The sequence below is a fragment of the Balearica regulorum genome, chromosome 5 (assembly GCF_011004875.1).
Source record: "Balearica regulorum gibbericeps isolate bBalReg1 chromosome 5, bBalReg1.pri, whole genome shotgun sequence".
NCBI classification, from domain to species: Eukaryota; Metazoa; Chordata; class Aves; order Gruiformes; family Gruidae; genus Balearica; species Balearica regulorum.
The window spans coordinates 12,346,577-12,466,773 of NC_046188.1; the positions used below are offsets into that span (position 1 = coordinate 12,346,577).

Consider the following 120,197-nt stretch of genomic DNA (forward strand, 5'->3'; position numbering starts at 1 on the left):
CTGCTCCAACCAACATAACAAAGCTGGCAAAACAGAAGCACAGCCCATTGCATCTCTAATAGCATCTGTCTCCTCTGTTCCCCCTTCTCCAGCCCCACTTTCTCCCACCACCACTTACACACAGTCTCAGGTCTGCCCTGGCAGGGATGTACTGCTACCTTCTCATGTGGATAAAGCCAAAAATGTCTCACGTAAACAAGTCCAAAGGACCTGTGGGAGACGCAGACCGTATGCTGCAAGTCAATTCATTCACTCAGTCACTCATCACCTCATTGAGCCCGTAACCTGGCAGCATCTCCTCAGAACTCCTTCCTAACTACAAAGCTTTTGTTTCAAAGGAAAATGGTTTGAATGATCTCTGTGCAAAAAAGATACCGTGCCGGCGATGAGAGCTGCAGCGCTGCCGCTTGGTCTGTGGGGCACTGCTGAAAGAAGCAAACAGCCAAAAGCGTAGCTGCAGCCCCTTCGCTTTAATGAGCAGTGAACTTCATGGGTGCGTTGGGACTGTTTCATCAATAGCGTTCTTAAGCAAAGCTCATTTGCCCTCCCACCTTCCGCCTATGAAAAATGAAGAGAAGTTCAATACCCAGCTCTGAGCTAACACAACTGCAAAATTACAGTTTGAAAAAGAGCTCAAAAAGGGGAAGCTCGAGGGCTTTTTTAGCAGCCTTGCTGCAGTGACCCAGGTGCGTTTCCCTGGGCGAGGGCACGCTGACAGCGTTACAGCTTTAATCACGATGCTTCAGCACAGCAGAGAGCGCGGGGAGACCTGGCACAGCCCGAATGCAACTTCCAGTGCCTCTGCAGGCTCACACCTTGGCTTTCATTTCAGCAAACAGCGCGTGGTGCAGTCTGCCAGTGCCTGGAAGGAGGCTGTGCCGTAGCTACACATGCATGCAAGCGAACCGAGCAACAGATAGGAAAAACAAAGTATATGCAGCCACATCTGTTGACGTGCAGGTAAATCCTGACGACAGACTCTAATCCTTCTTGTTAATGCACCTAAATTTCTTCCTACGGTTTAGCAAGTTGATGCTATTTGGGCAAAATACGACAATCAACATATAAGTTGGCAGGCGCGGCAAATTGAAAAGGCTTTGAATAATGTTGATCCAATTCCTAGCTTGAAAGCTTACAGCTTACAAACAACATAACATGTAACAACACTGTGTATTGATTTCATTAAATAATAGCATTGGGTGGGGGGAAATTGCTCTGAACAGCGGCTTTTAGGAAAATCACTTTATAGTCCATAGTATCTGATAAAAACGTAGTGCTGGCAATCGAGACCAAGGGGAGAAAGAGCTGAATCAGAGGCCCCCGGGATGCAGTGCCAGTCTCTGCTGCAAGGGTGTGGGAATCCTGCAGCAAATTTTAGTAATTCTCCTCCAGCCCTGCAGTAGCAGCATGTGACTGCAATCCCCCGGCCCCCGGGCTGCCGCCGACAGCCCCGCTCTGCCCTGCGTCCCCAGGAACCGCTGCTCAAATCCGTCACGGCAAGACACGGCATCAATCCCTCCAAGCAGCGCTTGTGCTCGGACCGCTCAGGCTGTGCCGCAGAATAAAACGTTGCTGGGGCAGCCAGAAACATTTTGGATAGGGGCTGGAGCTGCGCTGGCGGGGTTTTACCGGGATAGCTAGACCAGACTATCCCCAGGCGAAGCGGTCTGGGTGCAGGCACTGGTCATCTGCAAAACTGAATTTCTTCCAGATAAATGTTCCTAACCTCTCCTCTGCTCACCTTACCCCCAACAAGCCCTGGTAGGGAAAAAGCTGCTGGGGGCACATCTGAGGGGCTTTTTCCAACACGATTCTCTCGAGCACCTCCTGCATCTCATCACACCTCTGTGGGGTGAGACCAGAGCTCGGCCTTCAGCAAGATGTGAGGGAAAAACCTCAAATTCATCAAATTAGCTCTCGCTCAGAGCGGGGTGTACTGCGCCAGGAGCCGGTGGGGCAGCCGTTTAACCTCACCGTGAAGTTTCCATCAGGCGACGCCGCTGCCCCTGCCAGGGTAGAGCCCGGTTAATTGGGCTTGCGACCTCCCCGTTCCCGGGCTCCTCTCATTCAGAGCCGGCTCGTAAAAGCACAGACGTTGCCAGCCAGAAGCAGGCTATTAGTAGTAATAGTAGTGGCGCTGTTATTATTAGCTAGTCTTTTATTTATTTTTTAGGAAGTTATACCGCTGGACTGCAGACCTGCCTGTAATGCTTCTCTAAGAGGGGGTTGGGGAGGGCAGACTCCCCGGCACCAAACCCATCATTAATCTATTTTGAAAACAAGATCGTATTTTCCAAATATCACTGCATGACTCGCTCCTGTTCTGCCAACACATTTTTATGGTGGTTTGGGATTTTTAGGGAGTTTCTTAGTGGTGGGGGAGGAGGTTAACAGCTGATAAGCGTACTAGCCTGCTTCGCAGTGAGCCAGGAGAAGAGTCCGTGCCCTCGCCCCAGGTGCGCTGAGCGAGTAAAGCCCTTCTGCACCGGGTGGGGATCGGGTCCCCGGGAAGCCCTCTCCACGGGCACTGGCTGTAATCCATTCCAGCCTGAGGACGTGCCCGTGTCAATACGCAGCGATAGCCGGAGGCATCACCGGCTACGCATGCAGGAGGTTTGCTCGGGTGCATGTGGTTAACCCCTCAAAAAAGCTAGCGTGACTGCAGCCCAGCGAAACGCGGGGCTGGATTCTCCGCCGATGCTCTGCAAAGCTGAGCTTTAACTGCCACGTCCCCGCTGGAGCAGCTGCCTCTGCAGCACACAGCCCTGACGGCCCTGCAAGCCTGTCCCCGCAGCCCGCCGCGGAGGGGAGCTGAACCCCACAGGAGCGGCTCTGCCCGGTGCCTGGGGTTGGTTCCTGCGGGTCCCAGCTGGGTTTGCCAAGTGCAAAGGTCCCATCTTTGTCACTCCTGTGATTAAAGGTGAGGCTCAGCTACAGGCTCCATGCCAGAGCTGGTCTGAATGGTGTACAGTGCTTGAGTGCAGACTGGTGCTCCAAATCCGAACGGATTTGCCCTGCACCTCAGTAAAGACTAGCTCAGGATGGAAAGCTGGTTCAGTCTCTGTTATTTAAGGGAGATGCATATTTAAGAAATACGCTGGCTGCTGGCAGCCTTTGTGGGCAGGAGCAGCAGGGACAGGCGAGGACCAGCAGCCTTGCTGTGAAGACAGTGAGAAAAGCAAAGCACGAGCATTTTAGCTCATAGCTTGGGACCCTGTTTGGGGAATTCCCAGTATGCAAGACGCTGTCTGCTTTCTCCTGCTGTCCCTCAGGAGCTTTTAGGCAATTACAAATGCGTGTGGTGGAGCACAAAACCTGCCTTCTCCCTGGGATAGATGAGGCAGCCTCGTCCTGCACCAAGGGCTTTCTGCAGCTGGAGGAGCCGTGCTTACCATGAGTCCTCCGCACCTCCCCTGCCTCCAGCTGGCACAAACGTGGGTAAAAGATGTCAGCAAAAAGTAACACAGAGGTGAGACCACAGGCCTACAGCCCAGGAAACACAGCCTCTGCTTCCAGCACCACCTTCGCCTCCCAAAGAGCCTGTGCAAGTGCCTGGCTCTGTGCCTCAGTTTCCCTCTCTGTAAAATGGGCTAGCAGCCACACTTCTGGTCAGCTGTCTGACAGGTAGGGAGGGGAAGCACTGCAAGTGCTATCACATGGGTGCTGCCCTGAGGAGAGGGCAGGGGTAGGGGGCAAGGTAGATGGGCCAGCCGTGTAGCAGGAACAGCAGAAAGGGCCTGAGCACCTGGGGTTTCTCAGTTTGAAAAACAGGAATCCTGGGCAAGGGAAAAGAAATTAATAGTGTCAGGTGAGAGGCCAGGTAGCTGGCAAAGTCACACAGCTGGGGAAACTGAGGCAGAGACAAGCTTCAGTTGGGAATCAATTCACTGACACTGAAAAGCCTCTTCAGCAGAGGGTCTCATCCACTCCTGAGACTGGGGCAATCCTGGCAGTGAGAAGTCCATGTGCTACTTCTAAATATTGCAGAAAGTCCCAGCTGCTGCAGGGAAAGGAGTCCTCCCCCTAGGACAGAGCCAGGCTGGCTCAGGAGAATGTGAGCGTGCTGCAAAACAAATCTCATGGAGAGGCCACTGGGTGCTTTCCTCATTTAAAACAGCGTTGTGCTTATTCATCTTTGTGCAATGTGCCCTGCGATTGCACGTGGCTGCATGCAATACTGGAGAAGTTAGGAGAAATTCAATTATATTGATTTACAGAAGAAAGAGACAATAACGAATGTAATGGGTAGTTGCTATTCCATATTTTATCGTGAGCCATTAAGACTTCGGTTTCTAATATCCTCTACCTTGAGCGTGAGAATGAAATTAAAACAATCATTTTCAGGATAAGGCACTTCTCCACGCAAAGCCCGGAGCTGCCGGCTAACCAAGTGTCGACACACATAAATCAAGACCTCCTCAAATCTGGGTGCAGTCGGATCCTTGCCAGAAATCAATTGAAGAAGGTTCCTCTCAGAAAAGGTGCTTCTCGGCATAAAATATGCTAAACAGGCACCCCACTCATTGTGCAAATCTAGTTGTACACTGGATAAATATACAGTAGGAATTGAATCTGAGGAGGCTTCTGTTTAATGTCCATGCTTGGAAGATCCACCTTCTAATTACTAGGTAGGTGACCACAGCCTACAGCAGGGAAATAGAGAACTCAAGGTATTAAACTAAAGCAAGTGGAGAATTGTACTGAGCTGTAGCATGTTCCAGGTACCAATGACCAAAACCTGACTGATTTGAGGGAAGACTTGAAAAAAGACAGATTTTTGAGAGGTGTAACAAAAACCAGTCATCCAGACTTGAGGTTACGAGCTAAGAAATCGCTGTCATCCCCTGCTCCTGGATACGCATACCACTAATGACAGCTTAACGTGCTGCTGCTCCGTTGCGGGGTGCACGGCTCCACTTCCACACGGCACAAAGCCCTGAGCCTCTCCTAACCCGGCTTTCCTCCTCTCTCACCTTTCACTGGGGGTCACACACCGTGATGGAAAACACAGTGCAACCAATTCTCCAAATCTCTTCCTTTCAGCAAACAAGATCTGAAACTACCTTGTTTATCGGTATGCTGCTAGCAGAGGAGTTTCCCTCCCTGATATTCAGATTCTGCTGGGAACAACACAACCAGGCAGCTGCTTTTTCTAACTCAGCCTGAAAATGCCTGCTCTTTATTACGAGCAATGGTAAAAAGCTGCTGAGGCACATTCCAGCCTTGTGCTATTGCTCTGAATAGAAAAACAATAGGATGCAACTCTGGCTTTTGAGGTAGAGCATTTTTATGTTAATTGTGGTTTAGGAACCCTTCTCAGTAGTTGAACAAATGACCATTTGTTTGCAGCGTCTTAAGCTACAACTGCATACAGTTTATGGCAATTTAACAGAGTATTTATAGCCCAGGTTAATTTCCCTGCAGTTTTTCTTAGCTCCTTGCAATCATTTGACACCTTGAATGGCTCCTCCCTACCCACTGCCTGGACCAAGCAGCGGCGTGCTGCCAAAACAGCAGCGATGCCTCCTTCGGTATGCTCCCACCTCGGCTGAGCGATGGGCGCAACTTTTACCGAGCTAAAACATTGCCCTCCATTCCCAGAAATCAGTCTTGGAGTCACACATCTCTCTCCCTGGCTCCATCAATGCCGAAAGTGTCCCAAAAGCCTCCCCTCGGAGGCACCAGGGCAGCCTGCATCCCCCCTGCACAGAGCCTGGTGGGACCCTGGTGTGCCTCCTGCGGGACGTGAGGAAGACTGCCAACCTGCCCAGCCTTCCTCCAGTGAGAAGACCGGGGTGCTGCTTCAGCTCACAGCTGTCTGGCACTTCTCCAGGTGATGCTTGCTTGCTTTTTTGAAAGCAAGCCACCCACAGCTCTCTCCCCGGAGAGGTGTGATGTGCGACAGCGTCTGCCGAGCCTCCGCCAAAGGTGGTCTCCAAGCCCTTGATTTCTGCGCAAAGACTGGAGGCACCTCATGGTCCAAAAGCACCAGTGGGCAGAAAACAGCTACCTGAGCCCTGAACAGACCCTACCCAGAACATTGCCCCTGCAGGAGGCCTCCAAAAGGCTTGTGGTTTCTCCCAGGAAACTCCATTCTATGGGCTGGGAAGAGCCCAGAGAGCAGCTCCATCCATCAGGCTCCTCTCTCTGCCCCAGAGCACAGGTTTCACACTCGTTTAGGTGGATGGATGGATGGATGGATGGATGGATGGATGCTTCAGTGCCTCCACCTCCTCAAGGATGCACAGCTCCTGCGGGGCAGGTCACTGCATTTTCCTGAGCCTGGAGCTCGTCCCATGGGTTCCTCCAGCGCTCTCAGACCATCTTTGGGGACAGAAGGCCTGAGGTTTGGGTGGAGACCAGGTGGGTGGGAGGGGGCTCCGGGGCATCCCCGGGGTGTGGGACCAGGGTGCGAGGGGAAGCAGCAGCTGCACACCTTCCCTGGGGAGCAGAGAGCTGAGAGACAAGTTTCAGTGCTAGTTTCAAAGGCACATGCTTCTCAAAATTAACCCTCTGACCTCCCAGCACACCCTGGGCCAGCCTGTTGCCACTTTCCTTGGCGTTTCGAGGGCTCAGGGCATCCTCCTTGAGCTTTACAACAGCTACAATGCACTAGTTGTGTCTCCAAGCAAGAGGAGCAATGGGACGAGATGATTTGTGGTATCAGGATGGCTGAGGCTGTCAGAGACCTCTGGACACTGTGTGTCCACTCCCTGCCCAGGGCAGGGTCAGCCAGAGCAGGTTGGTCAGTCAGGCTTTGTGTATCTCCTTGGGTGGAGATGCTACATCCTCTCTGGGTGATCTGTTCCTGTGTTTGACCACTGGTAACATCCAGGAAGGCTGGGATTTAATCTCAGTCAACATCTGAAAACATCATCAAAGCTTGGGCAGAGCTGGCCACCTTCACCCTTACCCCAGGTCTCTTCCTTTTCTGTATAAAAGTGGTCCCCTCTGCAGGGCCCCCGCTCCAGCTCTGCTCCTTGATGCCTGAGGGAGCCTTCACCACCTCAGAGGTATGACCACATCAGCACAGGAGACTTGGTCTTCCAGCTAAACCTACTCCTCCCTCTGAGTTTACCATCCACGTATTTGATAATTCACATATTCAAATATTCTACCTTTTGCCATTTAACCTTTGTCAGCAAAGTTAATTTGCAGGCGCAGATTTGTGAGCTCTGTGGGACAGAAAACACATTTTTCTAGTGTGTTGTACATAGTAACAGTTTCTATGTAATATTCCATAGAAATAAGAGTCTTTATAGGACAAGCTAAATATAACAGCTCTAATGAAGTTACCTCTGGTCTTAAACATAACATGCCGCCTTCCAGCCTGCAGGGCTTCAGCACGCGTATTGTTCCCCTCCATCAAAAATAGGGGAGTGGGATGGCTGGTTTTCTGTCCTCAGGCAGCTTTACCTGCCTCCTTTTTAGCCTGGGGGCCGTTTCAATACATCCTTTGCTTTCTAACTAGCATACGGTGACTCCTAGGAAACGTGACAGCCCTGCTTTGCCACCTCCTCCCGGCCAGGCCACTTCCCAGTTCTGTCCCAGCACTCCGTGGCCTCCTTGACCTCGCCTCTGCTATTGCAAGAGCCCTCCAGCCCTGCCTGTCTCGGCGTCTCCGTCCCTCAGCAATTCCCAGCACGACCCAAATCTCAGCAGCAAACAGGTCTGCCACCTTTTGCTATGCTCATTTTTTTAATTTCCCATTACTATCTCTAAAAACAAAGTGATAAAGCTTATGTGAAAGAAAACAAAATCGTCCCCCAACCTCAGGCTGAACAAAACTGAGCATTGCCTGGTTAGGTAGAGCGGAATTGAAACTTCCCTCTAAAAGCTCACAGCGTAGCAGCTTCAAAACCGAGGAAACCTGAATGACCTCAGCTAATCATGCCTATGAATTAGGCTGCTCAGGTTGATTCCTACTTGTGAATTATACGGCATCATACACAGCGCAGCGACGCAGCCATCCAGGTTAAAAACATGAACAATCGCTTCCAGGGTTGCAGGCAGTAATGGCAGACAAGGGATTCCTGCCTGGCCCGAAGAGCGAGTGCCTTGGATCGCTGCGCCCTAACGTATAAGGTTATTAAATGCATTTATTGGGACCATCTGCTCCGAGAGCTGCAGCGTGAGGGCAGGGGAAGCTGCCTGCAATAGGTTGTTGTCTCTAGCTGCTTATCTGGAACCCGAGTCACAGTTGGCTGGTGGTCCAGAACTGAGAAGCGAAAGACACCCGAATGAAACGTAGTCAGCTCGAGCACTGCTTTAGCATTTCATTAACGAGCCGCCTCGCTTAAAATCACTTAAAACTTCTGTTCCACACGCAGAGGGAAAAAGCACTCCAGAAGTTACAGATACTCTACAGATGCACAAAAATAAACAGTGGCTTAGCTAAAATTGTGTATAGATAAGGGAGGGAAAAAATCAGCATTTCTCCTATGCATTTCAGGCTCACAGATAATAAGAATCTGATTTTCCTTTCCTACCTCCTGTCTGCTTTCTCTTCCACTGCAGGCAATATTTGGAGAACCCAAATGAGCAAAGAGTACCTGATGATGTGCCACTGCAGATGCAGTGGTGGCACTTGTTATTTCCACAGCATTGTCTTTACTGTGCAAGACTGACATTGTGCTCTTATAAGAGCACACTCCCTCCAACCCACGCTCCTTCACTGTACCTACTATAGGTGTACCCATAGAACTCTACCTGTTCTATAGGTAGAATAGGTACGCCTATTCTCCGTACCCAAAGGATGTGCTGGATGAACAATGGGAGAAGTTCCTTTAAAGCCCCCATTTTGCATTCCCTGCGAAGGCCAGACACAGCCAATAGCGCTCTGTGCCGCATGCATTGCAACGAGCTGTAGATCATCATTTGGCAGAAGACTTACCCGCAGACTGCCAAGCTGTCCAGGAGCTAGTAACAAGAGACCTCACTGCCTCCAGCTAACCCTGATGCGCTCAGGACCTGCGGACCACTGTGCACAGCTCTCCCCCATGAAGCAAGCACCGCTCCATCCAGGTCATATGAAGTCACTCTCATTGGCAACGGTGACCAATGCATCTGGCTGCATCTCAAGTCACAGCTGAAAGCCTCTTGGCTGGGGTTGTTTTGTACAGTCCCTCGTGGGCTTCCTTTGCAAAGGGTGACCAGGCAGGGTGGAGGCTAATGCTGCTGGTCAGCTGGCTGGCTCCCGGCTAGCGTTCCAGATAGCAGCAGAGGAATATCTGCCTCAGGGGATCTCAACTTGGGATGTTCAAATTCCAAGTAATAGGTCAATTCACTGAGCTAGACCCAGAACTCTGTGCTTGCTGGGGCCTGGGATGCTCTTTTGGGCACCATGATGTTCACCAGGAGCCGCCCGCCTGCCAGCCCCAAGGTCTATAGGTTGGGGCTGCAAATTGAACCTGGGAAAAAAAAGAACAAAATCCATGCAATATTCTCATTTTTTGTTTTACCAGTCTGAAACACTGTGTTTGCTCAAGTGGTCGACAGCGCTCAGCCATCACCACTGAACAAAGGCAAAGGCAGCTCGGCAGCTACTTCTACACTGACACCCATGGCACAAACCCACCACGCAACTGGTAGGAAGAGCTGCACCAGAGGGACAGCAGAAAAGGTAGGAGAGAGGATCTTCCTTCTGCTTTGCTTTCTGTTCTGTCTTTTCTCCTTTTATTACTTCATTCCTGATTTGCTTTTTTCTGCTGTTTTCTTCCTCCTCTCTCCTTGGTCATGAGCCCTCCTTTGGGTCCCACCAAAGTCAGGTGGGTCCAGCCTCTGACATTTGGAGCCCCCAGCACTGAACTAAGCCATGCTTTTTCTCATGGATGGAGCATCATCTCCCCCACCAAGATTGGTCTCGCATCTCTGCACCTCCATTTCCCTCCACAGCTTCTTCCCCACCAGTTCCAAAGGACATGAGCCATCTGGGCAAAGTTAAGATTTGGAAACTGCAAGCAGACACCTGTAGTGGTGGAGGACAGCCTTCTTCTGGGTCAGTGGAGCAGAGCACTGTGGACGTCTGAGCTTAGATGCCAAATCCACATCACCTGTGGGTGCACATGGGCATGGTGCATCCCTCTGCCCAGCTGTGTCCGGACCTGCAGCTCTCCCCTCCCAAGCTGACATCTCTACTCACATTGTCACCACGCGCTCTGCTTCCAGCACTTGCCAGTAACTCAAAACCAGGGTACTCACAGTGATTCAGTGGGAGGTACCTATCTCCTTCATTCCTAGTGTTCCACCATGCAACAGTGAGCAGGTACTCTTCAGATTCAGTTTATCATAAGAATTTCTTTAATTAAATTCTCTCCAGAAACCCCTCACATTATCCACGCTGCTAATGCAGTGCAAGACTCGGCATCAATCCAACACACAGCTACCAATAAATTCCGTTTTGTTACTAACAAATGTGAGGAAATGCTTGGCTGCTGATGCATCCATGACCTTGTGTCATGGTTTAACCCCAGCTGGCAGCTAAGCCCCACACAGCCACTCGCTCACTCCCTGCCCCCCCGGTGGGACAGGGGAGAGGATCAGAAGAGTAAAAGTGAGAAAACTCATGAGTTGAGATAAAGACAGGTTAATAGGTAAAGCAAAAACCGCACATGCAAGCAGAGCAAAACCAGGAATTCATTCCCCACTTCCCATCGGCAGGGAGGTGTGTTCAGCCATCTCCAGGAAAGCAGGGCTCCATCACGTGTAACGATGGCTTGGGAAGACAAACACCATCACTCTAAATGTCCCCCCTTTCTTCTTCCCCCAGCTTTATGTGCTGAGCATGACGCCATATGGTATGGAATATCCCTTTGGTCATTGGGGTCAGCTGTCCCGGCTGTGTCCCCTCCCAACTCCTTGTGCACCCCCAGCCTACTCACTGCTGGGGTGGGGTGGGGTGAGGAGCAGCAAAGGCCTTGGCTCTGTGTCAGCACTGCTCAGCAGTAACTAAAACATCCCTGTGTTATCAATCAACACTGTTTTCAGCACAAATCCAAACCACAGCCCCACACCAGCTACTGTGAAGACAATGAACTCTGTCCCAGCCAAAACCAGCACACCCTGTCTCCAGCATCACAAGGAATTACTTTTTTCCCCTTACCTGCTGCCTTCTCTTCCATATTCCAGGATGTGAAACAATTAATCATGGAGGGGGGGAAGTGCTCCCCCTTGCTCCTGGAGAGGGGAAGAAAGGAGCTGCAGGACATTTCTAGCTCAAGTAAAAGGCATCGGGATAACAGTCTGGCACCAAGTCATTCTACAGAAAAATTAGTAATGATCACTGCAACATGAACTGGAGCTGGCTGGATATTTGTCAGGGTTTTGGCATGTGTGGGTTGGGGTTGGTTGGGGTTTTTTTGCTTTTATATAAATTAATTTAGAAATGGAATGCAGAAGTGCCTCTTTTATAGTGGCTCAGCTCAGAAAATGTTGATTTGCAGTTTTTGTGAGAGTTTAGGTGATAAGGCTCCTCTTGCTTTCACTGTAGCAGCCCCTTTCTAGACCATAGGCACACCCGTTTGCTTCCCCCTTGCTAGTTTGTGAGGAATATATATCATATATATATACATGTTTGTTTGCCATGTTTGTATTTCAGACCTCCTTTTTTTCCTCTCCAGGCATCCTTATTGACAGACTAATAAATATTACAGCTTCTCTTCCCCATGGATTAGGAGGGCAACAACTATCTGTTCAAACACTCAGAATAATGCGTTTTTTCACTCCACATTATAGGGGAGGGGAAGAAAAAGCCTCATAACCCACAATGGGCGATCAGACATCTACACAAGGGGAACAGCATCTACACAAAATGGTCCGTAGTGGCTCTGGAATTACGCTGTGCCTGTTTTTGAAAGCTTAATTTGTCATTTCAGGATTTTGTACACCAGAGGATCCAGCTGCAGGCTTGAATCATTGTATTCCTGTCAGGGCAGCTCACAGAAATCATCTAGGAGGTAAATCATACACCAGCATCGCAAGGTGTATTGGGTTTGATAGGCCAGGTAAGAATGGGTTTGCTGAAAAAGGGCAGTTTCAAAACAGCAGTGTGCCCACAGTTCTGGAAATGCAAAATCAGGTCTGAGGTTCTTGAGTCAAGAACAATCTTCTGGTCTTCTCAAGCACCTAAATACCTCAGGATGCCACAGGCTCATCTCCCTTCCCAGAGGCAGCATTACCCTTGTAAGTCCCATGCTGCGGTTTGGGACAGGCACAAGAAAGCCACACTAGATTTGCAGGCAGGATTTGCATCACTGATGTATTTTGGCTGCAAAGCTCGATGCTCTAGGCAAGACCAAGGCAATGGGACTTACTAAAATCACCGCTTTTCCTCAAAAAAAGTCATCTCTTGCCTTTATCATGGGAAAGTTACCCACTGACACTTGGAGCTTTGAGAGCACAGGGCATTCAAGTGGATAAAACAGACAGGGGTAAAGGAGAAACAAGACATTAAATTAAATAATGGATTATAACACTTGCCTGTGAGAATTTGGAAAATAAGAGACAGGAAGGTGCCTAGCACCAGAAATACCATCTAAAAAGGCTCATGCAAGATTTTATTTTTATGAAGCCATGCTCAAAAGGAAGACAAAGCAAAGCATGGCTCTAAAACAAATATAATTTTTCACAGTCAAAAAGATTAGTCTTGCTCAATAGTCTACAGCTAAATGGGAAGAGCTGGTTATTAGGTGACACTAGAAAAAAAAATAGAACACTGCAGTCTTACAAAAAAAAATTGGAAGGATATCAGTTACATAAAAAGACAGAAGATTCTGAGGTCTGAGATGGGAGATTTACATCAAACCCGCAGCCTAGTGAAATGCCTAGTTTATGGTTAGATTGTAAGGACTGTCTGAGACATGAAGCTGGAAAAGAGCCTGCTAAAAGAGCCCAGTAAGGATTCTTCATTGCTGTAGATCACAACTGAAAATCCTGGCCAGAAAACCACAGTGGACCAAGCGACCAAATCCCAGCCCTGGGGACTGGGGGTGCAGAGCCAGAATTGCAAGACCCAAGATTTGCAAAGCCCAGCGTATTTGCACAAAGGTTTTCCATCCAGTGTGGAAGTATGCATGGGCTTCTGCAACTCCACTGTGTTTACAAGGACATGGTGAGAACCCACAGAAACATACCTTGAAAGAAACCCCAAAGGTCCATCCCTGTGGGGAGCAGATGGCCTTGGTACAAAGATGAGGAGGGGAACCGCTCGCGGGGATTTCTCAAGAAGCTGAGGCACCCAGCAAGTGAAACATCAGCGTGAGTGTGAAGGTCGCTTATAAATTGAATGCTTGTGTGAGTGGGTTAGATAGAGTTTCAATAAAAGGGTTGGAAAGAAAATGTAACGGTGCTCATTGCTGAACTCAGCTATCACAGTAGGAAAATAATTTCTATCATAGATAGAAGCGAGCTAGATGTCAGAGGAAAACAAAATATTGAAGAGTTTGTTTCAAGTAACAAGTTCCTATTCCAGGGCTGAAAACATCTTAAGCTTCAGTGTTTGGGTTTGTCTCCCCCAAAATTTCAGGCTGTCCAGTATGGAAACCTGCATCTGCACTGCCTGTCCGCGGTCCCTCATGGGTTAAGGGAGGAGAACGAGCACCTCTGGGATGCAGTTCATCTCAGCTAGTTTAGAGATCTCTCAAGCTTAGGAAAAGATGAAATAAGTCATATCCCAGAAGCGGCTGTTTTTCTCCATCGGGTAAAAAGGGAGGTTTTACAACACATAAGCTGGTTAGTCATCCCCATCTGAAACGAGGGTGGGATTCATCTTACCTTGCTGAATGAAACTTCATATCATAGGACACAAGCTTGCAGAGAAAAAAAAATGAAGCAGAACTAAAAAAGGGGGGAAAATCTCCAAAAATAAAAGCCCAATTCCCAGTAGTAGGTGAAGGCAATGCAGAAAGTGATACCTCTAAAGTAAAATGAGAAAGAGACAGAACAAAAAAACCCCCTAAGCTAATGGTTCTGAACATACTAAAAGAAGCCAGATTCACAGGCCAAGGCTGGCACAGGCCTGCTTATGCTGGAAAAATATATATTGATTTTGGATCATTGTTCTTAGAATCCAAAAATAGCATTATTAAAGATTACAAAGCAGTAACCATGTGGTCTCCTGTCTAAAAGTCTATCTGCCAGTCATAGCATAACAGCTATGGAAACAACAGATAACAAACCACAGCCCGAGTGTTACAAGTTTAAGTGTTTCAAGGGGAAAGACAAACAAATTATTGTGAAGAAACTCCTCTGAGCCCAAAGTGATTTGGCTCAGTCTGGGATCTCCAGCTTGTCCACTTCATGGGAAACGATGCTCACTGTCCCAGCCCAGCATACAAATGTCTAATGAGGTGTTATTGTGGGTGCTGGGGGGCAATTCCACCCGTCGAGCCTCCGAAGGGATTACTGGAGGGGACCAGACTTAGGAGAGAAACAGGAAACTCTTCATCGAGTTCATCCAGAAAAAGGGGAGATGGCAGCTCTGGCTCTCCAAGCCAAGGCCGGCTGGGGCAGGGCTCCTTGTGCCACGGAGCGGGCTGAGGAGGTCGGTGCAGGGACACCTGGGGTGTACAAGAGAGAGAAGGCCAGCGCTGAGCACAACCAAGTCCCGCTGATTCGCTGTTTCAATGCTACGCAAGTTCTGCCTGCCTGCCTTCCGTCCTTCCGTCTGTCCTTCCTTCAGGTGGGGCTGAAGCACAGTGTCCCAGAGCACCGTCAGAGCAGTTTTGGGAACAGTAAGAGTTTGCAGCCAGAGAAAAGGAGCCGATGCCTTTCTTCAGCTGGCAGGAATATTTTTAAATTTCTCTCTTATGCCAAGATGCATCCAGGTCATTAGCTCTGCACTTGCACATACTGCCCATGTGAAGAAGCTGTTCCCACCACCTGGACATCTCAACCCAACGCTGTGGCCATACCTCCATGACCAAGCTACCCAGGGGGAGCGGGCTGGTCCCACGGGGCCAGCGCTGCCGAGGGGCCGAGCAGTCGCTGCCGGAGCTGCAGTCCTGTCTGGGTCACCGGCGGCTCCTCTGCGTCCGGAGCACTGCAACCTCCGGGGTTTGCCACGAGCTTGAAGTTCACGTTCGGAAAAATGGGAATTTTTAGCCTTTGGCAGAGGCACAAGAGAGGATGGAGGAGGGAGAGGGGGATGGAGAAAAATTTGATGCTGTTCTGAGCACAGTGAAAACTAGAGAAAGAAAAAATAATCCTGCAGAGGTAGAAAAGCTGATTTACAGCCAAGCTCGTTTCTAGAGTGGCAGCCACCAACATCTGCTAATGGCAGTAAAAGTCCTCCCTCTTTGGCTGCATATCAGCTCCTCTATAAACTCATCCCAAGGCTGACAGGCATCCTGGGTTGGCTGTTTCAGTACGTCTTATTGCTTCAGCGCTTGCAAAGGGAATGAATTTGTGTCCCCAGCGGCTAAGAGCCACGTGTAACCTGCAGCCTCACCTCTCACCGGGGTTTAAGACCCCCTGCATCCCTGGCGATGCTGCCCCGGGCCCCCAGCCCAGCACCCACCTTCACGGCAGCTCCACCAAGCCCCCGCTTCCCCGCCGAGGACGTGCCGCAGCAGCCGAACTACCTTTTACCCGACCAGGGGCTCCGTCAGGAGGAAGGCTCCAGCCCAGCATCGCCTGGAGCTCGCAGCACGGGGCGAGCCACCCGGAGTGCTTCCAGCAGGGCAGGGGAATAGCTACAACTTCTGCTAAAACTCCTCTGCAAAGTACTCGAGATGCTAATGGGTTTTAATTTTCCATGAATTTGCAAAAGCAGTATCCTGCAAAGCTGCAGACGATTGTTCATGCTTCCTCACCTAGTCTAACATTTATTATATTTTTCAAACAGACATTAGTATTAATTTAATCTTGATTTTTTTTTCCCCCCCTGAAGCAAGCTATAATTAAATGTCCTTTTCCTGTGACATTTGCTGGGATATAGTGAGGCCAGGGCATTTTTAAAGACTCATTCAATATAACTAGCATTTCAATTAGTGTAAGTGCATGAAGTAAACATTAAAAAAACTAGCCTAGTCACTTCAACTCATACACATGGGACAGTTTGATTTTTAATTGACCACATCCTAGCAAAGTATGCATGTTAAAGCATGCTGAATTTCTTTTCATTTTCTCCTCAGAGCTGTAATATATTTTCCTTTCCACAGCTGAAGCTTCACGTTGACACTTCATCTCTGTGCTGCTGCCCTTACTTGGGGAGATTTTCATACAGGAAATTTCCTACTGAGCAACACTGTTTCACTGAAGAAAGCTTCTTCTCTTTTGGTGCATCACATCAACGTGCCCAAGCATGGACTGGCAAGGCATGTGCAATATTTTTCAACAACTTACCATTGCTCTTTAAAAGCAATCACATTCCTATTTTTCAGGGAACATCTCTTTAAAAAAAAAAAAAAGCCTCCTTTGGGGGTTCACAGATCCCAGCTACGTACTGAGAAGGAGGTCATTAAAGCAAGAGTCACATCTTGCTGTATATTAGTGCAGCATTATTAGTGCAGCATCTCACACAACAGACCCCTGACCTTGCTCGGGGTGCTGGGCACGACGCGGCAGTGCTATGCAACAGCAACCGTAATTGAGCCTTTAATAAGTTGTCTCAAATTACCATAGGAGATATTAAGGAAAGGGACATTTAATTACAGTTCTCTGTTAGAGGAAAAAAGAAAAAAAGCAAGCATCATTTTAATCCATCTCCCACAAGTGCGGAAAAGGAAGAGCATCATCCCCACGCCGTTTAAGTCTCCTTTCTGCACCGCTGGCGACCGAAGCTGAGGGGTGGTGGAAGAGGACACCAGCCCACGGGCTGACAGCGGCTCCTGGCGAAGCAAAGCGGAAGGCTTGACTTCTCCAACCCAATATAAAGGCTCTTGTAATACAGCACGTGGAGACATGTCCTGCTTCGAGAAAGCTCCCTGTGTTCCCGCAAGCACCTGCTGGTTGCCGAGCCCCAGGGGTGACGTGTCTGTAAGAGGGTTCCAACACTTCTGGGCCTGTTTCAGGAGCCACAGGGAGAAACGATGCGCTGAAAGGGAAGAGACGGCTTGGGAAAGAGACGAGTCCAAGCTTTCCCTGCAGAAAGCAGAGGCCTCGGGGCTCACACGGTAAGAGGGGCACGTCCCCAAAGGGATGGCTGAAAAGCACATGCAGGAGGCTCCCAACGCAGCTGCAGCAGCAGCGAGGAACGCTGGGTGCAGATACCTCACCCTTGAGTAACTCAACCAGGCCGCAGTAAATTGGGCAGGTCTTTGGGCACGAATTACCAGGAAGACCTGGAGAAACATGGGGACAGTGCTCAAGAAGAAACCCGGCATCCATACCACTATTTCTCTTCCCAATAATACTGTTGCAACTCCAAAATGAAGCATGATTACAAAAGCCAAGAGTATTTCTAAAAATAAATACCAGTAAATGCCTACATATGAAATACAGCGTTTTATCTAACACTACCAACTGAACTAAACGCTGCACTGTTTGCTCTGCTGTTCCCAGAATAAGCACGGTGCATCTCCAATTGATTTACCCTTATTACTCATTTTGTACCGGGGTTTGCAAATTCCTCTCCCAGCGCAGAACATAATTTTTCTCCGGTGCTGACGGATGGCAGCAAGCTGACTCCGATAAATCCCACTTGGTCAGAATCGAGTATCTACATAATAATTCCTCCTAACCAAACGGCTGAAACACTGCCGGCACTGTGTTAGCGAGAGGCAATTTCAGTAGTTGCATTTATCCTTCCTTTAGCCTCTTCCACAGATCCCAGAGCTTTCCCGTTATTTCAGACGCTGGAGATGCTTCCCTCAACTTAGGTGCAAAGCAATGCTCTCCAGGAGGAGAGGGGATTTGAATGCTGTCATCTCTGAGTAGAGTCATCTTTAGGAAGGCTCAACCCAGGACCGTTGGCCGCTCCCAGGGGGAAGCGAGCATCCCGCCACCCTTTTCCTACTTCAACCGATGGCACTTGGTGTGAGCTGGAACCCAACAGACCCTGTGGTCAGAGTAAGATTTATGAGCAATTTAGCAACATGTTTATTTTTGTGCAGTCGGTTACTACAGTTACTACAGAGTGGCAAGTGTCCTTAACGGGACACCAGGCTCTCCTCCTGCCCAACGAGTCTACACAGGGGCTCTTATTAATTAATCCCTGGCCACGCTCAATGTTTGCTGATGGGAGGCCTGACCGGGAATCCACGCTCCCTTTTCCTGGGCACGGAGAACCTCATCTCCCCCCGCTCCCCCTCCCCCCCCCCCCTTTTTTTTTTGATCAAACTCGCAACACGTGGGTACCAGAGATAAACAGGGGAGGAGGAGGAAGACGACAAGTTAAACGCTGAAGCCGACCTGCCCAGCATACTGATGAGGCTCCTCGGTGTGCTGCCACGCTAGCCGGCGGCAAACCATTTCCCCGTCTCTCCCTACGGCAGCGGAGGAGAGGCGGCACGGAGGAGCACTGCAGGGAATGCAAACCCGTTAGCGGTGCGTCTTAGTTAAAGGCAACATCTGGAAAGGTCCTGCCTGCGGGAGGGAGGCAGCACACCTGGCCCGCTGCGCCCCTCAGCATCCTCGGGAAGGGATGCGGGGACTGGAGCCTCCCCCATGCCCTTACCAGAGCAGCCTAAACCCAGCTCCCCACCTCCCCTGTCGGTTCTGCCTCGAGATCTTGGTGCCCCCAGACCTTGATAGGAAACCACTTTTTTTTTTTTTTTTTCTCTCAGGAACTTCTTTTAACACCTGAGGCCTCTTGCCTAGACTTTGCCAATTAGAGACAGAGTTGCAGAGACTGCAGAATTGTTCTCATTTTGTATTTCTTATTTTCAGTTAGATTAGTTCAGGGATCAGAAAATGAATGAGCTTAGCTCGAGTCCCACAAGCCTGCTTTTCCTCCAGGCAGCTAAACACTGCTCCGCTCGCTAGACAAACATTTAATCGCTTTCTGCACTCAGTGTCCTCTGCCATGCTGGGAGATGGGCTCTTGCCAGGTTCCTCAAACAGGCAAAACCACCACACACGTACATTTATTTCCCATGCAAGTTGTGGCCAACGCACAAGGACAGACACAAAGAGAGGAAATTGCCTTTTGTAAAGGAGAAACCTTGTAAATAGGATCAGGCTAAACAGGCTCTCTGACTTCCAGAGCATCTTCAATGCAACTGTAAAACAGGAACCTATCTGATAACGTACCTATCAGACAATTTATGCCAGGAAACATAGGGGAAAGGAGATTCCCTTCCACATGTTACCAGTGCCAAACATCATGGATTTGAGAGGAGGGCGACAAGAATGATTTCAGTTCTGTAAAGTTTGCCTTTTCATGAGGACAGCAGAAAACTCATACTACTCAGTTTATCCAAAATGAGACTATGATGTAGGTTACTCCTCATCTACAAGTACCAGGTTGGGAAGAGGTGTCTGATAATAGTCTTTAACCTAGCAGAAGGAGATGCAATGAGATATACTAAGTAGAAAAAAAAAAAAAAAAAAAGAAAGAAAGAAAAAAAAAAAGATGCTGGGCAAATTAAGGCAGCAAAGGTAACTTACTATTGAAGCAACTTGCTTAGGGACCTTGTGAATTCATTGTTGCTTGAAGTCAAACCTGGGCATCTTTCCAAGAGCTACGTTACAGCTCAAGAATAAATTACAGGTGTGACAGAGCCGATGTTCTGGAAGCACAGAGATATGATAAAGACTGTGGAAACAGTCATATCAAGCAGAAGTCATTATGAATAAATTGGCATTCCTTACCTGATGGGAACTGCTGCAGTGTGTGGGTGAGGAAAGGGGAAAAAGGGATTATTAGGGCAAGCTCCCACAACTGCCTGCAGAGATGGCTTGTCCTCTTGAGACATCGCTCCCCGAAGAAAACACCACTGCTTGGCTCAGGAGGCTGGATGGGGCCCTTGAACTCAATACCAACGCTGCCGGACTTGGAGGAACCATCTCACTCTGGTACAAAACGCCAAACACGTGCCCCACACGCACCACCCACTCCCACCGCTGTCCTGCTCACCTGAGCACATGCCCGCTTGCTCTGTGGGGGGGCAGAGCCGACGTGTGGAAATCGCCACGGTAAATCAGAAGGCAGCTGCAGGTTTAAAACCCGTCCCTGGAGAGACATGAGTGTGGGACAGAGACACCAGAAGACCTAGAGGAGACCCTGAGGAGCTACAGAAGAACTGTGACTACGGCCAGCCTGGGGGTCTGAACGGGGTCTCAGTGCAGAGGTCACCGGGCAGGTTCTGAGATGTTTTAGCCCTATTAAAGCCTGAGTGGTGGGATAAGCCACACAAAACATGGCTGTGGGCCTTTCTGGCCTTCAAAACCTACAAGGATTCATCCCACTTGATCATTTATCACTAGATGCGTGGGTTCTTCATGCCTTCCAGCACAGCTTGTGCCTCCCCCTCAAATTATACTCATCTAGACTTTTCTTCAGAGAAAACCCCCAAATAAATCATTTGTGATTCATAATTTATTCAAGCAGTTCCCAATCCTTTGGACCAGTGATTGCTTGGGTTGTCATCTGACAAGATTAATCGCTTTTCAGAGCCACTGGGAACACTTTCTCCATCCTCTCCTCCTCAGAGCTTCACCGGCTCTGGCAAAGTACAGGCTGGAGGTGCCACCTGGCACTTCTGCGTTGAACACAGGCTGTCGAGAAACAGTTTGTGTGGAAAGACAACCGAACCCAAAGTTTCACGGCAATAAGGAACGTGGCACATCTGTCACTCAGCTCTGCTAATGATTAATTCCCTTTGCTGCTTCATTTCCAGGACTTCATCAAGAGATAATTTCTAGCCCTACCACACAGCCTGGGCTGAAGCATCCAGCTGTCCACCATCTCCTGCAGAAATACATCATCAGCTCAGCGCTCCGAGCTGCTCCCTGTGCCCACGGCATAGCCTACACCCAGTGCCACCTTTCCGTCCGCCGAGGACTTGCACCGCTTCCCTCCGGCCCGTCGTCATTCCTTCCATGGCTCTTCTGCAGCCTCAGCTTCACCACTGGACAAGAGGTGGATTTTTTAACAGTAGATTTCAGTATCTTCGAATGGCTGGAGCAATGCGGACTTACACCAAGTTTCCCACACAAAAGATCTTTTTTCTTACAAGGAGGGTAGGAGGGAGCAAAGAAGAAATGTGAGGACACATCCATACCCCCTCCTCCTATAGGGTCTACACATTCTTCCCAAGCTCCTGCTGTAGGCAATATTTAAGACAGCAGCAGGCACTGCCCAGCTTCCAGCCACAAACACATGGCTTCCAAATTCTTCTGCAAGCATTAATCAAACACTTCAGGACACACAGTTTTCACATACTAATTTACTTAAATGACATGTTACTTTGTCTTCGCAACTGAGACACCTAAACAGCTGAACAGAAATCACAAACTGAATCTCATAGGAATAATTAGTACATGAAAAATAAACCAAGCCAAGCTAGAGACACCCAGGCAAGTGGCCCTTGGGGTCTGCCTACAAAACAACTCATTTAGGATCAAAAATAGTCACACGCTGAAGAAATTTGGACAGCGTTCTCCAAAGCTCCAGCTATTCTAGGAAAGCAACTTTCTATAAAAGGCTGTTGTGAAAAATGGGTCTTGTGATGTACAGCCAGACCCAGCATGGAAAACAGACCAACCTGCTCACCTGTTATTCAGGAATGGTCATAGAGGTGGGACCATGGCAGAGGTCCCAAGCCCCACCTTCCCCACAGGCTGTGATGGTGCTCCCACTACTCACAGTGTAGGTTCAGGGAACCTTTTGTTGATTTCTAGACGCCCACACTAGTCTGTAGCTGGAACAGAGCCCAATCTTGTTGATGTGTATAATATCAGGACATTCTTCTTGTGCTCTCCACAAGAGCTTTGATTATCCCTCGTTAGGAGTTTCCAGAAAAACCTGCTATAAATACTGTAACTGCCAAGAAGCAAGCCAACACCAAGGGCAAAACCCTTCCAGCATCAGAGAACTTTGGCCTTCAGAAAGCCAGCCCACCCAGACATCTCCCTCCAGAAGCTTCTTGCACCCAAGCAAGGACGCACCCCTCCAGTCTGCTACTCAAACACGCAACCTCAGCCTCCGCAACATTCCTCCAACAGGGCCACACTCACAACTACACGCAGCTCCTCAAGTCAGCCCCCTTCCTGCCAGCATCGACTTTTCATAGGGCTTGTTTTATACAAGTCAAAAATAACCCTTTGCTAGTAGACAACATCTACCACGAATCTCTTGTGCAACACCTTACCTGAGTGCCCTGCCTAAAATGACATTCTGGGGCCTTTGGTGGTCATGTATCACAAGGATTAGGAAATGCCTTCTTCCTTAGGTACATAATTGCTCCTCTACAACCATGCAACATTAACTAAGAGTTTTACCTCCCAAACACCCACGGGCTGGCAATCCAAGCCCTAACTGGGTATTATTCTAGGACTTAGCCATCGGAAGGACACATCCTAACTCTTCCCATCTGCAGACATCAACGTTTTCACACTGACAACACTACTGTCTACCCTGAGCTCACAGGTGAGTTAACATTGACTTAGTTTTGGCAGAAATTAGCAGAAATTATAGTTTTGCTCCCCCTCCATGAGCACATTAATGACTCTCAGCAGTGCTGTGAGTCCCCCCAAGTGACCAGAAGTTGTTTGAAGCCTTTAGTAGGTTCTGAATTTTTAAACAAAGATGTGTTCTCCTGAGTGTTTACAGGGCATTAAGTAAGCATTAAACTTTTTAGTAAAATGTAAAAACATTGAAAGCCATCTCAATTGCTCACCTTTCATTTATACAGCACTGTGACCTCTCTGTCCCAGGAGGCTATAGAAACAAGACTGAGTTACTAAATGAAAAAATGCACCTTTACAAGAAAAGTAGAGATGACTCTACTGCCTTTGGCAACCTTCGAGTGCAAGAACAGCAACAAAAATTATATAAACCCTCTTCGCTTCATTTTACAGATTAGTTTTTCTTTTCATATCAGAGCAAAAGCAAAACGTTGCAGGACAGAAAACTGGACCACATCCAGGTTTGAAGGCACTGCCCTCTTGTTAACACATATTACTAGTGAAATCCTTGAGATTAACGAGTTTGATCCAGGAAATAAGCATCTCCAGTGGACAAAGTAAAAAGCAAAGAGTTTCCTGAATGCAACATAATTCCCTCCTCCAAGTCCTTAAAATGGGTTCACAGACCAACAAGGAAGCAATTCAGAGGTGCTAGATGCTCTCTCGAGTCGATAAAGCGTTGCTGAAATCTTGGCTGCTTCTCACAGCGTGCTGATGCTTTCCTTCATTAGCAAGGCACATCTTTCCTTGTCAAGTTTCTGCTTGGCCCCAGACACTAATGAGAGGCTGACAGGTAATCATTTAAAACTGCATTTGCTCTAACTTTATAAAGTTATTTACTATCCACCTGGTCCAACTCTTACTGCAGACTATGTAAAAGTACCTAACAAGGCTTGGATTAGGCTCCCTACTATTTATTTAATGCCAATAGCAGGGGCATCCTCATATGGGGAAGCATTAATACAAACATATCTTGGGAAATCCAGCAGATGTTAGGGACTCATGAGTAATTTTTATTTATATATATATGTATGTAAAAATTAAGTTTTCTCCTCTTACTGCAAGAGAGTTTCTCTGCACCTTGAGAGACAGGCTGGCAGAAGAGGACTGAGTGTATTTCACATTATGGAGGCACTAGGCAGCGCACAGTCAGGGCAGTGAAGATGCAAGTCTGTTCAGAGTTATTTATTATGGAATTTTTTCCTTGACACCGGATTGTGAACCGCAAATCTGGAGCCCTGGGCAGATCTCAGTGCTCACTGCTAACAATGCACAAAAACAAAACCAGGAGGAAGAGAAGTTATCCATCCATGCCTAGGGCAAAAGGCATTGTTCCTAACAAATTGCTTGACTAGTTTATCTTCCTTGTGTGCATAGCACAATTGTCTTAAATTATTTTTCTGCTGCTAAATCCCACTGTGGTTCTGGGTCACTCATTGAAAGTCAAACCGAGAGGCTGCTTGTGATGGAGCACAGACACGGGGTATTGTTTGCTTCCTGAGTACGGCATGGCGCTGAACCCACGGCCTCCCATGATTAATTGCAGAAACTGGAATCTTTCTACAAATACTTTTAAAGGAGAATTTGATTAAGCTTAAAAGTTATCTTCTCAGAATATTTGTACCAGTGAGACTTGATAGTGCAAGGAAGAGAGAACCAGCCATGCAGCAAAAGGGAATTAGCTTAAATAGAACATCCAATTAACTGCTTTTAGTTTGGGGGTTTTTTAATAGTTGTTTTGAATTTTTTTAAGGGAGAACATGAACAGCACCAGACACTGATCAGAGGTGCAAAGCTACTTTTAACATCAGAAAAGCTGCCCCTAAAATTGTATTGGAAATGCAGAAAGGCCAAAAATGACAGGAAATACATAAGAATAACATTTTTGGCTGTAGCGAATGATGACAATTCTACCCAGAGCTCTCTCTTCAAGAGAGGTGGGACACAGGGCCCAAAAGAATGGAAATTGGGTCCAGCGAGGTTCCCCCTCCCCCCCAATACGGGCACGTTTCTCAAGTACCGGAAAGGTGCCAAGCCAGAGGGGAGCTAGTGCTGTTACCAGAGGCATATTTCAACAAGTAACTAAATTTGGGACCTTCAGGAGAACATACTTGTTAGGAGGCCCCAGAAGTTTCCAACTCTGTCCCAGATTTCCCACTATATCTTGTGGCAGGAAGCAGATTTAATCCTCCTTCACGACCAGAGAGCACAGGACCAGAGTAGGGACCCTTCCTACAGAAAAGCAGGACAAGCAATTCAATTATCTATGATGGGGACAAGCCTACAGGACATGCCACGCTGCAGTTTGGGGAAACAACAGCCAGCAGATACTGAAATTAAAATAAACAGAATCCTTCAAGCCAATCTTTCCTATAGGGAACCCAATTCATCTTACATGAGGAAAAAGAAAACATAAGTCGACAGAGCAGGAATCTGTGGGAGTCTGCTGGTGCTCCTGTGAATGCCCTTGCCCAGCCTCCCCTCACCAGCAGCACGGTCCTGGCTCTGGCACTGGGAGAACGAGCAGTTACTGCATCCCAGTGGCAAGTGGCCCGGCTGCTGCAGGCTGCGGTCCAAGGCAGGCAAGGCAGCTGGACAAGTCAAGACTTCTTCAAATCAGCTTCTATACCCAGCATAGCATATGCAAAATCCAGACCAGAGTGCCACAACACTTTTACTTGGCCAAGGGCATCTCTCTTAGTCTGCCCCTGTCCCAAAGCCATTTATCCCACCCTGCAGGCAGAGCATAGCCATGGACCTGACAGGTCCAGGGAGCCCTCCGTTCCCAGCTCTCACCCACACAGCTGTCAGCCAGCAGCTTCATCCTGGTGCAAGCTCGGACTTGAAATCCACAGCCAACACACTCTTGCACGCTCACAGCGCCTGTCTTCATTTTTCATACCAGCAATCTGCTTGGCCTCTGCAGGCAGCCAGGCACCCAGAACATAGAAAGACTACAGATACAATCAGAGGTAGGTATGTCTCCTGGACCACCCTTCCACCAGAAGCTGCGGCCCTGCCAACAGTACAAATCCCTGTGATTCAACACCACTGCTCTGCTGGAGGAAGAAAACCAGCTGGCAGAAAGGGTGGACCCGAGGGGCAAACCAGAGCTTGCCCAATACCCTTCTGTACCGAGAAGCAAGGAGCTGGGTAGAATCTTCTGCCATATGGAGTTCAGCTCAGTAACCACGGCACCTCCTTTGCATACTCTGAGTTTTGGATTAATGGAGAGATTTGTCCCCAAACCTGGAAGAATCACCTCACTAAGGTTATGGACAGACTAAAATCCAGCCCAGTTTTCCTCCCATCAACGCTGCCTTTATCTTAACCTGCGACCCTGGGGTGCCGTTTACAGAGAGCACGCGCAACCCCCGGCCCTTCTTCCACCTGCCCGAGCAAGCCAAGCTCACTGGGTGCCTTCCTTTCACTTCCATCTGCTCAGGCAGACCTGTCTTCCACTGCATGAACCAAGATTGTACACAATACCCCAGGAGAGCTCGTCAAAGCATCGGCGTGATAGTGTCCATGCTTCCTCATCTAGCTGGATGTGCAACGCCCAGCGCTGCAGTGAGGGGTCTCAGTCCTCGCCCCCTCCTGGGGTTAAGCCCAGCCAGCCGTGGCACCAGCATGGTTGACGTCCAGCTTCCACATCTGAGATAGAGCCCTAAGGCTCTGCCTATAATCTATAATAAGGAGAGAAATAAGCACTTTCAGGGTGTAATACATTAGATCAGTTTTCAACATCTAATTCAGGATTAAATTAATTACACCCTAGAAAAGCTTATTTCTCTCTGAGGGATTCTGGACAGCCAGCTCAGGCAGTGATACCTGTATCCACTGATGAATCCTGCACCTTGTGATTGACTAGTCAGGCACAAGATTTTCCCTGGCAAATCCATTGCGCCCATTCTTCTATTTTATTAATTCACCTAATTCTCCTTTCCATCACGACTTATTCTAAACCTTGAATACACAGGGCAGTATCAAGAAGTCTGCAGCTGCCTAGATCTCCTATTCATCTTTTTCTTTTAGAAATCAGTTCAAATTTGTCAGTCACATAGTATCATCTTCCATTTTAAAAGCTTATTCAGGTCTTGCTAAGCCATACAGTTTCATATGCTAGGTGTCAGACAAATTATATCTGCTCCCCCAAAGCATGCAGATGGGGAAAAGTTCCCCCAGTTCACACGTGTACATTTTATTTCCATCATCCCACACATCTCCTGCTGTTCCACCCTACCCTAGTGAAAACTAAGTATCCATCCAGAATCAGAACAAACATCTCAACCGCTCCCTCACCATTGTCTCCAGCTGGAAACACACAGCAGTCAGTATGACGTGTTTCAGTTCTTCCCTTACTCCCATTCCCTGATCTCCTTGGCTGATCAGTGGGTTTCCCCATCTTCCACATCCCTGCCCTTTGCTGCCCTTGCTAGGCTAGACCTGCAGCCTTCCTCCATGCAAACTTCTCCCATTTCAGGAGGGGAAACTTCCAGGTGATTTCTCCATCTTTGGTAAAATTCAGACCTCCTCTATGCTACTGTCCTGAAGATTTCCCTTCCTGATGACTTCAGAAACTAGTTCCCTTAATAGTTTACAGTAATTCTCTCCCCTAGCCCTTCTGCAGCAAAAGCAAACAATTCCTCTACCACCATCAGCAGGCCCTTTGTTGAGTTTTGGGGGTGTTCTTTGTTTTGGGTTTGTTTTTACATACACACATGCACATTTTGTTTAGTGTTTACTAAAAGCAAGACCAGAAATTACATTTGCTCTTGTTAGTTCAAAGACGATTTGGGTGGATAAGCCAGAGCACAGTTTGGAGCAGAATGAGGCAATAGGTTTGATACCCAGTTCCCTCAAACATCACACTATCTTTCAGACTGGAAGTTGGTTTATGAAATACCACCCACACTTATACTGTTATTTCATAAAGCTGATACTTGGAGATTAGATAAAGATCTCAGCACACACACAACACCAACACTGAGCCTGAACTCCAGCTCATATTGCATCCTGCAAGGCAGCTCCTATCGTAAGGGAGAAGTGCTCGGTGCTGCTCTTCATACTCCACAGCTTCCAGAGACGGGAAAGGTCTAGAAGACACATACATGCACGTGTTCTGGAAACTAAGGTTTCCCCATAGACACATATTCCTATTCTTAGTTAAGGTCCAAAGCTTAAGCAGGGTCAGACCTTAAAGTCTAAACCTCAGTAGTTGCTGGAGTGCTGATGCCTTAACACTTCAACACTGGGAGTTCTCAGACACCAATTTGTTTACGTAGGAACAGGTGATCAGGAATACTAAGTACGGCATTTTGACTCCATTCAGCATTAATTTCACACTGCATTCCCCACTTACAGCTACATACCATGACTAGGGAGAAATGGAGCACCCGTGTTTTTAAAAACAGTAGCATTACCACTACTTTACCTTTGCTTCTGGAGTCATGAGGAGATTCCTCAGGTACATTTGGGCAGAGGAAGTCCCAGTTTCCCCACCTCCTTATGCTCCTAATTGAAAGGAGGGGAAATTCCTTCTTTTGTGTTCATTTCTCTGTGTTTGACTTTGGGCTTGGGGGGGCAGATGGGCAGGAACAGCTGGTTTGTGTTGCAGGTTAAGGGCTGAAGGACCTTCGAGTCAAACGACTCGGCTAAAAAAGCAGATCACTACCTTACAATACTGGTACCGTATTCTCCACCACCAGAACAATTACAAAGATGTTTTCCAGTAATGAAACACCTCAACTCTTAAAAATGCTGTCTGCACTTCCAAAACCCCAAGCCTGTCTCCCTCCCCACATCCCTTGCTTTACAATACAGAAAGACATGACTAATTCCTGCCCTCCGTACACTGTGACATTGGAAACCACCACAGTATCTTGCTGTATTAGTTCTGCTGCATTTAACACCGGCAAGCAAAGCAGAAAACTCCTTGTCCTTCATCCTGTGGTAACACCCAGACTCACAAAGCACTGCTGGTACCCTACCTGTTCAATGTAACGAGACAGCACAGAGCAGTTTCTCCCCAAACTGCCCTATAATACCTTGTCCGTGCTTCTGCACTTAGTGCTTAGTTGCACTCAGCACGTAAAGACAGAAAATACTACCTTCTGGAAAATCCCAGGGTTCAACCCCAGTGCAAAATTTCCTGCCATTTTGAGCATCTGTGACAGGAACATCTAGACACTGCTAAGCTTCAAAGGTGAGAGCTGCCTTTTCCTGTATATTTTAAATGCATTTCTTTCGTTGCAGGACAATGATGACAATCTTGTTAACCGGACCAGCCAAGCGCTAGCTCTTTGCATGCAGCAGACAGCAGTTTATTCCTCAGGTCCTCATTATAACAGCGATGACACTGTCAGCTAGTCTCCATCCTACGAGCTAGACTCCATCTCTACCCCCTCAGGACCAGCCAGCATCCCAGTCCCACTGCTTCCCAAACAGGAAAGCTGTTTCACAACGGTGCTGCCCGTTGGCTGAGGGCGATGCCCGTGCCGGCGGGACCGCAGAGCATGTGGCAGCACAGCCAGGGGAAGGAATATACCGCACCATCAAAAATGGAGCGGCAGTCTGTCCAGGGTCGCTGGCAGGAATTGCACCAGGCAGCTCCAGCTGCTAGCACCGTACTAAAGGCTGCTTGAGTTTTCACAAGACCAGGACTCTGCCCGCTGACTCCAGCAGCGGTTAACCTGTGTTCCAACGGCACCTATGCACAGACGATGCAATACAGAAAGGGGCAAACCCCAGCTGGTTCTCCTGACCAAAACTGGAAAGGTAAGGGGATCAATTACATATCAGAACCACATTTTACATCAATAAGATTTTACTACATTTTTTATTACATCAATGGCTTGAAAAATTTTTATTTGATGTCAGCAAACATTGGAAATCATAGAAAAATGAATTATGTAGAATTTCACAAAGGAATTTACCCCACTATAATTCCTCATACAGTAAAATAATTCAAAACCAAATGTTACTTTTCAGTGGCTAAGCGATTTTATAATGCTATGAACATTCATCACAGTAAGTGTGCTGAATAATAGAAAACAGGCAAAAAAGACATTTAAAATATTACTTACAACAGCATTATTACAACATACTTTCTTTAAAATCCCAACGAGTATTTTATCACTTCAAAAGCTATACAGCATTTCCATTATATCTGCAAACTTAACCTTATACATCTTTTAAAATCTTGAAAAAACTTCTTTTAAGCAATCTATAAGCAGTTAACAAAATTGATAAAATCTACATAATGGAATACTATACACTCCAGTATAAATTTTATTTTAGGAGAATATGAATGTAAACACTCATTATTATACAACATGCATAGACTATACTGACCTTCCATCTTCTGAACTGTAACTTTCACTGCAATTGTGCTTTACTATCAACAGGAAAAGCTGCATTAATCCAGGGAGTGGCAGAAAGTATTTGTTTTAGGGGCATTGCACAAGATCACTAGATTTTGACTTGCTGAAGACAAGCTGGAGCTAATAAAAATATTTTTTTTTTTTAAAGAGTAAATATCAGGCCACTCATCGTTGAATGGGCTATGCATAATTTTATACAGATTTGAGAAAAACACTTTCAGAAAAATCTCCTGCAATATTTTTGCGCTTCATTGACTTGGAAATTTATGTTCACAAATCCAGTGATCAAGTTAGTGTAATGCACTGTGTGGCTCATATTTGGTGTGCAAGAATACCAACAGCATATCAGCGATTTAGAGAATAAAAACTGAAATTTAAAGTGACAATGAGCATATTTTAATACATAATGTTTCAGATGCATTTGTACAGGAAAGAAAAATGTTTTTTAGGACATTGCTTTAAGAGAGTAAGAGTTTTACTCTTAGATTAACTATTAAAAAAGTGTTCTAGTGGATATTTATGGGGTCTTCCTGGTTGCAAACTTGTAAAAATATATTAAGAATTCATTATCCCCATTGGAATTAAATATATCAAGACACAACCATTGTGGTTGCACTACCAGTTATGGCTACTATGATCTTACGCATCTGATTGTACATTGTTGCTATATTGTTAAGCACAACTGAGGCATGTATTTTTTCCCTTAGTTATAAGATATTACAAAAATTGATCACTGTTTCAAACCAGTTAAACACGAATATTCAAGTAACAAGGTTGTTTTAATGGATAAGCGAAAAAAGAAGTTACCTAGCACTTTACACAACTACATAAAAATTAAATAGAACAAATGAAATTTGTTTATGCATATGCAATACACTTTTATATCTTTAAGATTTCTAAAACTAAAAACTTAAACTATCATTTTCTTTAACGATACCATATTTTGCACAATAACTTATACTTAGGAGAAATAATTTCCCGTTTTCCACAAAATATATATAATTATGACATTCACATTGATAGTTTAAGAAACAAAATTTAAGTGAATATTCTATCTTATGCAGTTATCTTTGTGGACCCTTCTAATCAGAATGCAACCAGTTGATGTATCTAATGCTTGACCCATTTAAAAAAAGAAAGAGAGGGTCTTCACCTAAACAAGACCAAACCATTTAAACTTTCAAAAGCTAAAATGATTTTATCGCATTTAAAAAGATAGTTGAAGAGAATGTAAAAAACTAAACGTTTAAAATACAGTGCTATTATATTGTATGTATCAACTACAATAAGATAGCAGTCAACTGAGAAGTAATTAAACAACTTTTTTCTTCCTAATATCGTGAATTATACATGTTTCCCCCTACCCCTTGGGGATGAAGCCAAAACACAACTTTTCTGATTGTAAGATGGACATATTTGAGGGCAAAAAATGATGAAAAGTCCTCACAGGTAACTTAACTCGCCAGCAGAAGCCTCTCCTGATGAGTTTCACCAGCTGGGATGAAAGCTTACACGACCCTCTCACACTGGTGGGGACCTGTCTCTGTGCATTGGTACCAGCAGGAGATTTAATACTAGAGTATTCCTAACGAGCAGCATTGCTTTACACCAGAACTGTCAGCTGAATTCACGGTGCTATTTGCCCACCTTTAATCCTAATTCACACTGGCTAACAACTAGTGCCCTTTCCCACAAGAGACTCCCAACTCCAACTGGCACAGGACTGAAGGAACATCTGCAGGGCCACCATCAGAGCCGCCAGTTCACATCAACAGCTGGAGAGATGCTGCCAGAAACTTGGCATTACAGGTTTCCAATACAGAGGATAGGGAGTATCTCCCTTCCATCCTCCCATCACCTCAAAGGATCTCTCTGGAGCTACCAGAATGAAACAGCTGCAAAGCAGCTGGAACAGCTTGCCCTAAGCAATGCCTATTTGCTCCTTCACCTGTCTGTGATTGCTCCATTACTGATGCTAAATTACTTTCCTCACACAAAGCCCAAGGAGACCACCACCTCAGCAGTACACGAGGCTACCTCCCCTGCTTTTTCCTGGGTTGTGTTTACACTGCAGAAGGTGCAGGCACAGCTGGCTCTGGCTCTGTCAGCCAGCTGGCATTAGCCTACCTCGTTTACGTACAGCACACAACACAGCACAGCCCAGCAGCTCAAACATCAGCACCAAGTTCATGGACTAGTTCATTTCAGGTTGCGTTAAGAGGCTGGCTGGTGCCGTACACTGCTGCGTGCCATCTTGATTTGAGCCCTCTGTAGAGGAAGAGAGGCAAAGGTCCTTTTTTCTACCTGCCAAGACACCTGGTGGTTTCTTCCAACATCATGAAATTAACCATTTTTAAATGCTTTGTGACTAGTGTTATTTTGCAGCTTTCCACTGGACAAGAAGTAATACTGCTGCTTCTAGCTTCTTTGAACACTGTCTGCTCAGCAGTCAGCAACTACTGTATTCAAGGTGCAAAGTCCCCGTACAGGACTTTCAAGAACAGCTCCAGTTCCAGCCAGCTAGAGAGGCCACAGCACAGGTCATCTGAGCAGAGGGCTGGGGATTTGAAAGCTGCATGCACCAAGTATTTGGAAAAGCACCTCTTAAGATTTTAAATTGCATATTTTGGTTCAGAACATGAAAGCGATGTGTGCTTCAGAAGGGTTAAAATGGCCAATGAAATAACCCAGTTGTTGTTCATTAAACTTCCAAGAGACCAAAAACTACCTGAAGGTTGAATTTTGTGCTCCAACCCTCGTCCAGACTTCCAGTGGGAGAAGTAGTTTGATGTCTTTGGCAAAGAGCACTCTGAAGAGGAATGAGACACTGGGACAGAAAGTGACCTATGGTAGCCAAATGTAAAAAGGCACATATTCCAAAAGGAGAGGCACCAGAGAAAGTTGTTTTGACTTAATCCCGCAGAGGATCAGGAAAAAGAAAGTTGTGTAGCACTCATTTAACAAGTTACAATGCAAATGCTGAATGCCAGGGGTTAAATAGCGTATCAAACAGTTTCAGGTTATGTATTCCCTTTTGCACTAAATAAAAGCCATTAAAATATACAGGAATAAAATGCTCAATTAGGGAGCTTTCTATGAAGCAAGAACACACAAATACAGTGGAAAGAATTGCACAAACCAGAAGTGTACCGAGTTACGTTTACAACCTTGGACTGACCACACCCTAGAAATAACATTTTCTATCACTTTGCATTATTCAAGATTGCTTGTTAACATGCCCTGTCATTTCAGAACAAACCTGACACCACTGGCATGTGCACAGGCCTCTCCTTTATAGAAAGCTCGCTAATAATAGTGTCATCGTAAGAATACACAGGAAGCGGAGACCACAAGGCCATGCAGCAATACGTACATATACCCTACGGACCAAGTATTATAAGAACTCCTAATGTGTAGAGTTACTGTGGGGCTGCTAAGGAGCTCCTTGTTTTGCAGGTTGGTCAAAATTTACAGACAGGTGTTACTGGTTCTAGAAATCCCCATGCTTAAGCAGGACGTTGATGAAATGGAGAGCTGAGCTACCTGGGCGCTTTTGAAAGAAAGTGGAGGCAGTATGGAGGAATGAGGGGAGATTAAGGCAGATGTAGCACAGGACTGGAAGCGTTTGCCTTTTTTTGGTAATAGCTGCTTGTCCACAGATATGATGCAGATGGCTGTCTGAGGTTTGCTAATACCTGATATCCTGGATAACACAGTAGTCAACACAAATTGTTCTAGGCTACAGCACCTTCTCACGAAGCAGATGCATATCTGACATCAAGAACAGAAGTAGCCTGGAGGGAAGGGGGAGGAGGGAGAAAAAGGAGATGTTTAGTTTAAAATTGAATACACATAGGCTCTCTTGCATCTCCAAACTTCACCCCAGATCCACGGTGCTGAAAGCAACAAAATGGGACAACCCTGGCACATAGGAGGAATTGCAGCGGCTTCCCCTATTCTGAGCCACACTGGGATTTGTTGGGAGTGTAAACATACAAGAATTAAGACTGGAGTTGAGGCTGCTTTATAATCAGCAGCCTCACCTCCCCCCTTCACAAAACAACCCCAACCAAACAACCCCAAAAAAAGGAACTGTGACCACTTGCTATGAAAACATACTGAAGGGGAAAGCCCAGAGCAGTCAGAGGGCTGACGAAGCTTTTGCTAGGCTGGCAGCCAGGCAGACAAGGCGTGCCAGGGGAGAAAGCACCCAAGGGACTTCAGTATTATGCCATCAAAGTCTTCTCCTGGCTACTGCTGACTGAGTCCACCTGAATGACCAGCTGCCTGTGTAAGTGCTCTCAAGAGCAGGCACCAGCCGCACAGTACCGCGCAGCTCAGGAGGGACCAGGAACCCCCTCTCCTAGCCCATATAGACCACTTTTGTGATAATCCCAATGACGTTTCACTTTGCCCCCAGAACTGCTCAGACAGGCACCCAGTCAGCACTGTGCTTATGTTACCTTTGAAGGCAGGAGAACTACATTTATAGCTAGGCTGAGAGGCAACGTCTGATGTGCTCAGAGAGCATCCACTGTGCGACACCCTTGTGTGCCTTCCTCGTGCATTTCTATAAAAAGCTGCAGACTTGGTAGTTACAATCCCCTCCACGCTGCCAGCACCTTCCTCCTCCCAGCTGTGACACATCAGTTCCTACTGTCCAGAATAGGCTGCATCAAGAACCACAAGCCACATGGTGCTAGTGTAAGGCATACATGGTATGTCACAGCTGGCACCTCGCTGCCACCCTGCCTGGTTCCTGCCTGTGTCAGCCGGGTGCAGGCAGGCTCTCCCGCAACCCTTACTGCACTGCAGGGCACAGCGAACCGCCTGACTCGCAATAGCTGCCTTTTCTCTAGGCTTTGCAGCTATTCCCACCAGCCTATTATTCGGGTCCCCTTTCAACCACTCAGCACTTGCTTGGCTCCAGCCTGGGCACTTTCCATCACTAGTGTGGGGATTGCGACCGCTACCCCACCAGTCATTTCACCAGATCTTGCTGTCATGCACCCGCTCTCCCTCCTCCTCCTCTGCTAACTTGTCTGGGATCCTCACTGCTCCAGTATCCACACCCTTGGCCACATCAGCACACTCCAGTTCCTGCTGCAACCATTTTCCTCCTATCTCAAGTGAGACTCCCCTTTTTTTGACTAACTTTCAGGAGCAAGGGTGTATTTGAAGCCAGGAAGAATCTCAGAGGGCACAGAGAAGAAAAGCTCTGCACTGCCAACAGATATAACTCTACTGGTCTTAGGAAAAAGCAGTGACAAGAGACACCTTTTCAAATGGATGGCTACTTACTAGTACCATTGCTTCTTTGCTCCACCTCTCAATTCTGGAAGAATGGGACAATTTCACTCATCCTTCTGAGAAGGCAAGCTTTTTGAGTTTGGTTTTGTTCATCTGTCATACCAGTGAACCTAGTCCCCAAATATAAGCATCTTTGAATAACATGTTATTAGGATTTGTGAATTGATGAAGTTCTGCTCTCTGAATGAAACGTACAAGTGAGCCAACCAGGCTCTTTAATCCATGTGAGACCAAAATTCGCTTTACGCTGTTGACTGTGCTTGCATTTAGAAGATACAGCTTTTGTGCCAAGCTGTCTTATAAAATTAGGCCAAAGGGAGTTCTAGATCAGACATTTTTAACATACAAACTCTAGCAGGGTTTTCTTTTGCCAGACTGTGTTAATATTACATTTTTGTAACTAACTTTCATATTTAAACACCCTACAGTCTCTTAGTTAACTTTAAACACACATTTTCTTTGGAGAAGTGTTAAGTCCGTGAAGCTCCATCAAGGAGAGGCTGTTTCTAGAATTTCTGTCTTCACAGAAACTGCTATAAAATCAAGGAAACTTTGTCTCTAGGTAATTCCAGAGGGAACAGTTTCACACACTTGCCTTGTTTATAGCTTTCTTCCCTTCCCTTGAGTGAAACCACTCCATTGTCAAGAATGAAAGAGTGAGCTTTGCCTCAGAAGACTGTACAGTCCCACAAAGCCAAACCTAGAACAGCTTGGAGAACTGAGTGCAGGGAAAACATCCAAGTGAGATTAAGATGTATGGGGTTTCGGCAGCAAGAGGCATGAAAATGTCGAGGTGCTGATGGGATACACATAGTGTCAGAGGGCTGCAAATTAACTGTTTTCTTTCCACTTTCATATATGTCTGGAATTCCCAATTCCCAAAATCAGTAAAGGAATCTGTATATCCAGAGGAAGTGAAATATGCTCAGATTAAAGATTGTCAAAAATGGCTTTTGCAAAGAGTATATATATACACACGCATCTATCTGAACTGAGCTCGGATTGGGAATTTTATGTGACTTTTAAACTGGATTTACCTCATCTTCCTCTTCAGACATTTTAGTGGAATTATCAGGGGATTTTACAGGCTTCTGGCTATTGGTTCCATTTGTCTCCTCTTTGCCGTGCTCTGCCTCCCACTCCTGTAGAACTTCATCTATGTTGAAACGACGTCGATAATTTACAAAAAAGTTTTTCACTTGCACCACAGATTTGTTTCCAATCACATCAGAGATTGCCTGAAAGTCTCGTCCATATTTCCTGATTGCTAAAAGCAACAAAAAGAAAACCAAAAGTAATGTGTTATTTCCACAAAGACCACAAACCAGGCTCAAGTCACAGCATAAGGATCTGAAGTTGAACTTGTGTCACGGTTTCAAGCCTTTCCCAGATTAATCCAGCAAAAAAGAGGAAAAAAAAAGGTCTAAATTGGACAAGAGACACAGTTAAGGCTAGCCCTGGAGAACAGAGGCACAGTAAAGATGGGCAGAGCCAATCTAGAAGACCTGTGTGAACTACTTGAGAAGTTATGCAGGCAAAGATCATAGCAGTGACTCCAGTAGAGTTTCACTTTCTGAAAGCTTGGACAAGCAGAAATTATTTGCAAACATTCATATGGTGCAATTTATATTGCTCAGGGAGGCGAAGGGGGGGTATTTTTTTCTTTGTTCAGTTCCATTGTTTGGGCATTAGTACATAGCAATGTCAAAATCCTTCATTAGCCACTGAAGGGAAACACAGCTCTGAAATGCAGCGGGGTTTTGATTATCATCAACTGAAGTACAGACTTGTTGTGCCATACCTTGCACAGCAAGAAGCTGCTCATCTGTGGTCCAACGTGCATTAAATTTCTGAACGACCTAGACATCAACAAAAAAGTTAGGTAACTTCATTTACATAAGCAACAACTTTCACTTGTACCTGAGCTCATAAAAACCTCACAAAAACTCAAGGAATTAACTGTTAGTCAAACTATATCATTCCTTTTTGTAGCAACAATGTTTTCAACAAAGACCTGCGTTTGGCATCCATTCAGTTAACTGTGACATACACCACGCCTGTAAGTCGTGGTAATACAAGAAGATAGGGAATGCCCTGAGCAGATAACCAAGAGCCACACTCTTCCAAAGCACCTACTTGTTTTTATCACAGACACTCTCCGTAATCTTGGTCAAATTATTTCCAGCATGAGGTACCACAGTTGGAAGGAAAACAGCAAAAGCACCAAGTGCCAAGAGAAAGATGGGCCATTAACATCCTCTCCTACATTTCTCAGTATTTAGAGCAAAGCAACTCTCCCACAAGGGCATACGGATACAACACTGACAAAACATGGTATATCTGGGATACCTCTACTTCTATTAGAAAACACTTCCACATGTTTAACACTGCTCTTACTTTCTTCTCATCTCCCATTTTTGTTACACAGCAACAGTGAATATGGTAATGGTCTTGATTCACACCTACAACTAACAGGACATTGGTCATAGTTTACTGGAAACACCAACAGCCCTGGTATGTAAACACAGATTAGCATCTATCTCTGCAATAAACAAGGGTCAGAAAATGATCCTACCTCTGGAAGTCTGTATTGTTCTATACCACCTTCAAGTTTTTCTTTGAGTGCGCTGTTTGTCTGTTTGATATTCTGAATCTGGAAAGAAAGTTTCATCCCTTTAACAAGGATAAAAAAAGTCTTTGGACAAGCCGCCTTCCAGCAGCCCCAGCAGGAATCCCACAAGCTCAGCATTCCAGTTTTTCTTATAACCTCCCTTTTCCAGAAAGAAAATTTGTTATATTGAAATAAAGGAATGCAGGAGCAGCTGTCACATCAGGACATCCCATTTAATTTATTCTACTCTATCTGCAAGTTATTTGGAGCAAGAACTGCCTCAAGTTCCAGATCTGTATAAAGCCTAGCATAAGAAGAAAGGCCTTGTTCACAGCAAGCAATGAATCAAAGACTGCTAGAGAGCTCTGCTTCTCCCAGAGTGCCAAGAAAAAGGCTTCAGGCCAAAATACCAATTCTATTAAGTTTAATAAAGAGCTTGAGCCAGATCTCTGCTTTAAAAGCCATGAAAATGTTCAAATCTAGGAAACAGACTCATGTAGTAAACTTGTCTTTACTAACAGATATTTGAAAAACATTTGTTTAAAAGGCAGATCCATCAGGGAAGCAAAAGGTACATAAGAAAGTTGGTATGATGCCTAAGAAAGAATAAAACAAACGTATCTGCCTGTTCCAAAAGTACCATATGAAAAGGCAAAGGAAACTGACTGCTGCAGATGGAAATCAGATACTGCTGAAGCCAATGTCATCTGCGGGAAGTTCATGGTTAAAACATAAGCAACTCTGAACTGCAAGAAACACAAAACACCAACAAATGTTCCTTCAAGTCAGTGCTATGGACTTTTCCTTGCTTCACTTTAGGTATAAAGTAGGCTTGCCCATAGAACTAAAACATAAGAGACATACAACACAGGGCTGCATTAGTTTATAGCATAAGGCTAGCAGCTTGTCAATTAAGCCACAATGATGTGTGTCATCACTGTCAAGCTACAAATTCCTGTGAGCTTTGCAGACTGTGACAGGCACTACGACCAAAAGCAGCAGTTATTGAACTATCCCATCCATACCTGTCGTTTGATTGAGACTAATTCCATGTCCAGTTGTCTGAGTACAGTGGTAGCAGCTGTTGCGTTGGCAGAAACGGCCTCCACATCTTCTTGTGAAAGGAACATTCCTTTGGGAGGTTTCCTCTTTGCTCTGTTCTTGGCTTGTGTACTGTGCTTCTCCTTCTTCACCTGAGGAACTGTCTCAGTGGGCGGCACCTGGCAAACAGCAATCATTTTACAAAACTAGATGATCTTTAAAGGTCCCCTCCAATTCAAACCATTCTGTGACTGTATGATGTTTAGCCATTGTCCAAGGTTGGAGGATGAAAAAGGCAGCTTGCAGGCAGGACATTTTTTGCTTAAAGTGCCATGTCATACAAACACCATTTTATACAAATCTCTCCTTTCTTCTAGGCAGCTTTCAATGTTTACAGAGATACTGGTTGTCTTCTCTGCCTACTCTCAATTTGTGAGACAGACACCCAATTGTCCAGCAGTTAACTATTCTGGTTATTTCCAAACACTCTGAAACCTCTCTTGCTTTCACCACCAGGCCTGCACACACCAGTTTAACTGAACACCAGAAGGAACAAAGTAGAGTTTGAAGACGGGAAGAACTCAACCAGAAGAGTTTACAGAGACTTCTTTTTCTACATGTCAGACAGGAGAAGGAATAAGTCAAATTTATTTAAAGGCTAAGAATAAAGGAGTGAGGCGACTACAAAGTAATTCTTAGATCATTATGTGGTTTCTCGGAAGGCAAGTTTTCTTGCATAGCACTGATATATCAACTGTTCAATTCACCCAATGCAGTTTTGTTCACAAAAAGAAGTCTCTTTTAAAAAAGGGAACATTTCACACACCACTAATTATTTTTATGCCTTCTGTCTAAAGCAAAGAACTAGGCACACACCTCTAACAGGTAGATTAGCTAGGACACTATACTACAGATCCTTCAAGAGCACATCTGTTTTTCTAATACCAAATCCATTTCTTCCAGTTATTTTCAACCAGCAACTCATATCCAAGATTTATTACCCAGTGACTGGAGCCTGGCCAAGAACACAGAACAGAAGAAAGGTGGCAGGGAGAGAAAAAGCAGAGAGGGGAGGCCGCACATCTGAAGTCCTCTACTTGATCACTGCCAGCTTTAAACACATTGGCTTCATTCAGTGCTATTGTTTCCCTCCTAATTTGCAGCTACATGTAGTTTCTACACAGTTTGCGGCATCTACTCATTAATGAGCATTAAAACGCTCGCATTCAAACCCACACAAGGCTGAGCACAAAGCCCCACGTAAGCATGAGGCTCTGTCTCCTGAAGACTAGAGGACCCCAGCACGGCCGCCGGCAGAGAAAAGCTTGCACCCTCTTCATGGGCTCAACGGCCAGAGTCACATAGGAGCAGTAATGCAGACAATTGCCTGCTCTCAGCTTTTTTCTTCCCTCCTTTAGTGCAAAGGACTCCTTGAGAGATGATGCCTAAGACAAGTCCAGGAGCAAGAGATAACTATTGCTGCTGCAGGATGGATACCCTCTTTCTTTTTGCAGAAGGGAGTGGTGAGCAAGAGAAACCAGACTGGTTAGCTATGAACAAGTGAGGTGAGCTCTGCACTTCACTTCAGAAGCAAGCACTTATATAATTGAGCCAGGTAAATTATTCAACACGGATAGACATTTCAGATTTATTCATATTTCAACTACGTACAGAATTTCACAGGATCATGCAGTAATGCCTCACAACAGGTTCAGGCTGTAGGTTGACCAACACGCAATGTCTGCAGTGCAAATATCACAGAAGCCTCAACATTACAAAAAAAATGAAAGCAGTTTCAAATGATTGTTTTTACACAGTTCAAAGAATGTGAAGCTCTTTTGTGTTGTGGACAAGAAGCCAGAGCTCCAGCAGAACAGTTTTTGACAGCTCCAAACGCCTCTAGGCCCTAGTGATATTGCTCAAGCTCTGAAAATTTGAGCATCTACCCTATCTTGCAAACTCTTGCTTTCCTGGCCACACACATCTCTCTGTAGAATTAATTCATGAAAACCAGAGAGAATTAAAATGCAGGGATTTAGGAGTGCTTCTCTGAACTAGATGAACTTTAAGGTCCCCTCCAACCCAAACTATTCTATGATTCCATATTGTAACTGCTATCCAGCACACTTCAGTCTTACAAACCCCTTAATACAAACAAGGTTCCCTTCCTCAGGTTTTACAGTGTAAAAAGAAAAGACCAAGCTATCTCAAGCCATGTAAAAGCAGAGGATGAAATGGGAGGCATTTCCAGGAACAGGGAAGATGTGGAGAAAGCAGCCCTTGTTCATGACCTCAGTATTATGGAGTCACTATCTGAGGAAACTTGAACAGTTGCACTAACACTGAAAGTACTTAAAAAAAAAGGGAAGATTCCCCCTCCAATGATCCCCAAAAGAGGAAACAGATGAGAAATTTCAGATACTCTGAGAAATCCCAGTATTACTCGGCAAGTCATACAGTAACTGACATGTCTCAGAGCTGGAAAAACCATCTCTGCAGGGTTGGGACAAGGAGGTTCTTTACGGTAAGAGTCCTGGGCTAGTGGCACATCACCACCCCTGCGTGTCTGACCACGTCATTAAAAGAAATGTAATGATCAAGACAGAACATATCCCCCTCCTGGATACCTGCACTCTCTCAAGGCATTTTCAATCAGCCTTGGGCTGAGGTACTGCAAAATCAAATCAAATTAACTCTTAACAGGCTATGCAGGTTGTCAGCTTCATTTTACCCACCAGTACAATCCCTGTCCAGAAGAGCACCCACAAGGCTGCCCACCATTGCATACACAGCCAGACTGCATGTGCGCCACGAGTTCTGGTGATCTCTTTCAGATCAGCTAGAGTGCTATGGCCTCTATTAGTGTGACATGGAGGGCAGACAGCCTCCTCCCATACAAGCCTTTCTACAAAAATGTCTTGATGGCAGCTATCAGCCATCTCCTCTGGTTTGGCCTTACAGAGGCAGCTAAGTTGGCGAAGAACTACCTTTCCCTCTTCTGTAGCAAGTTCGGAGCATGCCAGCATGGTAGGGAAGGAAGCAGTAATAAAGGGGATTGAAGGGAGTTCTCCTACAGATGCAAGCTTTCAAAGAGCTGATGGAGAAATTGAAACTTGAAAATTTATTAAAATAATGAGAAATGAGATGATAGTGTTAATTATTTACAAGATACACTGGAGCACTGCAGAATGCAGCTGCAACTCAGCCAAGTAAGAACTGTTCCAGTTTGGGTGTTGCTGAGGCTTTTGAGAATTCAGTGTCTTGTAAGGGTGAACATGAGCAGCTTCACACCCACTCTGCTCCTAGGAAGTCATCAGGGATGGAAGTAACAGCTTTTCTGGAAAGTCTAGAAAGTCTCCTCTTCACCCATGCTAGGGTGCTAAAATGACATGATTTTTCAGTTATTTACATTCAAAATAATTTATTAGAGGAATTAATCTCACTGACAGTGACTGACAAAGCAGCTGCTCTAGGCCCACGTTTTCACCTGTGCACAATCACATTTTAAAATAATTCTAGTGGGTTTTTTCCCCACATATACCCTTTTAAAAAAAAAATTTAAAAAATTAGAAAGAGAATGACTGTGGGAGAGAGATCAGGCTGTGAGAAATCAGGGAAGGGAGTTACTTCAAGGAGAGAAGGCCTTAGGGTAAGCATCTTCCTGTAGCACTCACACATACAACCCACACTGCTGCTGAATGGCAAGGCTTTTTTTATTTAGTAACAGATAACCAGCAGGTTATACATGTTAAGCATCACAGACTAGGTTTTCAAAATTGTTGTATTTGTGTGGCTCTACCTTTATCTACAACTGTATGCCCACTTAAAATGAAATATTGAAGTTAGGTCCAAGTACTACTTTTTAAGTAGACAAAATATTCTCTGCACAATAGGTTACAGCCCCTCTGCCAGACAAACTGGCCACACAAAAGCCTTCTCCTCTACTGTTCACCACTGTAGTTGCAATCCCGGTGCCACTGAAACCCTCAGAACTATTGCTGAGGATTTCAGTACATCAGGAATTTACCTTAGAATCTAAGGTGTAGATAAATACACTCTCACTAGTCTACCTAGAACAGATTAAAGGACACATTTCCCTTCCACCAAGCCATCTCAGTGGGGACATAAGTGCTTCTACTCCATCTTCATACAGTTAAGTTGATTTAAACCATCACTGAAGGTGGTTCAAGCTAACACAACCAACCTTGAATCAAAGAGACTAGAAACATTCATATAGTGCCTTATCATGGCATGGTAAAGCCTTAAATTTTTTCCTAGTTCCATCCATAGCAACTCATTTGTCTATACTTGTCTTGATCTAAGAATAATTCTGAAGACTATTCTTCTTTTCTTGTATGACAACTATACAAAGCACAAATAAAGAAAATTAGATACTGTCAGCTTCTACATGAAGTAGCGAAGTAGCTAGTAAGAAAACACTTTCATTTGTACAGTAGTAAGAAAAGAATTATACCTCCTTTTTGCTCTCTTTGTTTTGTTCAACTTCAATATCAATAGGGTTATTTCCATTTGCTTCCTCCATTTCATCCTCACTGGAAAACAAAAGCAAACACTACTGTATTATTGGCTCTCTTTTTCTATAAATAACATGCTAAAAGAAATGCAGGGATGCAATAGCAAACCCAACAGCTTTCCATAGTTCTATGCCCAGGATGGTTTTTTAGGGGCTTGGGGTGGTAGAGGGGTGTTTTTGGTTTTTTGTTCATTTGTTTTTGTTTTAAATCAAGGAATTCTTAATTGTAAAGGTACTAGGGACTACTTATTGTAAAGAAAGACTTCTCAGAAGTGTACTTTAGGCAAAATGAAGGCAAGATACATGAAACTGATTACACAAGTTATCTTTTAAAGAACATGGGACATTCAGCATTTTAACTTTAGGCAAACCAAGACAGAAACAAAGACTTAGAATTACAGCAAATAGCCAAAACACAGATTTCATACAACTCCTTAACATTTAGCAAAATAGACATGCACAAGATGAACTCCCTTGAGAACAAGCATAAAAAAATGTTTGGTTTTTTTTTTTTTTTTTTTTTTTTCAGTGACAGCCTCATATTTCATTCACCCCTGGAAAAGAAAAAGAGGTTATCAGTTACAGAATAATAATAGGCATGAAATTGGGGCCATATTGAAAGTGACCTTGGCACACCTGGCCAGTTTGGCTTCATTGAAATTTTAATCAGACATTAAATCAAATATATTTTCACCATTTAGAATTTTTGTACTGTACACAACTAAAGTTAATTGCACCATTTGGGATGATGCCCAGAAACAGAAGAAATAAGCTGACCTAATCAAAGCGCTTTTTTTTTTTTAATCAAAAGAATAAACCTATTTTGTCCCATCAAACTTTATAGCCTGGGACAAGGAACTTCAGCTGGTGCAGGTATGTCACAGTGCCAGCACAAAGCACGGCTGTGCAGAGAAACCTCAGCAGAAGCTGTGGTACGCTGCTGGGGTGCTGTAGCCAGCCGGGGTGCATTCGCACAGGAGCAGGGGACATCAGGCACAGCAGGTGCTAGTGAGCATGGCTGCGGTACTGGCACTCGCTCGTGGCCATCTCCCTGCTGCAGCGACATCCTGCACAGACATATCCTAAGGAGGAACGTACTGCTGGGTGGCTTGAGCTAGCATCCATCTCCACAAGAGCAGTCACTTCTACAAGCCATTTCTGCTCTCCCAAGCTGCTCGGCTCACCAGCTGATTCACAAGATATTTAGTTTGTGTAATCATGATTCCAGGGAATAAACTCACAAGCACCCCTTCCCAGAGCTGCATATCTAAAGCCCCCTCGCATACAACTAAGAACAGATACTGAAAACCTGGTCCCAAATGCACTGGGAGCTATTTTAGTGACAATCTGAGGGGTTGGGGAATTTCCCTGCCTAGGCACAGAAGAGATATAGTAGTATTCAAGTGAGATACCTGAAACTGCCTCTTCTCTTAACCCCATCTCCAAAAGAGCTTCCTTGTGTTCTCACCTAGGTTCAGATTTCAGCCTTTCTGCAAAGGCCAAACCTCCCCAGGGCTTTGCTGTGCTCGTAGTTTGCTCTTCTATTCCAGCAAGCTCCCTAGACATGAGCTAGATCAAAACCCACCGATTCATTTCTGCAGTTTTAGACACTGATCACTATTAACTGAAGAACATTTCTGAAGTTTTGCCAACACCCAATGGCACAGTACAACCTCAAAATCCGGGCACCCCAAACTCACCCAGCTTTGCTTCCACGCCCCACAGGGACGCACTACAGGGGTGTGGGGGTTTGACTGTTTTGCATAATGGCGGGGAAGAAGGGAAATCAAACATCAAGCTGATGGCCTTGTGCTTAGTTTGCTGCAGATGCAAACCAAATTACGCATTTCCAATCCAGCTGCCTTCCTCAAAGGTTACAAAATTACAGCACATGGCAGCCCATACAGTTCTTTCCCAATCACCAGATGGTCTGAGGTGCTGCTTTTCCCAGCAAACAGGCATAGGTACCAGAGGTGTATTTCCAAATTGCTGTAATTTCATTTATGAGCATAGAACAAAAAATAGAGAGGTAGTATTAAAAGATCCTAAACTACATAGTACAAGACAAACACATACTCGTTATAAGATATTTCCCTCTCCCCTCTCCCAATTAGTAGAAAAATAAAAATAAAAAAAGCAGGATGGGGAGAAGAAAAATCAAGACAGCCTTTGCAGAGAAAGGAAAAGAATAGAATGGAAAAAGAGGCTCAGGTCAGAGAAAGCCAACAAAACACTGGACAAGTTGGCTGGTAGTATTCTCCCTGGCCCTGCCTGTTCAGCAAGTATTGTTGACCTAATGGAGAGATGGGAGAGGTTGAGTGAGTCATTGATGTAGTACAGCTCAACCCTGGAAACACATTTCTTCCCTCTTCCCACACAGGGCTCGCTCATATGTGCTGGAGCCAGCAAACAGCTCCCGCAAAGTGCTAGAGCTGCAACTCCTTTGAGGAAAAAGCTTTTGCAGAATTTTGCCCAATTACGTTAAGAGTCTTCCAAAGCCAGGGACACCTCAGGTTTGGTCTGCAGAGACATTAACTGCATTTTTGAGCAGTTTGAGAAGGCACCTGCATCAAGCAGATGGAGTTGCTGCTGTTCAGAAAAGTTTTTTCTTTCCCCACAGACACCTGAGGCCACCGCATTTCTGAAGCTGTCAACTTAAGAACTAGGCAAAGTCACTGAGTGGCAGTTCTAACTATACAGATACTTCTTGCAATACACACAAGGCCACCGGCTCACCTACCTTCAAGGGCTTGCATGGGTATCCAGGAGGTTGAACTTGCAGACAAAGCTGCACAAGCAGGAGTCGAGCTCATCTGCTGATGCTCAGTGGCTAGTGACCTGCCAACCACCAGCACCCTCACCCAACTCCTAATGCACCCAGCACTCCTTGGGACACCTTTGCCAGAGAACTCATCCTATGTTCCCCTGTGCTACCTTCTTCTCAGTCAAGCAAAAACACAGCCTTAACTTCATCTTTCTCAGGGAACAGAGCTTGGCCTGACAGCCTTATACCGGTAACAGTTTTCTAAGTAAAAGGCAGGGGAAGGGTCTGTGTGTGCATACTCACAGGCTGAGGGGTGCTGCACTGCAGCCTGTTCACCATCAGGCACACGTTCTCACTCTACTGAGCATCACATGGAGGAAATGAAGGCAGATTTCTAGCTCTTTCATGACTTCCGTTTACTGTCTTGCTTATTAGCTTTTCTGGCTCTGCTAACAACAGTGCCAATCAGCTTGTAAACAGTTTTAATTTCATTTTCTCCACCCTCAAGCAGTATCAGAGCAAAAGCTTACAGAGTGATAGGACAGTGACCACTGTACTAGAGGGCAGTCAGGAATTGCACAGTGTTGGAAAAGGGAGCACACCTAATTAAAGCCGACAGAATCCTTTTGGCTTTAAGCAAAGCAAAACATGCAGAGCAGGGAAGAGGGGTGGGGAAAGAAGGTGTGGTACCAGGAAACATTTTGGGGAAAATCCTACATCTAGTTTCTTACAAGCTAACAGGAATCTCTGAGATCGTCTAAAGAAATCAGTGTGCGTCAATACACAGCCTTTCTGCTTGCAAACCTACCTTTCCTCACGTTCCCTTTTTTGTTTACGAGCATGACGGTCCATCACGCTAGTTTTAGTCCTTGTCTTCTTCCAGGAGTAGTAAAATTTCACCAGGCTGGCTATTGATTTGTCAGGAAGCTGTAAATTAAACATGTATCCTTTTATATGTTTATATGTAAAGTATCCCCAGGAGTTCACATACAATAGGTCTGGTTTTGCCAAGGAACATCTGATTTCTCTAGGTTGGATTCTCTCAAAGGCTCAAGGCAGTTCTGCAGCCTTTCCAAAAAACTATCTATGGGGGAGTGTTTCAGGTTAGTGCCTACTATTTAGGACTTCAAAATCTCTAAAAAGAATCTCAGCAAGCCTCCACTCACCAGCCAAGTAGCTGGTTCCCTTCAGAATAGAGGAACATAGCAAGAGCAAATCCAAAATGGGGCCTTGAAACAGAGATAACAGTTTTAAAAGCCAACACAGGCATGTGTAAGCAACTGCAGGAACTACTGAATTGCAGGCTACATCCCAAGCATATCTTTGATGTTTGGTTAAAAAGGCTTATTCACACCGTTCACATGATGAAGTCTATTCAAAGGTCTCAGCAGAAGATGTTTTCAAAAGGTGAAACATTACTGTATGGTGAACTGAGGATATATGAAAACATGAGTCTTGGAATTGGTTGGTTTTTTTGTCCTCTTCCACTAATGTCATTGCCCTGTAGCTATGAATGAAAAGTCTGCCTCCAAAACTACATTAAGACTAATTATCTACTTCTGAGGTACTCCGCATGGATGTTCTTATGCAGGACTTCTACAAGGTAAAAGTCCAGCCTTACTTACTGAATAAAACATGTTTTAGAAAAGTGTCTGATTCAGCTTGGAGGGCAAGATGGGTGGGGAGGAAAACAAAACTGTGAGCATGAGCCAGATATCTCTTATTCAGATACCGCAGTTTAAGTCTTCACTTTAAGCCTGGTTCTCAGACTACAGGTTGACTTTAGGTCCTGATAAAGGATCACACCAGAACTACCACCCTGGCTCACAACTGCACACAGGTATAAATCCATCTGCACTGGGAAAGCACAGGTGCTGTGTTGATGATGTGTTGCCAATAGCCATGCAGCAGGCTGGTACGCTGGAATTAAAGAGTTCCACAGAACAAACTTAGGGACAAGGCTGTTCATGACAAACATCCACTTGGCTACAAACACATGCTAAGAGTGCCAAAATATCAGAACCAACTCCAGTAAATAACGTAACTCACTTTTCATTCTCTGGCTTTGATGATTTTTTTTTCCCCTCAGTTCCAAGATGCACTGGTGCTAATGGGGCAGCATATATAAACTAACAACTAACATGTTCCCGAGCCATTGATTCCTATCCCCTGCTAAACACAAAGCTTCACCTCATTTAATTCCTTTTGTGCAGGATGGCTTTTCTGAGAGCAACAGTAAAAAAATATCATTACCTAGGGAACAGTGCATGAGCTTGGCATCCCTGTATTGGAATGCACTTCACTCGGGGACAGAGTCATGCTTCTGCACATAAACCAAATTGAGAATTTCTTGCTTTGGCGTTTAACCAAGCAACAGGACAGGCTTTATGTTCTCTTTCTTCACCCAGGACATTCCCCTTCCTTTTTTTTCCCCTATTTAAAACCAGAGGAATAAAGAAGAAAACAGCTTCACCCTTCAGGAGTCCACAACTCTCCAGACCATCTGTATCAGCTGTCCATAGCATGTGCAAGTCCCAACATTTGACCCAAGGGAGTGGGAGACCCTAGGACTCCAACAATATTTGGAAATGAACACCAGTGAAGGAACATTCAAGGAGGACATGAGGAGAACAAGCCTCTTCCTGCCACCCTTTTGAAAGGGGACCTGGCAGTTTTCCTTCACACCTGGGAGGCAAGCTGCCTTTCGCTTTTCAGTGGGATCAGCAATGCAGGCCTTCACAGGTGCTTTAAAGAGTCTGAGCAGACTGCAACAGCCTAGGCACACTTCAAAGGGTCACAACCAACTTAACCAGGTCCTGCTGGAACACTTGAGTGGCACTTTACTGAAGGAGAGCAAAGAACGAAGTCTGGTTCCCACCCAGGTGATGAAGCACTTGAAGAAACTCTCAATATATAATTAATAAAAAATTTTACATCCCATCCTCTCCCTCTTTCGAAAAAGAAAACTGCACACAGCCCAGCAGTTCCCTTTCAGGCAGAAACCTACCCTTGAAGTTTTCAGTCACAGTTAAAAAAAAAAAAAATCACTACCAACCAAAAGCAAAGGACTGAATGCTTGCAATGATGTATAAACCTCCACCACAGCATCCACTGACAGTCCCAAATCACATTAAGCACAGACTTCATAGTCAAATAAAATTAATTCCTAAAAAGCAGGCTGTAAGAAAGAAAATCAACTTTGCACAGAGATGATCTTTACTCTGTGTGTAGTTGGGCATGTGTGTACAGACCATGCCTGAACCCCAGCTGAGACGTACACACTACCATAGCGCAGAGGAGTGAAAACTGTATTTTGCAACCAAAAAAATTACACTAAGTTTATCCTGAACCAGTAAAGCACTTCAGGAAAACACTTCTACAGAGACTCTGGAAACAATGTTGTTTCTTTCTATTCATGGTAATATTTTTCCTCTAACATCCCCTTTGGCCTGTTCTCTCCCAAGAGCATTTGCAGGAGTCCAGCACAATCGGCACTGAAGATGACAGTCCAATGGCCTGTTCTGCTTTTCTGTTCCTCTGACACCACTTACCATCTGTTGGATCCTGTGAAAGGTTTTCCCATGGAAACTGAAGGCCTGTTCAAACAAGACCTTGTCTTCCACTGTCCACTCATCTGGGAACGGAGTAAAGTTTGGCAGATCTGCCAAAGACTTCTCAATGTTGTGCTTGTGCCAAAACAGCATCCCAAGGGCCTAAAAATAACAAGGACACCAAGGGGACAATTGTAATCACAAGAAACATTACTATACGCATGCAAAGGTAGAGCACTACAGCATTTTTCTCAGGCAACACATTAGACAATTTTTAATTCTCAGCTACATCAGGCACTTATCTGTGTGCAAGAAACCTGGAATGTGACCCCCCACCCTGCTAGGTTTTGAAGACCAACTTGAAATTTATCCAAGCCACACAGTAGTAATGTAATAAAAGAGGAGCATCAGAAAGGGGAAAGAAGAAAATTGAAGAAATTATTCCAACTTTACTGATTGTGGTATGCACGGGAAAGCTAAGCAAAGACTTGGGAAGACTACCTAAAAACTAGGCTGGACTAAAGGAAGCTTCTTGCCAGTGCTAAACCACCATCATTTCCCATGCAATCAGGAGGATGGTTTAGTTGACTCAGGAGTTTATGGTTGTTTGAGGACTCTTTTTTGGCAGGGGCGGGGGAGATAAGGGAAGAACCCAAGAAGGAAAAGTAGAGAGCATGCACAACCTTGACTTGCTGCTAAGACGTGCCTCCTTCGGGTCAGGGACAAGTCTCACTCATTTTGGGGGCTGCTCATTTGTTCCCTTCAGAGATGCCTCGTTTCACTGTTGCAGTCTCCAGTTCTCAGTTCCAGAGGCAAAACGCATGCACTGCACTTCACCACCTGCAAACCGTCCTCCTCCCACCATCTGAGACATTCGCTCACAGCCACCCCTCTCCCAGGGGTGCGCAGCTCCTGTGCGTTATGACACATCACTACATCTGGCATGCCAGCGACCACCGCAAGTCATTTTGGGAAGTCCTGACTCTGCAGAGCTAGAAACTAGCCTTTCACAATGGCTGTAAAGTGAAAACAATCCCTAACATGCTGAGTAAAACATCAGAGTAACCTGCTTGTCATATGCAAACTCAGCTTGGGTTTCGCAGCCGCAGTTAACCTCATCTAGTAGTTTCGCCCTGGCTGCTCAGAGCTACAAAATCCCTCCAAATTCGGGGTTTCCCCATTATGCTCTGCTATGCAAAAAGCAGTTCCTTTATGGGATCTTGCTCCCCTGAGATTCTGCAGAGTATGCGTATAAATATTAGTGTTATCCAAGACCTTGTCCTGACCCTACTGTCCTCTCAGTGCTGCCTAAGCACCCTCTCCTCCCTTTTGCCACCATGCAGAACACGAAGTAGGCTTGGTTGCAGCACAGTTACTTGAGATGTCACAGGAGCCACACTGCCGCTTATCTCCATCCGCTCTGGTCAGCATAGAGCCAAAGAAACTATTAAGCAGCCAGGAAGAACTGAGTTTTCTCTCCCCTGCCATCCCTTTCAGCTTCAGGTATGAGACATACCAAACATCCCTGTGAGAAACCAAGGGAAAAACAAGGAGGGGGACATTTTGGGAGGGCAGGGTAGTGTTAAATAGCACTAAGGTACCAACGAGGGCTGAGGGGACAAGCAGCTTACACCAAGCAAAAGGCAAACAAAAAGGTTTTCCTTATTTATAGGCTTAACAGGAGAGCAGTATTCTTCCTCCACCACATGCTGTCCTAGGAGAGCTCTGCACTCATACACAGGCAAGTACACAGCTTTTCCAGTTGTCTTTGTCCCACGGCGCCTGACAGAGGCTGGCAGGAGAGTACAGCTCACAGCCAGACTTGCTGTAGTGCTCCCAAAAGCCTGTGACTGCTACGGCTCCACCACAACCATCTACTGCAGTTTGCCAACAGCAGCTGAAGCAGACTTGCCCTGCCAGAGCTCCCTTGCCTGCCAGAGCCTGCCCTTTGCCCGCCCTCGAGCTGGCAAGGCTGCAGGGACTCCTACCAGCACAGCCCCAAGCCTCCAGCCATCATCCAACAGCAGCAGAGCCAGCAACAGGGCACTCTGCCACAGGCAAGGGGAGAGAAAGGACAGAGATATGGGAGCCGTGCGTGGTGCAGATGCAGCCAGCTGGACAGGAAAGTCACTGGGCAGAGGAGTGCCAGTGCAGGGCCCAGCCGCCCTGACAGCTCACCACTCCCTTCAAACCGGTCTTAGTCTGCAAAGGGAGGTTTTGGGCAGGGGGCACAGATGAAAACAGGAATCTGACTGTCAGCAAAGCCACCTGAAAAGAAGTCCAAAGAGACCAGCTGCACATGTGGGAAAGGGCTGCTCCAGCCAGCAAAGCCCAGAGACAGTGGCCAAACGTTAAAGCAAGCTCTGACTGGCTTCCAGGGAGTCCATATCAGCTTGTCCACAGTTATCCAGCCAACAACTCTGATGATACCTGTTGTAGAGAGAGTGTCCCTTGCTGACACAACAAATCATCCTGATTTGAAAGCCTTAACGCTTGTCCCTATAATACAAAATGAGTACGTGCCTTCTACAGCAATACAAGATAGAACCTCTCCAGTTACTTCCTGGAAGTTCCTAGCATAGCTGTCTAGGAAATCATAAAGGACCTGGGAAACATGTTTAACTCCAGAGTATTATGCGAGAGTGCTAGGGAAGGAATGAGAAAATTTTTAGAAGGAGGGATGTTATTTCAATTTGCTTAGCCACTTTACATCCAGGTGTGGTGAATCCCATAACTTCAGTACACAGAAGAGAGAAATGGGGAGAAAGACTCCAAGGAATGAGTGGGAGGTCTGTATTTCCAACATTAAAATGAGTGCAAATCTGTTAGCCGAATTTAAGGTTTTCAAAACACAAGAATTAGTGGTTTTATTTAAAAAATCGTACACTTCATTTTCATCAGTCTTCCAGATCAGTCTATATTCTCCAAACAACACTTCTCCACTAAAATAATTAAATCCATCTTTTTTACCCCGAGATCATATCTTTTGACAAATATTACCCACAATATCCAATACTAGGATATACCCACCCTCACTGAAGTAAGCTACCATCCTTATTTTCATTTAAGTTTGCAGCCTTTTGGTGCATGTGTTCCTTTTATTGCTGTTTTCTGCTCTTAGAAACTGTAATTATCAAGTCTGATCATTCCTGGGTCTGCTGGAAATTTTGCTGGCTACCTCAACTTCAATGTTCTTGTTCCACAAGAAGTTTTTCTGAGCATGAGTATCAACCACTGAAAGTCTGACTCAAAGATGACAGCAGTGTCATTTAAACAGAAACCCTTCCCCATCCAAATCATTGGTTTCTATGCTCATGGCTTTTTGCCTGAACAATTTCATAAACTTTCAAGTTTTCACAGAATCCCTTTGTGGAGAGAGTACGTAATTTGCCAATACAGTAAATCACGAGATTCCCCACCTTCCTTTCCGGGTAAGTATGAGTGCATAAGGAAACTCCACAGAATTCAGAAAAGCTTCCTAGGCACAGGTCTACTCATCTTCCCAGATGAGTGTTGAAATCGATGTTAGTTAACATAGGGAAGATTAGTACACAATCCTAGAGCACATGGAGTAAAGGAGAGGTCTGCTCCTCAGACCATAATTTCCAGCCCTAGGATAAAGGCACTGGCTAACCTCAGGGACAGCTGGTGAAGTCGTCCACTGCTACTGCACCGACATCTGAGGTGCTCACTTATGAAATGCAAAATGATTTGCAGCACAGTTTTAAGGTAAATAACTGTGGATATTGGCTTGCCTCTGAAAAGCATACGATGGTTCAATAGTTCATTAATAACTGCCAAGACATCCATGAAGCAAAGATGGACCAGTCAACTGGAAACTGCAGTACAATCAGGCAGCTGTCCAAAGACAAGCCAGTCTTTTTAATATTGTTTAGGGGTTCTGAAAGCGTTCAAGAGGTAGTCACCATAGCAAGCATAATACTCATGGCCAAACTCCATTAGAAATTACAATGGTTTTGGTTTTCTTCTTTTGACTCTTGATGTAAAACTAAGGGTGAACTCCATATCCCCAAAGCACACATTACTATTAGGAACAGTCAGTTTTGGGAGAAGTAGGAGAGGAGAAAACACAGATGGTACAGAAGGGAAGCAGCAGTTCTAGGCAGTCACTTTAAGTCATGATTTAAAATCTGCTGAAAAAGATTTTAAAATAAAGTATTCAAGGGGTTGTTACCTGCTCCATATTGTATCCATGCTTCTCTTTAGCAATGGCAATATATTCATCCACTGAAAAACAAAGAGAAGGTGTAAGAGCATTTCATATAATGATCTCATCTTCCCTTCCCCTTTCCAGTCTAAAACCCAGTCCTGCAGCTGTGACTTCAGCCACGGTCATTGCATCCTCTCATGAATAGCTACTGTTTTCAACAATTCGGGAAAGGAAGGAAACAAAAGAAAAACAACAGTCACCAGACAAACTAATACATATTTTCCTTAACAAGCCTACATGATGCATGATATCCAATCCAGTTCCATATAATATTTCGGAAGTTGTTCACCAAAACTATAGACATGACTGTCTCAGCTACTTTTTGTGGTGGGGGTTTTTTGTTGGGTGGTTTTTTTCTTGTTGGTTTTGTTTTGGGTTTTGTTTTGTTTTTTTTTTTTTAAATTCCCCAGAGCAGTTCTTTTCTTAAGAACAAAAATCCCCAGACACAATCCATATATTCCAATACTGCCAGACTCCTAGTGTTGCACAACCACTGCAGATATCTTGGCAAATTTTTCAGCCCTTATGCCTCAGCAATTTTCATCTTGGACCAAACCCCACCTCTATGTATTAAGCCCCCATGAGCTTGATACAATGTGAAGATGCCCCGAGGAGTTATATTTTGCACAGATGGGACTAAAACCCAAATGTGTCTTTCAGTATGAGTGACTCCGTTTACATTATATCCAACAGCACCCATTTGAGAGGGCTGGATCAAAGTCAGTGCCAGTGGTGGTGTTCTGAAGTGTGTGCCCCTGTGCTTGGTCATTATTAAATGCACTGTAATAACATCATCCTTGGGAGATGGGGGGGGGGAAAAAAAGCTAAAAGGTGACACTCCTACTTCACCTAATGGAGTGGAAGATGCTCAAAACATTGGCTGTCTATAGGATCCCCAACATGCTAGTACCCTCAAAGACTTAGAACTGATACACACAGCCAGAATTGTCATTCTTCTATAAATTTTGGACTTCAGGACAAGTCACTTCGCAATAAACTCAAAAATTATTTCCCCTTCCTTCTCTGCAGATACCCAGGGAGGGATGCAAGCAGATTCCTGTGCTGAGCACACGCGACACCTCCAGAAGGAAATGATTCTGTGTGCACTGCAGCTAAGGAAGCCACATTTCCCATGGTTTGGGCTTCACAATTAACTTAAGCTCTCAAATGTGCTTCTCCCATGATTTCTGCCTTTATGGACTCTCACATGGAGTCTCTGGTGTCTAATTGCACAGCATTTCTTAAAGCCTTTCCTTCAAGCTGGGACACTCCTCAATTCTTCCTTCAGCTGAGCAAACTAAGCAATGAACTCAAAAGGCATTGGGAAAACAGAGAGGATAGATCAGAAAATGCACAGCAGGAGAGCACCAGCCTCTTATTTTCAGCTTGTCATCAATACCCAGAAATTAAATCTGGGTACTTAAAGTAGACATCCCATCTTACTAGACAGTAAGACATGTGATATCAGTGCCATGGAAGAGTCCATGAGAATATTAATACAGCCACATGTTGTGGCAGGAGAAGAGCATGCAGTAAATACAGGCACAGTTCCATGTTAGCAAGGACACTCCATGAGGTTCTTGCTCATCCAAGCTCCCACCTGCACACAACAGGGACTCCCAAGAGGCTGACGAACCTGTTTGTTGGACAGTGTTCTGGATACATTCAGTAAAAGTTTTATTAGCCCTTACAGAAAGGTGTAGCTACAACCATTCATTTGCACCTCTGCAGCCTAAATACATCTGCCTCTCCAAGTCAACAAATTGTTTCTAAGGACCATGCTGAACTGGGATGAAAACTATCCCTTCTTGCTAACAACCTTTTCTTGCATAACAAAATAGTTGCACTGACATTGGAGGTGACAGGGACAGTGATAGAAATTTCTTGGACTGAAATCACTGCATTGGCTCATAGAACATCCTGAGGGTTACCAAAGGGTAGGAATCTCAGAAATCAGCTTTGCCATGAAAAAAACAAACACTTTCAAAACCACACCCCAAGGGGAGAACATGATCCAGGAGGACCACTGTGTTGGTTTTGCGTGGCAAGGTTTTGGTAGCGGGGGGGCTACAGGGGTGGCTTCTGTGAGAAGCTGCTAGAAGCTTCCCCTGTGTCTGATAAAGCCAATGCCAGCCAGCTCCAAGACGGACCCGCCGCTGGACAAGGCCAAGCCCATCAGCGCCTCTGTGATAACATATGTAAGAAAGAGAAAAACAGTTAGAGAGCGCTTTTGCGGCCAGAGAGAGGAGTGAGAAGATGTAAGAACATCTGCAGACACCAAGGTCAGTGCAGAAGGAGGGGGAGGAGGTGCTCCAGGCGCCGGAGCAAGATTCCCCTGCACCCCGTGGTGAAGACCATGGTGAAGCAGGCTGTCCCCCTGCAGCCCATGGAGGGAGGATGAGGGGGTGTAGCGATTCCACCTGCAGCACCTGAAGGAGGCTGTGACCCCGTGGGAAGCCCGCGCTGGAGCAAGCTCCTGGCAGGACCTGTGGATCCGTGGAGAGAGGAGCCCACGCCAGAGCAGGTTTGCTGGCAGGACTTGTGACCCCGTGGGGGACCCACGCTGGAGCAGTCTGCTCCTGAAGGTCTGCACCCCGTGGAGGAGACTCACGTTGGAGAAGGTCATGAAGGACTGTCTCCCGTGAGAGGGACTCCATGCTGGAGCGGGGGAACGATGAGAGGAGTCCTCCCCCTGAGGATGAAGAAGCGGCAGAAACACCACGTGATGAACTGACCGTAACCCCCACTCCCCGTCCCCCTGTGCCGCTGGGGGGGGGGGGGAGGAGGTTGAAGCCGGGAGTGAAGTTGAGCCCAGAAAGATGGGAGGGGTGGGGGGAGGTGTTTTTAAGATTTGGTTTTATTTCTCATTCCTCTACTCTGTTTTTGCTTAGTAATAAATAAGATGAATTCTCTCTCTAAGTTCGGTCTGTTTTGCTCGTGATGACAATTAGAGAATGATCTCTCCCTGTCCTTATCTCGACCCGTAAGTTTTTTTTCATTGTACCTTTTCTCCCCTGTCTAGTGAATGAGGGGAGTGATAGAGCGGCTCTGGTGGGCACCTGGCCCTCAGCCAGGGTCAACCCACCACAACCACACAGGGGAACTGGGGACTGAGAAGGGAACTGCCCCCTTCCTACACACCACCCCTTCCCTCCACACAGCAAACAGGACAGGGAACATCAGTAGGATGTGGGCAGAAGAGTGACTTCAGCTGTTTCCAGACTTTCTAACCACACCAAAAACAAAGGCTGCCAGGAAACATTAAGTGCAGCATTTACCTGTACTACAGCTAAATGCTCTCAGCTTCCTTGGGATAGGTATTGCACATGCAGTGTTATGTATTTTGTCTAAGGGGGAAGTGAAGAAAGGGGGAGGGAAAGGAGTTGAATTCTCTGAAGTCCAAGGCTGAATTAAGCTCTTGAATGCTAAGTACTGCTGCATTAACTAACTCGCTTTCACTGTGGAAAAATCTACAGTTCCTGATTTGACTTCAGCATCTTATCCTTTAATATATACAGAGGAGAGATGAGGTCGTTCTCCTTTCCAGCATATTACCTTTCTTATGCCAGATGCTATAAGCGATGAAAACATACTTCTTCCCCCTTGCTCTCGACACCCCAAAAATCATTACAGCATTTTCTCTCCTAACTGAGCAAGAACATTAGCAAAGCCTCCACATATCAATATGGTTTCTCTTGAATCAAGTCAATACACCACAAAGCCAAACAATAGACTATGAGTGATAGGACACCATGAAAGGAGGCAGGATGCTTTTCTTGTCATGGTGGGATCTGTAACACCTCAGTGTTACACATCTTTGTTACAGTGGAGGAAGAGAAAAGAATAATAAGAAAGAGGCAATAAAGCAGTAAACTGACCACGAGCATACAGCAATGCTCCTCCTATACAATAAAAGAGTGTGGATGAAGGAAGAACAAGGAGTACACCATCGTACTCTACTCTTGGCTTGTTCCCTGCCTGCTTACTGACAATCTAGCCCATTCTGCTTGTCATTTCTTGGCTAATTGCAGGCTCGCTCGCTTTGATGCTTGCGCCATCTGAGAGGTATGACAGTCCCTTGAGCCATCCTTCTGATTGCTCTTTCTTTACCATCCCCCTCCAAATGAAGTAAGCAAGAAAGAGCATGGCACCAGCTAAGTAACAGGATCCCTTTAGTCTCCCATACCAGTAGAGCCTGGAATTGCCATAAGCTTAATGCTTCACATGCCACACCAGATAAATAAGTGCCCTCTTCCATCTCTGCCTTCCCTACACACCTCTAGCAAGTCCAGGGCAGCAGGCACGTGAAATTCTGCTCCACTGCATTTTAGTGGCATTCAGTCACGCTCAGCGTGTAACCGAGCAATCTGTTTAGACATCAGTTCAGAGCCAGAGGAGCCTGGGGCAGAGCCCTGCTTACACCAAGAGAGACAGTTTGCCAGCACAGCTCTTATCTGCTTTCCAGAAGAGAATAAGCAAGAGCAGCAAAGCAATCCCATCCCATTTTCCCCAGCATGGTCTACACCACCATGCACTCTTTCAACCAGCACAACTTTTCCCTGAACAGGGCAGACAAGAGCATCTTCCTATCCAACTCATTTCTGTGTAACAAAGATAATCTTGGCACAGACCAGGCCAAAAAGACAATAATACTTAAACAGAGACAGTCGTGTGACACAGGAGATGCATTGTTCCTGTGAAGGCTCTTGTTGCTACTAGAAACCAGATGGGGGGAAGGACAGAGAAGAAAAATCACAAACTGGTATTTCTTTACCTATTTGGCTACGTTTCTTCTCTTGCATACATTTTAACTCTGTGGGGGTGAGCAGGATCCCCTGTCTGCCCCACACCCAAAATGGAGTGAGCACTGGCCCAAAGAGCCCCTTCCTACAGCCAGTCATGCTCAGGAAGGCAGAAGTAGCACAAAAGGTGGGGATGCAAAGGGAACAGCCCCACATACAAATTGTGACCAGCAAAGAGGAGCACAGAGTGTTCAGATGCTAAAAACCACCTCTCCCTAATATAAGTAGTAAGGTCTACAATGAGATGACCAAAGGACCCCAGCACTAACACAGCCAAAGAGACAAAAGAAATGTAAGGGAGTGAGAAAGGAAGCAGAGAAAGATGCTTCCCCACTTGACATCTAGAGAAGAGAGTTTCTGGCCAAAATGGTACTGTCAACCCCCTGAATTTTGTGTTCTTGTTTCCAGTCGTCTTTCTCATATGCTCTTTTCTTCTGCTAACCATCTTCCTGCAAGAATTCTTCACTTGAGGCAAAAGAAATGGGACCCTCTTGGCTGACAGAGGGAAGGAGAGACAAGAGCAAACAACTGCATTGCTGATTTTCAGTCCTGCATCCTAGAACAGTGAATTGAGAGATGTAAAGCAAAAGCATTAATTTCAAGGGGGTGGGAGAACTCTGAAAAGAGAAATGCCTGAAAGCAACTACTCCCCTCATCAGCATTTGATCAGATTAAATGATCTGAGTGGGTCCTTTTGGAAGAATTTCTCCCCTCTACCCAAACTGCTTCTTAATGACCCCACAAGCATCTCATCATGGTTAGTGGACTCAGTAACCCCAAGGAGGGTTTGCAGCAGAAGCGAGTGTGCTAAAGCCTATAGAAAGCAACAGGAATGCAGAGGTAGAGCTGTTGCTGCAACCTCAGTTCACCTCTATTACTGGGGTACTGCAGGAGCTCTGAACACTTTGCATATTACGTGATGCAATACCCTGACAGAACGGGGTGAAATGAGGACAAAAGCAGCAGCCTTCACAGCCTCAGTAATGTGCTTCACAGGGTTTGATCAATGCTGGAACCTGTGAAGAATTCTGGATGTTGCTGTACATCTCCCCCTCCCCTCCATCTCTCTCGAGAACGGGGGGGGGGGGGGGGGGGGGGAAGTCAAGACCCAGAACAAATCAATGTTATATAAAGAAAATAAGGAGCATGGATTAGACACATACATGTGAAATTCTTCCAAATTTCAAAACACAATTATGATGGTACACAAACAACTAGCACAGTTTTTGCCTTGGCTATAAAAATGAGCAGCTGCATTGCCGTCCCACCGCCCTTGCGGCATTGGTGGAACAATCCTGCCACCTCGTGGTCCCCGCACAGGAGAGGAAGCTGCAAAAAGCACAAGACTTTGGACAAGTGCCTCACTAAAGCCAGCTACAACAGGAGGCAGCGGGGAGCAGGCAGAGATCAAAGCAAGGTAGCCTGACCACTGTTTCTGGGCAGAATCACTCCAAAGAAAATAAAACCTGCCTATTTAAAAGGGTTTTCTGCTTTGGAAAAGCTGTTTCCTCTTCTTGGCAAGACATGATGTGTGTCACAGGCAGGAAAGGAGCGGAGAGCCAGAGTACTGCCATGTTTTGTGCCACCTGGGCATGCTGCACCCACCTGGGCAGGTATATAGCCTCCTTTAACGCTCTAAGAACAGAAAGTGCTAGTTACACAAATGCTACTTAAAAATCACTTCATGCAACTGGAGGCACAAGAGGATTTAGGTCTCAACTCCATTGCATCTGCAGCAGGTGAGGGGAAGAAGTCTGGATGCAACTGCAAGGCAAAGGAAAACCAACCTAACCTGGAGAAGCGTTCTTGGATGAGGTTACGTGGACTGGGAAACTGTTCTACCTGAAAAAAACAACCAGTGCTCTCCTACTGTGTTAGCTCCCTCACCCAAGTGGCAGTGAAGCCATACAAGCAGAGTGATGGTGGCTGGAAGTATGGAGATGCTCTCACCTACCAGGAAGGGCAGTGCCAGACTCCGCTATGGCCAGCCCTAGCTACGCAGGCTGTCCCCTTCTCTTGCACTAGCTCTGGAGCCACTCAACGCACTGAACAGCTGACCACCAAAGCAGCATACTATTCATAAAACAAACAGTTTTATACTTTTTATATGGTTGTATACTATATAAAAATCACTTTGCTGGGAGGCTACACAGCCTGAGAAGAGACAAGCCCTCCTAGTTCCAGCGAGGCACGAGAACAGCTCAGCCAGAAGTACGACTCATTCCTCATCCTGACACAGCACAGAGGCAAGAATAAGCAGGTGGGCAGAACAAGGGAGATCTGACAGGGCAGCAGCAAAGAGGAAACACTACCTCTGGGACCCAGCACAGAATACGCAAGGCCACATCAGATCACCCATGGACCTAAATCAGTGACCACGTAGGATCTGAGTATGGCTGGATCATTCATCAGTGCAAACCTGATCCTAAATCAGACACAGGCACTGAACTGTATTAAATGTAATTAGCCAGAGCACTTGACATTGGGTTTGGAGCCCATGTAAGAACATAAAACCAGCACACAGTAGCTTCTGGTAGGGAGGGAATACTTGTTCCCATGTATGACCTTCCAAGACATAGACAGGAAGTTACAGACAGGATAAATGCACAGAGCACAGGCCCGAACAACAAAGTGAGTTTACAGCAGAACAGCTCTTTGCATTATTCAGCACAGTGTTCTCAATTCAGTCCAAGAAGCCCTAAAGCCAGATTTATTCTGCTGTCAAACCGTGGCTTGAGTTAAGTCTACTGAGAGGTTATAGCCTCGGATTATATACTTCAACTACAGGCAGCAACATGCCCAAGCAATGTAGTAACATTATCAATACAGTTGTTACAAGGGATAGAATATTAAAAAAAACATTTGATGAGATGGTTCACTGCAGGAGATGGTAACTTGGATTAGAAGAAGCTTCCTTCATGCAGATTTTCTTATGGAATTTATTAGTTTTTTTGCACTCCTTGATCCAGTGATGCCTTTTGATGCCTGATCCAGTGCATTCTTTCCAAAACTCAGATTCACTAATTTGAAAAAATAAAGTTTGACACACACTGATGACAGAGTCAGTGTGGGAGTCCACACATTCAGACTACTAGCAGTTTGATACAAGGCTTCGGTACCCTACCTAGGCACATTTTCAGCTCTCCATCCACATCATGCTATATATGCTGAAATTCTTGGTCTGCAAAATAGTCAGCACAGACTACCATAAAGCTTGGTCAAGCTATCTACTGTCAACCAGTTTCAGAAACCACCAAGGAATATCCAGACTCAAAGCCCCTTAAAGAGGGTGAAACCTCCCACAAGGTCCATTTTCCACCCTCCACAACATTTTGAAAGCTCCTCTCCAAAACTAGAACTGTTATATTCCCTATTGTAGTAGGAATGCAAACTAATAAAAATACTGTATCAGAGTCAGGCTTCCTAAACAGCATGGGTAACTACTACTCCACAACACAAGGGCCTTGTACAGGATGAGGGCACACACACACACACAAGGGGTGTGGGAGCAGAATAGCCATCATGTTAAATTACAGCTCATTATTATTGGTAACAATAATAAAGCCTGTGACAAGGGAGCAGAAGCCAAGCTGACCCCCTTTATAATGGATACAAAAGCAAAAGAAATGATCAATTTGTCCCCTAGCTACCTCCTGGAAGGATGTCACTTTGGCAGAAAAGAAGTATAGGGCAAGCCAGCAGGCAGCAAAAGGAAGGAGATGAGTTGGGGGTCACACAGAGGAGCTGCCCTCGGCAGATGTGCTAAGAGCCAGGAGCTGCTTGCAGAGGAGAGTGAGCCTCCAGCTGTAACTGCCTGCATCCAGCTCCTCAGCAGCTGCAACAGGAGAACCCTGTGATCCTGAAAGGCAAGTGGTCAGGTCACAAAAGCACCACTTATTATTTCAGTTATCTTTTTGCAGCCAGTCCCCTCACTTCCAAGCCCAGTTATATGAGTAACATAATAGTCTCAGCAACTCAGGTGGCCTCTGCACTCATGAACAAGTTGCACAACACTTGCTTCCAGCAAAATCAGATGAAGAATGATAGGGACTAAGTGAAGGCAGCTTGATGTTGGAGGGGAACTAATCCTTCAGTTGTATTTTCTGAAGCATTGCTGAGATGCTTTTGTTCCTTCTACATCATTAGTTAATAACCTATTTTCAGATGTTTGGGGTGGGCGCCTTTTGAGAAGTCAAGGGCCATTCCACAGTGCCACTCAATGCACTACTGCACCCGGGTGCTAAGAATGAAAAAATGAGGTCTCAAACTTGCTTTGAAAGACTTAATTTTCCTCACTTTCACATCAGCTGGATGTGAGCAAGTTAGTGGGAAGGAGAACAGCGGAGACAAGACAAACTCTTCCCATGCACAACCTAAAAGGGAACAGCTTATCTTGAGAGCTGTCATAGGCTCTGCCCCCCAGCTGTCTGTTCCATCCCTCTCCTCAAAGTTCCTATTCCTGCTTCCTGCAAGAACAGTTCGGCTGCTTGATCACTTAAGGCAGGCCATGAACTAAGGCAACATAAACAAGTGCCTACTGCAGGTTAAGGTATAGTTGTTCATGAAATTTCTGGTACCTTACCCCACACAACATGAGAACCTGAACAATAAACAGAGGTTTAGGTGAAGAGCCCTTTCTCCACTGGAGATCAGAAGCTACCTACGGACAAACTCATTCGGATTGCCCTACTGTAGACAGGCCAGCTTTTGGGAGTCACTAACACTGAATACATCCATTCTTGCACTTGTTTACTTCCTACAGGTCTGAAACCAAAGAGATGCAAAGAAATGTTTTTGACTCCTCCAAGAAGCCCATGGAGAAAGACAGAAAACTTACACTGCCAGATCTTGGCCAACATAATCTTTATAGTAGCCTCTAAATCAAAGTATTAGTGTTATGCTGGCAGATATTAAGGTATTCAAAAATACATAAAATTAAGTCAATTTAGAAAAAGTCAAGTTACAGATCCAGACAGCACATGCTGAAACATGGATTACATATACAGGCCTTCAGCCTTCAAGGCTGATCCCAAGAGACTAAGCAGAAAAGACTACAATAAACCAGTGTCGCCAACTAGAGCCTGTCACATCAGTGGTAGGTGGTCATGGCTTTTAGCCAGGATTTAGAAGCCCAGTCCTTACTAAGAAGTTATTATGCATTGCTACTGATGTTTGCAGTGCTAGAAAATTCACTACTGCCCTATCATAATATGAATCTGCATGAGAAGCACATGCTTGGGAAAGTAACTTAAAGTGGAGTGCAAAAATAAGAGTACAGGAAAAATAACTAGTGGGAGTGGTTCCTAATTAGAGCAAATAATACCACAGCAAACACATTATGGTGAGGGAAGCTCTGACATGTGTCCTTGAGAAAGCCTCACTGCTCTGCCTCCTGCACAACCTCTGTAAAGGTCACACTCAGCAGCATATGAACTCACCACAGCAAGCTGTTACAACCACGACCTCTTCGAGCATTCCTCAGTGGAGGACATAGCCCACAAAAGCTCCTCCCTGCCTGCACACAGCTCCCATCACATCCCTATAAATATGCATGTTGGTGCATCTGCTGACTAACCTTGCTCTAAGGAAGATTTAAAAAAGCAAAAAAAAAGGCAAAAAAAAAAACCAAAACCAAAAACGGTTACCCCCCCGGTTCCCTGACCCTTCTTATTTTTCCCTCACAGCTACAGTAAGGGATAAGAAGTCAGGAAAAAAGGCCTAATCCTCTGAAATGCTCGAAGTCTGCCGTTCCCACCGAGACCAGCAAGACTGGAGTGCACTCAGCCCATCCTAGGGCTAGATCCAAGCAGCATGATGTAGCTGCAGCCTGCTAGTTCTTGTCATACTGGTCCTGCAACTCACAGAGCGCCTATCGGGCTGGCTAAGACTGCTCCCAAACGTATTTCAGATCGAGGCTCACTGCCAGCGTAACTCTTAACGTGGCTATCATCACTCCATTTCATCCACGTCATCTTGTCTCTAAACTTCTCTTAGGAAAAAAGCTTCTTCCTAGTGCCAGCACTAGTTTAATCCCTGCAGCAGCAGCAGTAGTGGCAGCTGGTGTTTTCCAGCTGGGTCATCTCCACTCATTTGGAGGCCTGTTCCACACTGCAGTAAAACAGAGGAACAAACAGGTGGCAGAAGAGAACAAGGTACATGAAGAAACTGCTGACTCCCCCCCCCCCGCCCCCCAGCACAGCAGCAAAAATTCCTCCAGGATAACACAGCTACCTTAGACAAGGCATTCTTTTCCTGGACACTTTCCAACACATTCTCTCCTTCAGGTTTTTTGTTTGTGGGTTGTGGGGTTTTTTTTTTTAAATAATAAAAAAACCCCAAACCACAATCCACTGTAGCTTGGGTAAAATCCATCCCAAACGCACACTCTAGTGCTTACAAACTAAATTGCTTTCCTGGCTCCAATACAAACCACTGCTGTGAAAGGGTTAAAACCTCATCTTAATTTAAATATGCATTCAGGATCCAGAAGTATCAACCTGCAACAATAATGATGAAAGAGCTGCTCTGAGATTTCCACACAGCATTGCAACAGCAACTAGCACAGCAGATGACAAACAAAGGGGAAACTGCAGCTAAGTTTGAGGCAACTCAGCCATTTCTGGGATACACCCATTGCCTTTGAAAAGCCTGTTTTCTTCTTTTTGCTGTTCACTATATTGCTACTATAAGCATCAAAAGTTGCCTCAGCTAAAATGAACTGCATCCCTTCACCTTCATCTTTTGAGCATTTTCTGAAGTGCAGCAACTGCAGCTACTGGGAGAAGTGGCCGTGACTATTATTTCTACAGCTAAACTCAAGCAGAATCTTAAATTAAACACCAGTTCTCTTATTTCTGAATTCACAGAGTTGTATTCTTCAGCTACTGTATTTGCATCCAAGCTTCACAGCTGCCAGGTTCACTGCATAATATGAAATTTGGATTAGGGATAAACATAAACCCAATTCTGCTTTTTCATTAATCCTTTTTGCTGTCACTGGGACAGCCAGCAAATTGATATTTCTAGGGAAGGAACGCAGACAAACAGCAAAATCATAAGTTTAGGGTTTTTGCTATCTTCACTTGAGTGATAAAAGGTAAGCACCTAGCTTCAGGTCAGAATTATAACCCCTGAAGTCCACCCCTCAGAGACCTGGAAGTCTTGGCTCTACCTGGCACCTATCTTTTAAGGCTAACACTTTTCCTACTATCCAAAAAATCCCACCTCAACAAAAAAACCACAGACACAAACAAGCAGAAAAACCCCAAACAAGAGAAGCACAATACATACATTCCATCTTTCAAAACCTCCCACAGCACTTAACCAGCCACCAAAAGAGAAGGGAGGAAAAAAAGAGGGGGAAAAAAAAAGGTATAAGCAACTTATACTCAATTCAACAATACTTTTGTCTCTGGTGGCAAAGCCTAAGCAGCTCCCACTCTCCCATTCCTGACCAAGGTGGCTGCACTCTCACTGAGTGCCAACACAGCCCTTCGTGGGGTTGTGTTATAAACCAGGTCACAGAAACAATAGCGGTTGGAGGGGAGAGGGGACCACAAATAAAACCACAATTCCAACTGTTTCAAGGATCCCATTTACAGCACAATGAAGAGGAAAGACTTAAAAAGCGGCTTTCCTGATGCTGAATACAGACCCAACTACATCCTCTCCTTCACTGCTACTGCCAGGGCAGGGGTGCCTGGGGTGGCTCTTGGGTACCTCTGAAGCATTAATCCCTTCCATTTTAAATGCATCCTGTTAAATAGGGACTTCATTTTTTAAAAGATTTTAAGATCACTTTCCCCAGTCTCTCCCATTTGTGGTTTTCTGCTCACATTTATTTATTGCTAGGGCACCCCACACCCCAAGAAAAATGAGAACCGATGACAATAGTTGATGGAGTCATATGTCCACAGAATTCACAGGCCAAAATAAGTGCGCCAAGGGGGAAAGGATATGTCCAAGTAGAAGTCCTTCTTAAAACAGCTGTGGCTCAGTAGCTCAGCTACACAAAGAAAACAGAGACTTGCCACACAAAATACGATCAGACACACTTGGCAACCTAAAAAGACAAACACTTTCCTGTCCTCTACTCTGGCAGTCATTTTAAGTTAGAAAAATCATATAAAGGTTATTTCCAAGCTTGTTTAACAATCCCTTTAAAAAAGAAACTGAAGAATAATCATAGCCTCTTCTATGCAAAGATTGCCCCTTGAACTACAGCTGGAGACAGACTGGCCACTTAAACCTATGACCTGCCTCCGAAATTTTGGGATTCACCTCACCTTCACAACAGAGGACAGCTACCAAAACTCACTTTCACCCAAAGGCGGCTACTGACACAAATGATCAGGACACACTTACAGACTTGGTTGGGATATCGGTTTTTGAGATCCTGAATGCCAACTCACAGCATCTTTAGGGCGGAGCACTGCTGCTCCACACTCCCAAACCGTTACCCAGCCTGTGGTACAGTTAACTAATCCTTGCCCATCCAGACAGCATAGGGTTAATATCCTTAGTAACCATAGCAACCAGCACTTCTTCCTCATCAGAGCCTCAGCTGGTACATTGCTGCCTTCCCAGTATCAGGTTTTGCAGCACATTTAGGGACCCCTCCCTTTTTTTCCCCAACCACAGGGTTTGGTCAAGCAGATCACAAAGATCTTGTAGCACTCGCTGCTTTACCTAACTCTGGCATTCCCCTGTCCCCAAGTCCCCTGGGCACTTCTACCTCCCCGCCAAGGTGGAGGAAGGCTGTCTAAATTCTCTCCAAGTGCACCAAGGTAGGCATAATGTAAAGCAGGGAGCCAGCTGCAGCCGCGCAGGAAGAGATGGCATGGGATAACAGAGGGAGGGACTGGTGAATGTCCAAAGTTGGCACGTCCATCAACCATCAGGTCAAACGGAAGCAGCACTGCAAGACCAGGGGATTAGGGACAGTGCCTCCTGCCTCTTCAGTGACACCTCATAAATCAACTGGAGACACCCACCAAGACATCAGTGAGAAACCAAAATTCTCATCTAGTGGCACACGTATTCTGTCAGGAGGAGAGCAGAAAAATGAGTTTCAAACCAGAATTTATCACTAGCAAAACAATACATCTTTTTCCTCTTGTAGTTCACCTTTGAACTGCAGATGCACAAAAGCAATCATCACATCCTATCCTCCTGCCTGGTTTCCATCCCTCGCTCCTGGGCAGCTGCAGCATGCCAGCACTTGCTCCTTTCTAAATGAATCCAATGTCATTTTTATGGTTCCAACCATTGGCGTACTTGGCACAGAGAGAGACTCTGCTGTTTTATTAATAGCTTCATGCTGGCCCAGCTCTATCCTGTGCAGGACTTCCACAGATCATTACAATGCATTTTTCACTATTTCCCCCCTCCTTCCCCACACGCCACTCAAGGAGAGCAGATGCCAGTCTTCCACCTAGCTGTTCCCACTCCTCAATATCACCTTGGTTCAATATCTCACTCCTCCTCTTCCTCTCTCCTTGACAGCATCCCAGCAAAGCCAGAACAGTTGCCCTCCATGGCACCAAGTCCTCAGAGAGCCTCTGAGGAGTCACATTTTGAGAGCAAGCTCTTTGCAAGAGGTGCGACACAAGCCACAGCACACAGGGTATTTGGAGCAGAGCTGGAAGGGGAGCACAGTTATTTTAAGTCCAAATGTTCAGTTACTGCACAATGACAATTCCTTCTTTCTTCTTCAAAAGAGATAGGACAAACTTCTAGCTTGGGCTTTGTGAATGACTCATGGTAGCAACTGCTATGCAAGTGACCCCTCAAAGGGAGAAGTCTGGGAGTATACGTGGAACATGCTGGCAGTGTTCCACTTTGGTATTAATATGGGCAAGGCAGTAAGTGGTTTGTACCCAGGATTAATGGTTAACAAGGTACAGGATAAAAAAAAAAAAAAGATCAATGTGCCAACGCATACTTTTGTTTGTCTTAATCTTCTCTATCATATCCATCATTTCATGGCATCCAGGCAAAAGGTTGCTCCAACATGATTAAAACATTGCTCCAGCATATAGAGTGCACGGGGCCCAAACAAGCTTTAACTAATTGTGTGAGCTTGAAGCATCAGGTATGCAGATACTCACCAGGTCTTGGCTGACACACTGGTCTTTCCAGGATTCATTTCAGCAGCTTACACAGGACCCTCCCACAACCTCCGCCAGTTTGGCCAGCCCTCTGCCAAACTCATTGGCATGCATTGCTCTGAGCATTGTCATAGATCTGCTCACAGTGTTTTGTAGCGCAGATTCACCTGTAATGGAGGTGGCTTCCAAGAGTTTCACTGATTGCACCGAACTGCCCTACTTATGAGAGCTCTCAGTTCACTCTGAGCGAAGAGCTAACCTGTGCTGCACTAACTTCCGTCTTCAAGTTGAGCCCCAGCCACAGCAACAGAGAAAAGTCCTATGACTATTAAAGAGTTCACCACAAGAACAGGCACAGGATGGATTAAAGGCTTTGGAGTACAAATGAAAGTAACTAGACACAGGTACCAACATGCTGCTGATTGGAAGGATTTGTTCACCCACGCTTCCACGCTTCAACCTGAACCGTGATAGTAAGAATGGATGTGCTAGCTAGGATTCCCACTACTTACAGCCCAAGGGGCTACACCAACCTGCTGGAGACCACAGCTCCTTCCAGTTGCCATTTCACACTGCCAATGATTTCCCCAACAAAGATAACACACGTGACAAAAATCCATGGTTTAAAAAGGCATCAAAAAATAGAGAATCCATCACTTCCCTGGATAACTTCCAAAGGTCAGCCACAAAAAAAACCTACACACACTCAGGCATTTCATTTCAGTCCATGTGGACTTAGCTTGCAGTCATTTATTTGTATTATGTATGTCTCTTACTATGTCAAAATTTCCCTTTGAGAAAATAATTGACAATAGTCCCCTTTCAGACTCTTTTCAGTAAGCTAAACAGATGGAGTTTGCTTGTCTTCAGTTTCCATAATGTTTCAGTAACATTATCTCCATCCTTTTCTCAGTTTTTCAACACTAAAGCCACTATTATGAGATTCATTTTCCTGAACGCTGCTGGGTGCAGAGGCAGCAAACCATTCCAATGACTACCTCTCTCTCTTTATACCTACATAATCCATTGGGTCAAGTAGAGAAGTTTTGTCAAATTACCTGCCCACTATGTCTCCAAAATCTCTCTCCAAGCCACTTCTTTCCAAACATCAGCCTTTATGCAGACATTACTGCCAGTGCTTTCATACTGAGATTCATAACTCTGCAGTTGGGTCATTAAAAGCCCATTGCATTGGCATCCATTCAAGTCAGGAAAAGACCCAAAGCACTCTACAAGACTATCGGTAGCATTCATTTTATTTACCATCTTGTCAGTCTATGGCTCATCCTCAATTTCTCTCCACAGCAATTCTATATCAATTCCCATATCAGTGATGGAAATGTTGATCATCATCAGTCCTCTTACACATCCCCACGGACCCCATTTAATTAGGATTCACTATCAACAATGCCAAGACTTGTCAGTGAACTCAGGAGTAGCTGAAGAGACCTCCTGTCCCCTGATTTTCTTTCTTCATAAACCATAAAACAGATTAGAGAACTCTGTAATACATTTAGTAAGTGCTCTACAGCCATTGCAGAGCACTGCTGTTTTGGAGGAGGTTCCCATTTTTTGAAAGAAAGGGGGATTGAATCAGACTCTCATGCAGTAGCAAATCAATGCCTAACAGCTGGCTGAATACATTAGAGCAATAAAGTTATTTCTACTGATCAATCCATTTCTAGTCTCAAAAAGAACAAAAGCAGCTACCTTCAGCAGGATTTGTTTTTCACAGTTCATTTTTAAGTAACGTCAGGTAGAGACAGGAATAACTGATACCTTTCAGTAGTGTCAGCTCAAATTGACACAAGACAAAGCAATGACCAACTAGCCTGCTCTTGCCCTGTTCTCTCATTCCCTTCACAGCTGCCCTCTCTCCATCTGCTGGAGTTCTCCTACCATCCCAAGGTCCCCTCTGCCACCTCTCCCAAAGCTCCTTTGTTGGTTTTTTTTGCCTTTTTTTTTTTTTTTTACTATTACTAGATGCTGAATTTCACATCTCCATCCCTCTATATCAATTAAGCACCTGGGAGATATTTTGTGTGTTATGTATGGCACAAGAGCATCATACTTCTCTCCTCCAAACACCATAAGAAATATTTAGTAATTTTTTTCTGTATCTTTTTTGGAAGGTGAAATCACTGATGAGCCTACACTCTTACTAAAATTTTGAGTCTTATGAGAAATTTCTTCTTGCCCTCTTTTTGTATTCATATTGTTTCCCCTAACTTTTTCATTGTACCAGCAACAGTCAACTGCTACCTAGTTTTTATTTATCAATGTCATACTACATTTTTAATTACCTCTTAGGTTCATGACATCTATATCATATTCTTTTTATGCTCTATGATATCCTTACATATTTTTGTGCCAATTGCCACAGAATATTCAGGCACAGATTATTTTACTCAATTCTACATATTTTCACTCCTTTTTCTTCTCTGTTCTCTCTTCCCTGTCCAAGAAACCGGTTTCCTCTTGGGCAGGAGTTAAATTTTCCAAAGCTGAGCTGAGATTCAAAAACCTCTCAGACTTGAGAGGCAGCTACAGGAATCCTGTGTGTCACAGATCACCAAAAGGAACAACTGTTCACATGTTGAGGCAACAGTTTCTTGCTCTTATACCTTTTTAGAGGTTTCTAGCTGTAAGTAACTGTCAAATATCCCTCTCCTCATCAGTCTTATTTAGTTCAGCATCCAATAGCCAGCAGGGAGCAGACAAGACACCACTGGTAAGAGAGAAAGCAGACATGATCCCCGCAAAGCCTTTTTTATCTGTAGATCACAGTACCATCATCCTTCTATAACTTAAGGGGCAACTTGCTCAGTGAAACAAATGCCCCAGGGCAGAGCCCAGCCCTTTCATGACAGAGCCAGTTTGTGCACAATTTCTGCTACCTTAATTTGCAAATGCCACTACATCCTCACAAGTGTCTTGTGATGCACCTTAGCCCTTGGGTCTAGGGGAAAACCAGGTATCAACTTAAAGTGCCACCACAAACAACTGCAGAGGAACAGGAATGCAGCATTCTTATTCTTGGTCCCAGAATCAAAAAAGAGAAAAAAAAGGTACGAGCACAAAGTCAAAAATAGCTCCTTTCAGCTCCCTCCCCCAAAAGCAGTTAGGTTTAGTTACTGCATTCAAACAGCAGCCCTTTAATCAAGGAGTCCTACTTATTCATGAAGAGAACTGTAGCTAGACAAACCTTTCAAACACTAGTTCTGCCATCTGGCAGCAGCAGTGAGACTTGCTCCCAGACACACACAGCACTGGTAATTGCCCTCATGTGGAATTCCAAGGCACTGCAATTGTTCTGGCATTTAAACCTCCATGGGCTCCAGATGTGGATTTTATTTGTGTCTTTGTGGGGAAACAGGTACTGCTAATTACCATATATTTCCCCCCAAATACTCTCCCCAGTTATCTCTGCCATCTTCTACAGCACCAGCAGCAAAAGTGCAGATTGTATAGGCCTGTGGATAAGTATCTTAAAGAATTCATACCAAGGAAGAAAGTGTGTCATTTCTCCTGCTTTCCCTGCCTCCATGGATTTGATGCTCTGAGAAGCTGCCCAGTGGGGAACAAAACTCTTCTGGGGGATTGCTTTGTAGGCTTTTCTTTTTTCCAACGTTCAAAATAATTTTAAATCATAATGGGAAGGTCACAGACATAACCTCTCTACTGAAAGTGGCAACTTCGACTTCTGGAAGTGATGCATGTAAGGGAAGGGAGAATAAAAGTATTTGAAGAGACTTACATTTCGCTTCAGATAGATTCTGGTTAGGTGACCACACCAGCATGCCGAGATTCTCTCTCTCTTGACTTCGCCTTGCAAGTTTGGCTTAAGAGAAAACAGATACAAATCAAGTTACAGAGAAAGTAATTTCAGATGCAAAACGGATACAGAAGTGACTTATCACACATCTGCAGCTTTTAATCAAGATACAAAACCCATCTGCAGAGTTAAAATCCCATCTTCCCATTCAGACCTGAGGCTTTTCCTTGTTGCTTCAATGCATCACCCCCTATATAACATGACAGATACCGCACACTCACTCTTTCATGCAGTACACTAAGCAGTATACGTTAGATCTAAATTAAAAGTTAATTAATGTTTCTCTTCCAGCATACTTGATTATTTTTCTTCCAGACATCATTATATGAAAAAGGGAGGAGCTAAGCTCCGGCAGCAGGCTCCAAGCCCTTGATATCATGAGACCATAACGTGCAGCAAGATTAACTCTTCAGGGTAGACACATGCATGAACATCCCAGGTTTCACTTCTGAGCACCTCCTGCCCTGGCCCAGCAGCTCTTCTATGCCTCCATCCCCCTTACAGACAGGAATGCCCACCAAGATGGCACTGGGTCCCCCCATGTCAGAATCAGGTTCTCTGCTCAACTGCTCCAGAGAAATTCTTATGCATTCACACCCATGCTGCATACATGCACCCATGCTCACAAAGCAAGTCCGTTTTTAACCAGCTTAACACCTGGCTGGCCTGAAAGCTATGAAAGTCTTACATGAAGAACCACAGCTGCATGTAGTTTGAAAGAGCAACCTCAAGCTAAGGTACATTTCAACAGTGAGTTCTTGTGAATCTGCTGTTGTTCAGTCACAAGCAGTCAAAAGAGGAGAACGACGAGAAGAGAAAGAAAACTTGCTCCGTTGAGTCAGCACGCTCACAGCCAGCTCAACTACCCGCCCTGGCCGAGAGAAACTTGCAGGTCTTGTTATGAACAAGTGCCTACAGTACTACTTCCACTACAGAACGTCACATAACGCTGAAGTTTTATTCAATATTTCAACACAATGCTATTTTCTCTGCGCTGGGCAATTAGACATATAACCACCACTTCATGATGTATTAAACAAACAGGTCAGAAAAGATCTAGTAACATGAAAGATGCAATGCTGGGGTGCTGTCTCATGGCACAAGGTATGAAATCAGAACATTATCTGCTCACATGTCTCCACTACAGCAGAAAGAGGCCTGCCAGCACCCAGCTCCTGCTCATCTGAAAACGTCAGAAAGTTTAGTAATTACAATGCTATGAACATTCATGGTTTGACTATTTTTTTTAACCTGAAATCTGCTCAGCTAAGAACAGTCAGCGTTTAGATGACAAAAATAGTTTAACATTAAATTTAAAGCACAAATAGCATGTACTAAAAATAACCAGTTGCCAGCAATATATTTACATTGAACTAACATTTTTTTTACTTAACTGCCCAAACATTAGTTCACCTTATTTCTCATTACTTAACTGCCCAAACATTAGTTCACCTTATTTCTCATTACTTAACTGCCCAAACATTAGTTCACCTTATTTCTCATTCCTTGCCACAATAAAACAGAAAGCTTATTTTCATGACTAATTTCTCAGTTTTCATGACAAAACACCATGATTATCTTTCACATAGGTTTCTTTTTGTTTGTTTGTTTTTTAACGGTTAGCAACTGCACATACAAGTTTTGTGCACTGTACATGTTCATTATTTCCTATACTAGGCAGAAAAACAGGAGCAAGAAAAGACAACAGCCTCTGGTGGCAAGAGATGGGGGGTGGAGTCCAGATCTATATATACATAGAATATGAAGGGTGTCTGAATTTAAAATTACAACTTCACAAAAGAAGTCTTGAAACATTTGGGATTAAATTTTACTTTCTCCTTCATTTCAAGTCTACATCAGGAATGCAAAGAAAAAGGCAACTTTAAGCCTTTTCTCTATCAACTTTCGCTCCTCACTCTCCCTATACCACAGTCTGTCCAACTACTTAAACTAGCACAGAGTTCAAAACATGGAAAGAAAGAAGTCTCTCTCCTCACTTTGCATTACACTGAAAAGCACACTCTCATCTCATAAAAATACTCCAAAAACAGAAACCATCAGTCAGAACTGCAGGAAGTCAAACACTTTCCACCCAAATCCAAAGCACCTCCCGGTAACCCACTACAGTGCAGGAGCCTGATGCCCAATTCTGCCGGCAACGTTTAACAACAGGTAAATCATCAGCCTGGCTTTACCACAGTCTCCCTCACTAAACTGGCAAAAAAAAAAAAAATCAGAAAAGAGGAAAGTTTTCTCCTAGTTTAGCAGGCTGAACATCCCCCCTGACACGAGGAGCACGTCCCACTCGGCTGTTCCTTTCAGGAGCAGAGTGCTGCTCATCCACAGTAAGATGAAGTTTCACTTCCATGGTTATAACTCCAAGTTACACTTTGGTGCAAAGGCAGTGCCTCGGGTTAGAAGTTACCTACCTTCCAGCCCCACATCCCCTCTCTATGAGCCAGGGTGAACCACTCCCTGGGCCTCACACCCAGAACAAGAATCCTCTGCAGACGCTGGGCTTCATGCAATCCTCAGGACCCGCTTCTGCCCAATTCTCATAGCCCATCTTTTTCCCTTCTGCCTCTCAGTAGCAACCACCAGCCAAGTTACACAGTGCTTGTAAACGGGTGTGAAACAGCACCTCCAGTATTCTGGCAACATCTCTCCTGCCCTGCCTCTCCACCCAACCTCATGCTCATCTACTCTCAAACTCTGTTCCTCACCAGAGGTAAAGGCCAGTACGAGGCACACTGTAAGGTTAAGTTAAAATTCTTGCTTCTCTGCAGAGGACATAAGCACCTTGACAGGCCAACTCACATAGAAGGGTAGGGGTCCCCAAATATCCACAGAGGCAGAGACTCCCTCCTTAATATCACAGGTGACTTAGCTTGCCACCCAGCTCCTTGACCTTCCAGCACCACATCCTCCCCATCACCCCTTCTCAAGCCTACAGCCCCCACTTTTACTGTCCCCCCCACACAAGGCAGACACGACAGGTATTCTTCCAAGTCCAATGTTGACCCCATCGTAAATACACACAGCATGAGTATTCTTGCTGCATGACATAGCAAGGAAGAGCTTAAGAGCTTGCTTAGAATATGGAAGCACACTGAAACAGCTATTTCGAGAGGAGAGGCTTATAGCAGAGTGGTTATTCATCCCTTTCTTGCATCTTCCCAAGCACAGCTGCAAGGCTCACCAACACAGGGGAATTCCTTCCCCTGTTCCGTGCTTCTGGACAAAGAATACTGGGGTGAATTCAAACACTCTACACTTCAGTGACAAAGGTAAAAAGCTAATTCAATCTAATCCATTATAAATTTCATATAAAAATAGCCACATATGGAGGGCAAGGCTTACTCTTTTTTAGAGGAACGAATCAATTTAGGATCAATTGGGTTTGCTTGTTTAAGCAAGTGCAGTTAAACCAGTGCAACCTGTGCTTAGAGAAGCTGTATACTGGCAGACAAGATCATCTGACATTTCAGTTAATCCTGCACTTGTAGACTCTCTGCCATAGCCATTAGCTCCCTATCACTGTGTCCTGGTCTTGGGAGCAAACACTTTGTAATCACTTACCCACTGCTGACTCTCCTATTTGTCCCAAGTCTGGGAAGAATCATGGATACTTCCTCCCACCCCAAGAGAAAGACTATCTACTACAAGCAGCGCTCCTGAAACTTTGTTCCAGTGCCAGAATTCACAGGGGATGCAAACTCCCCTTTACCCAAGCAGAGATGTACAGCCTCAACCAGGCACAGTATCATGTTGCTTTTTCCACCCATCCCTCTCTCTTCCCTCATTCCCCAAACATATCCCTACCCCATGGACCATATGCTGAAACAGAGGAGGGAACTGATCCAAGTTAAAACCCACTCTGTAAAGAAAAGGTTACTTTTAAAGTTGGTCCCATTTACAGATGTAGTTTACTGCACAAGCCCAAACAGTTCAACTGGTACAAGGGAGGAGATAAGACAGGGCAGAGTATCCATAAGCCAACAGTATCCTAAAACACTGTGGAGGTTTGGTTTGGTTTTTTTTTCCCCGGAGCTGTGAGAGCACATCTCAACATAAGCATGCAGTTGGCCACATGGTGTGCAGGAATATATTGATTTGCACATCAGAGACAACACCGCTAGTTGGAGTTGCTATCGCTTCTGCCCATAGGCCAAGGCTCTCTGTCCCTGGGGGCTCTCTGGGCTGCCCGTGCTAAGGCACTGGCCTGCAACATGCAAGAGCAGAACATTGCAAGGACGTGAAACCCCAACCCACAGCAGCTACAGCTCTTCCCCAACTTTTGGAAAGCTGTTGCAAGACTGCCCCACAGAAAAACAAGAGAGAGGTTTCAACCAGCAGCAGCAGTCAGTTCAGACTCCAAGAGGCATTAGGCTGATTTAAAAAAAAAAAAAAAAAATCTTGACTGAGTCTTTAAAGCAAATCTTTCCCCTGCCATGAAGGGGACAGTCTCACTCCCAAGCATCTGTCTGTCCAATTTTCACTTGCATACAGAAAGATGGCAGTCCTGCTCTCCCACCTACCACCCACAAAGTTTAAAGCCTGAGGGGCAAATCCACCTTAGACCCCATACCTGACTGATCCCAGCTCGGGGGGAAGACTGAAGTGAGATCACAGAGATTTTGTCAAAATATAGCCCAGCCCCCCCCCCCACCCCCCAAATCAAAACTCTTAAAACCCACTCCCTTTCTCCCAGAGCCACACTTCTCCGCTGCATTTAAACCAAGTCAGAGAGTAGAGAGTCAACCCTGCCAGGACCCCCTGCAGACACAGAGGAGAAAGGTGGCACTTGCAAGGAACTTAAAGGACACCAAGCCCTAAATAGCCCTGCGAGTCCTCTGATGTGTCTACTACCTTACAGCTTCGTATTTTCTCTTAAGCAAACCTAAGTTGTACCAATGCTGGAATCAGGACTGTATGAATAAGCTCAGTGTTGAACGTGCTGCAGAGTTTGTCATCATGAATACATTTGTGTTGACATGAAACCACAGATCTTTGTTCAGGCTCTCTCCAGAACATTGCAAGAGAGCCAAGGCACACGCACATGCCCTGCAGGCTCCTCAGCCACCGTGCTCGGCAGAGTTGCTGCAAATGGACAACAAAGCGGGGCTGAAAGCAACAAGTGTGCTTCTCTCCCTACCTCTGCCAGGGTGCTGTGAAGTCAGGACACCAGACAGGGAAAGGAAATGGGCATGTCTCCAAACAGAAACTACCAAAGGCTACTGCACAGCACACATGAAGTCCCCCATACAGGTCAGGGAGTACTTTCCCTATCCTTGTGACACACACACCCCCAACTTCAAGTTTGCCATGGAGCAGCTGACATCAGAACAGAATAAAGCTGTGCCTGGCAGGAATACCACTCCCTTCATCCCACCTGAATCTCCTTTTGGTGAGATGATCTAAGAGCCTCTGAAGAGCTGTGTCAAAAGGCCAAAGGGTGAAGATTGAACTTCACAGCCTGAATCCATCCAACACCTCACCACTTCTGAAGGGAGAGGAGGTCCTGCTCAGCCAGCATTGCTCTGCTCTTCTGACACATGCTCCCTGCCTCTCCCCCCATCCAGTGTTGACTCTGGCATTTATCCCTCCAAGCCAAGCACATTCGCTAAGAGTAACCTGGCAAAATAGGAAGCAAACACCATTTTCCCCAGTTATTAAATCAAATAAGCTGGCTGCAAGATGAGACAAACAGCCAAGCGAGTGCACAGGGAGCAGCAGACCCACATGGATAGGAGCCTCTCTGCCTTCACCCCAACACAATGGTTCAGCAGCATCACTGCAAAAGAGGAAGAGTGGGAAGGAGGGAGGGAGGCTGTTTCCCCATCTACAGCACAAACATCACAAACCAAAACAAGGAATCCACCTGAACTTTAAAAAAACCCCAACAACTAATCCAACAACAACAACAAAAAAGCAGACAGCTTTAACTCATACCAATTCCTAGTTTTCTAGGAGACAAGGAAGGGGAATGAGGAAGCAGGGACAGGCAGGACACCTCCCTCAATCACAGCACCAGTTTAGGCTGTCTTAGGGACCACTGGGTGGAAAGACAGCATACATGAAGAGCAGGCAGGAAGGCAGAGCCCGCCAGTGAGCAGGAGCCCAGTGCTGCGCAGCTCCAGCCTGACGCATCCCATTTTATTTCTCTTCTCCAAGTTAGAGAAGAAACGTGCCAGAATAAACTCAGTGGGAGCCAAGGCCTCTCCAAAGAGCCACCAATCACTCTGTCGCCTATTATTTTGCTTCTGTGCAAGGCAGCAGTGCCAACTCCCACTTGAGTTCCTGCGCTTGAGGGAGCTGCTCTGTCTTGCAGCTCTCCCCAAAGATGCTGCATGTTCCAGCTGTGGCTGCAAGCTGTTCAAGAGCACTTTGCACTTTGCTTTTGGCACCTGTACTGACCCCTCAGAGAGAAGATCCTCATCTCCTGCACATGCCAAGCCACACTTTGCTCCCAGTTCCTTCCTGCCCAAGTGGGGGATGAAGCTCTGCCAGGAGGCCTCCAGCATTCTTACTTCTCCATAACCCTTTCAGTAGTTTCCGATGTGAGTTTTTGCTGTTGTTGTTTGTTCAAAGCATTTCAGAGCTACTGAAGCCCTCTGAATTTCAAAGCAAAACACACTAACACATGACTATGGGAGGGCGTGTTCACAAACCATGAAGAGTGGCAATCTGCTGCTAATCAGTTCCTCCGTTATTTAGAAACAGCAAAAGGTAACTCAGAAAAGCACATCCACTGTCAGGTGCTCAATACAGATACACACTTCTGTACCTTCTCTGGAAGGCAAAAATGGGCAAATCAAAGTTTTAAAACTTTGCCATAGAAGTACAGGCAAATCTTCAGGTACTGATCTTTTGCAAGTCAACAGGTAAGAAAATATTTCCAGATCTAAACAATTTCATGAAGTTATTAAAGTTTAAACAACTGAAATCCATGAGGTACAGGATGGCAAGATTCCCACCTACAAAGGTGATAGCATTACTGCACTTACTGATTCCCCCCATAACTGGTACCAACTCATTTTTAAAAATCACATATTGCAGGTTTAAAAAGAAAGACTAAGAAACAGTTCTTCCTTTTAATATTTAACCCTCAGCATTACATACAAAACATTGTATATATAAATGACTGTATAAGACCCAAAGGTGAATAGATGTTTTTATTGTTTGGGGAAGAGCTGGGGCTGACATGTAACAACTTAGCTGTTGAATGCTGCTTTAAAGCAGTTTTGGACAAGTCTAAATGTATTTACTTCTAATGAAGTAAGATTAAACAAGTGCTTCCATTCCCAGCTCTGCATTTTATTTATCAATGCAGACCTTACATTTATTGCATAGGGTAAAATCCCTTGTTTACAGTACCCGTGATGACTATTAAACAAAATAAGACAAGGGAGGCACTGGCTCCCATAGTTTAAAAAAAAATTCATTCTCACTGGTTCATTTATATTACTCCAGCTTCCAGTGTAATTGTAAATGCACAGCTGTGATACAACAACAATACACCTATGTGGCACAAGAGAACTCAAACAAAATTGCAAGTCAGAAGCTTTTTCCACCTTCCTTCCCCACTGCTGACACTGGTGTTGCAAGCAGCAACTCAAAGACATTTGAAGAACTCTGCTGCCCATCTCCACTTCTTTCTGCATGTGACTTCTCCCCGAGTCAGCAGATAATGCTTGTGATCCCGTTTCACTGGTGTTTTCTGAGGACTGCCTAGATATAGTAGCTGGTACCTCACAGAAATACCATCTTTGTACACACTATAGCACCATGAAATGCAACAGAACATTTTAGACTGGAATCCTGCAAGTTGAGGAACGTTTTTTAATTAAAAAGTTATAAATTAAGCAGTGGTTAGCTCTTCCTATACATGACTACACCCAGCTGGCACTATAATCTATATGCAAATAAAGTTCTGAGGGCATTTTTGTATCTGCCTAGGGAAACAAAGGCAACTATTTGGGTTTCTATATAGAGCAGCAGCACTGGAAACACAGGCTGAAGGGCTTTATTGCCTCAGAATAACTGTAGGTGCTGTGCTACAAAAACCCACGGTATCACACATTACAACGGTGTGAAAAATATTGCTTTAAAAATTACCCAGTTAAAGATTAATCATCCAGCAACGATTACAAAGGTCACTTTGCAGTGATAAAAGTTATTACCATTAGAAGAACTGGAAGAGAAAATGAGAAGAAAGCATGCATAGCACTACAGTTTCCTTTTCTGTAATCAAGTTCAATCCATCCTAAGTTTGAACTTCATATATTTGTTTTTTTTTTTTATTTTAAACTTTTTAGGAACTATATCTGATCCAAGATGCCTTTCCAGTTTAAGACATAGCAACAAAGCAAAAGCTGTGGCCTATATTTGCCCACAGCCCAGACCAGATCGAACAATAAAGCCAGAACAGATGTTGAGGCCTCGCCTTGATTTTTTTTTTCCCCCTGAATAATAGGAGTCCACTCATTCTTTCCTGCAAGCAGGTGGCACCAATGTGCAGCCATAGATGAGGTCTGAATAACTATACAAGCAAACAGCCTTTCAATATACACTCTAAGCGTGTAAAATTATTTTTTCCACATGCATGCAATTCCAGGGCGAGCTCTGCAGCGAGTTCTGCATACACAAGCCCTGCACCTCATACAGGAGCAGGAAATACATTAACATAAGATCAGAAGCATGAATATACCCTCACATACACTCAATATTGAGAAGCACACCTCTGGTAATCACAACAGGCTTTTGTCTAGACATGGCCAGGGTTTTGTACTGAAATGTGGAAGGGTTGGAGGTTGTTTAAAGAGAGAGTTAAGTATAAAATTAAGAGGAGAAAATGCACATTTGATTAAGATTTTACAATAGATCTCTTGCAAGCCTTTTTAAGAATGTAAAAGTTTTCACCATCCACTTTTTTTTTTTTAAAGGAGGTGGGCTAGTAACTATACTACAGCAATCCTGAATGCGGAACCAAAAGCAGGCAACCAGAACAAAGCACAAGCCTGCAGCACACACATCAGCTCAGAGCTATGAGGCTCACTTGCCCTCCCAAGCACACTTCTCCCCCTCAACACCACAAAGAGCTTCCCTGGCCTCCAGGCTGCGGTTTTGAGCCACAGCAGCTCCAAAGCTCCATCAGAAGGACTGGGATGGGACTGGACCTGTGCCACCCCACCAGTGAGTAGCAACAAAAGCAAGCACCACACATAGGACTTCACAGGCCCTGCACACACTATGACTACCACCCCACAACACATGGCGGCCACTGGGCCCCATATCCTGCCACCAGCCCTGGGAACCCCTGCACACTCACAACTCTACAAAAATCATCAATGCAGGACCTCCACAGAGTCACACAGTGAACCATTTTAAAGTTTGTTAAAAAAAGGTAAATGCATGCACACAATTAGTTATGAGAGCCAAGCTACAAGCTGAGCCAAGCTACAATGAGCCAACTATTGTTGGTTTCTGTTCAATCTCCCTGAACACTGCCCCAATGAGAAGAAGTTTTCTTCCTTCCTTTCCTCCATGCTATTTCTCTTCCACTTTCATTTAGGTGACCAAAAAGTCACACAGGCACGTCTACATGCAAGTAAGATCCATGTATTGAATTTAACATACAGAAAAGGAACAACAATAACATCACACAGTTCCCTCAAGTGCCAGGTCTCATGCTGCCGACAAATATCTAGACACTGCCAAATCTATCTGAAGCCAAACAGTCTACTGATGAGGAAGCAAAGATAAAGCCTTATCTTCCTCTCTTTCCATCATAGATCTTGATTCTGCTGCCTCCCCTGTTCCTTGACAATCAGTAACTCCTACACACACAGCTCCACATTCGTATGGTCTCCCATTTCTTTACTAAGCCAGCCCTGAGCTCTTTCCACCCATTGAACAGTGTCCTCTGTTGTGTTCCCTTACCCCCCAGCAAGAGCAGCTGTTTTAGGCCCAGTCCTGCCCATTATACGCAGGCAGCACTTAGGAATAACAAGACCAGGACCAGCAGAGAGACTTCCTGAGCCTGGCACTGTATCTGCATCACTGGATTTAATGGCCCTTCATGGGAGGAGGGGAAAAAAAGAAAAAGAAAAAAAGTCCATCAACTAGTCTAATCCTTTTTGAACCCATTTGTAATTTTGGCATCTACAACATCCTGTGGCAGAGTGCTACAATTTAATTATATGTTTATTGTCTGAAGGAGAACAAAGAAAGCTCATGCACACACTCTCTTCTCAGCTCTGAAGCTGCTACCCAGTCATTTCATTTGGTGGCCCCATTTCCTGCCTTATGAGAAGCAGAGAATAACTGTGCCCTGTTCACCACCTCTGTGTCTCTTGCTGTTTTACAGACCCTCTACCACACTCCTCTTGGTCATCTGTTTCCCGAGATAGACAGTCCGGGCTTTTCTGCTTCTCCTTCATACAGAGACAGGGAACAATTCCTGTGCTTTATCTAGTTATCTTACAGCTCTGAGAGCCATGTATGCATGGGGGAGGGATAGAAACAGGGCACAACCAGAACTGTACACAGTGTTCGAGAAGAGGGTACACCATAGGATTTATAAAACATGCCATAATGAGGTTCTGTTTTGTTCTTAGACGCTTTCATAACAGCTTTTAACAATACACTTGCCTTTTCACTATTACTATTGAGTTGATGCAAAAACCACTATGACTCCCAAGATCTTTATCTGGAAAGGCAACAGCTAATTCAGAGACCACTACTATACACATACAGTTAAGGGCTGTTCCACCCTACCCTACCCCACCCCCTCCCCAAATATTACTTAGCACATAACAACCTGTCATTTCTATAGCCATGCTGTCACAAGACTAAACAGGTTACCCGTTCCCCCCATTCAGCAGATATCCACACTCCCTCTGCTGCTCCCTCCTCCCATTCACATATTGTCTTTCACACACTGACAAAAGGACAATCCAGCTGTTGGTAATAAAAATAAAAAGTGAGAAACAAAAATAACAAGATATGTAATTTGAAATGGAGAATACAAAATTGTCACTTTATTCAGAGTGAGAAGTGCACATTGGCTCCTCTCCAGCCCCTAGCTCCAGGACACCTCTAACTTCCCAAGGCTTCCTCCCCCACGAGATACAACACAGCAGCAAGAAGCCAATGGAGGGTTTCTCAGATGTTGTGGCTCCCCTCATTCCATTTCCCATCAAGGTAGCGATACTGTTTAGACCACTGACCCAAGCACTTTCCACTCCCCACCTCCAGTCACCCTTTCCCCTTCCCCAGCATCCTTTGAGAAATGAGGGGAAGGACCAGAAACAGAAGAGAGGGAAAAGGTGCTTTTGCCTCTGCTCAGAAGCAACGCTCCCACTACTCCAGCTTTAGAAAGCACTGAACCTCTTTAATCATAGAGGAGACGCAGTTTCCCCTGTAAAACTTTAAACTTGGCCTTCATCGGCCTGCACAAGCACTGGCAACCCAAACAAGCAGCATTTTACTCATCTTTCCCACATACTAAGGACCAGCTGGCCTGTTTCTATTGCCCAAGCAAGAAGGAAAAAAAAAAGTCAGCCTCAAGTGTTCGCCAAGCAGAGAGATTATTTTTTGATATTTTTAGCAACACCTCTTCCCTTCCCACCCATCCAAAGTTCACATGACAGCATCCTTTTGAGATAGCTTATGCTGATCAGTGGAAGTAATGAATCCCTAGAAAGCACCAGTGATATAAAAATGTAGATTCTTGGTTAACATAACTGGTTTATTTTTTCCACCACACTTCAAAAACCCTTGCCAAGAGATAGTCAGGAACAGATCTGACTAACTAGAACCTGGTCTCCAAAGAGTATGGGATGTGTGCACTTCTCCTCCTCCTCCCTCTACATCTCAGGAGCTTGGGGGGGGGGGGGGGGGGGGGGGGGGGGGGCGGCGGCGGCGGAAATCACAACCAGCTATGCTCGATGGCTTATGAACTAAGTCTGCTGAGCAAACCTGTTACTGCTTGGCAAGGCAGCAGTGTGAAGGGCATGCAGATAGGGCACACTGGTGCCTCCATCCAGACAAGATTCCGCTCAAAAAAGGTCAAAAGAGAGAGAAATTCCACATTACTCTACTATTGCAATACCAAATCATTTTACACAGCAGAATGAATCAATCAGCAACAGCCAAGTACAGTTAGCTCTTAAAGACAGTAAAGATTTCTCACATTATTATTATTCTTTAAAACCTGGGTCAAACACCAAGACTTTTCAAGGCTGTAAGCAGACAAGCCCATCACATTACAGTGGCAGACACACATCTTCCAAACCCAGCTGGGTGCTGTGGAGAGGCTGAACATCCAGGAAGGCATCATCACTGGAGGTGGTGCCCTCCAAGAGCAGCAGAATGGGCCCTACAAGCACACCCAGGGGAGACCTGACCTCCGTGCTGAAGTCACCTAAATAACCCAGTCACTTCTACCTGAAGCTGGTTTTGTACAGGTTACGTGCGTGGCCCAGCTGGCAGAGCGGCAGAGATAGCAACCTCTGAAAACAGGGGGGGCACAGCGTCCTCTCCTGACGCAGCCATCTCCAGAAGCAGACACCTGTCCTCAGGCCAACGTGAGCATATGAGAAGCTTATATATCAAATCCCACCCAGCACTGAGTCATGCACCGATGTGGTGTGCAACTGCAATCAACAGGCTGTGAGCATGCCCAGTTTAACCCACACAAATCCGACTTTTAAACGTCTGCGACTGTTGCATATCCTCCTCTCACCCCCATCCATGACAGTCTTCCAGGTCCTTATCCTCACAGCACCCCTACCAGCAGATGAGAGCTTTTATCAACAGACACACACACAAAGCGCTGAGTGCCAGGCTTGCAGGAGCTGAGGCAGGTTTCTCAGGCCCCATGTTAGAGCCCCAACTGTGGGTCATCCTTCCTCCTCATCCCACTCTCAGGAATGCTGAAATCAAATAGGAGCCCATAAATAACACATTTGTAATATTTCAAAGCGGATCTTGAAAATTCAGTCTGCTTCCAGCTCTCCTGGGAGGTGACTGTTGTATTCATTAACTCACAAGCTTCCCCAAGGCACAGACAGTCCCTCTCCTTCTGTCTGCATGGGGCCTGGCTCAACAGGGTGCTGTGAGGATAATATTCATACCCAACAGAGTCAGATTTAACATGCCCTTGAAATGCAGGCAGCTCCTGGATCACATTTTTCTGACAGATTTCACAAGTCTTTGTTTTTTCCCATTTTGCCAAACTCAGAGGCACAGTAAGAACTATATTTAAAGTGTAGCTAACAATCACAGCAAATCTTAAAATTTTGTTTTTAACATTCAACTTTTAGTAAAAGGCTATCCAAAACAAGTATCTGGTTCCTCTCCTTCTCCTGCCTCCAAGAGAGTTCAGAACTAGTTTGTCTTGCATCTACTTTAATTATTTCAAAGCAAAAAAGCCATATGAGAAATACAAGAGAGGCTAAACAATTCCTCATTGGTCCACACTGAGCACTGCCTTGCATTCATTCTGCACTCCTGTTCTGCCCACACTCACACTTTACGCCGAACGTAACTGATCCTAAAAGGTGCCAAGTAACAGCGAACCAAACCGTGGAGAGGCAAGCACTCAGCAATAGGCAGCAGCAAGTACACTTGCAGCCCAAAGGACCAAAACAGGGGCACAGCCCTGCAAAGATGTTGGATTTTCCCGAGCTGCCTCCACTTTGGGATTACGAACGCTCTTTCTGCAGTTCCGGTATTTGCATATCGCAGCACATTTACAAAGAGATCAATCGGGACACAAGCATGAAGGTGAGCACAGAGATGAGGCCCATAGTGCTTGGGGCACCCCACAGAAAAGCATGCAGCTTTCTGCTCTGCTTAGATGCTTCAGGGAAAAGCAAACCAGTTTCAACCTATCCACATCTAAAGCATGATCCCCTTCCCCACCCCGTTTAACAAAGAGGACAGAAGTTTGCAGGCACAAGGCTTTACAAGCTCTCTAAAACACAACCACCACGTGGTGAGCATCAGGAGCAGAGCTCACACAAAGAGCCAAGAGGCAGGAGGAGACTGAGGGGAGAGGGCTGGGAAAGGCTCCACAGCCAGGAGACGGGGGGAAGGGGGGACGGAGTCTTATTCTCCAGCCATCGCCACAAGGAAGAGAGCACAAAGGGGACAGGGATGCTAAGCAGATAAGTAAAAGCCAGTCGACCGCCAGCCTGGCAGTGTTGATAAATGAAGAAGCCAAGACCTGCTGGAAGGAGAAGAGTGTGGTTTGGTAGAGAGCTGAGGGAGGAACCCAGCTTGGCACTGCCCCGGGACGGGAAGGAGGAGACACTTCCCGGCAAGGCCGAGGAAGGCGGTTTGCACAGCACTTACCTGCCCTGTAGCACGTCCCTCGTACCGCACATGCTGCGGCATGGTCCTCCTCACACACACACAGATACACAGCTACAAAATTAACTTAATTTTACTGTGTTCAGGGCCATTAGTCTTTCCAATCTGAGGACTGAGATCCTATTCAGCACTTAAATGCCTCTTTACTGAGGCTGAAAATTCTTCCGTTTTCTCCAATTTCAAAAGAAAACAAAAAAAAATCCCTTTTAGATATAATTCATGCTCAGGGCAAAACACACCCTCTTTCCCTTCTTTCCAAAACCCATCATCGTAGTGAAAGCTGCCAGAGTGTCCCTGCCTGTATTAAGAGTCCAGAGGTCTCTCTTTCCCTTCCCACAAATTATATAATGGAAAAAAATGCAGTGGCCAGCCCCCAGCAGCTGTTTGACAGGATTACAGCTGTGCTTCCTCGCACATCAATTATGCTGCCCCACACTGCACAAATTCAAAACATGGCTACCAAGCTCATTTTCTTTACCCAGTGACCACTGGATAACTCCTCAAAAGCAACCAGCGGCTCTCTGCAAGGCACCATGTTGAGCTCCAGCCACGTAAGGAGGCGTTAAACAATCATCCTTGTCCTCCTACATCCAGTGCTACCACCCTGGCCACTCTGGAGCAGTCTCCACACTATCACCGCAGAGTCAGTGACCCAGTGCAGCCTCTTGTTCTGCTACCAGGTCGCTTCAAATCCAAACCTCCAAACCTCAGCTCCCCAGCTTGTAGAAAAGTGCTTAATGGGGCTTATACACAGCTGTACAGAAGAGAATGAAAAAAAAGTAAAAAAAAGAGCAGCAGCAAGAACAAGACAGCAAGGGAGACAAAACACACAGGGACATAAAGAGGACAGAGAGCCTCAGGGGAGGGACAGTATTTAGAAGAGCAGAGTTATTACAGACTGAGAAGCTAAACCATGCTAAGGTTGCTGGGGCTTCAAAGGGAAAAAAAAAGTCTGTGCAGAGCATCTTGGAGAACACAACAGCCTTACAGGTGCATATGTGGGCTGCAGCAGAGAAAAGCTGAGACACATTGGCACCAAAGAGGAAAGCAGACTGTCAAAGAAAACTACAAGGCAAGGCAGGCCACGGAATCCGCATCATTTACCCATAGCGAGGGGCTCTGCCAAGCATTTTGAGACACTTGCATCTTCCTCAGCAGAAAAGCTACATGTCCTCTTCATTTCTATCCTGGCCTGCACTTTCTCCATAACTTTCCCAGCACAATTTATTGCATTTACTGAAAGATGATCATTTTCCCCAACGTCTGGATTTTCATAGGCAGCTATTTCAACAGAAGTTTGCTGCCTTAAATGCTATACTACAAGACAGATAACCATGGAACAGGGACTAACAAGCACCATTCTTAGTGCAACTGAGTTCTGATCTGCAACTGGGAGCTGTAGGTACTACTGCAACACTGATTTCACCCTGTGCATTTGAAAGTCTTGAGCCTTCTGCTCTGTGCCACCACTCAGATAAAATTGCTACACGTCCAGTTATATTTACATTGAAAAGAAAGAATGAGTGTCAAAGTAATTCAGGGTAAGCCGACTCCACAGACTTCTTTCTTCTACTCCTCCTCCTCCCTCAGAAAACCCCTCAGCTTCACACACACACAGCCCCTCGGCAGAAGCTTTGCACACATTAAAGCAATACTTGTTAGCACAGCTAGGGACACTGCTGAAAGCCTCAGCTCCCTTTAAGGCACACTCCAGTTGGTCCAACTTTCTAGCAATAAAACTGTTTGTAGGCAGATATTCATGATACTGGCAGTAATTCTTGGTATGATTTCATTCATTAATACCTAGCCTGAATGTACAACAGCAAAGGAAGAAGAGTCCACAGCCTGTAAAAGATACCAAGCAAGCTCCAGTTAAAAATAAAACAAAAAAACACTTAAGAGTAAATCAGCTTCATCAAACAAGACTACTAAAGATCTTTTCCTTTGGCAGTTTTATGCAGCATGCATTTACTGTGCAGAATGACAAGAACATCTTATTCTACTTGTTCATAAGATTCCACCCGAGCCATGCCCACAGAAGGTGCTGGCTGTCTATACTGGGCCCAAACGCAAGCAAAACTCCAAGCTCTCTCGTGTCAACACTTCCTACGTCTCCACTTGCAGAGCCCTGTGTGAGGGCATCCAGCTGCAGCACCGTGACACGCTCACCCTCCCACACCTCCACAGAGAGCTCTCTGCTATCCTGCAACAGCTGCGGAGCTTCCTTCAGGAGCAGTCACGACATGTGCCACTGCACAAGACACAGAAGCAGCAGAGAAGTGGGACTCCCTGTAGCACCAGACAAACCCCATCTGAAAACTGTCATTCTGCAGGAATATGGCCCAGGCTTTCTCAACAGCTGGATGCTAGATCTTTGCACCCAGGTATTTTATGTGGTATAACCAGCATAAGATACAAACGCCAGGTCTTCTGCTCCAGCAAGGCCTGAACACCAGCAATGCTTGCAAGACCTTGGCACAAGGCAGAGAGACAGAAATACCTCTGATGAGTCCCAAGAAATTTGGGATGTTCGCTTCCTCAAGGTCATGATTACTATAGGTACCAGCATTGTGTCCAGGCTGGTAAGCCACATGCTAGATCAACTCACATGGCCTCCAGCAACACAGTCCTAACAACATCAGTCTTAGACCTGTAGCCACCCTTTGCATGGTACTTCAGACTGCCAAGCTGCTGACTGCATGGCCTTACTTGTTTCCATGCCCCTCCCTCCCCTGAGAAGGGAAAAGTGCTTACCACACTCCTTAAAAGACCACTTTCTCATAGCAGTGTTCCAGACCCACTGCCAGCTGTTCCAGGCTTGCAGAAACAAGACCACCCCATTGCATCTGGTGCTGTCCTGAACCAAAGGCACCAAATTACCTGTAGGAGGGTTTTGATGCCTGTTGCTACTGACTTTGGTCTAAATTTGTGGAGTCCACTCCAAAAGCCTCCATTCCCCCCCCCCCCCCAGAACACAACAGTTCAGCCACAAGTATGAACAGGTTCATCAAAAGACATTATCAGTACAAGAACAGTTCAACGACGAGTCCCAGAGCCCTAGCATGTCCCCCTAAAACCTCAGCACCTCCTTATGCAACTGCCCAGTCAATATGTAGAAGAGTCACATGAGACTAGCACAGATGCTGGGAGAGCAAGTTTTAAGTTATTCCTGCACAAGAAAAAGGAGTAATAATTAAGCAATGCCTAATAGATGCCTGTGCTCTGAGAATCCTTGCACCCTTGACTATAGCAATACACCAAGAAAACAGCACTGCCTCTGTGCAGTTTGTTTAAATATCTGCGCTATCTCCAGTAGAAAATTCTGCAGCATTTTCTAGGAAAGATGACACCAGCGCACCAGTTTCCACATCTCTGGCTTACTGCCCTTGTATAGTTCTTTTTGTGCAGAGTCGGTAAGGCTGGAAAACTTGTTACCATCTCACACTGGTTGGTGATGCAATCTCCCTTCCCCACATCCTAACTGAGAGGAAAGCCCTTCTGAAGGTCCCACCCAGTGGTCTACAGGAACAGGATGACTACACCATTTTCTTCCAAGCCCCACTTTGCTGGGGAGATGCTACTGGAAAGCAAAAGCTTCTAGGTTGCTTCTTGATTCCTGAAACAGAGCGTCACATGCCAGCAGGCTCAGCTAGTGCCCTGCAGTAACACTTCATGTAAGGCAAGGGCACTGTGCCTTTGCTCTACTGCACCACCTGCAAGAAAGAATTTCCCCTGTAGGAGCAGAGGAGAGACAAAAGGGACAGGGAACACACCAGGCTATGGTGTGTAGAAACAAAATGTGAGCATTTGTTTCTTATAGACATCTCCTGTCAGATGGATATTGCAGAGTAGATCCCCCCACAAGCTGTATGCACACTTGCTATGTGGCCAGTTGTTGCTCCCTTACCAAGTTTAGGATTGGTCATGTCCAACTTTACCCTGTGATGCTGGCACCTTCCTGAACAGAGGTTTCAATTTAAATGTATAGGGCAAGGACATGCTACCAACACCACTATAAAAGCACATTTTTCTGCTTTCAGAAGCCCTTCCTCTGCTGTTCCTGTAGAACCATCAATTTTGGCCACTAGAAACCATGCTGGGGGGGGGGGGGGGGGGGGGGGGGGAGGTTGTTTTTTTTTTTTTTTTTTAATTCTTTTCTAGAAGCAGCAATTATCATCCCTGGGTTTGCCATTTAGCTATACTAACAATCTTTGCCCTGTCTCCCTTGGCTGTACTGTAGAAAACTCACTTGAAGACATCACACAACCATATCACTTTTGCCGTTGTTCAAAAAAAACATGGTGAGTTTCCCTTGTTCCTCCTGTTTCTTTGTTCAGGTGACTTCAAGGCCATGTACAATAGCATAATTCTCAGCACTGCCACTAAAAGTAACACTTGTGAATTCTAAAGGGAACTTCCCTAGCCACCTGAATCCTTGGTGGAACAACGTACACCCACAGAGGACAGAGGGAAAGGTCCATGCCATGCCCCGCCCCATGTTCTCATGGGTTAGACACTGTCCTACCTCGTTACATCCTAACGTAAAGATGATTAGTCTTGTTCACCTCATGCATCACTCAGAAGTGTAATGGTTCCTGAAGTTTTGAAACAGAGGGAGTGAAAACTAGTTCTCTTTTCTTTCTACCTGCCCTTTCCCAAAAGTTTTGAAAGAAGTCAGCTGTAGGAACTTGGAACTTCATTTGCTCATCTAGGAATGAGAAACACATCATGCCTAACTGAGTTAGCCCAGAAATTTCCATCAGGTATGCTGTCAAATAAAGCTCTTTAATACAAGGAACATTTATCACCATTCAGAAGTGAGACTAGAACCTCACAGCACACTATGGTAATAAGTGTATTTGTTGCCAGTTGGTGTATCTCTAAAATGAGACAAAGGAGGGAGGAAGAGTGTCAGAAATAGAAAGTATCAATATTGTTAACTCAAACAGAAGGTTACGTATCCTGGGAGCTCTGAAATGGTACGTAAATAAAGGTCTAGAGTCATAGTGCAAATGTAAAGATACAAGTACAACATCCCAGTCTACATAAAAGTGTCCTTCATTGTGACATGGCAACAGCAAGGACAAAAAGTAAATCTAATCCCACATTATCACTAATTAAATTCATATATACCAATTTTTTTTTAAATGAAGGAAACCTATTTCAATTCATTAGTGACAGAATACATTCTGAATAACTTAAGTGCAGCAGTCATCTCCATTTAAAGCATTTCACTTTTAATCCTAAATATATCTCAAGAATATTCCTTGTGATTTTTCCACACTGGACTTGAAGAGGGGAAAGTGCATTGTAAGAGCTAATGACTTCTTTTCCCTATCGAGTCCTCACATCTAGTACATCACATCTGTGACCTTTCCATAGAGATTAAGTGTTGTTTCATGTACTGAATCTTGCTCTAGAGAACTATCTGGCCCTCGTGAAACAACGCTATCATCCATGAACCAGTCCCAGGTATCATTTACTTCTGGTTATGAGGATCTGTGTTAAGTTTGACCTTCTGACTTTGAGCCCAAAGTTCACAAGACACCCATAAAACCACTTTATTCATTTATTAAAACAAACAAAAAACCCGAGGGAATTATTTTCTTCTCATAGACCTAAAAGATCTGATCCTTGGAATAGGAGTCCCTGCATTTCATTACTGATTCATGAAGACCTTACCCTGCTAAGTTGCTTTGCAGCCAGAAGCCCCATGTTTTCTTATCTCAAGCACTGTTATGGTACAACAAAGCTTAGATCGTCTGCTAGAATGCTTATGTGCTGCAGTTCTGAAGACAAATGCTGTATGAAAATGGATTTCTGTCTGCCACAGAAAGTGACTGAACATGGAACAGGGATACTACGTGGGAAACCAGCTTTTGTTCCCTGGAGCAGAAGCAAGTCATTTTACCTCAGTGCCTCGATTTCCTCCTGCCTTCAACTCGCAGCAATATTCAGCACTTTGCAGACACAGATGCAGAGGGCTAGAAAGTCTAAAGGCCATTATCAGGACAGCATTCCAGGCTCCACAGCAGAAAGCATCACTGCACACGCACGAGCCAGGCAAAGACAGACCTTGGGGGGATTTTTGCTATCGCAGTGCACTTCAAAGTGAGAAGACTACAATTCAAGTCAATTCAAGTTACCTCCTGGAGGTAACAGTGGTCCACAGGAGGCTTCTATCCATCATCATGCCCAAAGAATGAATCTCCCGTATTAACAGCTTACCAACACTGGCAAGTCACCATGCCTGCTGAAGAACAACTGCCCCAGTAGACTGAACTACAAAAATGCCCCGGGGGGGGGGGGGGGGGGGGGCAGGAGTGGAGTTCCGCAGGGGAGCTACTGTGCTTTGCAGTCACACCCTCAATTATTTCGTAACTTTTCCAGTGTAGGCACCAACAGCACTTGCACATCCGGTTCCAGTGCTAATGGGAGCAGACACCGGTGTCAAGCAAGTTACCTGAGCAAGTCTCTTAGTAGCTGTGTCTCTTTTGCTTGAGACAGAGGCCTTTCCAGGGACCCAGATATCAGAGATCTCCCATAAAATGGTTCCTGGTCTGAAGGGGCAAAGCAAGAGCAGAAACCATTCACTTAGCAGGACAACAGGAAGGTGTCCTTGGGCTCACAGCCTCAGAGTGGTGTCTGGTAGGATATGAGATGCCTTGCCTACCTAGGAAAGTCTGCAGCTTCCCAAACATCATTTAAGGTTTCACAAAGTCCCTTTCTAAATAGGAGACCCTACTGGGAAGGGGAAGAAAAGAAGGGGAAAGCAAGCCATTCACAACTGACTGGAGTTCCCCCATAAGGGTTATACAGCTTTAGCTACAGCAGATTAAATTCACACTCTAGCTCATACAGGAAAAGCTTTTTAGTATAGACAAAGAATAAGTCAGAACCCTATGTCCCTGCAGATCTGTGGCCAGAGTTGTGCTACACAGCTTAAGCTTTACTTAAAACAAATTACTAAAAGAACATAGCAGGAGGATGATACCCATATACCTGAACTATCAAAAGGAATTCCTGAAGTTCTTATATCCAGGAATCTCACTGCAGACTACAGTTAGCCTACCTATAGCTGCTACCCCAAGCAGGGACAGTCATGATGTAACTCAAATCTCTGTACAGATATGGAAGATGAGAGCAAGTTAAACTGAGCAGTGTCGTCGTTTAACCCCAACTGGCAGCTAAGCCCCACACAGCAGCTTGCTCACTCACCCCCCAGTGGGATGGGGGAGAGAATCAGGAGGGTAAAAGTGACAAAACTCTTGGGTTGAGATAGACAGGTTAATAGGTAAAGCAAAAGCCGCGTGCACAAGCAAAGCAAAACCAGGAATTCATTCCCCACTTCCCATCGGCAGGGAGGTGTGTTCAGCCATCTCCAGGAAAGCAGGGCTCCATCACGTGTAACGATGACTTGGGAAGACAAACACCATCACTCTAAATGTTCCCGCCTTCCTCCTTCTTCCCCCAGCTTTATATGCTGAGCATGACGCCATATGGTATGGAATATCCCTTTGGTCATTGGGGTCAGCTGTCCTGGCTGTGTCCCCTTCCCAACTCCTTGTGCACCCCCAGCCTACTCACTGGTGGGGTGAGGAGCAGAAAAGGCCTTGGCTCTGTGTCAGCACTGCTCAGCAGTAACGAAAACATCCCTGTGTTACCAACACTGTTTTCAGCACAAATCCAGACCACAGCCCCATACCAGCTACGGTGAAGAACATGAACTCTGTCCCAGTCAAAACCAGCACAGCAGTTGCTATCAGTGAAGAAGTAGTCACACTACACTATGTCCACTCCTGCAGTAGGAGGCTGCTCCATGGTTATACTGCTATGATTGAGTCAATTCAGCAGAACAACTTCACCAGGAAGCCAAAATCCTCTGTGTCCACCCCGTGTGCTCCTCCTCAGAGGCTGCTGAATTAAGCCTTCTTTTCCTACAGTCAGGTTCAGACAGACAGCAATCTTCAGGTCAAGTCCAAGGATGGTCTGACATTCTGCAATGTCTTCACATACAGTACCTTTGTAGGGAATATTGCCAAAATACAACAGAAGGGCAAGGCAGCACCAACCCCACTCTCCCTCAAATCCCACATGCTTCTCCATAATGAAACTTGATAGGTTATTATGTGCTGAGAGAAAGTCTAGCCCTAGCTCAGGATGACTGATGCCAATAAAAAGCAATTTTAACTCTGGCTGGTAAAGTGTTGGATGGAAAAAATCAGTCTGAACCACCCAGTTATTTACAGCACTGCAGACTTCCTGTTTTGATGCAAGTCAGCAAGATCTTCTGGAAAACCCAGGAACAAAAAGCAGGAGTTAAGGAGGATAAGTTAGTTACAGAGAAGCTAATGGTCTATCTGTTAGACTTCAGAGCAGAGGAGACTGCATCTATGCCTATCCTTTTCTAGCAGTATTTCAAAGACTAATGCACAGGAAAATGAAGGAATAAATTAGTGAACTAGAAAGAAAAGCAAGCTACTAGCCATAAGAAAGGAGACTATCTATGCCTTTCCGGTTTCAGATACAAGTCTTCTCCCCTACTTCCCTAGTCCATCCTTCTTCATGTGCCACATTAGTTTATTCTAACTAGGCGCTGCAACAGCTAGTACAGAGTACAGAGCCTTTAGGAGGCAGGCAAGCAGAAGTGGTTCTGAAAAGTTCAGAACAGCAAGTCTTACCTCTGCACCAGGTGAACTGCCTGAAAAAGATCACTGAAGACAGCTATTAAAACAAAAAGCTAAACAAATGAGGACAAGACAGTTTGGTTCTGGAAATAGTGTTGTTATCCTAAAAGCTCCTACAATACTAAAAAAGATTTTAACATATTGCTAAGCTTTAATCAAGTCTCTTGGCAATTTACAGTTTTGGAGAATCACAGGTGATAGGATAAGACAATATTGTGGATTAAAACCAGCTACATAAAAGGGAGAGGACAAAAAACCCCACAATTCTGGTTCATGGATTCACTCCATAGCAGTTAAGTACAAAACCATCCCCAGAGCGTTCCCAGTACATATCCTGCTATATTAGCAGAGCTGTGCTTTGTACAGCTATAGCAAACCACCTCTTAGCAAGTTTTGCTGGTAGAAGGGTGGGGTTTGCCAGCCACACAGCACCTACATTAAGGATTTCTGCTTGCCAGCAACTGACCCACATCTCTATCTCAAAGATGATCTAACAGCATATCCCACCATCACAAGCCTGCACACAGCCAATAATTCCAAGTTTATTTTTAAAGCTGTAATTGATAAAGCCACAAGGAAAGAGCTTTGCAAACTAGTGACAGAGCCACCCTGCAAGCCTTCCATCAGAGCCAGTTACAGCGTACTTAAGAACGATGGGCCTTGAGGACTGCTCTTGAAATACAAGCAACATTGCTCTCTGCTCCCCTACAAACAGCTCTACAGCAGAACGTGGTGCTGCACATCCGGTTTCCAGGAATAAGTAGCAGGGATTTTTGTCGCTAGATGGATGGATGATTTATATTAGTGTGATAGTCATACCCTGCAAGAAGTCTTATGATAATCAAGGTACAGATCAATTTGTCTGACACACAAAATGCTCTGCATAGCTGGTAATGCACCTTAAAGAAATACATTTTCAAGACACTTGGGTGCACACTAGCAAGCAGGTTGCTGAGCCAGTGTGTTTCACTCTTCTCACCACAAGCCATTCCCACAAGGTGCCAAATAGGACAATGGTTGTTTGGCTGCTAGATCCAGAAGAAGCTCTTCTAGCTACTCTGACCTCTTACCATCTTCTCGGCTCACCTGCGTACTCATCTGTCATAACACACGTCAAACTATAGCAAGGCATACTTGGTCATAGCCTTGGACCAGCTTCTGCTTGTCCATGTCATGATAGCATCTCTTCACAGTAGAGCAGGTCACCAGGAGGCCTTGAACCCTGAGAGGGGGCCTCCTTAAATTATGCCTCTACATCACAGCAACAAGAGCTTATTCCCCTCAGGGTGCCCTAAGGCTCTGTTATAACTGAGCCCAGGAAGATAATTTCACCATCCAATAGACCGTGGTTTTCACAGACCACAGCAGACAATTTAGGACCTGCTTTTAATCTCTCCCTTCCAAGAGCCAGCTGAACAAGAGTTCTGTAAAGATTTCCAACCAACCACCACTCACATGTTGTACAGACGCACCTTGCACAGAGCGGGCAGGAACAAACCTGAGGTCCACTACCAAGGACTTCTGATGGATGTGGCAGGCACTCAGCACCCTCTGGCTACCTTGCACATGGCCGAGTGACAAATGCTGTGGTGTCTCCATAGACCAGCTGTCCTCTCATCATTTAGCAGGGGATAGTGCTGGAGTTGCCATTTAATAAAGATTTGGAATTCATCTCCTGTTTTACACCATCGTGGAGAAAATTAGCTTAGCTCAGAGGCATGAGACAACTGTGTGACTGATGCAGAAGGTGTTTATCTAGGCAGGCAACTAGAAAGGAGTCCGGGAGAACTGAACATGCCTCTATTAGCATCACTTGGCACTCACTTCTCCAGCTTTCGCAGTAGATGAGGCCTTTGAGCGTGGGAAGTTTTGGGCTTCAGGCACTTGCTTGAATCCAGCATGCCAGAACACACTGCCTCAAGAGTTTCCCCACCTTCTCCATTATCTTGTACTCCCCTCCCAGATTTTCAGGGGACAGGCCTCCAGATTCTCAGAAACCCTCTGGTAAAAGAGTCACAGAAAAAAACACAGAACAGAATCTGCTGTTTAAGGTGGAAGAGGGTTTCTCTTGAGCCAGTGAAATCCCCCTGTTCCAGGGCAGTGGCTGTTCCACCATGCCAGGCTTCACCCACAGAAGTGAAAGGCAGTGTCCCTGTTCAGAAACATGGACAAGATCAAAGCAGTCAGAGCGAAGGACTCCCCAGCTGCAGTGATCCCTGAGAGCAGTTTTTCTTGCATGAGCAAGCAAGAGAGGCAGCATCATGAACTATAAGTTAAGGTAACCCAGAGAAATATACCCTTACATGAGCAGCACTGGACAGTCTGGGAAACCCTCCAGCCCCTCATCACTCCATCACAGGCAGAAGAAAGGAACTTTGAGACACATCAACACTGCTCAGAAGGCACAGCACAGGTCTGGTACAACAGAGTCTAACCCCAACACACTTTTATTTGCTATATATTTCTCTTCCTTCCAAGCAGCCTGAAAGGGAAATGTATAAATTTAGCTTCTGCCTTCCCTGCTAGAGACATCTCCCTCCCCCCACAGTGCGCAAATGCAGACTCCTCCCTGAGATGGCCAGGCAAGCCAAGCACTGGCTGCACCTGCTTTACTTTGCAGTAAAGCTACAGCAAGCACACTGTCTCCATGAGGAATTCACAGTGGAATAGTTAATGCACCTTAGTTACTCTGCAGACAGAAACACTTTTGACTTTTGGAAGACAGATTACAAAGGAAAATTTCTTCTTCAGAGTCTGCTGTGGTCAGATCAGACTTCAGATGCATCAATTCTGTTAATAAGACAGACCACAAACACTGACACCTCCTCTCCCCATCTTAATTTTCACAGACAGGGGGGATTCCAGCCCTGCCTCGTAAAGCACTAGCTCTGCTCAGGCTGCTGGTTTCTGCTCTAATGTCTCTAGATAGACACATGCTTGTCCACTCCACTCTCATCCCCATACTGAGCAACACAGGTAGCTTTAACACAAAGCAGAGAAAGCTAAAAGGTTCAGCTTTCTGCCCAAGGTCACACTGGAAGTCAAGCGATGAGTTTCCTACGGTGAAACACCTGTCACAGTCTATGCCAAGTGGAAATGTCAAGATTTTAGGTGACTTTGCTTAATGAAACCAAGCTCTTCTTAGAGTCTTCTCCCCACCACCACCTCTTACCTTCAGATGTCAGTGTTCTTTGCTGCAGGGCAAAGTTACCTAAACCAAGCTTACCCTCCCTGATTAGAAGCAGCCTTGCCTGTTTCCCGATTTGAAAAATCAACTGCAGGATACTTTTTCAGAACAAGGTTTTAAGCCACTGGGCCAAAAAGGGGAGGAAGGGGAAGAAATACCATCACGTCATCTACATACTAAGCTAGCTCACCTCCCAACTGGTCTCTCATTTATTCAACTCCAGCCTCCATTGTTCACAGAGAGGTGACCCAGCTGGGGGCTAACAGAGTAAGAAACACAAGAACATGACGAAGGCTTAGCTATGGAGAACACATATGCAGAGCAGAAGTGCCCATTACTCATCTTAGTACCTGGATTAACTGTGCACTGAAAGTGCTGTCCTAAACAGGAACAGCGGCTACTTTCCCTGTGGCACACAAACGTCCCAACCTCCTCTATGTGGAGAGAAGTAATGACAGCCATGAACGCTGCAGGTGGTAGCATTCGTTTTCCCCAGTCCCAGCACGAGCTTGTACTCTTACAGTCCAAATGACTGAAGGAGGGGAACAAGTTATTTTTCTTCCCTTGTCAATGCCACCTTCTCGTTACTACACAACTAAACCCTGGAAGGAACCTATCAGCCAGCTTCAGAAGACACCTCCAGCAATCAGATATGTCCCAGAGAGCCTTTCAGGGGCTAGTGTAAAATCCCAGCATCCTACGTGCTCTTTCCCCCATCGCTGCCAATTAGTCAGACATCTACACAGAAGGGCCATTTTTGGTGTGCTGAGTTTCCCTCATCCAATTCATTCCAGGGTCTGTCCACGATCATTACTTCATTCCCTCACTCACTTCACTAATGCTCTAGCTGTGCTTGGCCGCAACCAAACACTATTTATTTATGCCTATTTGGAGGCAGTATTCCCACCAGCCCCAATGTTAGCCCACACTCCTACTCCACTAAATTACAGCTGCATGGAGATAGTTTGCCACAATGCAAGTTAAACAGCCACTTAAACATCTGCTTTGACAGGAAGATCTTTGTCACCCTACAGTTGTGTGACATGGACACATCTGTGAAACAACAGTATTGTGATCCAAGCACAACTGGAATCTCACGCCTAACAACAGCACCACCACAAAGTGCCTGCTCTTAGTGAACAGGGTCCTGGGCATGCCTGGCCAAATTCAGTGCCAGAGTAACCACCTGCTGCAGCAAGGACACGCCAACGGTACAGGAGAGTCCTGCTCTGAACACACGGAACAGTGCGGGAACAGCACATGAGTGACTGCTTGTTTTTCAGAGGGGAGAGGTTGAGCTGTTGCATGGCACAAGAAACAGGAATTGGCATGACCTGGGAGATCTGACTTAGGCAAGGCCCGTCCCAGCCTCAGAGAGGTCTATGAATGCAGGTAGTTACAGTATTTCCACCACAGAGAGATATGGTGCTTTGTGCAGCTCAGCGATGAAACAAGGAGTCTGGAAAGAAAGGTTAGAGGTAGAAAGAGAAAGCCATAAGGGCCCCTTAACCCAAACAAATATTTAGCCAAGAATTTATATGGAGTAAAACAGAGAGATAGAGGAACAAGACCTATACTGTAAAACTCAAGCCTGAAAACAACTAACAAGACTTGAGAAGATCCACTCAGAGGTGAATTCAGACTCTAGACCCTGCAAAGCACGTGTCTTGCAACTTTACTCAGCTGAATATTGTGCCAAGAGCCAGCCTGCATGGTGACTTACAGTGTTTGGCTCTTCCTGCATCTGGCTCAGGCACACTCCCCAGAGCCAGCAGTTCATTTGGCTCGCTCACACTTCCAGCAGCCTGCTACAGTCCAGCAGAAGGTAATCACACGTGAGGTCCCCATGCCCTGACGGCAGTACAAAGGGATGCTGCCTGGCTTCAAAGGACAGGCAAGACAGCCAACAGGAGAGTAAAATATACCAACAGGATAGCTGAAACACTCACTTGCAATCCCCCGCACACCTTTATGGCAGGTTATGGCAAGCAAGTCATTAACTCCATGGTGACCAAGCTTCACCAAGCCCAGCACAGCAGGGCCAAGTAAACAGTATGCTGTGGGGACATCACACTTTGCCACTTAGGATTTCCTGTGACCATTGGCAAAGCAATAAGAGCAGGTGCCAAACATAGCGGGATGCAAGTTGTGCAAGTCCTCAATTTCTGAGCAAGCTGCTTTTGGGTAAGGTACAGCAAACGTCACAGCAAAGAAAAGTTTCAGCAGAATGGCCTGAGAAACTGGGGGGGCTGGCAGAGGGTATGTGAGCAGAGAAAGCCACAGCTCTCCTTCCCTGGGAGGAGAGAAAGCAAGGGCAAGCCTGCTCTGACTCTCCCAATGCCAGGCAAGCTGCGTATTTGGCCAGGTTGCCAGAGCAATACCCAGCCATGTATGTAAAGCCCCTAACACAGACAAGAACAGCTGCTGTAGCTCAGCTCAATGTGGATGTGTCAGGCCTCCAGATACTAGCCAAAGGCTGTTGTAAGATACTGCCATGAATGTAGCGTCCCTTCCACCATCCCTCCACCAGCCTGGTTGCCTCCTGGTCTCATGAATGCAAGAGCATATTCTCCAAAGTGTAGGAAAAGTGGATTTGCACTCACCTGAACTGATAACTGTATGTTTAATCTATCAAATGATCAAACAGAAAGAATAGCCAAACACCTTTGGAAGAGGACACTAACAGCATGAGGTGTTTTGGTTTTCTAATTAAGATTTTCCCTGCTGCCACTTTTCAGCCCTTCTTGGTTGGTTCTTTTCCTATTCCCCCACCCATCTAAGACACTTAGCTTCCAGCTCTGCTGACCAAACAAGTCCTCCTCTCATCATTCTTACATCTTCACTGATTTCTCTCTCCTTACAGTTGCCCTCCAAGACTACAGAGTCTTGCCAAAATGCAGAAGATAAAATACATTCTTGTTGTCAAGTTGGCTTGTCCTTTTAACATATGGCACACAGAGTTTTGTTTCATCTTAAACTCAAAGCAACAAAGTTTAGCAGCCAGCTCTCGTTATAGTATTACAGAAGTTGAAATTTTAGGCTTATTAAAAAAATAGTGTATTTAAAATTCTACATAGATTCAAGAGCACTGGAAGCTACTTGAAAAAAAAAAAAAAGAAAAAATAAAAGGCAACAGAAAGACACAAGTTTCATACAGCCTGGAAGCAATTCTGCCATTTGTTTTAAGCTTTCCAGTAACATAACATGGCCTTTGAGTTAACATTTCATTTCAAACCACTTTAAAAAAAAAAAAAATATATGATTGCTCTGTGATTGTTCTGTTCCTGTGGACATTTTTGTTGGAAAACAAGAAGTCTGGATATGTATGTCCTCCAGTCAGTGGTCACTGATTCCGTAAAACAAAGGAGAAAAACCCAAGGGGATCAAAAGATGTTTCTAATTACTTTTACAGTATTGAGAAGCAGATACTTACATCATGCTGCATAATCCCCATGTGCCAGGTACGGTACAACTCACCAGGACATTCTCTTCCAAACTTGCTTAAAACAAGCTTTTGCATTTTGACCATGCTCTCTACCAAACCTGTACAATAGTTATTAACCAAACAGGGAGAAAGCGACACATAGTAGTTCTGTCAAAATTCATTACAACCATCATGCCTAAAACTTCCAGATACTTTCTGAAAACATCCTCCCTTCTCCATTCCTATCAGATGCATAGAGACTGATGAGATACACCTCTGCTAAGGAAGCTTCAAAGGTAAGCCTTACCCAGGTCTCGATTATAACTTCACTTAGTCAGGGAAGAGAATTTTACTTAGAATGATTACGCCCAGAAAGATATGGAAAGATGGATTTCTTTTGAAGGCAGTATCCCGTATCAAATCCATTTCCACCTAGAGAACAGCTACTTAGAACATTTTGTTCAAACTGAAAAATTTCCAGCCCTTTGATTACAAAGGCAACCTGCCAAGTGAGAGTATAAAATTAGCACATTAGTGCAGTAGTGTCTTCCTTAGTCTGAAGACAGCTTCAGTGCCTCAGTTGCGTGCCATAGTTTTACGGGGGTAAAACCAAGCTAAGACTAACTAGATTCATTTTTTCCTACTCCATAGGCTCAGAAACACTTGAACAGCAGTGAAACACAGATATCAAGCCAAATTACATCTACTGATGAAAGAGCAAGAACCAAGTAGCACTAAGAGTGTGAAGGCAACCCAAGCACACAAGGAGAACCCCGCTGCAACAGCTAACAAACACCACAGTAAGCGAGCAGCACCCAACCATTTTATCCCTTCCTGCTGCAGGGCGTATTGCAGCACAGGTGTTTCCCACTGTGGCTTGCAAGCACCAAGTCAATTTTTCAAACTCTGGTTGTAACTGCTGCTCACTTTAGAAGTGTAAGTTATTTTTAAAATGCATCATCAAAAAAAAAGGTTAAATACAACCCTTTTCCTTTTATTCTCATGTTTGATAAACATTTCAGCAGGCATCTATCCAACTTAAGCAAGCTCTGGGTGTGCACCTGCTCCAAGTTTTGTCCCAGCTCTGGCAGCATGAATTAAATCTGCTGCCTTTTTTATATACGCACTATATAGTCACTGGAAAGGTTTCTCCTACCCATCTCTTTCAGAGACCCCATTGCATCTCCTCCCACCACCTCCCCCAGCAGACACTGAAATAATTTTGCCAGCAAAGCTACTGCACCCAGTAGTTTCCTTCTCTTGAGCTGAAACAAAAGGACACACTGCTGCTCAGGAGGTATTGCTCTGGGCAACGCAGCAGCCACTGCTGAGCGAGTGATAACCAGACAGGGCAGCATTCCACTGAACTGAGCTGGAGACGGTTGGTTTCAAGAGGAGATCAGCATCTGCTCCCAGAGCCTCTTTGCAAGGGCTCAGGTAAGAGGACATGAAAACAGTTCCTTTCCCAGCAAGTTTCACAGCAATAAGGACAGCTTCCAAGCTTAATTCCCCTGACACCTAATTTATTTATTTTTATGACCTCTAAAAATATTCTTATTAGGCATTTAAGAAGTTCTGTCTTCATTCATCCTCCATCTTCCAAAATATCTTCACCAAATGGGTACAATAAAGGACATCAATTTGCCTAATATATCTACTTGCACACATGCTTTAAACAGCTTAAACATTTATAAAGGTCCTCCCAATATACATCCATCCTTTTGAACCAGTAGAAGCTAGTCTCGTATTGTCAGGCAAAATGAGCGCTGCCCACCTCTGCTCCTGGACCAGCACGTGGATGTTCCTCAGTCACTAGCTGCACCACAGCAAACTGCAACACGTCTCAACTCCAACCACCTTTGCTTCTGCCCCAGCAGAAGTAGTCATTTTTCACACAAATCTACAAATATATGCCTAGATACCCTTGCCAATTTTCAGATTGTTGGCAGGATGGCTGGATTTGTGCTTTCCCTGTTTGTACTACAAGGACAGCATCTGACCTGCACAAGGAGAGCTTGCTGTTTCATCTGAAGTTGCCTGAGAAAATAAACTGATGCTGTGCACTCACACTCCCAATCAAATCTGAGGGGGTAACCATCTTAAGAACCAAGAGACTGAAAACCCACCCAAAATATACAAGGAGCTAGAGCACAATGCAGCAGTTTCCCAGAGAGCAGACCCACTTCTCAGAGCCAGTACACACAGGAGGAAACAATTTGCCAAGCAACTCAGATCTTGGGCTGAAAGCCAGAGGACAGCTCTGAAAAATCTTCTCTCTGCCACCACGTTCCCACCAGCAAGCCTCTCCCCCAAGTTATTCAATAGTTGTATAAAACCTAAGAGGAGAAGAGAGGCGATGAGAACTTCAGATGAGATCCAGCTGTACCCTCCCAGCTCCCCTCAGCACCAGCCAACTCAGTGCACTCAACGATGAGGCTGAGTCTGCAGCAAAAAGAGAAGAGGAAAAGCTCTTCAGAGCGCTTGCCTGTCCTCACTGCATCACAACTCGCTGCTTGCAGATCTGAATCAGCCAGCAAGTCCAAGGTTTGATTTATTCAAAAAACGGGAGAGATGGCCTGACCTCCCCTCCCTCCTCTCCAAACTCACCAGACAGACTTCAGAGCTACTCATGGCAACTCAGCCCCAGCGCCCAGCAGGCAGGGGCCATCCCCAGGGCAGCCCTGGCTGCAGCAGAGATCAGCTTTCTCACCTTTGTCACACACCTGTTTGCTCACAGCAGCAACAGTTCATAAGAGTAACACTACTGGCCAAAGAGACAGATGCTCTGCCAGGCTGAAGTGGGGGGAAGCATTTGCTCCAGCAAGACCAAACAGCGCCTTGAGGCTTCCACAGGAGAAGCCTAGGCAGAAATTCTTCAGCAATGCAAAAAAGCCTTAAGAGCCTGAAAAGGCAAAAACATCACTGCTATTTAAATGTTTGAAATGCAGGCAGACGCCATAACCAGAGAGATGTTGTAAAATAGGTTAAGGAAAAAAGTTCTGCTACATTTTCCCCTCTTTTAGAGCAAAATTATAACAAAGTAAAAATCACAACCACTTTCTTTCAGCCTCAGAGGGAACTTGGGAGAACAACTACAATGTAGCTCAGGCACAGAGAAGGTGTCCCTCCTGGAGAGACAAAGCACGGGGAAAGAGGGCTCAGGAGCATAGAGAAGGGCACCGAAATCTGAGCAGGGCTGGGTTAGCAAGAGGGTGGACAGATAGGATCTAGAAGCTGTACACAAATTATAATGGAAGTGGGAGAACCACAAATAGCAACTTAGGAAACGAAAAAAGGGCTGAGGCATATTAAAGGAAAGAAATCTTTTCTTATAAGAGTTGACTATAAAAACATTTGGGGCAAACCAAGCAAGCAGCTTTTCCCCCCAGAAGCAGGTAATTTCTGGAAGGACAAGCAAGGACAACTGCAGTTTGTTACGGTGGTCAGAGGTGAAAGGGGTAGCAGTGAGCCATGGTGCAAAGAAAAAACAACTTCAAAGCATTGTTGTAGGAGGTTAAATTAGGTAAGAGTGTACTTTGCTAAGAAAGAAAAAGAGCAGGTGGTAATTGGGAGCATCTCTATAAATGGCCATATTCCAACAGGAATGACAGTTACCGCACAGCAAATGTTTATAAAATAAAAAAGATCCATTAAAACCAGTGGCCAGAGCATAACCAATTACTGCTGTGACACAGGAAGCCAACAGCTGCAGAGACAAAGGCATGCTGCAGCTCAGCCCTCAAGAAGCACATGGGGCCCATCACTCCCTTAAAGTTTGGATCCCCAGTTCCCTTCAGGCCCCTATGATCTGCCATACATCCTTTGTCAGGCATCAATGACAAAAATAACAAGGGATCAGGCCGCCCTTATTTCTTGAACAAGAAGGGCCAAAACACAAGCTTGGGACAAAGCAACTTACCAACGAGAGATTGCCCAAGTTAAAAGGTCTAAGCCAGCTCATCCAGCACATATCAGCATCTGCACTAACACTGTGCAAAAGCAGTGTAAGTTTTGAAGGTGTTTACCTTGCCTTAGTCATAATTTTAAGTTTTTACAGCCAGAGTTTAGAAGCGATCTTGTGATATTTTAAGCCCATGACCTTTGTTTAGAGTGTATGTCACTTTTAGCAGTATCTATTTTAACGCAGGCTACAACTTTTAGAGTATATAAGCAGTGCAACAGTTTTGCATTGGATGGCACATCGCTTTACTTCGCAGCACTTTGTTTTTAAGAAAAGGTTGCGTCAAAATCTACCTGCTGAAACACCCACTCACCCAGCCACCACGTACTCATTATTCAGATGTAGAAAAGGGGTTTCCCCCAAGGTTGGCTGGTGTCTGGGGAGCCTTTTGGGGCTGGTTTCATACTGTCAGCCTAAAGACAAAGACCCAGAATTTGGGGTGAGCTGCCTTCTCCCATGAAAGAGGCAGAATGGCAGAACAGGGGGTGGTGGTGGGGTGTGTTGTAAAGACTAGTTAATCCACACATTGAGCTGGGTCTGCCTAGCAACAAGTTGGAGTTTTAAACTTGTATCATCCTACTTGTGTTCCCATGGCTACTGTCATGAACAGTGCGGTGGCAGCTGCACAAATCAGCACCAGGGTCCCAGGAGGGACATCTTTAAGATTCCCAGACAGAAAACAATACCAAGAAAGCAGGAACACTACACCTGGTACGCATGCCTGCCTTTACAGCCCTTTACCACCACCCCACCCCCAAAAGCATCCAGAGCAGCCCCCTCCTAGGGATGGAGATATGTCAGCCAGGGGAATAGGCATGCACACTGGTATCTATAGATCATTTGCACTGTTCAGCTCAAAAAAAGGTTGGATTACAGATGCAGCACTTTTAGCTTCTCACACAGCTGTTAGGACCCTAAAGGCAGAACTATATACAACTTCAGCCAACAGCGCCTGCTACATGGGGCAGCTAGTGCTCAACACAGGGTGGGGAGGAGGTGAAAAATACCCCTCCTATCCCCATTCACACCTGGCTGAGACTCAAACTCATGTTATTGATGAGAACAGAGGGATGAGTTTAGACCCCCAAAGAAGATGGGATGAGAAAAAACTCCACATTTCAATGCAAGCTGCAAGTAAAGAGCTGTTTCAAAAGCAATGCTGTTATGTAAACCAGACTTTCCCAGTCTGACGCTTCAGTTCTTCAAGAGGAGAGGCCATTTCCTACTCAGGATAAGTTTTTCTTAGCCTTTATCCATTCCCGGTCCCCATATGGAATGAGAATTTCTCTGTGCCCTCTCCAGGGACCAGTTAAGAGGTGAGGGCAGGCATCATGCCCCTGCGTGCAAGCCTTGTTTACACGTATTCCTTAGGGACTTCCGAACCCAGAAGCCACAACTATGATTATACATTTGTTACACGGTACTTTCATACTACAGTTACAAAGTCTAGAAGGACACCAATTCAAGGTCATGTACACTAATAATTATTTTTAATACCCAACTTTCAAATCAAAGTCTCTATATGAACTCAACCCCAACCTGATAAAACATTTAGTCATCTAAAAGTACATGCACATGCTATCATGACAGGTTATCGCAGATACCTACAGACAACAGAACTGAAAAGCTGCAATAGACAGCAACGTGGTTAGACTCCTCTAATTAGACAACTACATTACAAAAACAAGCTGTTGGCTCTCTCAGATTATTATTTGTGAAATCCATCCAGGTGTAGAACACAAAGATAAGGGACATGGCAAGGAAGATGAAATAACTTTATGGACAAAATCTCACCACCTTATCCTCCTACCCCTAATGGGGCAGGGGAATATTTTTCCAGAGATATACCTAGTTACACACACACAGAGAATACATACGAGACCCTGCTGATGTCCCCTAGAGGTACTCACAGGATAGAAGGACAGGGCTGAAGGGGGAAACAGACTAGAATTTCCTCCTGAGAGGGGATTTTTGCAATTTTATCACACTGCTGCAGCCTCCTCCTCCCCCCAGAGAGGCAACATTTACCAATACTTCCTTTATGAAGTTCAAAGAGCAAGCTGCTACATACAGAGCTGAATTTTTGAAAACACTTGGAAAGGTAGGTTAAACTGACTTGTTTAGTCTCAAAACCTTACACAAGAAGTGAAGCAAATTTATTGAGTTTGACCTAGAATACTTAGAGGCAGTCACATCACATCTGTTGCATTTCAAAACAGACAGCGAGAGGAGCACAAAAAGCACCCCAATTCTAGAATATGCTGGAGAAACTTTCACTGCCTTCACTAAGGCTGAGCACATCCTCTTGCACTTTCGAAAAGCACAAAGAAGTCAAAACTTTCATATGGAACTATAAATTAAAAGCTTGTAAAGTTTAAAGAAAGAGACATCTAACATTCCTTACAAAAACATTTAAGACCAAGTTTAGTTTACAAATCAACTTTGTATTTTCAAGAACTGAATTTCAAACTGTTCTTTCAAGTTTAAACACTCAAGAACATGGGATTGCTCATTTTGTTATACCGTCAAGTCAAAGCCTCAAAAGACAAGGTCACCAAGTGCAGAAAGAGATATAGACTTCCTAGGAGAGGAGCACACTAACTACCCCAAAGTTTTCTTTTTTTATTTGGTCTGTAGACTCAATCAGCCACTAGTCACCATGTCTCAATCTTACCTTACACTTGGAATGGGTAAGGCAAGCCTTGGCCACAACCAGAAATTGCTACATTTGAGGAAAATGGGGACTAGCACTAACCACAAGTTTCTGAGGAGCCAGTTACTTCAGATTTACCTGCCTGACACATATTAAAAAATTGTATAGCAAAGTTACAATACAGTTAAAAAAATACATATGGATGTCCAACAAAGCATTGTCACTTATACTACTTTGAAGGTATGTGACAGGACTGGGGCCCACTATAAGCCGCATTATACAGTGCACCTTGATCAGAGGCAAAGATTTCCGAGCTAATTATAATGACTAATCACATGGAGCTCTAAGCCTTCGCTTGGCCAAGTCACAGACCTAACTAGGGCTGAAAACAAGAGTTTTAAGAGCAACTCATTAAGCAGCAGGAACCAGCTATGAAGAACAAAGCATTCACTCTACCTAGTATTAATTCCAGTCCAGCCATTAATACATTTGTCAGTACATGAGACAGCTATTACCTCCACATACAAACACTGCATGTGCCAGGCAGGGAAGGAAGCCACAGGCTTTGGCTGCACCAAGACTTGTTTGTTTACTACAGCATTCAGGTTTGAGAAGAATGTTCTCTGCACTATTTGACTAACGAGAAAGCTCTGAAGCCATTCCTCGGAATAACGTGGAGCAGAAGCTCTGCTCATCACCAGCAGCCTCTGCACCCCTTCACAGGACAAGTGAAGAGACCGGATGAAAGCTAACTACTGAGCCACACAGGCTTAAAAATGGTCTCCCTCAGGTGAGCAGCCCAAAGGTAAGAAAGGTACAGCACCAAATCAACAGCTGTGCTCCTGCTGAGGTGCTGGAGATATGGATAATAATGTCTGCAACTTGAGCACTACTCTTCTTTGTTTCCAGGGTAGATTTAAAAAACGGAGGATAAGCCAAAGCATCAGCATCTACAAGTCAGCTTCATTCGCCTAACGTAGGAGTCGCAGGAAAGGACTCTCTCCTGCCATGGTGACCGGACAGCAGTACGTACCAGTGGCAGAACAAGAGGAGACAGACTCACCCATGCACCAGCAGAGTTGCCAGCACAGTAAGGAGGCAGCAGGAGTTATCTCCCCCTTCCCCAGGGCTGCTGGGGACCACCCTGACCCTGAGAACCCCTTTCGCTTGTACCTAAATGCCTATGGGGTTGAGACAGCTGAAAAAACAAGGTTTCAGCAACAACTTTCAGTGGAGCGCCTGTTGAGGAACTTCTCATCTGCTCTGCAGTACCACATGTCCAGAGAGGCTGTGATTTCTAGAAGAAGGATGGCAAGACAAATATAGCCCATGAGGGAATAAAAGGCTGAGTGGACTACAACTAGGGTGAAAAGCTCCTCTTCTCCCACCAGAAAGCTTAACAGAAAAGCTGGAGTACCTAAATTTTCCACCACTAGGAAAACACACTCTTGTTGGGGACGATGCATCTCAGACTATGGTGAAAGAACCAAGGCATGCCTGGTTTATCAAGATACTAGGCAGCCTCTGTCAGCCCAAACACACTGGGCATTAATACATTATGGTTCGGTATTTCTGATTAGATCAAACATCCTCATAACTCTCCCTCCTTTTCCAAAGAGACTGTTGCACTAAGGGAGTTCCTGCCTGTAGCGTTTATGGCAAAGTCATTTGAGACGAGATAGCTTTCCAGAATACCAGTATTTCCAGTTTCAGGAGCTTGGTTTTGATTTTTCCACTTGCTTAGATGGAGATCCCAAAGTCTCACCTGAAGAGCACACTTTTTTCCCCCCCACCCCTTTCTGATGAGTGCATTCATCTAAACACCATTTTCTCCTACAGTCATTGGATACTCAGACAATTTGCAAACTATTAGGACTGTTAGAAGCAGGACTATTTGCAAACAAAGAAATAGAACAAGCTGGTTGGGAGTTGGACTTGCCCAGTGCAAGTCATAAGAGGACTTTTAACAACCTCTTGTTAAAGGGTTACAGGCCCTATTGTGTAGGCCAATAGGTGCTTCTGCCAAGATCCCTGTGAAGAAGCTGGAGACACAACCTAATGAAATCTGGCCTTTACAACTACCAGAGAAATACAGCTATTCTAGAGGTATCAGCCACCCAGGGGACGTCCCATTATTATACTTTCACCTTTGATCCTAAATAGACAGAGGGTGGGCACATTTTAACAGCCAGAGTTGGATGGATGGATGCACCAGCTTGCTCCCCTAGGACACAGCCACCCCACCACTTCCCTATCAGACATTTCAGATCAGAGACAGCAGACACTACTTTTTTTTTTTTTTTTTTACCCTTCTCAGACACAACTACAGTGACAGTTTCTGACTATATTAAAAAGGGTTGTTGGTTTCTTTTTCTCCCCTCCTCCCCCTTCATTTTTGGTAACACGGAAATAACACAGCCTTGGCCATGAAAGAAGGCCAAGGACTATCAAGTGTTTGTGCAGGAGCATGCAGAGCACAGCTAACAGTGTGGACCAGAGGAGGAGCTCCTCAAGGATTAGTGACGTTCTGGCAGTAAGCACGTTCCAGTAGACTTTTCTGCACCTAGAGGTGAAAGCACTACAGAGTATTTCCTTCCACCGTTTTTACTTTAACTGTTACAGTACAACAAAAAACTGGGGAGAGCAGCATTGCAAACAAGGGATTGAAGTCTCCCAACTGACACACATCACAACTTTGGATCTCTGCAAGACACTATTTAGTTAAACCAACTTTTGTTCATCTGTTTCCACTGGAAATAGCCCCAGAAGCTGCTTTCCAGAATGACCAACACAACTCACATCCAAAGGTACAAGATGAGGCATGTGCTTTTACTGCCATCATAACAGATGAGGGAATCTAAAGTTGTAGTGCTACAAAGGAGAAAGAAATGCTCATCTGCCTTCAACACGTGTCAAAATTCAGGAGAGACCATTCTCTTCAGGGAGCTATTTAACACTCCTCAAAATTATGGAAGCTTTAAACTTTACTTAAATTCACTGGCTGTGTTAAAGTGCTCACTAATGTTTTCTTCGTCCTATTTTCAATGTTCCAATAGCATAAATTAATAAGCAACAAGTAAAATGATCAAGTACAATATCTGTGCTTCTCCATATGAAAGATTTTTATTTAGCTTTAGGATATGCAATGTTTCCTTCCACCAAGTTTTTCCATTAACAGGACATGTGGGTTTCATTTGTATGGATTAAAAGAACCATAATAGTTTTCCCTCTTCAAAACCTTCAATGTCTCAGACCGAGAACTCACAAGAAACGCTGACCTACCAATACCAGCCTTTGTTTAACCCACAGATTTTTGGGTGGCAAGTATTTGAGTCTGAGCTCTAATAATAGAAGAAATAGGAGAGACAATAGCAATTTTTCACATCACATCTGTGAAATCAAGGCCAAACAGGGAAACACAGCTGAAGTGCAAGTTTTACTGATTCTAGTGAGCTCTGGCATAGGGTTTTCAGCCCAAAAAATTTCGCCTGTTCTTCTGCCTAGTTGAACAGACTTGTTTAATAAATACATTGCCTCTGCAAAAGCCTTGCCTTTACTGTACAACTAGTCTTATTACACAAATAATAATAGAAGTGTAAATACTATACCAATAATAAGAGATGTACATTTTTGAGAGAATAAAAGAAGTGGGATCAATGCAGTGAGAACTTACTTTCCCAAAGTAAGGGGAAACTGAGATAGGTAAAAGAGGTAGCAACATTAATTTTGTCAAAGGATCTATAGGCTCTGCCAGCACATGGAATAGGCCTTGCCACCGTAAAGAGATTGACTAAAGGAGCTGTGAGTGAGGACCACCTTCTACAGAGGATTCCAGCCACAAGCATTTTTACAAATAATCACATCAGGCCCTTCCTTGGCCACTGCCACAGCAAGTTTTAGCCACAAGTAGTATCAAAAACTTGCACCAAGACATTTTAATATAGAATGAGAACTTGTTATTTTCTGGTTCTAAGGATGAAGCAAAAACAAAGAAGCACAGCCCTCAACCATTTTCCTCATACTCTGCTCAAACAAGGGAGACACAAGCACTCTCTACCCTCCTCCATGCTAACCAAAAGGTGCTGAGGTCCCCTCCCTCCCTAAACCTAGACAATCATTGAGGAGATACTCTTCACTTTCAGGCCATACCATTTGGTACTTTTTTGCTTCTCTCTGGCTATTTAATTCAGAAAACAGACCCACATCCCACCACTGCCTTGCTCTACCTCTCTCTTCTCCTGTAGTCTCACAGATAAGGATTTCAGAAAAGCTTTCCTAATTTTATTGCTCTTTGCTACAGCTCACATGTGGCCGAGAAGTGAAACAAAATTAAATGTTCTCTCTGCCCCTATGCACCGGGACAGAGGAACACCCACTTAAACATGCTGATGTAACAATCAGCAGTTACAGATATACCTCAGCCGAACCCGAGGTATAATTGAGCATTACATTAAAAAAATAATAACACACACAAGGGCCTAGCCTGTGCCATTTTCCCCTCAGACACAGCCAGAGCAGCATGAGCCCTCTGCATTTTACCAGCCAGCTAATCTGAAGGTGAAAGCCTCCGCAACTCGACACCAAACAAGCTTCAAGCTTTAGGATCCTTTGGTCAGCCAGTCCCTGCAATTTCTACTGAGAAACAGACAGAGCATCTGTGAGCTCTGATAACACTATTCCATCGATTTAACTTTGAAATTACCAGTGAGATGGGACAATTTAACAGTTTCAGTCTAAAGCTCTTAGAGCAGTGTGTTAGGCTTATTTAGGGTTTTCTTTCTTAAACAGGGAAACAAAGGCATAACAAAAACACAACATGGCTATTTAGCCTTCAGGACAGAGAAGAGAGAGATCACAAAATTCAGGGAAAAACAACATTGCATTGCAAAATTATTCCTGCATAATTCTGCAGGCCAGGAAACCAACTCTTCAATACGCAAGCAGACAAAAGTTCACCTCAAACTTGTTAACTAAAAAGTATACTTTTAAGAAGGGGGGAAAAAAAAAAAAAAAAAAAAGAGACCAGTAAAGGGGGATTCGATGCCCACGCTGGTTATCAGAAGACTGATCATTTACTTCGGGTAAATCTACTAAGAGCTTGCTATCTTACATTGTGTACTCAAACAAGAACGCCTGCTGATGCTGTGTTAGGGTATATATTACTCAGAAAAAAAAATGTGTTTCTCCACATCACACACTTCCCCCTCCCTTCCACTCCACACAGCACAGAAAGCAGTAACCTTTGTATAGGTCACTGTATGTCTGTAAGTTAAAATCCGAACAATGTATAGCTGAGCACATAATAGTGAGGAAGGGGCACACAGTATTTTTCCCCTCAATCTATTATGTTAGAGAAAGGAATTGCACAAAAGAGTGTAATTGACAGGGGTGACCGAAAAGCCCAAGTATTGTTGTGATACCTGGCTAATAGCCAGCGTGATGCGCGTTGTGTGTTACAGAAACGTTGCGTTTGACCTACAGATTGAAAAACAGTGTCAACTGCTGCCTAACTAACAGCTTCCCCTCCCTCCCCCCCCACTTTTTCTCCTCCTCCTTCCCCCCCCTCCTCCCTTCCCCCTCCTGGTCAACCAAGAAATGGAGTTCCCATGTGCCAAGACCTTGTATCTTATTTTGTCAAGAAAATGAAGGGGGGAAAATTCTTCTGTAAATAAATACAAGTAATATTGAACTTCAGAAAAAAATCCTCGTTGCCCCTCCCCCCCGAAGACCTTAACAGTTAAGAACATATATATATATTTAATAATAAAAAAGGCATCCAACATATTAGTGCACAGTCTGAGGACGATCCACGAGAAACCTTTTTCCTGAATCCACACAATAGTAACTCTCCGGATTATTCGATAGGGAGACACCGTTGCTTTCCACACCATTCTTTTTGTTTTAAGGCAAGAGGTACAGAGGATTCAATTAAGTTTGGGCTGGGCAAAGGGACAACTCCAAACCCTAGGATCTCCAGACAGGAGGAGGGTTTTCATTAGCTCCAACCTCCACTTACAAAGGAACAATTAAAAAAAAAAAAAATTGCTTACATTTCAAACTAAGGAGGTCAACAGCCTGTCTTTCTATACACGGAGATACATCAGTACTAACGTGCTTCCAGCACCTGCCTTTCAGCACAGCCCCAATTCCTTTGTTTGCTCAAAATTTGCTTCTATACCACTTTAAATTAGCTTACAAAGAACCGCAGCAGAATAGCTGGAATGTGAAACATTTTTTTTTTTGAGGGGGGAGGCGAGCAGCTTCTCAGGAGGAGAGAAAATTAAAATACAGACCCAAGTCGTTTCTAAATACCTTCGAAGAAACTATATTTACAACTTGATGCATTGTAGTTCCACCCGTACCACCGAGCCCACAGACACACGAGTCCAGGAGGGGGTAAAAAAGAAAGAAGAAAAAAAAAAGAGAAAGAAAAAAAAAACCACCCAACTGCCATCTCCTGCCTGCTCTAGCCCTGCCAGCTTCCCTGTTCCTCCCTGCCTGCAAAGCGCCCTCTGGAAAGCATTGAGACTTCTTTTATCAACCGTGTGTGTTGGGGGGGGGGTTCCTTGTTCTGAGTGTTTGGGACTGGAATTAGGGGGGATTATTTTTGGATCCCCCTCGATAAGCGGAGCTCCATCAGGGGGGCACCCCCCCGGGGGGCTCCGCTCATCGAGAGGGGTCCAAAGCAATAGATGAGGGGAGGAAGTCACCCCCCTTAAGAAATAATAAAGACTTACCAGGGTCGAAATCGGGGACCACCGCCTGGTACTGCGGCCCGACCCTCATACCGCCGCCAGCTGAGGGAGGCAGAGGGAGAAGCGTTACCCGCGTGGGCCCGCCCGGCCCCCCCCCCCCCCCCGCCAGTTACCACACATCGCCCCCCCCCCGCACGCTTCTCACCGTGCTCCTCATCGCTGGAGGACCCCGAGCTACCCTCCTCCCAGGAGTTGCCGCTGCTGTTGCCGTTGGGGGCGGCGGATAAACTTTTGCTACCGCCGTTGTTGTTATTATTCGCGCCGGCGGCGTTGTGGTTCCTGCCCCGCCGTTTCCCCGAGACCTCCGGGCCCTTCTCGATCATGGCTGGCATTTAGGGGAGGAAAGGGGGGGCAGGGGAGGGGGGTGTGGAGAAGAAGGGAAGGGGGGTTGGAGGGGGATCAGAGTTTAAAAACTGCGGGGGGGGGGGCTGGGGGAGGCGCCGAGGGCGGGCGGGAGCCGGGGCGGGCCGGTGCGCGGCGGCGCTGCTACATCCCCCACCACGATCGCCCCGAAGTTTGAGGCTCATCCCAGCCTTGCGCTGGGACTCCGTTCAACCTGCGCTGCTGCCTGCGATCAGCCCCGCCTCTCCCCGCTCCCACCCGTTTCCATTGGCTAAACCTACATTTTGGGAGGCCAGCCCGCCTGCCCATTGGACGGTGTTTCCTGTCCATCGTGGCAGCCCGGCGCTTCCGTTTGCTGGGTTAGGTGGAGGCGTATCGCCGGGCCGTACGTGTGAGGGCTCCGCGATCTCTCCGCCCAGCGATACCTCTCCTTTGAGGGCTGTGCCGGAGCGGAGGCGGGGGGGGGGGGAGGCGGGTTCGCACGCCCCCGCCAGAGCGGCGCTCTCCGGCTTGGCCTGGCCTGCGGAGGGGGCCGCAGCGGGGTCCTCCGCCCCGCTGTGAACTCAGCTCCGGGAGGAGGGTGGCGAGGGACTACTTTCCCACCTTCCCCACCCCCCCGCGGCGGAAGGTTACGGCGTGGTTTGAATGGGATTCTATACAAAGCCCCGTTGCCCAGGGGCTGTCGTTGGGGGGTGCCCGGTCAGGTGGCGGTTGGCGCTGGCGTTCTACGCCCGAGCCAGTCGGGGTGGCCTCTGCCTACAGGGGCGGCTGCTCCGCGCGGGGGAAAGAGTCCTCCGAGGGGTTGCGGGACCCAGCGGCCGGGAGTGCCCTGAGGGGAATGGGGGGGGGGGGGGGCGGGAGCGGTGCTGAGGGTATAGGACAGCGGCGGGGGCGGGAGGTGAGCTCACCCTTCCAGGGAGCGGAGCTCTGAGGGGATGAGAGCAGCCAGCCGGGAAACAGGCACCACACGGACGGGGACCCCGGGCCGCAGCCCAAAGCAGGATCGGGTCCCGTCAGCAGGGTGCTGCCGGCTTCCCCCAGAGGCAGAACCGCCCGCCGGGGTGTGTCACAGTCACAGGGACCCGCTGAAGCCCTTGCCCCAGGCTGCGGCGACAGTCGTCCCGAGGTCCTCCGAAGTAACTCCCGCCTTCCCCCCCTTCCCCCCGAGGGGCTCTCCTGCCAGGTCAAGACCCGCTCTTAGGGCCTGGCGGGAGAAGCCGCCCTCACACCCCAAATTTCCACGACCCGATGAGGCACCCGGCTCCCCAAGCAACTGTCAGCGTGGCTGCGGGGCTCGGGCCGCGGAGGAGCCCCTTCAGCCCGCGGCGGCCTGGCCCGGCGCAGAAACGCTCCCCACATGGCTGCCGTCCTAAGATCAGGCTTTCGGCGTCGGGGACCGCATCTTCCTTCCCCGAGCGTAACGCGGGAGCCGGCGTGCTGCCCCAGCCTCACACGGCAGCGCTCCCAAAACTGGGAATGAGCCGGGGCGAGGGGCGGAAACAAAAGGGGAAGCGAGACCGCTTTTCCTTCCCTCGTCACACGAGGCTCCTGCCGGCAAACGCTGAACGCGTCGGGGGGGGGAAGAGGACGGGCCGGGGGCTCCAGATCCGGCCTGGCAAAAATGGGCAACAAAAGTGTACAAACTCTTCGCTTTTATTTGCGACCTGGACTGTACAGCAGGGTGAGGGAAAACAATACATAATCATGGAAAGCAGCTTGTGGGGTGTGTCTTCTATTTTCATTCAAATTCACTTCTGCAGCAAGTTTGGTGGTTCAGGTTTGGGTTTTTTTTTTTATTGGCCCGTGCAATTAAAAGTGCAATTTGACTAAGCAGCGGTTATCTCATATCAGCCAAACTGTCCCCAGCCGCTCCCCTCCTCCCTCTGCCATTTTAATCCAAGAGAATTTGCACAGGGGGAGGGGGAAAGAGCTGCTGAGGGAGAGCTACCGTCTCTAGTATCAGGCTTACGGTTCCTTTTCGATATCGTGCTTTGGATTATCAAAATTACTTCACTTCTAGGCAATTGGAAAGGGTCCTTGTTAATTTTCACACACTACTTGCTCCATTAAACTTAGAGAAGGAAATACCTTTTTGAAATGCATCTTAGTTTCTTTCAGTCCAGAGACCTCTTTTCAATATTTACTTTCCCCTCCATACTCACTACGTGTTGTGTGTGTGTACTGACAGATGCATAATCAGTTTCCTTCATGCACACATGCATGTACCTGTGAATATTTATCCACCACGAGCTATTTATTTACAGCACAAAAAATAAGTTTATTTACACTACATAAAAATAACTTTTTCCAGCTCACAAAACTAAATTTTATGACAGCGACTCTTGATCCCACACTCTCTAAAAATATCAGTTCTAAATCAGGGGAATAATTAGCGATGCTCTGAAGCCCCGGCACTGACAGCCACAAATATTTCCCCGTGCAAAGTGTATTTGTTCTTTAGCACAGAATACATTTTCATGATAGATGAGAATGCAAACATGGCAGAGTGCTCATTATCCTTCTCTGCACTCCAGTGTTTCTATGCCAGAAATGCAAGGGGCAGGAAGGGAACACCCGATTTTTCATTTAAAAATGAGCTCAAGTAAAATGCAAAAGGTTTTGCACTCTGCTTTGCAAGTCCCAGCCCTGAAAAAAAAAAAAAAAAAAAAAAGCTCACCCAAGAATTAGACCGAAGCACACCTGAGTATTCAACTTGAACTTGAACCTGAGACCACAGATGTGCTTACACCGACATGTGTGTATGGCTTTGCAAATCTGGGCCTAATTTTGGTCTTCCTTCACTTCCTCCTTCCCCCCTCCTCTCTTCGTAGCCGTTACCCGCTTAGGCCCCAGGATTAAAATCTAAGTCAATCATCTAAAATATTTATAACACAATTTCACTCTTTTAAGCTGTTGAAACGACATTTACTGCCAGCACTTCACAACTGTTCGCCTTTCCTGGAGCTGTGGCCCCTGCCCTGCCTCCTCCCGGGAGCAGGGTTGAGCAGCACCGAACAGCAGGAGCAGGCTGGGGGAGCAGCAGCGCACCCCCCATGGCCTCACCTCTGCCTGGCAGCGCCCTGACAGATGCCACCCGTGCCGAAGCCATCCCCTGGGACAGCAGGGCACCCTCTGACACTCCCGCCCGCTCGCCAGGCCGCTCCATGTCCCCGGGAGAAGATGAGGAGATGCCCAGCAATAGGAGCGGATCCTTCTCCCTGGGGTGCCAAGGGGTGTGTGTGCACTGTGCACGTGCGTGTGTCCCCAGAGCAGGAACTCTCTGGGCTGTCACCGTCACAGCCAATTTGCACCTGTCACAGCTGTTGTCCCAGGCCAGCACCACCCTCTTCATCCCCGGCAGGGCTGCTTTTCTTTTTCAAACCTTTCTGCAGAAACTCACGAGCCACAAACGTAACATCTCTGATGCCGATGGAGCTTTTCATCTCTAACCATTGAGAAAATTCTTTGTGTTTGTTTTTGCTTCCTTAATAGTGATGTTGGGTTTCTTTCTGCTTTGGCTAAAAGCCTGAAGTTTTGAGAGTGTCCCAACACAGCGCTACAGATTTTGGTGTTGTTCTTGAAGGAAACTTTGAAAAATTCTTTCCTGGCCGTAAAGAAAACTCTTCACAGAGTGTAGGCGAGTATGTACACAGAGACTGTACAAAAAATACAGAATTGTATTTTATTTTTCAGCATCACCAGTGAATGCGCTTTTTGCAGCCTCTGACTACTGCAAACACCAAAAGAGCAACAGATTCTACTCCTCCAGCTCACGCCACTTGCTCTGGAGAAACCTGACGTTAAAAATAATTTTTGAGTTCTGCAAGGTGGGACAGATGAGGAGGAAAGCCTGTGAGCACTGAGAGACTCCTGCGGGCATGGGGTCTTGTTTCTCTGGATTGATACTTCATTTAGACACGTTAGGCCATGATCCTACACGCGACTGCGCACACCTGTATGTCCTGCTGAGGCTCCTCAGGCTGTGTGTAGGATCAGGAGGAGTTTATATACAACCTGTAGCAGACTAAGTCACACAAAGCAAGGATGACATTTTCTTCCTAGCCCCTGAGCTT

General features: G+C 45.6%; 1 protein-coding gene across 2 annotated transcripts; it reads right to left on the reverse strand.

The window, feature by feature from the left end:
* Positions 1–29,385: 29,385 nt before the first annotated feature.
* RCOR1 (REST corepressor 1) lies at positions 29,386–116,331 on the reverse strand. Of its 2 annotated transcripts, none has more exons than XM_075753515.1 (12): positions 115,928–116,331; positions 115,765–115,824; positions 72,659–72,742; positions 53,955–54,007; positions 49,760–49,921; positions 47,017–47,135; positions 43,385–43,463; positions 38,895–39,089; positions 37,834–37,911; positions 37,060–37,117; positions 36,296–36,525; positions 29,386–33,742 (listed from the first exon to the last, which is right to left on the reverse strand). In XM_075753515.1, exons 1-12 carry the CDS (start codon positions 116,112–116,114, stop codon positions 33,701–33,703), a joined length of 1,347 nt encoding a protein of 448 aa, XP_075609630.1. In that variant the 5' UTR covers positions 116,115–116,331; the 3' UTR covers positions 29,386–33,700. The 2 variants fall into 2 exon arrangements, with proteins under 2 accessions (XP_075609630.1, XP_075609629.1); XM_075753514.1 differs by lacking the exon at positions 29,386–33,742 and adding an exon at positions 35,974–36,155.
* Positions 116,332–120,197: the final 3,866 nt, after the last annotated feature.

Bases quoted from the DNA above. Each gene is read 5' to 3' on its own strand.
- RCOR1 (XM_075753514.1), bottom strand. From the start codon at position 116,114: ATGCCAGCCATGATCGAGAAGGGCCCGGAGGTCTCGGGGAAACGGCGG. The intron at 115,825-115,927 runs GTGAGAAGCGTG...TGCCTCCCTCAG, and splicing joins CTCCAGCGATGAGGAGCACG to CTGGCGGCGGTATGAGGGTC. The intron at 37,118-37,833 runs GTAGGATCATTT...GTTGATGTCTAG, and splicing joins AACAATACAGACTTCCAGAG to GTCGTTCAGAAATTTAATGC.